At 40.4% G+C, this 125,517-nt stretch overlaps 1 protein-coding gene across 1 annotated transcript; it reads right to left on the minus strand.

The window, feature by feature from the left end:
• Nucleotides 1-4,049: 4,049 nt before the first annotated feature.
• On the minus strand, nucleotides 4,050-111,309 carry sntb1.L (syntrophin, beta 1 (dystrophin-associated protein A1, 59kDa, basic component 1) L homeolog). Its single transcript, XM_018268238.2, has 7 exons — nucleotides 110,403-111,309; nucleotides 58,652-58,868; nucleotides 37,105-37,312; nucleotides 17,992-18,131; nucleotides 10,295-10,491; nucleotides 6,552-6,742; nucleotides 4,050-6,295 (listed from the first exon to the last, which is right to left on the minus strand). The coding sequence occupies exons 1-7, from the start codon at nucleotides 110,914-110,916 to the stop codon at nucleotides 6,203-6,205; spliced, it is 1,560 nt and encodes a 519-aa protein (XP_018123727.1). The 5' UTR covers nucleotides 110,917-111,309; the 3' UTR covers nucleotides 4,050-6,202.
• Nucleotides 111,310-125,517: the final 14,208 nt, after the last annotated feature.

Raw genomic sequence — 125,517 nt, forward strand, 5'->3', positions numbered from 1 at the left:
AAACATCTTCCAATTGTAAAAGGGACATTTGCCATTGACTTCTACATGACAGTTTTTAGCTGGAGTATTCTTGAAAAATTCAAGTTTTTCCTCTTTAATTTTAAAATTGAGGTTTAATACAGTGGCTTAACTATAGCTAACAAGAACAACCCCCCTTCTCCAGTCGCTCTCTTACCTGAGGCGGGGAAGCAGGCATAGGGCGGAGAGTGGGCGGGGCCTGGTCTGAGAATAGGCAGGTCCGGTTGGTGAGTGGGTGGGCAGAGGCAGGAAGTGGGCGGGAGGATGGGGATTGGAGTGCGCTGGGCTCATCTGAAGATTTTTTGGCATAGGGGCCCGGCACTCTAGTAACGGTTTAATTAATAGGCCCCTTTATTTTCAGAGCAAAGCAACATCAAAAGTTTTTCTTCAAAATAATCAGCAGGTGGTGCGGCTGTTTTAAAAAAAAAAAACTGCAAATAACTTGAAAACAAGTAACGAAATAATGACTATAAACTGCAGAAGTGAGCTCTGAATTTGTTTAGAGATTTCTTTTGATGGTTATAGTACACAGGGCTTTTTGCCCATTTTTGTGCCAGTCTCCACCAGAGGGCGGTGGTGCTGAAAATGCCCCGTGTGCCACTAGCCTTAGGCTCAAGCCAATAATAGGGAATTGAAGGTGGTGTTGGTACAAATCACAATGTTCTTTACAGTTTATAGTGTTAAAGACAGAAAAACAGAGAATTACAAAATATTCAGACTGCCTCTTGCAAAAATAAATCATTTCTCTTGGTAATTACATATTATTTTTTATGAAAATCAGTATCTTACACAACTGCTAGTATCTAGAAATGATTAATTGGGAGCTAAATGTTTGTACTCAATCTGCAGGCTGAGGATTATAAATGGTGTTGGTACAACCGTTCATATGGTCTTGGCAGCCCGTAGAAGTCACTCAAAGTAGCCGGCCAGCCGTTGAATGTTGGGTATGGGACCTGTTATTCACAATGCTCGGGGCCTGGGGTATTACGAATAAGGGGTCTATCCGTTATTTGGATCTCCATACTGTAATTATGTCCTATGATTAATGGGGTTATTTACTAAACTCAAAAATCACAAAAAAAATCGTGAATTTTACTTTAATAAAATCAGATTTATAAAGAATCACAAGTTTTTCGGAATTTATTAAGCCCTGAGGATGTAAAAGTCAGAATCTGAAATTCCGGCATCTCAGACCTGTCGAGGTTGTATATAAGTCAATGGGAAAAGTCCCAATGATTTTTTGATGTGCGCTGGGTTTCGTGCAATACCCCGAAGTATTTGGAGTTTTCGGGTGAAAATTACGAAAAAATTGTGAAAATCGGATTTTGTTTTCACGCAAAGCAAATTTTCGCGTAATTGTAATAACAAATAAGCGTTAAAAACCCAAGTGGATTTGATCGGAGTTTGTAGCAGAAAATATTGAGAAAAATTAGGACTTTGATAAATAACCCCTTAAGTGTCCGGGAGGAGCATGAAACGCATCAGGCTTTTTTCTGTATCACAATAAAATGTAATTTATTTGTTAATAAACTGTTTTAAGCAGCATTCATTCAAATGAGATCCGGTTTGTGCCTCTGTTCTACATGCATATTTCTATACTGTTAAGGTGGCCATACGCCTAGAGATCCGCTCATTTGTCGATTTCGCGGATCTCTCCCCGATATGCCCACATTGAGGTGGGCGATATTGGGATGATCCAATCGTGGGCCCTAGGGACCAAAGATTGGATCAGAATTGAGGCAATACGTGTGGCTGGATCGCAAGACCACATCAACGAATAGATGCAACCGCTATCCGACTTTCGGACAGCTATTGATCGGGGAAGCCCTTCTGAGGGCCCCACACATGGGCCAATATCAGTCCGTCTATTGCTAGCTTAAGTCTATTAAAAGATCTTTTAAACATATCTTAGTTGGGATCAAGTACAAGATACTGTTTTATTATTACACAGAAAAAATTTAATTATTTGATTAAAATGGAGTCTGATGACCTTCCTATAATTGGGAGCATTCTGGATAATGGGTTTCCGGATCCCATAACTGTAATGTTAAATTAGGAATATTTAAAGGAAAAAGGTGCCCTTCCCTATCTTAGCAGAGCTTATGTGTTTTAGCTATAGAAAGAAGGGAGAAAATAAAGTGGTAATACACCTTTAAGAAATCCCGTTAAGCGATCCCTTTATTTGTTAGTTTTAGGGTAGGGGTATCTATACAGTTGTTAAAGGGCATGTAAAGGCAAAAAAATAAATCCCATTTTAACTTTCTGTAATGAAAAAGAAACCTATCTCCAATATACTCTAATTAAAATATGTGTACCGTTTTTATAAGAAACCTGACTGTATGCAGTGAAATTCTCCCTTCATTGACTGCTGTGGATAGGAATTGTCAGACGGTCCCTAACTGCTCTGCAGGGAAACAATCATACTTATGAACAGCAGGGGGAGCCCCCGCCTTACTCCCCAGCCATGCACAACTCAAGCAGCTTTGTCTTAGTCTTGCAAATATGTTTAACAAAGTTACAAGATGGTGACCCCCTGTAGCCAACTTTGAAAGCATAAATTATTTGCTTGATTAGGCTTGTGGTGCAGTAAGTTCATGTTTATATTTAGTATACAAAATACAGCATTTTTAGCCTTATTCTATTTTAGACTTTATATGCCCTTTAATGGTCAATGTGATGTCATACTCTGAGTAAGTGCCAGGAAATGGGGCATGAAACGCGTCAGTAGTCGATACACTGTACCAGTCTCAATGGCTTTGAATGTAATTAATTATTAAATAAAGAAATGAAGATTTTTATGATCCTGGAGATAACGAGTTTCAATTAGAGTCTCTACATATACTGTATGAGTGAACTTGTTGGTCGGAAGCATGGACTGACATATTTCCATGAACTTAACATTCATGTCCAGGAGCAATTTAAAATGACTGCCATAATAACCAACAGGGGCTATTTAGTGAACATTGAGGGCACAAAAGAACCAAAACCTGACTTTGTGGCCCTTTATACAGGTACAGGGAACCCACAGCCCTACAGCTGTTGCTAGAGTTGTAGTTCAACAGCAGCTTTAGTGGAGCTTGTTGCTAGGAGAAAAATGATGCCAGGCTCAATTCAATATTTTCCTCTTTGACTATGATTGAGTTCTCATAAATTAAACTATACATTTGAGCCGAAAAATTAATATTTTACATAAGAGGTGACACAACCCCACTGAGCCCTGCACGTCATATTGCAAAAAGACTCCCCTGGCTTGTTATACAGACATCTCAGTGTTGGAAAGATGCAGCAAAATAGAAGGATGTAACTAAGGGGGTTATTTATTAAGGTCCGAATGCCAAAAATTAAAAAATTCTGTTTTTTTACTATAGAATCCATGTTTAGTAGGAAAAAAAACAAATTATTTTTGTGATTTATTATACCCCGAGGCTGCTAAAAGTCAATGGGAAAGGTCCCATTTCAAATTTGAAGATATCCTGGACTGCGCTGAGTTTAAGCCAAAAATCTGAAATACTGTAATCAGGGGTTTCGATCGATTTCATGAAAAATTTTAGCAAATTTTTCGAGTTCTTTTCAGAACCAAATTTATCGAGTTATTTCAATGATAAATCGTGGATTCCAGTTTGGTCGGACTTTTTTTTCTTAAAAAATTGGATTTTGATAAATTAGAAATTTGGTCTGCGCTGAATTTCAGCAAGAATCTGAAATAATCAGGGGGTTTAGAGCGTTTTCAGGAAAAGTTAAAACATTTCTTGCATAAAACTTTTTTCGCAAAAAACTGAATTTTTCGAGTTCTTTTCCAAACCAATTTTATCTCGTTTTTTCAGTGATAAATAAGGTCAAATCATGGATTGCAGTTTTTTTCTTAAAAAATCCCCAAAAAAATGGATTTTAATAAATTTGAAGATATCATGGTCTGCTATATATATATATATATAGTTATTTTCCAAGCCAATTTTATCTATTTTTTTTTCATTGATAGATCAGGTCAAATCGTGGATTCCAGTTTGGTCGGACTTTTTTTCTTAAAACGCACCAAAAAAATGGATTTTGATAAATTTGATGATATCATGGTCTGCGCTGAGTTTCGGCCAAAAATCTGAAATAATCAGGGGGTTTAGAGCGTTTTCAGGAAAAATTTAAGCATTTCTTGCATAAAACTTTTTTCGCAAAAAACTGCATTTTTCAAGTTCTTTTCCGAACCGATTGTATCTAGTTTTTTCATTGACAGATAAGGTCAAATCGTGGATTGCAGTTTGGTTGGACTTTTTTTCTTAAAAAATCCACAAAAATTTGGATTATAATAAATTTGAAGATATCACGGTCTGCTCTGAGTTTCGGCCAAAAATCTGAAATAATCAGGGGTTTCGATCGATTGCATGAAAAATTTGAGCGTTTCTTGCATAAAACTTTTTTCTCAAAAACACGAATTTTTCAAGTTCTTTTCCGAACCGATTGTATCTAGTTTTTTCATTGATAGATAAGGTCAAATCGTGGATTCCAGTTTGGTCAGACTTGTTTTCTTAAAAAATACCAAAAAATTGGATTTTGATAAATTTGAAGATATCATGGTCTGCGCTGAGTTTTGGCCAAAAATCTGAACTAATCAGGGGGTTTCGAGCGTTTTCACGAATAATTTGAGCGTTTCTTGCATAAAACTTTTTTTCAATGATAAATAAGGTCAAATCGTGGATTCCAGTTTGGTCAAACTTTTTTCTTAAAAAAATCAGAAAAAAATTGGATTTTAATAAATAACCCCCTTAATGTTGCCATTCACTAGCCCTGATATATACAAACCTGTGCTTGTAGCTTGAGGACAGCAAGCAGCACTGGCTCTTGGAGGATGCTGAGATTTATAGTCGGGGTCGGACTGGGGGGCAGGGGCCCACCGGGACTCCTGGTCAGGGCCCCCCTCTGGACCCCCTACTGCAACGCCACGTGTGCACAAAAGGAGCCGCACGAACGGCACCGCAAATTATTTTTCTTTTTGTAGGGTCAGGAGATCAGGAGAGGGGATCTGGCCCAGCCGGGGCACACCTGGTTTTTCCCCGATGACCTGCATGGCCAGTCCAACCCTGTTTTTAGTTTAGCAGCAACTATGTTATTAAACTATTCCTGGTCAGATCCAAGGATTATTGGATAGCCAACTACAATAACAACATAGAAAAAGGCAGAGAAAAGGAAAATAGCAGTGGAAAGGCTCAGTGTTGATCAAAGTGCTCCTGATAATTCTCAGATACAGTGGCAGTTCCACAGGGCCTCTCTGCTTTTGGCTGGAAGACACATTAAGAGGGTGGAGGTATTAAAGAAAACTAGAGAACTTCCTATTGCACCTAAATATTTTCTGAAAAGTTCTCATGGTCCCCCCCCTAAAAATGGGGGTCAGAAGGGAGGCTGTTAGGGGCCCACTCTTAGTGAGTAACCCAGGGTATCACAGCAGTCTAGATTAGTGGGCAATAAGAAGGGAAGCTGTGCCTTGAAGTGGAAGGGGTTTGGGCAGATCAGAGGTGGGTTTGGGTGTAAAGAAGTGTGACTTGGGTTGGATCAGGGCCTGTCCTGTTTTTTATAAACTTGAATCACATCCCACCCTAGGAAACCAGGCAGACAGACCCAACTAATGATCATTCGAGATGATACAACCTCTTTATGTTGCATTCATTTGAGTGAATATTATAAAATATTAATAGAATCCCTTCTATTAATATTTTATAATATTCACTCAAATGAATGCAATTGGCTACAACTCCATTGTCACAGAACGTGAGCCTTCAGCAACGGGAATCTAATGTCCCTCTAAGGCTTATTATTTGGCCAGGAAATGCCCATTGAACTAAGTCAACATTGTGTGTAAACGGAATCCTTTTTGCCAGGCCCAGTGGATATGAAGGAGTTAAGTGACTCAGCGCAGCATTTGTCAGTTGATTTATGAAGGCAGAGAGAGAATATTAGAAAATATGCACATCGTGTGCTTCTATATATAAAGTGCTTCAGGACAACACACGATGCATTGCCCTTGTTTGATTTTTTTTGCATCTGGTGGTTCTCTCCTTTGAGTTTCCTGATTGGCTGAAACTGAAGTCCCCGCACCAAACTTCCATCCAACACTTTGCAGCCTGCAGATCCATCTATCTATGGGTTACTGTATCTTTATAGACGTCTTGTAGATCCACGTGCCCATTCTTTATTCTCATGCCACCAAGCCAAGCCTTGTGATTTTAGCCGACAGAAACGAGTGGATGATGAAGACTATGGGCTTTGGGCAACAATGGAGATCCAGTTGCTGTAAAGAAAAAAGGATATCATTGAAATATATAATTCTCTGCATCAAACCCCATGTAAAAACTAGGGATACACCAAATCCACTATTTGGGATTCGGCCGAATCTTTCACAAAAGTGGTTGGGCACACCTGCTTTTGAATGCTGTCCTTACTGTGGGTATAGATTAAGGACAGATATGAAAATGACAATTTTGAGGTCAGGAGGGAACCTATCTTACAGGTCAAGGATATTCTTACAGAAGGAACCCAGGACTTACCAATTCTCCCTCTTTTCCCCCGAAATCTAAATAGAGCATCTTAACTCCATCGTCAGATGACATTTTCAGTTTTTCATAGGGGAACTGTACCAGGGGTCGCGAATAGGTCCCATCCAAGGCTTCAGAGGTCAGTGAGAATCCATGATCATAATTTATAACCAATCGACACTCATTATTCTTGTAAGTGCACGCTGAAAGAAACAGAAAAGCGAGGAGGTATTAAAGCCAATGTAAAAGCCCACGTGACTTCATTATACTGAATCTCTTATAAGTTGGTAGGAGAATCTCTTCCAATGAGAAGGCTGCTAATCACAGAGTGAAGAATAATGTGAGACCAAATGCTGCGCTATTTCTCATGGTAAACGTAACTTCATATCTTTTTAAATTTGCCCCGTGTCTTTTCTTAAACAAGTTGAAAGTTGTGTCATGTTACTGTTGGCTCCTCATCCAAAACAAAACTTGCAATACAAACATTCACCACTGGATGGCATAATGTATTTGTCTCAAAATGCTCATTTACAAACACAAGGGCGACAATATGCAATTTAAACTGTATTGACTCGTGCCTCTACACACTCCACTGAGAGTCTATATGCATGTTCATGATGGTGATTTGCCCTTTAAGCTGCAAGTCACAGTGTCCCCATCTTAAACTGTTACAATTGTATTTTTACTTATCTTAAATCATACCTCCCAACTGTCCCTTTTTCAAAGGGGCATTCCCTCTTTTGACAGCTCAACCCGCAGTCCCTCATTTGTGCTGGAAAGTCCCTATTTTCTCTGCACTGAACAGCCAGAAAAAGAAACAGTTTCTCACTTAATTGGCTTTTAGCAGAGATCACAGAACAGCTAACAGGTGCAAATAAGATACTTTGTAACCATTTTGAGACACAAAAAAACAGTTTAGATAAGGAGAAATATTTTCAAACTTTCATAACCTGCCAAATTATGTAAAATGAACATGGTAATTAGGGGGTGTGGCCACAGAAAGGGTGTGGTCAACAATTTCCGTTGCGCTATGTGCGAAAACATTTTTTGTCCCTCTTTATACTTCCAAAATGTTGGGAGGTATGCTTAAATTGTTACAAAAGTGCAGCTGCCATGTATTCTGGGCTCTCTGCCAAAAGCCAATGAAGTTTTAGAACTTTGTATCTTTTTTGTGGCAGTCGGGACATTTCAGTAACAATCCGGGACTGCAGGTTGAGATGTCAAAATCGGGACTGTCCCATTAAAAATGGGACAGCTGGGATGTATGTGCCTGTGTGTGCCCTGCTCTGCCTGTGGAACATAAGCCTGGTAGTTTGCATTTGCATTTGAAAATTGTTGATAGGGGCCCCTAAAGTGTTTATTTTTAAGTAAACCTTAAAAATAAGTGAGAGCAGTAGAATTAATGAGGGTGCTGTTTTAAACACTTTTGCAATGTACATTCATTATTTATTTATTTAAAAAATAATTTATTTTATTTTAATAAAGATTACATGTACTGTTAACATCAGTGAATTTAGTTACAACAGCACCACCTGCTGGTCATTTTCTGACCAGTCTGACCACCAAGTAGTCAAGGAAGTTGTCAGGAGAAAGAAAGAGGCTGCTCTGATGTCCTTCTGGTTAGGAAAGATTTGAGAAAGGTTTCTATTTTTACATTCAGTTATTTTTAAGGTTTACTTATCCTTTAATCATGTGCTAGGGGTGCCATATTATCCACAGGGGAGGATGATCACATATTAGTGATATCCCTGCAGTGAGCACCAACCATTTAATTTTTTTGCTGTGCTACCACCATTAATGTGGGTGTGGTCTTGTGCTAACATGGGTGTGGTTTAAAGTGGGTGTGGCTTAAAACAGGGAGTGGCTAACACTGGCTTCCATTATCAGCCCTCCAACATGTAGGCCACAATAATTCCAGTCCTCGGTAGCACAGAATTTGGACAGCACTGTCTTAGCGGATTGTGCCTACACACACAGTGAATTATTGATAAAATGCTCATTAGTGTGTAGGAAGTGACCCCACTCGCTACTACATTGGTAGATAATTGTGGTGCATTTTTTTACGTTCTCGGAAAACAATATATTGTGGGTTAAAAACATGGCCTAGTTTTGCACCAGTTTAGCAAATGAGCCTTGCTTATAACAGTGCATAGTGTTAAAAACACTGATAAAAAAAAAAAAAAAAAAAAAAAAAATATATATATATATATATATACAGTATATACAGGGATGGATCAGTTATCCGGAAACCCCTTATTTATTGATTACATGATTTTCTAGTAGACTTAAGGTTTAAAGATCTAAACTATTGAAAGATCCCTTATTTGGAAAACACCAGGTCCTGAGTATTCTGGATAACAGGTCCGTACCTGTAAGAAGGAACATTTTCTGTCCTGGTTACATCAGAACACACTTAAAGGATAAGTAAACCCTAAAAATAAGTGAATGTAAAATTGATGAGGGGGCTATTCTAATAACTTTTGCAATGTACATTCGTTATTTTTTTTTTTTTAATTCCAAGATATTAAAGGTTACATGTACTGTTAACATCAATGAATTTGTTACAGCAGCGCCACCTGCTGGTCATTTTCTGACCAGTCTGACCACCAAGTAGTCAAGGAAGTTGTCAGGAGAAAGAAAGAGGCTGTTTTTCTGGTTAGGAAAGATTTGAGAAGGATTTCTAATTTTTTTCCTTACCATCAGAGCAGCCTCTTTCTTTCTTGGAATTAAAAAAAAAATAATGAATGTACATTGCAAAAGTGCTTAGAAGAGCACCCTCATCAATTTTACATTTACTTATTTTCAAGGTTTACTTATCCTTTACAATCTGCTTACAGTAAAACTATACCCCTCAAACAATGTACCGTATATACTCGAGTATAAGCCAAGTTTTTCAGCCCCCAAAATATGCTGAAAAACTCTACCTTGGCTTATACGCGGGTCAATCACAAAAACGGTCGCCGGCACCTAAGAATAGTCGCCGGCGTCCAAGAATAGTCGCCGGCGTCCAAGAATAGTCTCCAAGAATATTCGCCGGCGTCCAAGAATGGTCGCCGGCATCCAAAAACGAGATGCCGGCACCTCCAATGGGAGCAGAAACCCTCAATTTTTTGATTGAAACTTACCAGAAGCTGCTGCATTTATCACCCTCGGCTTATACTCGAGTCAATAAGCTTTCCCAGTTTTTGGAGGTAAAATAAGGTACCTCGGCTTATACTCGGGACGGCTTATACTCGAGTATATACGGTAGGTCTCTATAAAAAGGCATTGCACAAAAGCAGCTCATATATAAAACCCTGCTTCATAATAATATACTTTTTTAGAAGTATGTGCCATTGGATAATCATAAATTGAAAATTACCATTATAAAAAATAAGGGCCGTCCCCTGGGATCGTACGATTCACTGTGCACACAAACAAACCAAACAAACCATACTTGTTAGGTCACATGAGCCAATTAACATACAGAGTTGTGTCTTTTGCTTCCTCACTTCTTCCTGTTACAGTTAGAGTTGTAGTATTTCTGGTCAGGTGATCTCTGAGGCAGCACACAGACCATCACAAAATGGTGGTTCAAGGCAAGAGATGTAAAAGGGCAATATTTACTTAAATATATATTCCAGTTTGATAAGATTTTTTAATATGCCACTTAATATGATATCAACTATTTGTTGCTTTAGTATTTATGTTGGGGGTATAGTTTTCCTTTAAATCATTGAAGCAGGAGAGAGGACCCGTGCCAAGGTGGTACTTACGAGTCGAAATCTCTTTAATGAGCTCAGCAGAGTGGTGACTGCCCTGTACTATAGACCTGGTCCAGAGGGAGAGATCCCTGTTGGTCTCGGCTCTGAAGAAATGGGTCTCAATTCCTTGTCTCGACCCTGTCCGTGTAGCAAATGAGAACTCTGTGCCAGGAAGGGAAGAGATTTTGCCAGGACCCGAATGGACCAGCCTGAAAAAAAATAAAACTGGATATACTGTAGTTCTAATATACACAAATTCAGTGCTGTAATCAGGATAGCAATAATAGACATATTACAGGTTTGCACACAAGCATCTTGTAGCTCACGTTTAACTGCAACCTAGCGGGAGAGATTTCAGTACAAATTAAAGGGGTTGTCCACCTTTGAGTTTACTTTTAGGGGGTTATTTATTAAACGACGAGTTGTGAAAGCTCAAGTTTTTTTGACTAGAAAACGTGAATTTTTAGAGGAAAAAAAAAACTAGTATTGTTTGAGATTTATTATTCCCCCGGCGCTGCAAAAAGTCCAAGAGGCAGAAGTGGCTAACGCTATCGACTTTTCGCCAGCATTACGACCCGCAGGGGACATCGTCAATTCACTAACAGGCGGAGGCACCAATTCGCTAGCGAAAGAGGCCGCCGCTACCGTTCATTTGCACTCGCTATGGCGAACGATCGTTACTCCGCAAATTCACTAAAGTGCGGATTTTACTGAACGTTACGCTAGAGTTGCCTTCGTCACCTCAGACCAGGTGAAGTACTAAAAAGCAGCCGGATCTTCCTTAATCTTCTTTCACTTACATCATATCCTGTGAGCCGAAAATGTATTAAAGTTCAAAAAACGCTGTCGACTTTTCCTTTTTTTAAGCGGGATTGGCTGCAAAAGTCCTAACAGACTTTTTTTGGGTAACCAGTTTTCTCCAGACATTTCATAACATACGGAACATTCATTTTACAGTGGGCTCATGTGTAGGGCATTATATTAACGTTTCTGGAAAACGGCTAAATTCGATTTTTCGCTCGTTTTTGTTGACTTTTTCACAATCTGAATAAATTACGTTTTTTTTAAATGAATAAGATAAGATCGAGCATGGGAGTTTGACTGTGTTTTTTTTTTTAAATAAATATGAGATAAATTCATATTTTAGTAAATAACCCCATTAGTAAAATGTAGAGAGTAATATTCTGAGACAATTTGCAATTGGTTTCCATTTTTATAATGTATGGTTTTTGACTTCTTTAACTTTTCATTTAGCAGCTCTCCAATTTGCAATTGTTTAGCCATCTCGTTACTAGGGTGCAAATTACCCTAGCAACCTTGCATGAGAGAATAAGAGACTGGAATATGAATAGGAGAGAGCTTCAATAGAAAGATGGGTAATAAGAAGTAGCAATAACAATAAATGTGTAGCCTTACAGAGCATTTGTTTTTTTAGATGAGATCAGAAGAAGGAGGCGAATAATTAAAAAACTATAAAGAATAAATATTGAAAAGTTGTTTAGAACTGGCCATTCTATATTAAATGTGAACTTCTCCTTTACAGTCTGTGTGGCATAGGGTTGCCACTAGTGATGGCGTGAATTTGCAGCGAATTTCCGCGTTTCACCGCCGGTGAATTAATTTGCGAAACTCCTGCGAAAAAAGTTGCTCACGTCGAAATCTATGTGCGTCAACACTATACGGGCGCCCATTGACTTTAACGCCGGCTTGAAAATTGTCAACTTTTGAGTTTCACAAATTTTTTGCCATTTCGCGGAATTTTTAGCCGTTTCACGAATTACGCGGGAGATTCACCCATCACTAGTTGCCACCTTTTCTTCCTTTGGAATCCAGGCAGGGGGCGGTACCAGTGATGTCAGAGGTGTGGCTGATGATGTGAGGGGAAGGGCCAGTGATATGAAGGGGCAGGCTAATGACGTGGCGGCCCTTGATTGCCCAAATTGATCAGGAAGCAGGGAACAGGCTTGCCCGGTTTTCATACTTCTGAACACCAGGCAGGTATTTTCGAACCGGACAGCGGGTGTAAAAACCTGACTGTCAGTTCAAGACCAGGCAAGCGGCAACCCTCGCTGTGGCATGTGCCATAAAAACAAGCTGAAGCCAGTCTGCTATAGAAACAATGAGATACTGAAACTGCAAGAAATGAAGCAGAATGTTCCATAGCACAGGTAAGGTGAACATGACATATATAAAGGAAAGTAGGCTTTTTCATTATTTGGTGCCACTGTCCCTTTAATAAACATCAAAGAGCATTAACTGGATCACTGATTGATTTGGAAAACAATAAATAATGGAAGCACTGCAGATCATCATCTCTCCAATCCCAATAACACTAGCCTAGTTAATGGGCATTGCAGAATGAAAGGGGACATTATACAGATCAGTTATCGATTCTGAACGCAATGAATATTTTATTATAATGTTCCTAGTCGTATCCCCAGAGTGGTCTCATTCGAAACTATTGATGGGTAAAGCTGGCCCACTGTTCTCCCATAACTGCTCCCATTTGTTCTTTATTATTGCTGAGCAGATAAAAACGAGTGTAGCGAATCACCTCTTGTTATAATGGGAAATAACAGTCAAGCATGGAAATCTGGAATTTCTTAAATAGGAAAAAAATGCAAATAGCTGAAAAATGCCTTTTTAAACTCAAATTTGTGCATTAAAGTGACAGTTGCTATGCGCCTGTATGGCACCTAGCGATTTCTCTGTCTTCCATGTGTGACTGCTGGTTTGCACCATGAAAGGAAAAATAAGCAACTGTCAGCTGTCATTCTAAGACACGTAGCAGATCCAGGAGGTACATAAGATCTATACGAGGTTATGTAATTAAAGCCACTAAGTTTGCCCAGGGGCAGTAACCTATAGCAACCAATCAGCGGGTAGAATTTCCTGGTCACATTTTTAAAAGCAAACATTTTATTGGTTGCTATGGGTTACTGCTCCTTGGAAAGCTAAGTGCCTTTTATTACATATGGGGGGATAGTGTAGAACAGTGCTGTCCAGAATTTTTCCAAACGACATGGTGGAGGGCCGATAACGGAAGCCAGTGTTAGCCACTCCCTGTTTTTAGACCACACCCACTTTAAACTACACCCATGTTACCACAAGACCATGGCCACATTAATAGCACACCAAAAAACCAGATGGTTGGTGCTCACTGCAGGGATCAGGGCTGGAACTAGGGGTAGGCAGAATAGGTGGCTGTCTAGGGCGCCATCATTGAGGGGCGCTTTTTTTTTTGAAGCGTTTATTTAATAATTTGTTTCAGTAATCATGGTTACCCAGTTGGGTGGAATCCATCTCCTTCCCCTTCTCCCTCTTGCCGGCAAGTAATAGCTCCTTCTGTGCGGTGCAGCGCGATGTGCGTATACGCATCAATGACGTCCCTGATGTGTTGGGTGACAGAGAGAGGCAGAGAGCTGGGGGGCTGCTTGGTGTGACTCTCGCTGCTCTCAGACTTGCACAGTTACACTGAACTCAAGACTTTCTTTCTATTACTGTAAAGTGTGAAGCTTCCTGCTGGAACAGCCAGGTACAGATTTGGGGCCCATATGTTTGCTGTTGCTGCTGGGCGCTGGCACAGCTACATAAATACTTGGGGGCAATATGATGTGATCAGATTTATTTTTGGCTGCTGCTGACACAGGTAAAGATTGGGGGCAATATGATGGCTGCTGTATGATGGATGGCTGCTGAGCTTGCTGGTACAGGTACAGGGGGCAGTAATATAAATGAAAAAGTGTTGTGCATTTTCTTGCTCTCTTTATTTTAAAACTATCATGGTAAGGAGGGAAATGGTAATGCAGGACAGGGGGGCACTGAGTGAAGCTCTTTCCTAGGGTGCGGAACTAACTTGTGTCTGTCCTGGCAGGGATGTCACTCATATGGGAAAAAAGTTAAGTCATATAAGACATACCCATAAATCCATATGCCCCTGTGTATAATACAGTATCCCCAGTATATGATTAAACACCTTAGGGGCCACTAGCAATAATTTTCAAATGCTAACAAACCAAAGTATGACACACACAGGGAGCATAGGGAAGGCAGAACAGAGCAGGAGACAGGAATCAGGAGCAGTCTAATATGTACTACATACAGTGATACAGTGCTGGGGCCCCATTAGCATTTTGAATAAAGTGTGAACAGGAGAACAATGTGGCAGTTTCAGTCTGGGTCTCAGGTAGAACAGTACAGGCTTTAGGATACAAACAATAGAGGTGTCACAAGTGTGAACAATGCAGAGGATTAGTGTGAATTTGATGTTTAGACAATGCAGGGGCCAGTTAATCTCTGTAGTGATACCTTTTAAATTTTACATGTGGTAAATAGACACAGCAGAAAGACTTTTATGTGGAGGGCCACATGAGGGGGGGTCGCGGGCCGCACCGCCAGTTGGACAGCCCTGGTGTAGAAGATCAGAAAGTGTGAGTTGGTAGCAGATGGTGCTCTAATTATTAGATGACCTCACAACCCTCATTTAACAAATATTTGCCATGACAAGGACTAGCGTGAGGGATATCCAACCTTCTGGACTATATACTAAGGCAGTAATCCCCAACCTTTTTCACCTGTTAGCCACATTCAAAAGTAAGAAGGGTTGGGGAGCAACATAAGCATGACAATAGTTCCTGAGGATGGCATTGAAGGGCTGTGATTGTGACTGGCAGCCTACAGAAGGATCTATTTGGCAATACAACTGTTTTTTATACGACCAAAACTTTTCTCCAAGCCAGGAATTCAAAAATAAGCACCTGCTTTGAGGCCACTGAGAGCAACATCCAAGGGGTTGGTGAGAAACATGTTGCTCATGAGCTACTGGTTGGGGATCACTGTACTAAGGGGTTATTTACTAAAAACTTGAATTGTTCTCATATTTCTATTAAACCAAGCTCGACCAAACACCCATCCACCATTTCATCAATAAAATAACTCGAAAAAGTTGAGTCAGAGAAAGACTGGATAAAATCCAGCGAAAACCCAAATTGTACAAATTTTTAACATTTTGAATTGATTTTTTTCGGATTATCGCCTGAAAACCCATAATTTTTCCGATTATCAGACTAAAACCCAGCGCAGATCATGATATCTTCAAATTGTAAAAGGGACATCTGCCATTGACTTCTACAGGACCTACAGATGGTGGATTTTCGGATTCAGACCTTTTGCAGCTTCAGGGTATAATAAATCTCTAAAAAAAAACCTAAAAAAAATTGTGAGTTTTTGCCCATAAAACCCTGACCAGAAAAAAATCGAGGTTTAGTAAATAACCCCATAAATATTAGTGCAATATGACCACACACAAAGAAATTGTACTGACTGTATGAAGTATGGTCTGAGCACATCAGGAATGACCAATGATGTGCACCAAACCATTAGTCGTCCATGACACTTTCTGATTGATCAAAATTGGTGTGATTGTCCTGCAGTTTTATTGGCCAAACCAGTTGGTCACATACACAGATGGCCATGCAGTTTGTTTGGGGAGCAATCATCTGGCACATACTTAGGTTAGTAGGCTACCATTTGGGTCAAGAAAAGAAAAATATCCCATTATCAGTCCTCCTTAAAGATACGTGCACAGAAAGGCTTTTAAAGTTGTCCATCATCCATCGTGTTTCTGATCTGCTGGAGCACCCTGGTGAATAAACAATGTCTCCCATTTGCCTGTCAGTAGGACACACAGACTCTGCTTGGGCAGAACTCCAAGCTAATAATGCCCTGGTAAAAATGTAACCCAGATGGGAAGGTATCCCAGAACCTCAGTACTGCAAGCCAACAATACTAATCACTGTTCCAACAGCAACTTCATATTACTACTCCTATTATAGACTCTGCTTGTAGCTGTCCGTTTTTCCTTGAGCACAACTTTTCATTTGGCCTTCATTTTTTTTGTTTTGGAATTATTTGCCATCTTCTTCTGACTCTTTCCAGCTTCCAAATGGGGGTCACTGACCCCAGGGCCGGAACTAGGGGTAGGCAGAGTAGGCACGTGCCTAGTAGTGATGTGCGGGCCAAGCCCTGGTTTACCCGCGGGTGGGGCAGGTTCGGGCCGACCCTTGGACTAAATGCGCGGGTCGCGCTCTTCTCCTGCTCTCCCCGCCCGCGACCTAGTACTGCCGTCTTCCAGCCCGGAATTTATAGACTTCCACCTGCCCCACCCCGCCCCTTTTGTGACGTCACAGTGGGTCGGGTCGGGCGCGGGTCTATAAATAAAGGGGAGGAGCAGGCCCGGGTCGGATGCGGGTAGGGAGCGGGCCGGTTAGGGTCGGGTGCTAGTGCCTAGGGCGCAAAGCTGAGGGGGCACCAGGCACGTACCTGCTCTGTCGCCTACCCCGTGTCCGGTCCCGTCTCTCCCCAACTACCGCTGGTGTCTTTCGCGTAAATGCGCTTCTGCGCATGCACGCACACATTTCGTGCAAAGCGAAGTTTTGCGCATGCGCAGTCGAGTGCGCACTGGTTGGCCCGGCTCTGACTGACCCCATCTAAAAAACAAATGCTCTGTAAGGCTACATATGTATTTTTTATTGCCACATTTTATTACTCCTCATAGGACCTCAACAGGTTTTAGATTTGTGTATTGTTGGATTCAATCTATTTCCAGGTTCGGGATATAATGAATCTCGACAAATTCAAGTTTTTTGACAAAAAATATAACCTCAAAAACTTTTTTTGGAAAGCACAACTCGATCCTCAATAAATCTTCCCCTAAAAGTTATTTTAAAGTTGAACAACCCTTTTAACCACATCAGTGGCTCGTACAATCTGGTACATTCTACCATCACAACAGCTGTTTATAGAAATCAGACATTGTAGTCACTAGTAGACACTATGTACTAGGGATGCACCGAATCCACTATTTTGGATTCAGCCGAACCCCCAAAAGATTCAGATGAATACTGAACTGAATCCTAATTTGCAAATTAGGGGTGGGAAGGGGAAAACATTTTTTACTTCCTTGTTTTGTGACAAAAAGTCACACGATTTCCCTCCCGCCCCTAATTTGCATATGCAAATTAGGATTCGGATTTGGTTCGGCCTGGCAGAAGGATTCGGGCCAAATCCGAATCCTAGTCGAATCCCGAACTGAATTCTGGATTCGGTGCATCCCTGCTATGTACTATATAAGCCAATTAGAATAAGTTCAGTGTTTTCCCTTCAGTAGGCAGGAAAAGACTGTTTTTTAGGGGGATTTGCATGAGAGTTGCAATTTATTATTTAGATGTTGAGTTGGGCTGAGGTCAGAGCTCTATGTAAATCATCATGTTCTTCAATTACCATCTCCGCAAACCAATACTGTATGGAGCTTACTCTGTGAATGGTGGATTATTCTACTGAAATAGCAACGGCTCTACCTTAAACTGAATTTTTGAGAAGATATAGTGGCGTCATTGATGGATGTAGCTTAAATAGTATATTCCAATAATCAGAGTTGTCCATATACTTGTGGCAGATCTGTGCACCCACCTGTGCCTACACATTCAAATGAAAGGATTTGTGTTCTGATTCCCTTGGAGGCATCCATCCTACATTTTGGACAAGCCACCAACAGCCCCTTGCATTTTTGTGAATGTCAATAAGTGTAAAAGTCCCTCCTACTCGATAAACTTCTCCATGGCTAATGATACACGAACAATACAAAGACCAAAAGATTTAGTTCTCTACTTTACTGGACAGGATGAGGAAGAAAACAAAAGATGAAGTACCTGGTGGCTATGAGTGGGTAGGTATGCACTGGATTGAGCCAGGCGTCCTTCCTGCGAGGCATAGACTCATACATGAGCAGATCCTTCTCTGTCAGGACCATCAGGACCAGCTTCCAGTGCTTCTCATTCTTTTCGGGTACCTAGAGTAAAGCACAGGGCCCATGATTAGGAGATAAGAGAATGGATCAGGCCAACCACAGTCTCCACCCATGATGCCTTATGGGAGAATGAAAACTCTCATTTTTGGTATTTAGGCAGTGACAAGTAAATACCTTCTGATTTCAGGAGGCTTCACTTAGGAAGCTGCAACTGGAACTAAACTGCTTAGACTTTAGTAGGAGCCAGGGCCGGATTTACATAGCGGGAGCCCCTAGGCCCACTGCCGTTTGTCGCCCCTGCCCCCTCCCCTTTATTCGTGCAAATTTTCATGGAGATTGTATCTTCTGCGCATTCTCAGTGTTTTTGAACCAATGTGGGTGTGGTTGGGCAGCATGCCGCCCCCCTAAAATCCTGCCGCCCTAGGCCCGGGCCTAGGTGGCCTTCCCAAAAATCCAGGCCTGGTAGGAGCAGCACTCTGCAAAATGGTGGCATACACACAAACTTGTCACAAAAGTTCAAGTGTTAAAAGGGTGGTTCACCTTTACGTTAACTTTTAGTATGTTACAGAATGGCCAATTCTAAGTCACTTTTCAGTTGGTCTTCAGTGCATCCCTAGTAGTAACACAGCGCCAATTTGCTTCCACTTCAGATTTGATTGATTGCACCGCGGATGATTGGCTGCGCTCCCATTAAGAAGAAAACTCCAATTAAATTATTGCATTAAGCTGGCGATTCACATACAAAATGAGCTTTTGGAGAACAACTGTTAGTGGAAAGGTAGTTCCATGTAGCAGTGGATTAACAAGATATTACTGAGCCCCACAGCAGATTATTTTTTAGGCCCTCAAAAAGTCTAGAAATTGACCTAATATTTATTGAAATTGTATATAAATTACGGCCTCATGGGGCTCCTATACCTCCTATGGGTCTACTTTGTCTGTAGTTATGCCCTGCATTGTACCAATAATATATAAAGCAAAGTTAGTTTGGTAGGATATTATGGGTATGTGCATGGTCAGTCCTTCCTCCATCTCCCACTTAGAGAACTCTAAAACACAAAAGGTGGCCATAGACGTAGAGATCCGCTCATTTGGCGATGACATTGAGGTGGGCGATATCGGGCATAATGGATCCGATACGGGCGGTCGAATGGCGGGACTGCATAGACGCACAGATGCAAGCGCCATTCAATGTGATTTTTTTAACCTGCTCGATCGAGATCGACCAGATGTCGATCGGGGAAGCCCGTCGGATGTCCCAACACACGGGCCAATAAGCTGCCGACACGGACTGTCTTCAGCTTTTATCGGCCCGTGTATGGAGGCCTTTACCCTTACACAGTCTGTCCAACCACAGAAAAGCCATCCAATTTCATAAAAGCCTCTGTTTATGTGTTTAAAGCAACTGGAGAAAATCAGAGGTGGAGCAGAATCTCTGAATCAGATTGTATTCACAGCATATCAATAAATACAGTAAAAGTGCTTGTCTGAATCTGACTACGGGCCAACCCTAGCTCCCGGCACATCCTCATTGCTGTTTGAGATGTAGCTCAGACCTCGAGTCACACCGGTAATTTCTACTGTGATTAACCACAAAGAAAAACAGCCCAAATCTCCCACACAACAAGGAAATGAGTGGAGAGACACAATGTTGCTGGTAACTGTGCTGAATAAGCAAGAGATCACTGCCTGTCTAGTTCAGCAACAAAAGGACACTGATACTTACACAGTCTGATAAACGACTAACGTTTGTTATACGCCAGGGCCCCACTTTCACTACTCTATTTATTAAGCCAGTTTTCTGATTCGTTACAGTTTCTTTAGTCATTTTAAAGGGGTTGTTCACTTTTCAATTATTTTATAGTACGATATAGAGAATGGTATTCTGAGAAGATTTACAATCGGTTTTACTTTTTTATTATTTGTGGTTTTTGAGTTATTTAGCTTTTTATTCAGCAGCTCTCCAGTTTGCAAATACATCTATTTGGTTGCTAGGGTCCAAATTACAATAGCAACCATGCATTGATTTGAATAAGAATATAAAAAAATTTGTTTGCTCTTTTGAGAAATGGATTTCAGTGCAGAATTCTGCTGGAGTAGCACTATTAACTGATGCGTTTTGAAAAAAACATGTTTTCCGATGACAGGATCCCTTTAAGTTCCAAAGTTGTCAAAGTTACAAGCTAAAAACTTAAGCCGTCTCCCTGTTTGTATTAATTTTACTCTACGGGAAAGAAACACCAACAAAATGTAACTGCTCGGGTTGTACTCAGCAGGAATAACAGAGCAGCAGATAAACAGCAGTTAATGGCAGGCTGTAGTTACTGGCTGCATCCATAAATATTCTGCTTTACCCATTATTTATACCATATTCCAATCTGACTTTCAGGGGAAAAAAGCCCCTCTGGCTGCATCTCATGTTTCCTAAACATCTGAGGTCCCCTAGCAACGAGGAGAAGCCTCTTCACCAGAGAACTTTATGGAAATAAACAGGGACACATTGCTATTCACGGTCCCAAGTGGAAAAAGAACGGGAGCTTCATTTCAGCAGATGATATCACAGAATAGAAAGTATTGCCAGGGCTGATACTGATGGCTTTTCCACATGCAGAATGGATAACAGGTGTTTCCTTTGGAAAGCTGGTCACCATCTGGTCAGGATGTTCGGAAACCTACAGTTTTATTTTTAAGGGAAAGTATCAACTTCTAAAATCAAATAATTACACAGAGCAATCAGTTGTAAGTAGAGATGCTCCTGATCCATCATTTTTCGATGAATATCATGCTCCCCCCCAAAGAAAAAACGAGCCAAACACTAAGGGGTTATTTATTAAAGTCTAAATGCTAAATACTCAAAAAACTTGAGTCTTTTTACTATATAAATCAAACTTTTTAGTGGAAATTTTTTTTAAAAAAAATTGAGTTTTTTGATATTTATTATACCCCAAGGCTGCAAAAAGTCTGAATCTGGAAATTCACCATCTCAAACCTGCCGAGGTTGTATATAAGTCAATGGGAGAGGCCGCTATCCTATTTGAAACTTTCTGTGGTCTCCACTGGAATAAGCCAAAAAATCAGACTATTTCTGGCTTTTCGGGCAAAAATCTGAAAAATTCGGACTTTTCGGGAAAATGCCAGAAAAAACGTACGATACCGGAAAAAAATATTATGATACGATTTTTCATGCGATTTTTCAGGTTATTCCCGAACCGTTTAATTTGTGCTTTTTAAATTATACATAAGGTCAAATCGTCGATTCTAGTTTGGTCTGACTTTTTTTTATTTAAAAAATCGGAAAAATTTGGATTTTGATAAATAACCACCTAGATTTAAACTTTAGACTTTTGAGAAATATGCTCTTTAAGGGGTAATTAACTTTTAGTATTTTATAGAACGGCTAATTAGTAGCAGCTTCTCAATTAGCCTTCATTTTTTAGTTTTTGAATTATTTGCCTTCTTCTGATTCTTTCCAGTTTTGGGGTCACTGACCCCATCTAAAAAACAAATGCTTTGTAAGGCTACAAATGTATTGTTTTTGCTGCTTTTCATTACTCTTTCTATTCAGACCCTCTCCTGCTCATATTCCAGCCTCTTATTCAAATCAATGCATGGTTGCTAGGGTATTTTGGACCCTAGCAACCAGATTACTGAAACTAGAGAGCTGCTGAATAAAAAGCTAAATAAAACTAAAAAAAACACAAATTTGAAAACCAATTGCAAATTGTCTCAATCAGCCCACATATTGGGGCCAAAAAAATCAGGAATATCTTATACACAATTCAAATATAAAGCCAAAATGCTAAAAATGGCTTACTGGTTTACTGAATTAGATGAAGGTCTACTCAATTGGCATATTGTCCTAACAGGTGGATGTTTGAAACCTTAAAAATCATGAAACCTACAGCTAATCCTACTATGGTGGCACGCTTGCCTTATAGAATGAATATGCCAGCGGCAGCAAGTTATAGTTTGCCTTTAAGAGATAAAATAGGCTTACTGGCAGGGTTTTCCTTGTTTCAATTCCGTCTTTGTTTATGACTATTCTAAATAAATCCTTTTGTCAAATGTGCTAATTATTTCCTGTTTTATAGTTTGCTTCTGAATAATTCAGTGTGAAAAATGTAGGAAATATATACAATTTAGAGCAGATGGTTTAGAGCACTCTCAGCATCAAGGGCCATTTAAGGTGAAAACTAAGGACCCGGTTAACAAACACCTCTACCGTGAAGATCAGAATCAATGCTTTTTTGAAGCTTGCACAGGTCTCAGCCGTGACCATTTACACTGGTTCACTCATTACCCAATAACTATATACATATATATATATATATATATATACACATATATATATATATATATATACACATATATATATATATATATATATATATATATATATATATATATATATATATATATAGTCCATATATTGTGCTTAGAGATGAAAAGTTATAAGAATTATAAGGAAAAAAATGAAGACCAATTGAAAAGTTGCTTAGAATTACCAATTTTATAACATACTAAAAGCTAACTTAAACATCATCACCCCTTGAGGAGGGAAGTAGTAAGTAACATATCTAGGGACGCCCAGGCACCCCCATGTATTGCCCCCACTCCTCCTCCCTGATAGGATAAGTAATTTTAAAATTGATGAGGGAGCTATTCTAAGCACTTTTGCAATGTAGATTCATTATTTATTTACCTCTAAGATATTAAAGGTTACACGTACTGTTAACATGAATGAATTTTGTTACAACAGCGCCACCTGCTGGTCATTTTCTGACCAGTCTGACCACCAAGTAGTCAAGGAAGTTGTCAGGAGAAAGAAAGAGGCTGATGTTCTCCTGGTTTGGAAAGATTTGAGAAAGGTTTCAATTTTTTTTCCTAAAAAACATCAGAGCAGCCTCTTTCTTTCTCCTGTAAAAATAAAAAGGAACATGTAAATCTCTGGGGGTGCTAAATAATTGCCCTAAGGAGTTAGTATAATAATGAGAAGATGGTGGCACAGTACTCCTGAAATAGTTCCCCGTGCTGAGGAGCACCATCCTGGGGTAACACGTGAGGGTCAGGAATCACTTGTGGATACAGGTATGGGATATTTTATCAGGAAACCAGTTATCCAGAAAGCTCTGAATTACGGAAAGACTCCATAGACTCCATTTTAACCAAATAATTAATATTTTTTTTTAAAAAAATGTCCTTTTTCTGTAATAATAAAACAGTAGCTTGTACTTGATCCCAACTAACATATAATTAATCCTTATTGGAAGCAAAACCAGCCTATTGGCTTTATTTAATGTTTACATGATTTTCTAGTAGACTTAAAGGAAAACTATACCCCCAAAATGAACACTTAAGCAACAGATAGTTCATATCATATTAAGTGGCATATTAAACAATCTTACCAAACTGGAATATATATTTAAGTAAATATTGCCCTTTTACATCTCTTGCCTTGAACCACCATTTCGTGACTCTATCTGTGCTGCCTCAGAGATCACCTGACCAGAAATACTACAACTCTAACTGTAACAGGAAGAAGTGAGGAAGCAAAAGACACAACTCTGTCTGTTAATTGGCTCATGTGACCTAACATGTATGGTTTGTTGGTATGTTTGTGAGTACAGTGAATCCTACGATCCAAGGGGGCGGCCCTTATTTTTTAAAATGGCAATTTTCTATTTATGATTACCCAATGGCACATATTACTAGAAAAGTATATTATTATGAAAATGGTTTATTTACATGAAGCAGGATTTTACATATGAGCTGTTTTATGCAATATCTTTTTATAGAGACCTACATTCTTTGGGGGTATAGTTTTCCTTTAAGGTACGGAGATCCAAAACATGGAAAGATCCCTGATCCGGAAAATGGTTTGATGGTCCATACTGTAAATAAGGCCTTATATATGTCCCCTAATTACTGAAAACGGCCACATGTTAGATTTCATGTTGATTATAATGCGACACAATAACTTTTGAAAAAAATAAACCTTCTACTTTTCTTTTAGTTGGTTCTTTTTCTTTTGTAGGTTATGTCTTTATCTCTTTTTTTATTTTCTATTGTCACTATGTATGTTTACAAAAGGGAACTGGTTTCCTAAATCAGGTCCGGACTGAGAATGAAAATAGGCCCTGGCATTTCAGGTACACAGAGGCCCAATCAGTCTTTGCAGAGGCCCAAACAGCCTCCAACAGCCCACTAAATACTGACTTTCTATGGCACCTTATAGCAGCCCCTCTGGCATTTGCCAGAACCCACAGATTGCCAGTCCGGGTCTGTCCTAAATCACCATCAAAGTGAACACCAGCGAGCTTTGAGATCTACACAAAATAAAAACAAGGGAAAGTTGTACTCACCACCATTTTTTAAAACCATTAGTCGGGGGTGCAATGAGGCTGTGACCACAAACAGTGTCGGACTGGGATGACAGGGGCCCACCAGAAAACCTTAGACCATGGGCCCACTTTCCAGACTATTATTCTTCCTCTCCTCACTCAACCTCTTTATTCTTCTAGTCTTTTATATCTACTTACTCTTTATTTATTTATTTATTTTTAATTCCAAGATATTAAAGGTTACATGTACTGTTAATAACAATGAATTTTGTTACAACAGCGCCACCTGCTGGTCATTTTCTGACCAGTCTGACCACCAAGTAGTCAAGGAAGTTGTCAGGAGAAAGAAAGAGACTGCTCTGATGTTCTTCTTAGAAAAAATTAGAAACCTTTCTCAAATCTTTCCTAAGCAGAAGAACATCAGAGCAGCCTCTTTTTTTCTCCTGACAACTTCCTTGACTACTTGGTGGTCAGACTGGTCAGAAAATGACCAGCAGGTGGCGCTGCTGTAACAAAATTCATTGATATTGATAGTACATGTATCCTTTAATATCTTGGAATTAAAAATAAATAAACAATGAATGTACATTGCAAAAGTGCTTAGAATAGCCCCTCATCAATATAACATTCATTTATTTTTAAGGTTTACTTATCTTTTAAGCATTTTTCCCATAAAGAAAAAGGGAATGCAAGAGGGCCCACTGAAGCCTGGGCCCACTTGGAGTTTTCCTGCTATCCTGGTGGGCCAGTCCGACACTGAGCACAAAATACATATAGGCAAATACAAGAGTCCTTTGCACACAAACCATTATCAATATATTTAAGACATTGAGACATTTATTTTGTGGTCACATACTCATTGCATAACCCGCCTAATGTTTTTAAAAATTAGTGGTGAGCACAACTTTCCCTTGTTTGTTATAGTTTATGCAGGAGCAGTGACCAGCTCCATGTTGTAGCTCCCACCCTTCCCAGCTATAGTCAGGTGATCCCACTGGTGTCTAATAAAAGGGCAGCCAAGTTTGGGAGTTTTACTTTGAAAGCAGCAAATAAGTTGCAGGTAAAACCTAGTCCCTTTGTAAAATGTATAATTAAGCAATTGAATTCTTAATGAATCAGATGAAAATTAAGTGTAGGACTGGCCAGATATGGGATGACTTTGACGTAGTTGGCCAGCTTAAATATATTGCAATATATGGACAAACAATCCCTGTTTTGTTTAAAGGGTAAGGTATTTTTCAGTAGCAGTATGCACAGAATGTTGCTGTCTTAAATATATTGATAATGGGTCGAGTGCAGAGGAGTCTTGTATTTGTCTACACAACATAATGTTTACATATGTAAACTGAAAGATTGTCAGTATGCATATAAGAAATATGATTCTGTAAACTGTTATTGATAAAACAATAAAAAAACCTGACAGACTGCCAGTTGGGCATTACTGTAGCTATTGCTATCCGTTTCTTTCCCAGAGCCCATTTCATATCCGTTTCTTTCCCAGAGCCCATTTCATATCCATTTCTTTCCCAGATCAGACAGACTGAACTATGGCTTAGTAATTACCTATCAAGGGCTTTTATTTCACTCATAATGGTTCCATAACGGCGGCTGGAAAGGGTTCAGAGAAGAACTGGAGCTGGGAGCCTTAGAAGAACAAATGCAGCTCAGTATCATTTTTTTTATTAATTGTATTCAACTTGGCACTTTTTGGGAAATTCCACAAGCTACAATTCACTAAGGGGCAAATTCATCAAGGGTATCAAGGGTTAATTAACCCTCGATATTCGACTGGGAATGAAAATCCTATGACTTCGAATATCGAAGTCGAAGGATTTTGCGCAAATACTGCGATAGTACGATTGAAGGAATAATCGTTTGATCGAACGATTAAATCCTTTGAATCGAACAATTCGAAGGATTTCAATCCAACGATCGAAGGATTATCCTTCGACCAAAAAAAACTTAGCCAAGCCTATGGGGACCTTTCCCATAGGCTAACATTGGGTTCGGTAGCTTTTAGGTGGCGAACTAGGGGGTCGAAGTTTTTTCTTAAAGAGACAATACTTCGACTATCGAATGGTCGAATAGTCTAACGATTTTTAGTTCGAATCCTTCGATTCGTAGTCGAAGTTTGAAGTAGCCCATTCGATGGTCGAAGTAGCCAAAAAAACACTTCGAAATTCGAAGTTTTTTTACTTTGAATCCTTCACTCGAAGTTATTGAATTGGCCCCTAACTGTTCCATATCATATATTCATGCACAAGCTACTGATTTGCTGTTTATCTGGCAATAAACTTCACCTGCAGATAACAGATTCCTTGCACAAAGGAGCCAGGGTCTGACCTCTTGCAAAACTAAGGACAGTCATGCAACTGGCACATTTCTATTCTATAACCATAAAATTATTATGGAACAACTGTTTTGCAAATAATGCTCCTGCCAACAGAAACCATAGCACAAATGACTCTCTCTCTCTTCAATTGGCCTTCATTTTTTCTTTTTAGTTTTTGAATTATTTGCCATCTTCTTCTGTTTCACGCTTTCAAATGGGGGTCACTGACCCCATCTAAAAACACATGCTCTGTAATTTATTGTCACTTTTTATTACTCATCTTTCTATTCAGGCCCTCTCCTATTCATATTTCAATCGCTTATTCATGGTTGTTGGGGTAATTTGGGCCCTAACAACCATATTGAATGAATCTGCAAATTGAACAGCTGCTGAATATAAAGCTAAGTAACATAAAAACCACAAATAATACAAAATGTTTTGGATGGGGTCAGTGACCCCCATTTGAAAGCTGGATAAAGTCAGAAGAAAAAGGCAAAAAACTATAAAAAATAAATAATGAAGACCATTTGTAAAGTTGCTTAGAATTGGCCATTCCATAACCTACTAAAAGTTAGTAGGTTACTAATCGTTTTTCATGTACAGGTATATATATATTAGGGATACACCAAACCCATTATTTTGGATTTGGCCGAATCTCCCAAATCCTGCGCGAAAGTACTGAACCAAATGCATATGCAAATTAGGATTTGGATTCAGTTTGGCCGAATCCTGCTGAAAAAGGCTGAATCTTGGCCGAATCCCGAACTGAATCCTGGATTTGGTGCATCCCTAATATATATATATATATATATATATATATATATATATATAAAATTAGCAAACAAACCGCACAACCAGGTCTTGCATAAAGTGTAAAAATCAAAAACTTATTTTATTATCGATGTTTCGGCTCCAAACTTAAGCCGTCTTCAGGAGGTCCCTGCGGTTTGTTTGCTAATTTAATATTGATTATTTAACCAGCACCTAGGCATTGACCAACACTTGGGAGTGCTCCAGATCGTATGTTTGTGTATATGTATATATATATATATATATATATATATATATATATATATATATATATATATATATATATATATATATATATATATATATATATATATATATACACATATATATATAAATATATATATATATATATATATATATATATATATATATATATATATATATATATATATATATATATATACACACACATATATATATATATACATACATATATATATCATAAATAGCATTGCCACTTTTCTGAATTATTTTTTTATATGCCAGGACAGCCAGAGTGCAGATTATGGAGCAGATCTGGAAATTTACCAGCAACTACATTGCCAGTATATTTGTAATACCGGCTCCAGTCTTGGCAGGTGTATTACTGTTTTATGAAGTTTCCTTGCGATGCAACTTCAGGCGACTTCGAATAGCCGAAGCGTCTCATATGTTTTCCCACTGGCAATTTATGTTATTCTAAGGTTAATCATAATATTCACTGGGGGGAGGGGGTGCCTAACACATTGGCAGCAACAATGAATATCACTTTACTTGTCCTTTAATTAAAAGGTAAGAATGAATTGGTTGGCATGGATAACTGAAAGGGGTAAATCCTTGACCATCTCTGTTTTGTGTTAAATATTATATTCCTATAAGAATAAACAAAGGGAATATTCCAAAGGATCCAAGGCAGTTAGACCTATCTTTTTTCCACCTTCTTTTTCCCTAAATATTATGTATTAAAGAGTTTTTCCACAGGCAAGTATAAAAATAAAACAGCTGACAAGCAGAAATATATGTCTCCCACAATTCCCTGACAGTCAAGATGGGAGTTTGACAGCTGCAAAGGAAGGCCACAAACTGAACATCTCCAACTCAAATACTGAGAAAATCAAACACCCGTCGCACATTGTAATATGTTATTCATGGGTTTTGGCTTTTGCTGTTTATTTAATCTGGCCAAAGGACCCTGCTCAAATTGGGGCCCCTGAACAGGTGCAATGGTCTAAATATTCCCCAGAATCGGTTCCAGGAAATGCTGGCAGATGCTCATGAGATGGACAAGAGAGGACAACTGCAAGAAACCTGGTAGAGCAAAGAATTGCAAGGGCAGCAGTGTATCATTAGCTTAGAGTCCTGCAGCGGGTCGGGTACCCACAAAAAAAGTTGGTTGCGCGGCGGGTTGCGGATAAGGCAGTTCCGGGTTCCGGGTCGGGTAGTGTTTCAAAATGGGTAAATATGTGGGTTGCGTTTCGGGTTGCAGGCTGTGGGTTGGGTCGAGTCCGGGTCTTAGAAATTGGTTCTGTGCAGGACTCTACATTAGCTAATGCTCTACAGCCTCAATTATATCCTCCGGAACAGGACAATATACTGAATTACATTCTATATCATATCTACACATATCTACATCATATTGATAATCATAAGGTTAGCAACAATTTTAGGCCTTTCACATGTACCCAGGATGTTATAGAAGACCATTTGCTGTTCTAGATTTGGGGGAATTATCTATCCATTACCAGGCACATCTGCGACAGCTTCAGACAGGGGCGTAACTACAGAGGAAGCAGACCCTACGGGGGCAGGAGGTTATAGGGACCCTATGAGGTCATTATTCATATACAATTTCAATAAATATTGGTAAAACAGGTCAATCTCTAGACATTTTGGGGGCCTGAAAATTTTTTTTCTGTAGGGCCCAGTTATATCTAGTTACAGCACTGGCAGGGTCGCACTGGGCAGGTGGTGCTCGCTGCTCTTGCTTCCCCGATCTCTATCTCCTGGCATCAGGTAGGAATTGGGGGTCCCAAGACAAAGACAACCTCTACATAGAGGCATTGCTCCCTGTTCCACAACACCTCCTTTTCATTGGACTTTTGGCCCTGTTTATATTCTCAGATACTCCCAAAACCACGAATGAAAAGCTTATATTTTGGCTGCCGTAACGAGAAATCATTTCTGGGAAAAAATTAAAAATGCTGACGACGACAAAGGGATAATTAATCCTGAGCCTATTTAATTACTGAGCAAAACAGAAACTTTCCCACAAATAACAAAAGAGCTTGTTCCCCTCTGAGCCCATATCTAGCCGGGCAGCCTAATCTGCATTGTTTTACCTCTCCTCACAGCGCCGCACGCCTAATCAGTCGGCAAAATCACTTTATATTAATTGCAGTTTTAATCTTGTTTACTGTTCCCTTTTTTCATTTAATATGGCGGTAATTTTCAGTGTTTTAGAACTTCAAGCTTCCATTATGAATATAGATTTATAGAAAGCATTTTCTTAAAGGGGAACCCAAAATTTATATTATTAATTATCCTTTTGTGTATATGTGCATATTACGTACCATTGCCCACATGTCATCTAGGTTGGCCCTTCTACTTTCTCCTTGCTGTTCCTCATCCACAAAGTATCTTGTCCTACTCTTGCTATCTTGTCCTTTCTACTTTCTCCTTGCTGTTCCTCACCTATAATGTATCTTGTCCTACTGTTAGCATCATGTCCTAATTTTGCTATCTTGTCCCTTGTACTTTCTCCTTGCTGTTCCTCATCTACAACGTATCTTGTCCTACTGTTAGCATCTTGTCCTACTCTTGCTATCTTGTCCCTTCTACTTTCTCCTTGCTGTTCCTCGCTTTTAAGGTATCTTGTCCTTCTGTTAGCATCTTGTCCTACTCTTGCTATCTTGGCCCTTCTACCTTCTCCTTGCTGTCCCTCATCTATCATGCCCTATTGTTACCATGTTGTTGCAACCTTTCACCTGCTTAGGGGTCAGAACGAGAATGAGCTATAAATCTCAAGAACTGGTTTAGAATAAATTATTTAAAGGGAAGTGGCATGGGTGGTTTGGACCCTTTTTTTCCATTGGTTAAAACATGCCTATGGTGTTACCACTAACAGCATTCACCTAACAAACAGTTTTGTTTTTTTCACACGAGAGAGAGGCTTTATGGGCATTGCTAATATGAAGTGTTCCTGTTCGCACCTTACCCTACAGTTGCCATGTTGGCCTTTCTAATTGCATCTTACTATTCCTTATCTATCTTACCCTACTGTTACCATCTTGCCCTATCAGTTGTCATCTTGTCCCTTCTACTTTTATCTTGCTATACCTTATTTCTCTTGTTCTACTGTTACCTGTAATAAATATACCGTACATTACATTACCATGTTGACCCTTCTACTTATTTCTTATTATATTGCCCTACTACTATATTGCCCTTATTATATTGCCCTACTTTTACCATCTTGGCTTGCTGTTGCCATCTTGGCCCTTCAACTTATATCTTGTTATTCTTTATATATCTCATCCTGCTGTTACCATCTTATCCTGAAGTTTCCATCTTGGTTCATCTATCATGCCCTACTGTTGCCATATTGGCCCCTTTACTGCCTCTGTTCCTCTGCTGTTCCTCATATATCTTGTTCTGCTGTTGCCTTCTTGGCCCTTGTATTTTCATTTTGTTATTACTTATCTGTCTTGTTCTACTGTTGTCATCTTGTCCTACTGTTGCCATCTTGACCCTTCTAATTTCTTCTTGCTGTTCATCATCTATCCTTCCCAGTGGTGCACTGTTGCAGGACCGCCCCTCCAAACCAGATGCATGGAAAAGTCACAAACCTGACCCTCTGCCCCCCCCCGCCGAGGTGAACGGCAATGAAAGGGAACTAGTAACATACAGCAGATCCCTCTGGACCCCTCTCTCCACTCCCCCCCCCCCCATGAACTCTGGATCTGCTGAACGTTAGTTACACCACTGATTTTGCCCTACTATTACCATCCTGTCCTGCGTGACCATCTTAGCCCTTCTACTACTTTCTTGCTGTAACATCTAGCTTTCCCTACTGCTGCTATCTTACCATACTATTGCCATTTCTGTCCTTCTACTTTCATCCTACTCTTTCATGAAAAGGGGCTTGGGCTGGGGAGAAGAATACTATAGACAGACCACTCTACAGTTGTGGGGGTCTGCTGTATGACAGTTACGCCACTGCCCTTATTCATCCTACTGTCACCATTCTGCTCTACATTTGCAGTCTTGCCTTACTACTCTAACTAGTGTTGTGAGGGTAATCACTTTCAGAAATCTCAGCTGGAATAAACATTTGCTCTAAAATGTAAATTGTCCAAACTGTGTTATCATTTACTTATTAGCAGCAGCGTACTTTAATAAGCCAGCGAGCCAACTGAAGGGATATTTATATAAACAGATAGATAAAAAGCGAGATTAGCGATATAAAACACGACTTACTGCTTTTTACACAGAGATCAATGTCAAACGAAAGAAAGTATAAATGTCAAGCGATTAATAATATCAATATTTCACGTAATATAGACTGAAAATGAATGGTACCGAGGAGAAGTATCTATTAATAGCACATAAGGCATATAGAAACGCTGATTTTAGTTTGTATTTTCATACTCTTCTCCAACCCTCATCCCAGCAATAACTCTGGGTGTTAGACTCTACTGTAGTACCTCAGGATCTCTGTATGTACAGGTATGGGACCTGTTATCCAGAATGCTTTTAAAATACTTTAAAAAATGATTTCCTTTTTCTCGGTAATAATAAAACAGTAGCTTGTACCTGATTCCAACTAAGATATAATTATTCCTTAAAGGGCAAGTAAAGTCTAAAATAGAATAAGGCTTAAAATGCTGTATTTTGTATACTAAATATAAACATGAACTTACTGCACCACAAGCCTAATCAAACAAAATAATTTATGCTTTCAAAGTTGGCTACAGGGGGTCACCATCTTGTAACTTTGTTAAACATCTTTGTAAGACTAAGACTCTGCACATGCTCAGTGTGGTCTGGGCTGCTTAGGGATCATCATAAACAAAGCTGCTTGAGTTCTGCATGGCTGGGAAGTAAGGCGAGGGCTCCCCCTGCTGTTCATAAGTATGATTGTTTCCCTGCTCAGCAGTTAGGGACCATCTGACAATTCCTATCCACAGCAGTAAATGAAGGGAGAATTTCACTGCATACAGTCAGGTTTCTTATAAAAACGGTACACATTTTTTAATTAAAGTATATTGGAGATAGGTTTCTTTTTCATTAAAGAAAGTAAAAATGGGATTTTATGTTTTTGCCTTTACATGCCCTTTAACTGAGGCAAAACAATCCTGTTGGGTTTATTAAGGGGGTTATTTTCTAAATTCCGAATTTATCTCATATTTTATTTTAAAAAAAACCACGACAAAACTCCAATGCCCGATTTCAGCTTATTTATTATAAAAAAACTCAATTTAATCGGATTGCAGAAAAAATCAAGCAAAAAACTGAATCGCTCTAAATTTTCAGGCTTTTTTCCCAAGTTGCTTGGATTTTTGGCCGGAAAGCCGGAAAAGTCAGATTTTTGGGCTAAACCCAGCGCAGACCATGAAAACCTCAAATTGAGATTGTTGCTACTCCCATTGACTTTTGCGGGACCTCGATAGGTCCGAGAGAACGGATTCGGGCTTTTTGAATTGTAAAACTCTTTATCCGCAAAAAATTTGAGTTTTTGCCTCCAAAAAGCCCAAACAGAAAATTTCGAGGTTTAGTAGATAACCCCCTGTATGTTGAAATGATTTTTAGCAAGTTTAAGGTATGGAGATCCAAATTATGGAAAGATCCCTTACCTGGAAAACCCCAGCATTCTTGATAACAGGCCCCATATATTTACCTACATTGATCTTGGGGTACTACAGGACATCTGTGTCTGGAGATCCAAATTATGGAAAGATCCCTTACCTGGAAAACCTCAGGTCCTGAGCATTCTTGATAACAGACGCCATACCTGTACATACATTGATCTTGGGGTACTACAGGACCTCTGTGTTGCTCAAATATACAGGATCACTGTATCTACAGGTATGGGACCTGTTATCCAGAATGCTTTTTAAATACTTTAAAAAATGACTCACTTTTTCGCTGTAAAAAAAAACAGTACCTTGTACCTGATTCTAAGATAATTAATCCTTAGTGGAGGACTTAAATAGCAACTGTAGTTATAAATACCTTTCAAATCACTGCAAATATACAGCACTTTAATGACCCTAGCAACCAGACAACTGTTTACATTAGTTCTGAATAGAAGAACAAACAAGAATACAGCAAAAATTAAAAAATATAGCTGCAAAATGCATTGAGGTTTTTGGTTGCTTGGGTAAATGCCCATAGCAACCCAGTTGCTGAAATGGCTTTCATCTCCAGCTGCTCGGAGTTAATCTGTCCCCTTTAATTTAATTTACTCGCTATTTATAAACATGGCTTCATATTCCCGTTAGGACTGTGAATGTCTGTTTGTATTAGAGGGATATTAGGGTTACACTGCTTGCGCATGGAGTGCAATCACATTTAAACAAATCCTACAAGGCAGCTGTAAACACAAGTCTACATAGGCCATTAAATAATATGTTTCTTTCCCAAATTAACAAAGAAAATATATATTGTGAAACTTCAGCCCGGGACAGACCACAGTATCTGTTTTTAATAAAAGAGTCCTCTTAAAAGCAAATATTTGTTCAGTATAATTTGTTTTTATGGGAAAACATAAAAAAAACCTGTAAATACAGAGGATGAATTTACAATTTTTTTCCTTCTATTTCTGGTTTGTGCCTTTGAACATGATATGACTAAGAAAATAAAGGGATGTAGCGAATGCCCCGATGCCGCAAAGTGTTTTTGGCCCCCAAACAGACAGAAGTGTATTTCCTTCTCTAAAAAACATCCTGAGAGTGTTTAGTCTGCAAACGAAGAGACGTTTCATCCCTGGCCACACAAAGGACAGGACCCGACTCGATCAAGCACTGCCTGAAAATAAACAGTATTCTAATATTCATGTCATTAAAGGACCAGTGAACCTTAAATGGGCTGATTTAACATTAATACTATATTTTCAAATTTAAAGGGGTGGCTCACCTTTAAGTTAACTTTTTGTATGTTATAGAATGGCTAATTCTAAGGAGCTTTTCAATTGGCCTTCATTTTTTCTTTTTTTATAGTTATTTGCCTTCGTCTGACTTTCCAGCTTTCAAATGGGGGTCACTGACTCCATCTAAAAACAAATGCTGTTTATGTCTACACATGTATTGTTATTCTTATTTTTTATTACTCATCTTTCTATTCGGTCCCTCTGCTATTCATATTCGAGTCTCTTATTCATATCAATGCATGGTTGCTATGGTAAATATGACCCTAGCAACCATATTTCTGAAATTGCAAACTGAAGAGCTGCTGAATTAAAAGCTAAATAACTCAAAAACACAAATAATACAAAACGAAAACCAATACAAGTTAATTTAAAGTTGAACAACCCCTTTAAAGGCGAACTAAACCCTAAAAACGAATGGCTAAAAATGCCATATTCTATATATTGAACTTATTGCACAAGGCTAAAGTTTGAGCTTGTCAATAGCAGCAATGATCCAGGACTTCAAACTTGTCACAGGGGGTCACCATCTTGGAAAGTGTCTGTGACACTCACATGCTCAGTGGGCTCTGATTGGCTGTTGAGAAGCTAAGCTTAGGGCTTGTCACTAATTATCCAGCAGAAAATGAGCTTCCCCTGTAATATAAGCTGATGCTACAGGTTTGCTGATTATTAAATTCTGATGCTAATTGCACTGGTTTCTGTGCTGCCATGTAGTAATTATCTGTATTAATTACTAATCAGCCTTTTATTGTGACATTTCTATTCTATGTGTACTGTATATTGTGAGTGGGTCCCTAAGCTCAGTAAGTGACAGCAGCACAGAGCATGTGCAGTGAATCAGCAGAAAAGAAGATGGGGAGCTACTGGGGCATCTTTGGAGACACAGATCTTTACTGCTAAAGGGCTGTGGTTGTCTTGGGCTGGTACAGAAGGGGCAGATTTACAAAATTCGAGTGAAGAATTCGAATGTAAAAAACTTCGAATTTCGAAGTATTTTTTGGGTACTTCGACCATCGAATTGGTTAAATTCGTTCGAATTCGAACGATTCGAAGTAAAAATCGTTCGACTATTCGACCATTCGATAATCGAAGTACTGTCTCTTTAAAAAATACTTCGACCACCTACTTCGGTAGATAAAACCTACCGAAGTCAATGTTAGCCTATGGGGAAGGTCCCCATAGGCTTGCCTGTGATTTTTTGATCGAAGGATTTTCCTTCAATCGTTGGATTAAAATCCTTCGAATCGTTCGATTCGAAGGATTTAATCGTTCGATCGATCGATGGCAGGATTTGCGCAAAATCGTTCGACTTCGATATTCGAAGTCGAACGATTTTAGTTCCCAGTCGAATATCGAGGGTTAATTAACCCTCGATATTCGACTATTGATGAATCGGCCCCATAATGTACAACATTTCTAGAAACTTCTTTAGTAAGGCTTTAGTTCTCCTTTAACAATCTTTTTTTCTGGACTGATACAATTCCAACAAAAAAATAAATTAATATCCAGTTGCAATTTTTGCTTTTGTGGTTAATGCGTTCGGGGGGGGGGGGTTGTTGGTGTTGGAACTCAGCGCTAACACCTCACTGAACAGAATGGTGTTTGACTGCTCAAACCATCCAGTTGGGCACATTCTGACACTTTCATAAGCTTTGAGAGGTGAATCAATACGTTCAACAGTGTTGAAAAAAGTGTTTAGTAAATAGGAACCCCCTGTTTGAATTTTAGTATATCTGCCCCTCTGTATGATGATGAAGCTGGCTCTATTAAAATACAACATCTAACTGGTCTTTTTTTGTTCTGCAGATCTCAGTTTAAAATGCAAATTACTGTTTTGTTGCTGAAGTCTCACTGACCCTAATAACCAGGCAGTGACTTGAATGAAAGATTGGATGAAAAGAGTAAAGATCCAGAGGGGGAAAAAATTAATGTAAAAATAGCAATAAATAGATAAATGCCGCTGAATTGGCCCCTGCAGACCCAGTCCCCCAATATCTTGCTGAAATAATTGCTGCTCTTGTGATTAACAGCTCATTTTATAGGGGTATCATATGTACCCGGTGTTAGTTGGGAAAAGTCAACAGAGGATAATTACATTTCCACAAAAACTTGTGGGAAACTAAATAAATATAACACGTCTCAGGGTGCTTTTCTAAGCACATTTGCTATTTCCAATAATAATTTTTTCTTGGTTTCGGTGCTATTTACGTTTTCACGAACTGCCAATGTAATGAATTTGGTCACATCAGCGCCACCTACTGGTCACTATGGTCAGAGAGATATTCAGAAAGTAAAACAGAGAACTCTTCTGATGTTGCCCTTCTCAGTCAGGAAACAGATTGATGCCACTGTTCCAAATGCCAGTGTTATAGATTCAGCAAAAGGACAATGGGTTCTGCTACTTGCCTTTTCCGCCAGCCAGCCCAAGTGCCTAATATCCGTGCCTCCCGAGATCCCGCTTTTCCCTAATTGCTCTTTAACTTCTGTTATCACTTTGCCGATCAGATCGGAGGCAGTTGAGTGTATAGCATTAAACCAGGCCTGTGCGGTGACGGGGTCAGAACTTCGGAGGACCACCGTGTGCTTTGTGTCAGGTGAATGTAACTCCAGATTTCTGCAAATAAAATAAACATAAAAATTAATAATCCTCTCCCACATAGCTTGCAGAGGAGAGCAAACCAGTTTTTTAAGCTTGACAAAGACAGAGTGACGTTCAAGGCAATGCTGAGAGTTATAGTTGCAGGATTGCATTTTGGGTGTGCCTTATTAGAAGAAACGAGGTTCCGCCTAAATATTGGGAAGGGGTTTGTTACAGTGAGAGCAGTGAAGATGTGGAATTGTCTCCCTGAATCAGTGGTACAGGCTGATACATTAGATAGGTATAAGAAGGGGTTGGATGGTGTTTAGCAAGTGAGGGAATACAGGGTTATGGGAGATAGCTCATAGTACAAGTTGATCCAGGGACTGGTCCCATTGCCCCCTCTGAGGCAAATTGAAGAGACTTCAGATGCCAAAGAATATGGCTAGAAATGCCATATTTTATATACTGAACTTATTGAACAAGCCTAAAGGTTCAGCATCTCCATAGTAGTAATGATCCAGGCCTTCAAAGTTGTCACAGGAGTTTCCCATCTTGGGATTTTGTTAGTAGCGTGTGTGACACTCAGTGGGCTTTGAGCAGCTGTTGAGAAGCTCAGCCTAGGGGGTGTCGCAAATCATCAAATAGAAAATGAGGTCATATAAACTTTTGTTGATAGGCATAAAAGAATACGGGGAGCTACTGGGGCATCTTTGCAGACTTTACTGCTAAAGGACTGTGGTTGCCTTGGGCTGGTATAGAAGCCCAAACCTATTTCTGTCCCTAGGAGCTTTAGTTCTCCTTTAAATAGCACCCCATGCTTCGTCCATTGCCTGGGTTCCCTTTCTCTCTACCAAAAGCTCTGCTAACATAGGTGCTTAAATGTGCCAGAGCACTTATCTATAGCAACCAATCAGATATTTGCTTTCATTTTCTAGCAAGTAGAAGAATGATTAAAATGATCTGCTGTTGTTTGTCTGTTGTTTCTTCTACTCAATGTAACTGAATGTGTCTCAGTGGGACCTGGATTTTACTACTAAGTGCTGTTCTTAGATCTACCAGGCAGCTGTTATCTTGTGTCATGGAGCTGTTATCTGGTTACATTCCCATTGTTCTGTTATTAGGCTGCTGGGGGGAAAGGGAGGGAGGTGCAGTACAGCAGTAAAGAGTGACTGAAGTTTATCAGAGCACAAGTCACATGACTTGGGGCAGCTGGGAAACTGACAATATGTCTGGCCTCATGTCAGATTTCACAATTAAATATAAAAAAAACCTGTTTTCTCTTTTGAGAAACGGAGTTCAGTGCAGAATTCTGCTGGAGCAGCACTATTAACTTTTAAACATTTTTCCCATGACAGTATCCCTTTATTGACATATAAATTTGGGTAGGAGGATAGAGGGCTCTACTGACACCTCTTCAGGCCCTAATGCGAAAAACATAGGCATATTTACAAGGGGCAATTTATCATATAAGTTATAGCAACCTGTGAGTAGGGCAGGGCTTGTGATAAACAGTATCGCATTTTCTCACTCATTTACCAAGGTAATATAAGAGTCTCTGTATATTCTGTTTATTGCCGACTTTTCTCCCACTGTGAAACGCCATTAGCAAAGAGCGATTATTTCTTTCACTTCACAGTTTACTGCAGAGCATATGAGGACGGTTGGCTAGCAACAAGGAACACAAACGGATTTCGGGCTCGTTACTGCACAGTGAGACTGACCAGGCAGATTACATTAAATGACTTGCTAAATCCTATGTACGATTTGGGCAGATCTATGTATATGGATTTCTAAACCTGACATGCTATGCTAATGGTCTGTTTGTTTATAAGAATAGTCAGATTCCAGATCATTAGACGCACAACAATCATATTTTGGGCTGTCGCTATTTATCAAGATGCCCTACTTGCGTCAAAAAGTAACTCCATTAAACAGACACACTCTGCCTTGACGGAAAGTGATTTGAATTATAATGGGGTGTATAGGAGATTGCCTTCTGTAATTTGGAGCTTTCTGGATAAAAGGTTTTTGGATAATGGGTTTCTGGATACCGGATCCCATAGCTGCAAGCATCTTTGCCACATACAGTCCTACATATGCAGCTAATGCATTATATTACTTAGTTTTTCACCCGAATGTTCCCTATTTATAATAAACTGTTGCTTTAAAGGGCATGTAAAGGCAAAAAAAATAAAATCTCATTTTTACTTTCTGTAATGAAAAAGAAACCTATCTCCAATATACTTTAATTAAAAAATGTGTACCGTTTTTATAAGAAACCTGACTGTATGCAGTGACATTCTCCCTTCATTTACTGCTGTGGATAGGAATTGTCAGATGGTCCCTAACTGCTGAGCAGGGAAACAATCGTAGTTATGAACAGCAGGGGGAGCCCCCGCCTTACTTCCCAGCCATGCAGAACTCAAGCAGCTTTGTTTTGACAATCCCTAAGCAGCCCAGACCACACTGAGCATGTGCACAGTCTTAGTCTTGCAAAGATGTATAACAAAGTTACAAGATGGTGACCCCTGTAGCCAAGTTTGAAAGCATAAATCATTTGTTTGATTAGGCTTGTGGTGCAGTAAGTTCATGTTTATATTTAGTATACAGAATACAACATTTTTAGCCTTATTCTATTTTAGACTTTACATGCCCTTTAACAGTGAATTTAAGATTTTAACTTGCCATTAGTCTCATTTGTAATGCTCATCTACTATAAATATTCAATTCTGTCAAATTGCTGCCTGATTGCTAGGCTAATTAAGCCTAAGTAACAGGCAAATGTTCAAATTCCAAGAATAAAAAATTGTAAATATTAAAAAGACGAAGACCAAAACAAATAAAAAAGAATGTTAACTTCCCTTTTTAAATGTAAATTTAGTGATGTTACGGCTCAAGTGAAAGGATTATTTTTATTATACAGGTCCTGAGAATGCTCGGGACCTGGGGTTGTTCCAGGTTAATTGCTCTTGCTGTAATTTGGATCTTCATACCTTAAGTCTACTAGAAAATCATGTAAACATTAAATAAACCCAATAGGCTGGTTTTGCTTCCAATAAGGGTTAATTATTTCTAAGTTGGGATCAAGTACAAGCTACTGTTTTATTATTTCAGAGAAAAAGGAAATACTTTTTAAAAATTTGGATTATTTCTAGAATATTTGGATTTTTGTAGTTTTTTTAATTATTTGCCTTCTTCTTCTGACTCTTTCCAGCTTTCAAATGGGGGTCACCGACCCCATCTAAAAAACAAATGCTCTGTAAGGCTACACATGTAAAGTTATTGATACTTTTTTAATTACTCATCTTTCTATCCAGGCCTCTCCTATTCATATAGCAGTTCCTTATTCAAATCAGTGCATGGTTGCTAGGGTAATTTTGGACACTAGCAACCAGATTACTAAAACTGCAAACTGGAGAGCCGCTGAATAAAAAGCTAAAAAAAATGAAAACCAATTGCAAATTGTCTCAAAATATCACTCTCCACATAATACTAAAGGTTTATTTAAAGATGAACACCCCCTTTAAGTACAATTTACTGTTTTATTATTACAGGTATGGCACCTGTTATCCAGAATGCTCAGGATCTGGGGTTTTCTGGATATAGGATCTTTCGGTAATTTGGAACTTTATACCTTACGTCTACTAGAAAATCCTGTAAACATTAAATAAACCCAATAGGCTTGTTTTGCTGCCAATAAGGATTAATTATAATTTAGGTGGATCAAGTACCAGGTCCTGTTTTATTATTACAGAGAAAAAGTTTGGATTATTTGTCTATGGGAGACAGCCTTTCCGTAATGCGGAGCTTTCTGGAAAACAGGCTTCTGGATAATGGATCCCATACATGTACTATAAAACCCAGACTTTTTTTGCTGAGTACATTGAGCATGTATCAGGGGTAAAACTCCCAGACATGGAGCTGGGAGAGAATAGCATGGAAAGCTACACACTCTATTTTGGAATATTTCTACCTGGCAGCTTATTCATTAAGGAAACAATAAAGCAGCCAGGGTATTTATTATAGCACTAAAATGAAAAAAGGTCTTACCGCAAGGGAAAAGAGTGTTTAGAAAAGATACAGGTTGTTGATATACAGTTGTCACACATTATAATGCATGTAAAAAGGAATATTTCACATTGAAATAACAGCAGCTTTACAATTTTATAGAGCTAATAATTCTGCCTGGCAACTCAGTCTTATTGTGCTTCTAATGTCAATCTGCCTAATAAATACCTTATCTCTAAGTAGGGTTTATATATTCTATTTATTTTCAATCAAATAAAAAGTAATGTGCACTCCCTGCTTCTGTATGGGGAATAATATTCATAATATAAACCATAAATGCCCATCATAGCTCTTGATAGGGCAGGGCCATTTTTTGTCTTTAAGTCCCTTGAACAGTATCGGTGAAGCCAATAGTTATAGGTAGGATTGTCGTCCTGCCAGTTGGTAAAACACCGGCTAAGGCCGGGGCTGGTATTGTAAATTTCTGTCAGATTCAGACTGGGGCCCATTGGGTTGCCACTTCAGGGGCCCCAAACCCACCCTGGGCCCCCCTCCCCAGCTTAGGGTTGCCACCTTTTCTGAAAAAAATACCTTCCTATATATTTATCTTTTTTCCTTATTAATAACATTGGGATAAGCCATCATTTTTACCAGCAAGGCCGGAAAAATACCAGCCAGGTGGCAACCCTACCCCAGCTGCAAGCCCCACTGGCCCTCAGCTGCATGCCCAGGGTCCCCCTCCCAAGTCACAAGCCCCTCTGTCCCCCAGCACCTACTTTATATCTATTTCTCTGTGCCGAGCGAGAGGTCAGGGTGCAGCGCAAAAGAAGGGGTGCGGGTCCCAGATAAACCGAGGTCCACCTTTTTTTTTACCTAGGGGCCCATTTCCTAGGGGTCGAAGTGAATTTTCGAATTCAAAAACTTCAAATTTCAAAGTAGTTTTTGGGTACTTCGACCATCGAATAGGCCAAAATTCGATTCGAATTGAAAAAACTTTGAATATTCGACCATTGAAAAATCGAAGTACTGTCTCTTTAAAAAACCGTTGAATTCGACACTTCGCCACCTTAAACCTGCCAAATTGCTATGTTAGCCTATGGGGACCTCCTAGAACCTATAGCCAATATTTGGCTAAGTTTTTAGAAGTAAAAATTTTTTTTTTTGAAAATCTAAATTCAAACCAAAAAAAAAACGTTGACTATCGTTTTTTTTCAATTCATTGGTCGAATTTCGAAGTTTTAGCACTTTGAAATTCGACCCTTAGTAAATGTGCCCCCTAGTGTCCCGCTGGTCCAGTCCAGCCCTAAATATATTTTCTGGTAATTTTGCAATACCCTTTTGCTCTGACCCTGCTACCACTCATTACAGGTGATGGACTAAGGTCCCATAATTAGGCAGTTAATTCTACAGTCCATTGTTCACATCTTTATTAAATGAATATAACACAAGAGCCTAGCCTACAATAACTGTTAACATCAAACAGCAAGGAGCCATCACTCCAGGCCCCAAGCTGGCACCGACCTCTTCCCAACGAGCTTCAGCGGCCACTGCTAAACATCTCCCCCTACACTGCACACCACCAGCTGCCACCCCCGGACAGGCGAAAGGTTTCACCATGGTTTCTCCTGGTGGCCTGGTGGAAGATCCAGAACAGTGAAATAGTACTGACAAATCATAAGTTCCCGATTGGCAGTCTTATTTTTTATTTTTAGTGGTTTTCAAGGTAGTAACCGTTTTAGACCCTGTCAATGCACTTTCCGTATAGTCAATTAAATGTAGGGTTGCTCAAAGACAGCTGTTTAAAAGCCTGATATTATCAGCGTAACACAGCAAAATTAATGCAAATTGCACATTTTATGAGAGGATCACTCTGAATACATTTACATCAATTCATTTTTTGTAGTTATTCAGATCCCCTTTAAAGGGGTGGTTCACCTTTAAGCAGGGCCGCTGTTAGAAATCACAGGGCCCTGTACACCAATATTTTCGGGGCTTCCTGGCCCCCGCCCACCCTGGCCCCAAGCCCCGCCCACTCCAGATCATAGTTAAAAAAAACACACAGACATCAGCGCTAAAAAAGGAAACCCCCCCACACACAAGTTATAAAAAGCTATCGGGGACCAGGGCTCCCCTATAAGTGAAAAAAATATATTGGCGCCAGGGCCCACCCGTAAAAGTTTTTTTGAGAAAGCATTGGTGCCAGGGCCCCCCTTACAACTTAAAAAAAAATTGGGGCCCCAAAGAATATTTTTTAAAAAAAATTGGTGCCAGGGCCCCCTTTATACACTTCAGGACATCGGCTTCAGCTATTTTCGTGGCTTCGGGCTGTTCAGCTTTTCCGGCACTCCTGCATTTCGGCTGTTTGGGACTTCGGAAGGACGCAGCACGGCTTCAGCGCTGTCAAAGGGGGCCCGGCTCTTTAAAAAGTTCAGCCCGGTACACTTGTACCCCCTGTGTCCCCCTGATGGTGGCCCTGCCTTTAAGTTAACGTTTAGTATGTTATAGAATCAGTGTTGGACTGGGACACCAGGGGCCCACTAGAAAACCTTAGACCAAGGGCCCACCAAGAAAATTTAGGCCAGGGGCCCACTCTCAGTACTATTGTTCTTCCTCTCCTCAATCCACCTCTATCCTCCTAGTCTCTTTAGTTATACATCCTATAACCAATTATTCCATCTATTTAGCCTCTTTGTTCTCATAGAAATAGGGAATGGCCATGAAATAGGCCAAATATTTAGCAGCATGAGGGACCACTGACACCTGGGCCCACCGGGACTTTTCCTGGTATCCCTGTGGGCCAGTCCGACACTGTATAGAATGGCCCATTCTAAGCAACTTCCCAATTGGTCTTCATTATTTATTTTTTATAGTTTTTTTTTAATTATTTGCCTTCTTCTTCTGACTCTTTCCAGCTTTCAAATGGGGGTCACTGACGGCTCTGTAAGGCTACAGATGTATTGTTATTGCCACTTTTTATTAGTCATGTTCAGGCCTCTCCTATTCATATTCCAGTCTCTTATTCAAATCAACGTATGGTTGCAAGGGGAATGTGAACAATAGTAAATAGATTTCTGAAATTGCAAACTGGAGAGCTGCTGAATAAAAAGCTAAATAAATCAAAAAACCACAAATAATAAAAATTGAAAACCAATTGGAAATTGACTCAGAATATCACTCTCTACATCATATTAAGTTCACTTTCCAAACACTTTTTTCAATTCAGTTGTTTTCAGATTGTTCCCCTGAAATAAAGACTTTTTTCAATTACTTTTCATTATTTATTTTTTAGTGATTTTCCAAAATCTAAGTTTAAAGGTGAATGTCCCTGTCTCTGGTGTTTGAGTCTGGCAGCTCAGTAATTCAGGTACAGACTCTAAACAGTTACAGTTTTGCTCCATTAGTTGATACATTTCTCAGCAGCATCTCTGGAGTATCAGCAACTATTGTATCAATTCTAACAGCTGCCTGTAATGAAACTCAGGGATTCTGCTCAGCAGGGACAAAGATAAGAAATGTATCAACTAAATGTATCAATTTAGAACAGTTTACAGGGTCGGCGACCCCCCTCCCAGAGCTGCTTCAGAAGTTGAAAAATTACACCTTTCACTTCGAAGGGTTTGTTCACAAGAGGAGATTCGGGGAGATTTTGTCGCCTGTCGACTAATCGCCTCTTCTTCTCTGTGTCAATCCCCGAACTGCCTCCTCGTTTCTTCCCATCCGCTATAATAATAGTCGCCTGCGCTAAAGCACGCACGAAGCTGCGTTTTCAGAAGTCATCTGAAGTTGCCTGATGAGGAAACTTCGGACGACTTCTGAAAACGCAGCGCCGAGTGTGCTTTAGCGCAGGCAACTTTTCATTATAGCGGATGGGAAAACACGAGGAGGGAGATTGTCGCCCAGAAGTCGAAGAGACTAGTCGCCAGGCGACAAAATCTCCTCGTGTGAACTAACCCCAATATTAGAAAAACGGTGACACAGAAAATAGGAAGTCATTGGAAAAAGTCGTTATTTCTGGTGATGTATCTGAAAACAACTAGTTGTTTTAAGGTGAACTACCTCTTTTAAGCACAGTGGGTTTTAAAGCTCGTTCATTTCTAATGCACTCAACACTGCCTTCCAAATATCACTTACTACTTACTCCGTAAGCTACAGGAGTGATACTGTTATACAATACAGGGGCAATATAGTATTGATCAAACATTGTTGTGCATTGAACTTGGCAAAGAGTCACGGCCAAACAAAGCAAGTACTGACTAAAACAAAAACATGAAGGACTCCCAAGGACAGTGAGCAAGCCTACAAGTGTGCCAAGAATTTCAAGCATTCCCTCTTGTGCCCACGTTATAACCAGTGCTGAGTGCTCACTGTAATCCAATGGTTCATGTCATAGATTTGGATATGACTATCACTGTGATTTATAGGGAATTGCACAGCACCCAGTTGTAGGATCTGGAATCCGATTGGTGTCTGGACTGGAGTCCTGTGTGTGACCATGTAGGAAAAAGCACCTATACCACAAAGTGTACTTGTTTGACTGTAGCATTGCGGTTCATAAGAATTTGCTGATATCTGCTACAGGTATGGGACCTGTTATCCAGAATGCTCAGGACCTTGGGTTTTTTGTGGATAACCAATTTTTTCATAATTTGGATATTCAAATCTACTAGAAAATGTAAACATTAAATAAACCCAATAGGCTGCTTTTGCTTCCAATAAGGATTAATTATATCTTAATTGGGGTCAAGTACAGGTATGGGACCTGTTATCCAGAGTGCTCGGGACCTGAGGTTTTCAGGATAACAGATCATTCCATAAATTGGATCTTCATACCTTAAGTCTACTAGAAAATCATGTAAACATGAAATAAACTCAATAGGCTGGTTTTGCTTCCAATAAGGATTAATTATATCTTAGTTGGGGTCAAGTACAGGTATGGGACCTGTTATCTTAATTGGGGTCAAGTACAGGTATGGGACCTGTTATCCAGAGTGCTCAGGACCTGAGGTTTTCAGGATAAAAGATCATTCCATAAATTGGATCTTCATACCTTAAGTCTACTAGAAAATCATGTAAACATTAAATAAACCCAATAGACTGGTTTTGCTTCCAATAAGGATTAATTATATCTTAATTATACAGCCCTGTAGCATCAGCTTATATAACAGGCCAACCTCATTTTCTGTTTGATAATTAGTGACGAGCCCTAAGCTTAGCTTCTCAACAGCTGCTCAGAGCCCACTGAGCATGTGAGTGTCACAGACACTTTCCAAGATGGTGACCCCCTGTGACAAGTTTGAAGTCCTGGATCATTGCTGCTATTGACAAGCTGAAACTTTAGGCTGGTGCAATAAGCTCAATATATAGAATATGGCATTTTTAGCCATATTAATTTTGGGGGTTTAGTTCTCCTTTAACACCCTTTATATTTTGTATTATTTCTCACTTTTGGCTAATTCTGATAAAGCCTGAGCACCACAAAAGCAATGCAAATCTATAGTCTTCCTTTCATAAAGCTGCAATGGTTCAGTTGTACTCATTTCAGAAAACGCTCAGAAAACATCAGTCAGTAATAGCTGGAATGCAGGAAAATTCACATTAATCTTTAGCAGCTAATATATCATCTCCCATTTGACTCATATTTAAACATTACTAAAGATGGAGAGGACTTTGGGACTCAGAATCGTGCTAATCATCTCTGGCGTTTTCTTTTTTTTTTTTTGGACAGTTGCAAAATACATATTAAACTTCACATTAATTGCCTTTGATTTCCCAGAATTACAGCTAAATTTGAACATAAGAGAGTTTTATATCAAGGCTGGAATTGTGCTGCCGCTGACTAATCTAAAACAAAGCATCTAATGCTCAGCAGAATGGAGAGTTTAGAACAAGGAGCATCCAACAAAATTCTATCTTTAAATGGGTGGTTGACCTTTAAGTTAACATTTAGGGGCAGATTTATCAAGGGTCGAATTTCGAATTTACAAATGAAATTCGAATTCAAAAACACCAACCGTTTTTTTGACGAATAGGTCCGTTTTCGATCGAATAGGTCCGTTTTTGATCGAATTCGAATCGTACGAATCTAATCAATAGCGCATTCGATCGAATTTGGAGTCAACTGGTGGACTTTGAAAAATCAAAGTTTTTTTTTTGGAAAAACTTTGATTTTTCAAAGTCCACCAATTTACTCCAAATGGGTTCTTGGAGGTCCCCCATAGGCTAAAACAGCAATTCGGCAGGTTTTAGATGGCAAATAGTCGAAGTCGAATTTTTAAAGAGACAGTACATTATAAATTCGCTTATTCAAATCTTTTTCAAATTCGAATTTGGACTATTTCCTAGACGAAGTACACAAAAATTAGCTTGGAATTTGAATTTTTTAAATTCAAATTTTCACTATGATCTTTGATAAATCTGCCCCTAAGTATGTAATAGAACAGCCAATTCTACACAACTTTTTAATTGGTCTTTTTTTTTTACCTGAACCACCCCTTTAACACCAGGTCCAGGCTGAGCATTAGTTATGTTAGTGGTTCACCTTTTAGCTTTTTATAAGCAACATTTCAATTGGTCTTCATTGTTTTTTTTTAATGGTTTTTGAATTATTTGCCTTCTTCTTCTGACTCCAGCTTTCAAACGGGGGTCAAATCAGTGCATGGTTGCTAGGGTATTTTTAACCCTAGCAGATTGCTGAAAATGCAAACCGGAGAGCTGCTGAATAAAAAGCTAAATAGCTCAAAAAACACAAATAATAAAAAATGAAAACCAATTGAAAATTGTCTCAGAATATCACTCTCTACATCATACTAAAAGATTTTTTTTTTGGATCAATTGAAAGGTGAACAACCTCTTTAACTACATAGTAAGCAGACCCTACGGCCGCAGTGGGGTCCAGGTCCGCTTCCTCTGTAGGGGGGTCCGTGGCTGTGGGTGACCCTCAATGCACATGAAATTGCTGGTCACCCACAATTTATTTCCGTCATGTGTCAGCCAAGATTGCCCAGGAGCTAGGTTTGCCACCTGGCCGGTATTTTACCGGCAGACCCCTTTTGCGTCACTGTGCGTGGCTCCACCCCTTTTTGCATCATGGACGGCCCACTGGCCGGTAACATTTAATAGAAAAGGTGGCAACCCTACCAGGCGCATGTATTGGTGCAAATAAATTATTGAATAGTGTTAGTGCTCACTCAACTTTGCACTTGAGCTTCTGAGAATCGATGGCCACTACCCTCCGGTAATGCTTCCATTTTGGATACATATCTCATGGCCCCACCACATTTGCTGTTTTTTTTTCTGTCCTCACCATACAATGTCAGACATCTGCAAAACAGACGGCCGGGACCAGCCGAACACTGCACTATAGATGATGCTCTTTCCCCCCCCCCCCCCGAAGACTCTTTTAAGTTTCCTTCTAGTCAAAGTGGCCTTTATTAGTTCTACTAGACTCTGTAGTTTTGTTGTAAGAATCATGACAGCGCACTGTCATAACAATCTCTTGATGAGCGTTCACAGGATCCCTTAAATAAAAAATGCAAAATCAGCCCGCTGCTATTTATGACCATTGTTCTCTATCCCCAGGCAATAAAAACAGACTTCTAATAACAAATGGTTGGAGCGGAGCAGTGGGACGTTGGCTTCTTTTAATAACACAATATTAAAGCTCCACGTATTGTGTGAAATTAAAAATGGAGCCAGTTTCGGTGTCCTTCTGCGTCTGTATCATTTAATCAGAGGGGGGCGTGGGTGTCCTGTAGGTTTTTTTAACTGACCATTTAAATTAACTAAAAATCTTTTTTAGGAAGACAATGGCAAATTAGTTTACTGTTAAATACTTCCCGCTGTACAGGGAAGTGAAGAAATGAAGGGGCACATTTACTTAGCTCGAGTGAAGGATAGAAGAATACTTCGAATTTCGAACGTTTTTTTGGGCTACTTCGACCATCGAATTGGCTATTTCGACCTTCGACCGATTTGAACTAAAAATCGTTCGACTATTCGACCATTCGATAGTCGAAGTACTGTCTCTTTAAAAAAACGTTGACCCCCTACTTCGTCAAGTAAAACCTACCGAACCTCAATGTTAGCCTATGGGGAAGGTCCCCATAGGCTTTCTAAGCTTTTTTTGATCGAAGGAATTTCGTTCGATCGATGGATTAAAATCCTTCGAATCGTTCGATTCGAAGGATTTAATCGTTCGATAAAATGATTATTGAATAGCGCTAAATCCTTCGACTTCGATATTCGAAGGATTTAACTTCGACAGTCGAATATCGAGGGTTAATTAACCCTCGATATTCGACCCTAAGTAAATCTGCCCCCAAATGTTTCACAGAAAAAAAAAATCAAAATGCATCAAAATTTCAAATTCTCCGCCTTCAGTTTACGGCAAATTTCTTCTGCAATAAAAATGAATAAAACTATGAAAATAGAGAGCAAAGCTTGTTCCCCTCTGTCACTGAGAACTTTCCCATTTAAGTACAAGCAGAGCTATAGAAGGAAAAGCCCAAACTGTACCCTGTAACAGGAACGTCGCCCGCTGCCCTGGCATTAATAACAGGCTCTCTTGCCATCAGTTACTCTGTGCGTTACCTTTTTTGGGACTGATATGAAATTCCACCACTAGCATATGACACTTTTATTATTAAGCAGAGGTAAACACTGGCGCACTGATAATTACCTTGACCTTCTTAATAATGCCAGCGTACCCGTCGGTCGGCTCCTGAGAGGCAAGCCATGTGGGTTAGATTAACATTGCTAGAATAGTCTCTTCCCGCTACCAGGCCCAATTCCTTTTTTATTAAATTCGTCGCCAGTTGCACACAGGTGATTGCATTTTATGCTGTTTGTTAAAGGGATACTGTCATGGGAATTTTTTTTTTTTTTAAACGCATCAGTTAATAGTGCTGCTCCAGCAGAATTCTGCACTGAAATCCGTTTCTCAAAAGCGCAAACTGATTTTTTTATGTTTCATTTTGGAATCTGACATGGGGCTAGAGATATTGTCAGTTTCCCAGCTGCCCCCAGTCATGTGACTTGTGCTCTGATAAACTTCAGTTACTCTTTACTGCTGTACTGAAAGTTGAAGTGATATCACCCCCCTCCCTTTCCACCCCCAGCAGCCTAACAATAGAACAATGGGAAGGTAACCAGATAGCAGCTCCAATCACAAGATAACAGCTGCCTGGTAGATCTAAGAACAGTATTCTATAATAAAATCCCGGTCCCACTGAGACACATTCAGTTACATTGAGTGGGAGAAAAAACAGCCTGTCAGAAAGCAGTTCCATCCTAAAGTGCTGGTTCTTTCTGAAAGCACATGACCAGGCAAAATGCACCTACACACCAATATTACAACTAAAAAAATACACTTGCTGGTTCCAGGCCCGGATTTGTGGCGAGGCCACATAGGCCCGGGACTAGGGCGGCACATTTTTGGGGGCGGCATGCCACCCAGCTGCTCTGTGGGGAGCCTGTGCTCCCCAGTGCTCCAGCGCTCGCACGCTGTCGATTTTGCACCAGCGTGTGATAGTGCGGGCAGGCACTAGGACCGCGCGGAGTGCACGGCCTAGGGGCGCCCGCCCAGCGAATCCGGTGCTGGCTGGTTCAGAAATTTAATTTTATACCATAGAGTGAAATATTTGAAGTGTAAACAGTGTAATTTCGAAATAAAATCATGACAGAATCCCTCAAAAGGAGTATTTTTAGTATGAGGCTGAAACTGACATTCTGAGACAAATTGCAACTAGTCTTCATTTTTGTAAGGGGTTTCAGTTATTTAGCTATTTGTTCAGCAGCTCTCCAGTTTGGTTTTGCAGCTATATGGTTACTAGGGTTGCTTATTTAACCTAGTAACCAGGCAGTGGTTTGAACGAGATACAGGAATATGAATAGGAGAGGGCCTGCATAGAAAGATAAATAAGAATAAAATTGTAGCCTCACAGAGCAATAGTTTTTTGGCTGCCGTGGTCAGTGACCTCCATTTGAAAACTGGAAAGAGGCAGAAGAGAGAGCAAATAATTTGAAAATCATAAACATAAATGATGAAAACCAATTGCAAAGTTGCTAGGAATACCACCTTTACACTCTTTATAGGAGAACTAAATCCTTGAAATTAATATGGCTAGAAATGCTTTATTTTTATGATACTGCCCTGCATTTACTGTACCAGCCCTGAGATTCTGCAGCTTCTACAACAGTAATGATCCAAGCCTCTAAAGTTGTCCACAACATCTCCCTGCCTTGGATCTTGTTAGGCCATCTTTTGTGTGTCAGTGGCACTGCACATGCTCAGTGTGCTCTGGACTGCTGTTGGGGAGTTAAGCTTAGGGCTAGCAGAATACACTGCATCCTTAGCTGATTTGAAATGTGGATCCGAAAGAATTACTAATTAACCATGTATAGTGCTTGTCATAGTGTATAGATACTGTATATTGTGAGCTGGCCCCTACATTCGGGAACTGAGAGCAGTTCAGAGCAATCTGCAGTAAACTCCGATTGCTTTCCAGACCTCGCACGCTTCTTCGTGTGTCGTGCAACATGCCGGCTTCCGACTTCAGGGTTCATCTTTTATAGACGATGCGCCTGCTTGCCCCGTCCCATTTGTGACGCCATCAGCGCGGTTCTATAAAAGCAACCCGGACGCTTGGATGTGGGTAAGTGTCGGGGGAATCCCGACCCCACATCACTAATTGCTATTGTTTTTGATCTCCTAACTGCATCATTATATCACTCTTATAATATTCTCTATCTAGCACTACAATGGATCCACCTTTATCAGATTTACGTATCACAATGTGTTCATTATCTTTAAGGGATTTCAGTGCCTCATATTCCTTTTTAGGTCGATTTAGTTATTTTGTTGTTGTTTACTTTCCCTTTTTTCCCTTTTTTAGATAGAGATTTCAAATCATGACCAATGTATAGAAACGATCCAAAAAGAGACCATCATGTCCCATAGGATAAAATGTTGATTTGGGTTTCAGATCTGTGTGCACTATATTACTATCCCCGCTATTAGCAATATTATCCGACTCACCTATATCAGCAAATACTCTCATTTGTGTAACAAAATCTTCAAAATTCTCCTCTCCACCATTATTCAATACCCTTTGACTTCCAGATATCTCACTCAGTTCTTTTTTATTAAGTTCAACATTCTCAAAGAACCTTTTAAGGGATAAAGTGCGTATGAATCTATTTAAATCAACAATGGTGGAAAATAGAAAATAACAAAAGAACTCCATGGCACTGACCATTTGGCCTTCATCTGAAGTCTAATTTTAAATAAGAATGAGACTTTTTTCAGAAGCAGGAATGTCAGTTTCACTTGGATGAACAAGAAGGCTTTCCGCCTGCCCTGAATACATTGATTTTTTTTTTTTCTTATTTTAAATCTCAGTTCAAAACTAGGGCAAAACTATAAATTGGGTGCTATTATTTGTGCAACCCTTGCTGAAATATAGTAAAGGATGAACAATTAAAGTAAATGAATACATGAGAGTGGGAGAGTGAGTGGAAATACATTGTTGGTCAGCTGTTTGAACTGTATGGCCTGATGGAATAAATTTAATTGGTTGGATTCAGTCATTGGCAGAGTTCTGCAGCCCAGTTATAAGTGTGAAGGAGGCTGAATAGTGATAACCCCATAGAGAAAGCTAAGATTAATGCGGGGAGGATGAGCCAAGTGGCCTTTGCTTTTCTTCTCTCATAAACATCAGTCAGGCCATTTGTGCTTAGTTAAACTGCTTACCTTCATCCTGGAAAAACATACAAATTCCTCCTTCCCTGCCCTTCAACTAGTCAGTGATAGATAAAGTTTTAATAAAAATTCTGTGGGCATTGTTGGATTATGGGGAAACTATGGCAAAAGTAGAAAATGCTCCTTAACAGAATGCATGTGCTAAATTGGAAATATAAACCAGTACAAATCAATTTAGCCAACTGCAACATGCCATAATCTTGGTCAAAGTTGTTCAATTAACTTTTAATATGATACAGAGAGTGATATTCCGAGACAATTGACAATTGGTCTTCATTTTTTATTATTTGTGGTTTTTGAGTAATTTAGTTTTTTTTATTCAGCAGCTCTCCAGTTTGTAATTTCAGCAGTCTGGTTGGTAGGGTCCAAATTCCCCTAGCAACCATGCCTTGATTTGAATAAGAGACTGGGATATAAATAGGAGAGGACCAGATCTAAAGGTGAGTAATAAAAAGTACAGTATTTTCACCTGTTCTTTTGTGGAGGATTCAATATTCAAACAAAAATATTAATGGATTTGGTGCATTTCTAGTAAAAAGCTCCAAAAAAAACACATTTTTTTTTAACTTTTCATAAATGTGCTAAAAATTTGATCTCCATGAAAAGCCACAGTTGTCATTAAAATCGAGCAGTAGGGAAAACTGGAACTTTGAGAAATCTGCCCCTATTTATATTATTTTCAACATTTTATTTTATAAATAAAAGCTCCAAAAAAAAACACATTTTTTTTTTAACTTTTCATAAATGTGCAAAAAATTTGATCTCCATGAAAAGCCACAGTTGTCATTAGAATCGAGCAGTAGGGAAAACTGGACCTTTGAGAAATCTGCCCCTATTTATATTATTTTCGACATTTTATTTGGCCCTTGCAGTTTTGGATATAGAAGGCAGTAGAGGTATGGGACCTGTTATCCATAAAGCTCGAGACCTGGGGTTTTTCAGATAATGTTTTTTTCTGTCGTTTGGATCTTCATATCTTAAGCCTACTAGAAAATCATGTAAACATTAAATAAACCTAATAGGCTGGTTCTGCTTCCAATAAGAATGAATTATGTCTTAGTTTGGATCAAGTATAAAGTACTGTTTTATTATTACAGAGAAAAAGGAAATCATTATTTAAAAATTCGTATTATTTGGATAAAATGGAGTCTATGGGAGATGGTCTTTCCGTAATTCGGAGCTTTCTGGATAATGGGTTACGGATTAGGCATATCTGTATTGGCATTTCTCAGCTTGTCAAAATGCCTTCATTTATTGGGTTCCACTACAATGGCATCATTAAACTCTTTGGCACCCATGTGGTTAAGAGAAATTATGAAAGAAATCTTATTTGAGCTTTTCCATCTTATCACTTGGCTTTCCTTTCGCGCTTGCTGAGCCATAAATCATTCCAATGGGATTATTTCCGCCCAGTCTAATATGAAGTAGAATTCACATAAAACCGATGTGCCATCTGAGGGTTTCAGGGCAGAACCTGATATAATTATTTTGTAAGGGCTTTTCCAATGGATAACGTAGTGTGTCTATTAAAGTCTGATGGGATAAACGACGGCAGGAGGACAAAACAGATGAGTTTTCATGTGAAATAAATGGAGAAAAATTACATTGACAAAAGAAAAAACCCCGGCAGCCAGGTGAGATTATTCACTTTCTAAAAGGTGGAACATTAAAGCGGCTCGGTTGGTCTGTGCCAATGGCAAGTGTTGAGCTGCACTAAAGGATTCTCTGTCTATGGAGCCGGAATCAGGACAAAGCAGCAGGTGCTTCACAAAAGCAAAGAACGGGCCTGGTATTCAGATAGAGAGGCCTGAGCCATTTCTACGACAGTGAATGTCACCACGAGGTTCCCAATCAGCCTGCACTTCAGCTTTGAATGGGTATTTATGTGAACTATGTTATTCAATGCTTACAGTGAAACAGAGCCAAGTAGGTTCGGAGGTAGAATAAGCCCCCTGGGTTACACCAGAAGCCATCAAATGCATCCCACTGGTCTGTTGGTACATACTGGCTGGGACCTTGTTAAAGGAAAACTATACCCCCCCAAACAATGTAGGTCTCTATAAAAAAGATATTGCATAAAACAGCTCATATGTAAAACCCTGCTTCATGTAAATAAACCATTTTCATGATAATATACTGTTTTAGTAGTATGTGCCATTGGGTAATCATAAATAGAAAATTGCCATTTAAAAAAATAAGGGCCACCACCTGGGATCGTACGAGTCACTGTGCACACAAACATACCAAACAAACCATACTTGTTAGGTCATATGAGCCAATTTCTTCCTGTTACAGTTAGAGCTGCAATATTTCTGGTCAGGTGATCTCTGAGGCAGCACACAGACCCTCACGAAATGGTGTCTCAAGGCAAGACATGTAAAAGGGAAATATTTACCTAAATATATAGACCAGTTTGGTAACATTCTTTAATATGCCACTTAATATGACGTAAACTATCTGTTGCTTAAGTGTTCATTTTGGGGGTATAGTTTTCCTTTAAGCCCATGTCTATTTAAAGGAGAACAAAAGGTATAATCACTGTGGGGTGCCAAAATGTTACAGGCTCCTAGTTATTATAATTGCTTACCTGATACCAGTGGTGTAACTATGTGCTGCCGGGTCTCCCTGCAAAAAAAATCTTAAAGGAGAACTAACCCCCCAATGAAAAAGCCCCATCTACTACCCTAGATAGTCCCTCCTCCCTGCTTCCTACCCTTATAGTGCATTATTTCAGAAAGTGCCCCTGGACACTGGACAAATCTCCTCTTCTTCGGGGCGACTAATCTCCCCGAACTGCCTTCCTGACGGCTAGAATGTAAACAGCACTTCATTTTCCGAAAGTCGCCCAAAGTTTCCTTGTGAGGCAATTTCAGCGAATCTGACCGTATGGCTCTGCCCTTAGTATAGGTATTAATTATACCCTAATCTCTCTCACCTCTCACACTTAATCACAACTTTTGATTTTCACTCTCACTAATCACCATACTATTGGGATGCACTGCATTAAGTGACTGTTGAACACTCGTTTGGTGGTAATCTAAATATAGAATACTACACTATATTACTTTTCCGTTTTCCCCCCTCAAAAATATACATTTTTGGAGGTGGAAAAGAGCCTGACAAATTGCTTGCCTGGGGACACACTGTGTTTGGGATTGACCTTTTTGTAATTTCCTAAAAATAATTGTCATTATGTTCTAAGGAACTGTTTATTCTGACTGTGACAACAGTTTTGCCCATGATTCATATTACTGGAGTGGTACTGACTGACTGACATAAATTCACAGTTCCGATGATCAGCAACCCTGGTCACCAATCTATAATTTACTGTAAATTGCCCCTTTATATAAGAAAACAATAGAAGTTGCATATCTTTTATCTAGCAAAGGAATTTTACAGTGATTGCATTATCGTCCAGTTTCCATCATATAAGTGATAATGTACAGGTCACTGTAGTTTACAAATAAGGAGGAGTTCTGTGATCCAAGGCCACAGCTTGACGTGCCACCCTTCAACCGTGGCCTTTGAATCTCTTATCTACTGCTCCTTTGACATAAAATATATAATCTATACTGGTTGTCAGTCAAATACGTATATGCTGACATTTGGTCAGGACGTCATCGATGCGACTGTCAACATTCTGCTTTCGCATCTTAAAGGGACAGTATACACTTAAAAACTCCTTTTATCCTTTCCCTTGTGTTGAAATTCTGCTTACTGTTTTTGTTTTACATTTTAATTAGATTTTTCTATTTTTTTAGCCATTATAAAGCCCTAATTTGAAAGTTGGGCTATGTTCACTGAACTCACCTCCCTCTTCCTTTATAAACAGGGCAATTTGGTTAGAGCTCCCTATCTACCTTTAAACAAACTAACCTCTCTCTCTTATCTAAGCAGCAGCAGCATTTGAGCAGCTCATCATTAGGGGCTTCTCAGTGGACAGGTGTGCCCGCCAGTAATTCCACATCTACTTTTCTGCTGATTCACAGCATGTGCTCTGGGATGCTGTCACTTTTTCTGAGCTTAGGGACAATATAAAGCATTTATGCAATAATAAAGTCACTGGTATGAGTTGGAGAGTGCAGCACTGCCCCTGCTGTCCAAAGTGAATTAGAAGGGCCGTGCTTTTGAGATCCTTGCACTTGTGGCAGGGGCAGTGATATACAGTATGACTTTATTATTTTTTGGGCTTCTTTTACTAGGACCAAACCATGGATGGCCCTTTAAAAATTTGGATTTGTGCATCCGAAAATGCTCCCAGCAGCTCCGTTTCTTGTTTTTTGCTGATTCACAGCACATGTTCTTAGCTGCTGTCACGTATCTGAGCTTAGGCACTCACAACACAATATATATACTCACAATATATATATATATATATATATATATATATATATATATATATATATATATATATATATATATATATATATATATAGATATAGATATAGATAATATATAGATATATATAGATATAGATATATAGATATATATATAGATATATATATATATATATATATATATATATATAGTGAATAAAGTACCCCCTCTTGTAAAATATAAGGATATTATAAGTTACCGAGGAGTTTCATGACCATTTAAAAACACGAGGCCGAAGGCCGAGTGTTTTTATACAGGTCATGGAACTCCGAGGTAACTTCTAATATCCTCATATTTTACAACTGGGGGTACTTTATTAATTATAATACACAAATTTCAGTGAGTCATGTGACAGAAATTAAATCAGAACTCACCGTTTATAACTGATGACATCAGAACTCACCGTTTATAAGGATATAATTTACAGGATATTCATGGCTTTTGTGTATTATATATATATATATATATATATATGTATTTATAATACAAGGCTAATTAACAGTTCATTTAAATTCAGAGTACATGGCAGCTCAGAAATCATTGTATTTTGCTTTAGAATGTAGTAATCAGCCCTGTAGTATTTGTCTTTATGACAGACAAACTAATTTTCTTCATAATGATTTCTAATGACCCCGTAAGCTTAGTTTCTCAACAGCAGTACAGAGCACACTGAGCATGTGCAGTGCCACTGACACGCAAAAGATGGCTTCTCAAGATCCAAGACGGGGAGTTCCTGTGTGAGAGTTTTGAAGGCCTGGGTCCTTACTGCTATAGGGTTGCTTAACGTCTCTACTGGTACAGCAAGTTGATTGTATAAAATACAGCATTTTTAGTTGTGCTTTAAGCTGACAAAGATGGAAATATTTAAATTCTGGAAAAACTAGGGTCTGCTGGCTGCTGCTTCCAAACAGAGAAGAAGCTGAAAGAGAGAGCATTTACAGTGGAACTGCAAGCTTTAGTGCAAGTAACCAGGTAATCCTTTTAAGATTTACTGACACCAAGACATGGTGTTGCAAGAATTTATATATGCAGATTTATCAAGAACAGAACTGGGCTATCCTCAAGGTTATTAATAAAGCATAAATCGTGGCTGGGAAAATTGACCCAGAGAACATAATCAGTGACGCATGCTTTCCATTAAATAAGGGAGCCTACGCCTGAACCTATACAGATAGATTTTGAGGTTGCTCGGTTTTTTTAAAAGTATTAACCCCACAGCGGAAATTCACCTGTTCTCTGCATCAGGCACTGTCATGCTCCTGGTCACGGAGCACATCTTTAGAGGGATGGTCTTCCGGTCTCCATGGATGGAAAGAGAAACAGGTGAGGGTGGACATACGGATGTGTTCCCTAAGCGCGGGGATTCCGGAGGAGGTGTTTCCCATCCTATTTCCGAAACAGGGGATCCTTTCTTAACATAGGGTGTTGCTTCTCTCATGTATTTCACTGCAAAGTAAATAAAACAACTGGTGAGAATCTAAATCCGTGTAGGCTTTAGCCACATACTTGCCATGTCACCTCCCCATCAATATTGCTGTTTTACTCCCAAAAATGTGCTATTTCTCTCTCTTCCACCTACAACTAATCTGCAGAGCCCTCATCTGCAACTGCCCCCCCGACAAAGAGCTCCGTCTGTTATGCTGTACCTGCCTTCTGTTTTCACTTTTAATCCATTCATTTATGGAGAATAACATTCTGCAGCCTAGCTTAAATAGGAAAATAGGTGGCACTGTACGTCAGGCCTTCTTTTTTTTCTTGGGGTGAATGACTTCAAAGGAGTCTTTTCATCTGCATTATAAATTATTGATTTAATAAGAAGGAACTGCTACAATATGATCAAACGAAGTGGGCGAATTAAGGGTAAGACAGCAAAAGACTAAAAATAATGACAGAGTAACTGTGACACTGAAATATTATGCAGCATGGGGGGGAAGTCAATATACATGATTTCTTATAATTTTCCTGTTTTATCAGCTTCTGGGGAAAGTATCATCTACAGATGTGCTGCTGACATCTCTGAGAAGCAAACAGAAGAAAGGGCCCATAGAAATTTGTTTCGGCTTTGGTAAATTGCACACAACTTGTGTTTCACTTGCTCTGGAATAAACATCTCCTTAAGGTAGGTGTTAAAGGATAAGTAAACCGTTAAAATAAATGAATGTAAAATTGATGAGGGGGCTATTCTAAGCACTTTTGTCAATTACATTCATTATTTTATTCCAAGATATTAAAGGATACATGTACTGTTAATATGAATGAATTTTGTTACAACAGCGTCACCTGCTGGTCAGTTTCCCACCAGTCTGACCAGTAAGTAGTCAAGGAAGTTGTCAGGAGAAAGAAAGAGGCTGATGTTCTTCTGCTTAGGAATAAAATCTTTCCTAAGCAGAACATCAGAGCAGCCTCTTTCTTTCTCCTGACAACTTCCTTGACTACTTGCTGGTCAGACTGGTGGGAAACTGACCAGCAGGTGGCGCTGTTGTAACAAAATTCATTTATATAACAGTACATGTATCCTTTAATATCTTGGAATAAAATAATGAATGTAATTGACAAAAGTGCTTAGAATAGGCCCCTCATCAATTTTATACTGACTTATTTCTAAGGTTTACTTATCCTTTAATGTCAGGGATCCCAGATACAAATGTAAGCATGGGTACATCTATTCTACCAAAGTAGAGCAGTGGCCCAGGTGCTCCAGCACCAAGACCTCAGCTCAGGAGAGTGAATAATCCATGACGAAAAAAATGTAAGGTTTAGGGAACTCTGGAAACCACATGCAGATCAGACCAAGGATAGAAAAATATTTATTAAACAATCATCTCAAGCCTTACGTGTTTTGTGTCTGCCTCACATTTAATCATAGGCTTGTCAGGGATTCCTCCTATCCACATGCCCATTACTTTGTAACTTATCCAGCAAAGCTGAAGCAACTGCCGTTTTGGCTGAAGGAGCAAATATAGAGGAATATGTACTGATGTAATTGCTTCTAAAATTGATTTGGGTGTATGCAATTTTAGGTGCATTTATACAGTTATATCTGCATTAAAAGGGCACCTGTTGGCTGAAAATATTTTCCCCCACCAAAGGTGCAGGCTAATAGAGCCCGCATTCTGGATAAGTGTAACAGTAGTTTTTTTTAAAAAAAAATCTGCCTCCCACTGGAAGGAGATCCTGGTTCGAGTTGCCATGTTCAAGCACACAAATATGCATAACAAGCAAATGCTGCAACTTGGCATTATACCCATGCACGTGATGTCAAACTCTCATTATGCGCATGCGATCTGCACAACATGGCTGCTCAAACCTGGAGCTCCCTCCAGGTGCAAGTGTCCTGGTGCTGGCGGGGGCCATTTTTTTTTTAGAATACTACTGTTACCCCCAGCCATGGGATGGTTAGTCTGCTGACTGCCTTCAAGCAGAGAACGGCACCTAACAAACTGCCACTCTCTCCCATTCATCTCAAAAAACTGCCAAATGGAAAGTGCCCCATTTGGCACATACAGAGTAGTGACCTGCATCTCTGGCCAAATGTTCAAAGTCAGTGGCATAATTAAATTTTATAGGACTCCACAGCAAATTCAATTTATGGACCAAAATAATAGCAAGTTTACTTATTCTGCCAATATATATTGAAACTGCCTATTAATTAGGGCCTCAATGGGACTTACAAACAGCTGGGCCCCCTGCAAATGCAGAGTCGGCTTCCTCTGTATTTACGCCCCTGCTCAAGGGGGCATTTTTGCACCTAGGTCTTTCCATGATCCCCTTTAAATTTCATACTACAATAGAAAATAATATGAGAGCTAGGTGCATTATGGATTGTAAGCCAATTTGTAGGTCATGAACTGTATCCTGGACCCTGAAAAAGATTAAGAAACACTGCTCTAAACCATGCGCTTGTACATGCACCTCTCAACACAAGAAAAATAAATAGAGGAAACACTGATGGATACAGCTGCATTACATATTCAGGGTTAGACAAGCTCCATAATGCTGCTCTCCTTTCCTCCCTCCGTGACCCTCTGTTGATGCCCCGACCTCTCTCCCGGCCCGTTCCCTGCAGTGAAGAATATAGGTAAGCGCCACGGGGCCAAGGGAGGGTTGCAACTTGGATGGGGAGCCCTGAGGGGGTTTTGGTTGGGGGGGGGGCAGAGGGTGCCTTATGGCTGGGGGGGCAGGGGTGGTGTGGGGGACCCATAGGGAGCAAGCCCAGAGGGCCCCAAATCCCCCAGTCCAATGCTGTACATGTTAATTGGATCTCTCCCACTTTAACACTGTGGGGACCATTTACTTATGCCCAAAAGGAGTATAAAATTGTGCCCACAGTGATTATTCTCATAATACTTGCAGCCAGGACATATCTGCTAATTAAAGGAAAACTATACCCCCAAAATGAACACTTAAGCAACAGATAGTTCATATATTAAGTGACATATTAAAGAATCTTATCAAACTGGAATATATATTTAAGTAAATCTTGCCCTTTTACATCTCTTGCCTTGAACCACCATTTCGTGACGGTCTCTGTGCTGCCTCAGAGATCACCTGACCAGAAATACTGCAGCTCTAACTGTAACAGGAAGAAGTGAGGAAGCAAAAGACAAAACTCTGTCTGTTAATTGGCTCATGTGACCTAACATGTATGGTTTGTTGGTATGTTTGTGAGTACAGTGAATCATAAGATCCCAGGGGGCGGCCCTTATTTTTTAAAATGGCAATTTTCTATTTATGATTACCCAATGGCACATACTACTAGAAAAGTATATTATTATGAAAATGGTTTATTTACATGAAGCAGGGTTTTACATATGAGCTGTTTTATGCAATATCTTTTTATAGAGACCTACATTGTTTGGGGGGTATAGTTTTCCGTTAAGGACAGGGCTCCGTAGTGCAGGCAGGACCTATGTGCCTTCCCCTGCCAGGACCTAATGAATGCAGTGCTGCTAAATGCAGGAAGCACTGTATTCCTGGGGCAGATGCAGGACTCAATTTTGGAACCCAAAGACTTGCGGCATTTCTGAAAAGTGAAGAAGTACAAAAAATACTGGTTTGTAGAAACAAACCACAATAAGGGCAGTATTTTAACCCAACATAATTGCAGATCCCAAGCTGTAAATCGAGCCCTGCCTTAAACTTTGCATGACATTCGACCTTCTGGATAAATGAAAATAACTTGAAAGTGGTGGCCTTTAAGTCTCTTTGATTCTTAGTAAGAGGGATTAGCTTTCACATTGCACTTGATTAAAAATACTGCATGATATTTAAAATGTCCCCTGGTGCTTCTATAGTAAGACTTGCTTCAAACCCTGTCTGTGTTCTCTAAAGGGGAGGTGTTATATATATATGAATTCAAGTGTTTCAATGACTGCCACTAGTTTTTGTTTATTCCATTATGTTCTCTGGACTAAGTCACTCTTGGGTCTGACACTTGAAATCGTGTAGCAGACTACAGTTCTCCTCCAGGTGTGTTCATTTGCTGGCTTCTGCTACATTGCTTCAGGAATCAAATAAAGCAGTGCAGAAACCACGATTGGGAGATCTTCATTTTTAATGGTTTGTTTTATTTTTTGCCTAACTTTCCTACAGCACAAGAGAAAGTTTTTATTCAAGGTGACTTCTACATTTCCATGTGCTTCCTGCAGTGTATAATCTAATTTTATATCCAGTGCAGTATAATATACTTAAAGCAATTCCTTCTTTGTGTTTAGTAAATGTATCCCAACATAGAAAAACAGAGGATTTTGGCTCAGGGAGCTTGGCAGTACAGCTTTTTTTTTTTTTTTTTTACAAAGCTCCTTGGTTTTTAATAAAGATTTGTTTACTTAATACTCTATTAAAAAGCCAAACTAGGATTAGAAGAGGCTAAAATGAACTTACGTTAATAGGAAGCGAGTATGAAGTGTTATTGCTGTTGGAGCTGTTCCATATCTACTTAGCCATGGTTATGAGAGTAACTAATCTCATAAAGGGACAGGTCCCTCAGAGCAACACCACTAATGGCAAGCCTCCAGACACCAAGCCATCTACCAAACTAGGGTTGCAACCTGGCCAGTATTTCCCTGGTTTATCCAGTAAAATACCAACCAAGACCAGGGCCCATAAATTTTCTTGCTGAGCCTCTCTGCCCCCCAACTCACCAAATGTATGCTAAATTAGGCCAAATTCACCCTATACCTCCCATTATACCTCTGCTCCAACCCTTTTGCATTACTGCCCTGCCCACCATAACCCCACAACTTTACAGTCCAACCCTATCAAATCAACTGGCTGGGTTTTTTTTTTTGTAGGAAAGGGAACAACACTTCTCTTAAAGGAGAACTAAACTCTAAAGATGAATATGGCTAAAATGCCATATTTTATATAATTACCTTATTGCACCAGCCTAAAGTTTCAGCTTGTCAATAGCAGCAATGATCCAGGACTTCAAACTTGTCACAGGGGGTCACCATCTTGGAAAGTGTCTGTGACACTCACATGCTCAGTAGGCTCTGAGCAGCTGTTGAGAAGCTAAGCTTAGGGGTCGTCACTAATTATCCAGCAGAAAATGAGCTTCCCCTGTAATATAAGCTGATGCTACAGGTTTGCTGATTATTAAATTCTGATGCTAATTGCACTGGTTTCTGTGCTGCCATGTAGTAATTATCTGTATTAATTACTAATCAGCCTTATATTGTGAAATTTCTATTCTATGTGTACTGTATATTGTGAGTGGGTCCCTAAGCTCAGTAAGTGACAGCAGCACAGAGCATGTGCAGTGAATCAGCAGAAAAGAAGATGGGGAGCTACTGGGGCATCTTTGGAGACCACAGATCTTTACTGCTAAAGGGCTGTGGTTGCCTTGGGCTGGTACAGAAGCTAACAACACAATGTATAACATTTCTAGCTACTTCTTTAGTTAAGCTTTATTTCTACTTAAATACATTTCTTCCCACACATACTAGGTAATATTACTGTAAAATGTATCTTGTAGATGTAAATGAATTAAGTTACTTTACATGACTGGTTGTTCGGCAGGTTAAAAAAAAATTTGAAAGGTTGAACTTGGTTACTATGTTACTATGACAAAGATAGTGATGCCTGAGTTGCATGTACTCTACTTTTTTTTAGCCAACCTTGTAATATAAAATTATGATTCTGAGCCCAGTGTTGCTTCTGGCATGGCCCCAAGTACACTATGTTTATTTGTTTATCTTCTCTCTGTGTGAGATCACATGAGCCAGTGGGGTAGGGATGGACAATAATGCTTTACTGATCCAATGGAATTGTCAAGTCTTTAAAGAGACACTTTCTGATTTCCCTGCAGAGATGTGATTAGCACAGGGGTATAACAATGCTGGCATAGTTGTATGGTCTTGGTAAAGGCTACATGCAAATGAAAGGAGTTGTTATTTATAACCCTGATTGGCTGACCATGCTTCTGTGACATCAGACCAATCCCCTGGGTTTCTAGGCCCCTGTCGTGTTACAGGGTTATTACATGATAGAAGGTCACTGGCATTCTTTCCACCCTTAAAGGAGAACTAAAGCCTAATTAAGAAGTAGGCTAGAAATGTTGTACATTATGTTTTGTGCTTCTGTACCAGCCCAAGGCAACCACAGCCTTTAGCAGTAAAGATCTGTGTCTCCAAAGATGCCCCAGTAGCTCCCCATCTTCTTTTCTGCTGATTCACTGCACATGCTCTGTGCTGCTGCCACTTACTGAGCTTAGGGACCCACTCACAATATACAGTACACATAGAATAGACAATGTCACAGTATAAGGCTGATTAGTAATTAATACAGATAATTACTACATGGCAGCACAGAAACCAGTGCAATTAGCATCAGAATTTAATAATCAGCAAACCTGTAGCATCAGCTTATATTACAGACCAACCTCATTTTCTGCTGGATAATTAGTGACGAGCCCTAAGCTTAGCTTCTCAACAGCTGCTCAGAGCCCACTGAGCATGTGAGTGTCACAGACACTTTCCAAGATGGTGACCCCCTGTGACAAGTTTGAAGTCCTGGATCATTGCTGCTATTGACAAGCTGAAACTTTAGGCTGGTGCAATAAGTTCAGCATATAAAATATGGCATTTTTAGGGTCTCCTTCTCCTTTAAGGTAAGATATAATATATAGAGTATATTTTTATTTCTCTTCAAGCTCTCTACTGCCCACTTCCAATATGATTTTGTAACTGCTCCCTGGCTGCTAGGGTAACTAAGCCATAGCAACCAGCTGTTAAAATTCCAAGCCTAAAACGTGCACAACAAAAATAAATACATAAAGAACAAATTATACAAAACTAGATCCTCTGCTTTGCTCCAGGCTAGGCTAAAGATGTCCAACCTCCAGTTCTGTTCCAAATACATCTAGTTCCTAGATCTTTTTTAACCCTTACATACCCAACCCTTAACCTCAAGCCCCTGACGACAAGAGCATTCAGAAAAACACAAAATACTCTCCCTATAGCTCTCCAGGAAATGAGAGCACCACAGATGTTGAAGGGCGGGTGAGGGGCTGGGAGGGAGCGTAACAATTATGAATCTCAAAAAAAGTTTGATGCACATCTGTTACTGATACTTCGCTATTATAGTAAACTTGTTATTTTTAGCATAAGCCCAGTTTCTGCGGCTGCTAAATAAAACTTTCCAGCTGCTGCATGTCGGGGGAGGGGGTGGTGGCTTCCATATACTTATGGGGCCTAAGACCATGCCATCTGCAAATTAACCCATCTCAATGGAACACGATTAACCCATTAGCCTTGTGTCTAGAGTCACACCCTGTGCTTTCCATAAAAAAAGTGCAGGCATTGAATCAACATGTGATCCATCATTAAAGGGGAAGTTCAAATTAAAATTAACTTAAATAAGTGAAAAAAAATTCTCCATAAAAGCTATCTTGCAGAGAATTGGATAGTCCATTCTCTTTTCAGCCTTTGATAAAGATGTTCATGCAAGTTATTGTTAAAGGGGAGCCTTTCTTAAAAAAAAATCACCCTCACTATAAACACATTTATAAATAACATATGGAGTCTGACTTAACTATTGGCTTAAAAGGATCATTATTTCTAAAAATAACCCCTTTATTGTAGTTCCCCATAAGTCATCTGGGGTCCATGTGTGTGTGTTACAGATGAGCAGTGGGTGTGTTCTAATGGTACTTCCCTGTCAGGCCCTACTAGCTGCTGGCTGCCTGCCCACCAGATGGGGATTGGCTGGTATGCTACAGTGTATTCTGAGTGCTGCCTGCTCATCTGCACAGCCTGGGAAAGCAGCCAGCCTGAAGTGGAACAGCTGCCTGGTGCTAACAAGGTTTTTGGGAACATTGTTAGTAAAGCAGTGTGCAAGTCTTAAAGGAATATTTCAATGTACAAATAAAAACTGGGTAAATAGATTGTAAAATAAAAAATATTACTAATATAGTTAGTAAGCCAAAAATGGAATGTATAAAGGCTGGAGTGACTGGATGTGTAACATAATAGCCAGAACACTACTTCCTGCTTTTCAGCTCTCTAACTCTGAGTTAGTCAGCGACTTGAAGGGGGGCCACATGGGACATAATTTTTCATTGAGTTTGCAATTGATCCTCAGCATTCAGCTCAGATTCAAAAGCAACAGTTATGACCCATGTGCCCTCCCTCAAGTCACTGATTGGTTACTGCCTGGTAACCAATCAGTGGAAACCAAGAGAGCTGAAAAGCAGGAAGTAGTGTTCTGGCTATTATGTTACACATCCAGTCACTCCAGTCTTTATACATTTTTGGCTAACTAACTATATTAAGATACATTTTTTTATTTTGCACAGCCTATCTATTTACCCAGTTTTTATTTTTACACTGAACAATTACTTTAAAGACACATTCCTTCTATTAGTAAAAGTCCATTATGCAATGGCAAAAAGCTGTTCTTGGGCAATTTAGTACTGATGCAAATAGTTCATGACAGTTTGACATTCAAAAATGTATTTTTTAATAAAGGGGTCATAAACACAATATATATATATGCAGCCTTGAATGCTTCTTCATAGGCCTTTTAATCAGCTGGCTTCTCTTCCATTGCTTCAGCAGTCAGAACCAACACAGTGCAGTGAACAGCAAAAGAGCAGACAGATATGGGACCCATCATCCAGAATGCTCGGAACCTGGGGTTCTCCGGATAATGGGTCTTTCGGTAATTTGGATCTTCACACCTTCAGACTACTAGAAAATCATGTAAACAATAAAGGGATACTGTCATGGGAAAAAAATATTTTTTCAAAATGAATCAGTTAATAGTCCTTCTGCACTGGAATCCATTTCTCAAAAGAGCAAACAGATTTTTTTATATTCAATTTTGAAATCTTACATGGGGCTAGACATTTTGTCAATTTCCCAGCTGCCCCTGGTCATGTGACTTGTCCCTGCATTTTAGGTGAGAAATGCTTTCTGGCAGGCTGCTGTTTTTCCTTCTCAATGTAACTGAATGTGTCTCAGTGAGACATGGGTTTTTACTATTGAGTGTTGTTCTTAGATCTACCAGGCAGCTGTTATCTTGTGTTAGGGAGCTGTTATCTGGTTACCTTCCCATTGTTCTTTTGTTTGGCTGCTGGGGGGAAAAGGAGGGGGGGTGATATCACTCCAACTTGCAGTACAGCAGTAAAGAGAGCACAAGTCACATCTGCAAAAATAGAAACAGTACTTTCAATGGCCACCTCCAGGTTATTAATAAACAAGTTGAAAAGCAAGGGACCTAGTACAGAGCCCTGCGGTACTCCACTAACAACACTGGTCCAATTAGAAAATGTTCCATTTACCACCACTCTTTGTAGTCTATCTTTTAGCCAGTTCTCTAGCCAGGTACAAATACTATGTTCCAGGCCAATATTCCTTAATTTAACCAGTAACCTTTTGCTGAACTTTAGGACTATATTATGAGATGAAAGAGAATAATGCAAACACTTTATTATCCTAGTTTTCATAGTGATTAAGGGAAACTGGGACATATTTGGATATAGGCACTGCAGACGTCTGCATCTCCCAGATTAGGCAATGACAGCTTTATTAAAGGAAAACAATAGTTCCCTTTCTATGATGAATAATACATTTTCCTGGGAAGAAACCATCACTCCCTAGGGGTATGCTGCCCGTCATAGCAGTCAACGCTGATTAAAACTATCATGCGATTTCACTATTAGGAACGGCACACGCCAGGGTTGCCCGCTTTCGCCCTTGCTCTTTATTCTCGCCTTAGAAAGCTTTCTTAATAGAGTACGGGCCAACCCAGATATAAATGGGGTTCGAATTGGCTCTCGGGAGCATAAAATAGCAGCTTACGCTGATGATCTTTTATTTTTTGTCAAAACACCACGTATTTCCTTGCCTACTTTACTAATAGAGCTTCAAACCTACAACAAATTTAGCAATTTTAAGATAAACCTGTCAAAATCAGTGGCTTTTAATATTTCCCATCCTCCTGCTGACTTCGCGGCTATTTTACAAAACTTCCCGATAAAACCTACTTATTCTCACTTTGTCTATTTAGGCCTTAAAATATTTTCAGACCCCAAGCAAACTACCGAACACAACTATAAGGACTTGCTGCAAGCTATCTCTCGTGACCTTCACAACTGGTCTAAGCCGCTTTTCTCTTGGATAGGTAGAATAAACGTACTGAAGATGAATGTTCTTCCTCGCTTTTTGTACCTTTCCCAAACGATTCCATACCCCCCCCCCCCAAATTGATGTTTCGGAATTTAAATAACATCACTAGTAAATTTGTCTGGGCGAACAAAAACCCGAGGATCGCCCGTCAAAAGCTCTCAGCTAGCAAAGCACAGGGGGGATTGGGTCTTCCCAATTGGATTAACTATCATAAGGCTGCTGTCTTAACCAGATGTCTGGACTGGTCCTTTCATAGACAGTCCAAATTGTGGACTAGAATTGAGCAAGATTCCATGGTCACACCCTTGTGGGCCAGCTTATGGATGCCGCACTCCCAAAGAGTATTCAGAGATAAAACTGATCTAAAGCTTAGGTACACTCTGGACACCTGGGACGGTCTGGTCAAGACTGGTAAATGGATTAATACCCCCCCTTTACATACCCCAGTTTTTGGCAATTCAGCATTCACACCTGGTCTAGACCTGGATTATTACAAGGGTTGGAAGCGACAACTGCACTCGGGGGCCAGCTTTTTTTATATTGGGAATCGGCTGAAACATATAGAAGAACTCATTCCTACTCAAGATATTTCTGATTTGGATAGGTTCAAATATCGCCAGATCAGGCACTTTATCACTTCGATATTTCCCTCACACATTCCGCGTCCTGAGCCTACCGCGATAGAACTCACTTGGGGACGGACAAGGCCCCTCCGAAAGCGATTTCCTTTCTCTACCGGACTATGTCTGACCTATCCCGGCGCCCAGCTCTTTACTTTAAAGCTAAATGGGAACATGACCTGGCCATCGAAATACCTATGGACTCGTGGGATAAAATTACTCAGCTTTTGCACACGTCCTCCACTTGTACGAAGATGTAGGAACTTAATTATAAAATTTACACAAAATGGTACAAATACCCCACTAAGTTAGCTTTGATTTATAAGACGGCCTCGCCTCTCTGTTGGAGATGCAAGGTCCATCAGGGCTCTTTGTTGAATGTATTCTGGAGTTGCCCTGTCCTGAAGCCGTTCTGGATCGCCGTAAGGAATATCATTTTAGAGATTACCGGGACTGACATTGAAAATGACCCCCTAGTAGCTTTACTACACAATACACATCTTCCCTGGTCTACTTACAAAAAATCTTTGACACCTATATTATTAGATTCCGCCAAGGCACTAATCCCACTACACTGGAAACAAACCGACCCTCCAACTCTAAAAGACTGGTGTAATAAGGTGATGGAAGTCTATAGGTTTGAGCAGCTGAGACCCACCTCGGAAAGGGAAACGAGGAATTTCACTAAAAAATGGTTCTATTGGACCCAATACGTGCATTCTGACCGATACCTGCGGCTTCTCCAGACCTAAAGTTAGATTGGGCTAGGGTGGCTTTTTGTGCCGTCAATTGTTTCTTTTTATTTTTATGCAGTATCTCCTACTAGCTCCTTCCCCCGGGCTTCGGCCGTGCTGACTCAGGTAATGGTTTTGGTTTTGCACAGGGACGTTTACTTATTTTTCGGTTGAATAATCCTGGACAGTTCTTCTTCTCCTTTTCCATTTCACTCTCTTTTCCTCTTGATCTTTTCCTCTTTTCTTATCTTTTCCTCTCCTTTCTATTCTATTTGTTATTCCTTTTGTTGTTACAATAGCTTTTGATTTGCAAAAATACTCCTTGGTTTCCACTCCACTGCCTTCTGCCTACACTGTCTTATCGGTACTTATTTGATATTGACCACATGTCTTTCGCTTGAAGGGCTGATTGTAGAACTTTCGATTGTCCTAGACATTACTGTGTCCATCTGGTACCTGGTCTGTTTGTAGACACGCTACTATGGTATCTTTTTCATTGCCGTGACCTATTGTGTGCATTATGCCTTTTATTCTGTACTGTGGAATGTGAGAAACCAATAAAAAATTTTATTTTGAAAAAAAAAAACTATCATGCGAGCTGGAATCAGTTGGCATAAATACACATCAATTCCCATAACCTCTGTGGCTGCACAAGTGTGAATACTGGCAGACCCCTCTGCAGAAAAACCCACCGACTATCTATATATACAGAAGCCTCTTCTGCAACAAATACACTGTTGGATTGCAGTCTCATGCATAAAGTAGCATGGCTTCCATGTCATGGTTCACTAACTTTTGGGACTACCGGGTCCCTATGTACATATAGTAGTCTTTGGCTAGCATGCACAGTATCAGCTTAAAGGAGTGTTTCCCCTTAAAGTTAGGTACAGTATGTTATAGAATGACTAATTCCAAGCAACTTTTCAATTGGCCTTCTTTTTTTTTTTATAGTTTTTGAATTATTTGCCTTCTTCTTCGGACTCTTTCCAAGGTTGCACATGTATTATTATTGCTACTTTTAATTACTCTTGTTTCTATTCAAGCCCTCTCCTATTCATTTTCCAGTCTCTTATTGAAATCAGTACATGGTTGCTAGGGTAATTTGGACCCTAGCAACCAGATTGCTGAAACTGCAAATGGGAGAGCGGCTGAATAAAAAGATAACTAACTGGAAAACTACAAATAATAAAAAATGAAAATCAATTGAAAATGGTCTCAGAAAATCACTTTCTACATCGCATTGAATGTTTATTTAGGTGAACAACCAATTTAACATGGATATTTCAGTGTGGTCCGGCAGTTTGGAGTTAAAATATGTTTCCATGCCTTGTTATGTGTAACTTGACTGTTTATTTGTTGAGGGTGGTGTTGAAATATTGATGTTTTTACAGCTGGTGCAGTAATTTGTGTACTTGCTATCGACTGTATGTATTTGGGTCTGGTGTTGCCCTATATAGGATATAGACAGGGGCCCACAGGTGCATATATATATATAAATATAGCCCAGGGTTTAAAAGAATAGTAACACCAAAAAATGTAAGTGTTTTAAAGGAATGAAAATATATGTACTTTTGTACTCTACTATAGTTTATATAAACAAGCTGTGGTCTAGCAATGGGGGCAGCCATTTAAAGCTTAAAAAGGAGAAAAGGTACAGGCTATAGGGCAGATAACAGATAAGCTCTATAGTACACAATTGGATCCATTAGAACTTATCTGTTATCTACTGTGTATCCTGTACTTGAATGGCTGCCCAAAGCTACACAGCAGCTTGTTTATATAAACTATAGTAGTACTTATCTGTTATCTACTGTGTATCCTGTGCTTGAATGGCAGCCCTATGGCTACACAGCAGCTTGTTTATATAAACCATAGTAGTACTTATCTGTTATCTACTGTGTATCCTGTGCTTAAATGGCTGTCCCCATGGCTACATAGCAGCTTTTTTTTAATATAAACTATAGTAGTACTTATCTGTTATCTACTATGTATCCTGTGCTTAAATGGCTGTCCCCATGGCTACATAGCAGCTTATTTATAAAAACTATAGTAGTATGTATCTGTTATCTACTGTGTATCCTGTGCTTGCATGGCTGCCCCATGGCTACACAGCAGCTTGTTTATATAAACTATAGTAGTACTTATCTGTTATCTACTGTGTATCCTGTGCTTGAATGGCTGCCCCCATGGCTACACAGCAGCTTGTTTATATAAACTATAGTAGTACTTATCTGTTATCTACTGTGTATCCTGTGCTTGAATGGCTGCCCCCATGGCTACACAGCAGCTTGTTTATATAAACTAGTAGTGTTTCTGAAACAAACACACCAGTTTTACCAGTGCAGGGCAACAGTACATTACACTGCACCTCTCCTAGTGATGGTTGCCATTGCTCAGTTATTTTATGTAAATAAATCTTATATCAAAGTTACACTTGTTCAGATCAAGTAATGGCGAGGATGCAGTTAATGTAATCCCCAACCAAATAATATATAATAATATATAAACGAGGGGGCTAAATCATATTCATAGACACAGCAGTTCATTTTATATCTTGTACATACCAGAAATGTAAGACGACAGACGTGAAAATACTGCTCTATTCCCCTTCTGACTAAAATTCCATATGGCAGCCTGCGCTTTAATCAAGCTTTTAGCACAATGCAGTAAAGTTGTCAGGCTTTCACTCGTACTGAGGCAAACAAGAATGACTGCTTTTATCATCCCCTTCATGTCGCCCACACAGTTATGTACACACACTCATTTCCCGGCTTGTGCAGTAGACTCCAATGTAGTCTCTGTTTGTAAATCTTGTGCAGGAGGGCAGTGAGATTCATGGCAAGTGGCCGTCATCCGATCAGGGCATCGATGTGCCACCATGTGGTAATTGCTCTCTATTTTCCTGTGGCTCAACCTAATGGACTTTCAGAATTTGAACATGAAAATTAATGATACAATAAGGACAACAGAACGAGCATCCATAGTGTGGTTTATTAACCTTTGCCTGACCATGTCTGCAGCTGCTCTGAAACCAAGAATTGCCTAACCTTCCCACTGAATAGCACAGGTATGGCATACGTTATCAGGAATTATGGGAAGACAATCTCTTATAGACTCTATTAAAGGAAAACTATACCCCCCAAACAATGTAGGTCTCTATAAAAATATATTGCATAAAACGGCTCATATGTAAAACCCTGCTTCATGTAAATAAACCATTTTCTTAATACTTTTTTCATAATACTATACTTTTTTAGTAGTATGTGCCATTGGGTAATCATAAATAGAAAATTGCCATTTTAAAAAATAAGGCCTGCCCCCTGGGATCGTACGATTCACGGTGCACACAAACATACCAAACAAAATCTATACTCTTTAGGTCACATGAGCCAATTAACAGACAGAGTTGTGTCTTTTGCTTCAACACTTCTTCCTGTTACAGTTAGAGCTGCAGTATTTCTGGTCAGGTGATCTCTGAGGCAGCACACAGACCATCACGCAATGGGGGTTCAAGGCAAGAGATTTAAAGGGCAATATTTACTTAAATAGATAATATAGAATCTAGTTAGGTGGCCATCTTTTCTGGAAAAAAATACCTATATATTCCTATATATTTATCCTTCTTCCCTATTAATAACATTGTAATCAAGCATCATTTTTAAAAGGCCAGTAAAATAACGCAGGTGGCAAACCCTAAATCTAGTACATTTCTGGCATTCTGTAACTTTCTTGCCAATAATATGAAATCTACATTTTTGACAAAAAAAATGGGGCTGTTAAATAAAGGGGCTGTTCACCTTTAAACAGACTTTTCGTAGGATGTAGAGAATGACATTTTGAGACAATCTGCAATTGGTTTTCATTTTTTATTATTTGTGGAGTTTGATTGTTTTAGCTTTTTTTGTTCATCAACTGTTTCAGCAATATGGTTGCTAGGGTCCACATTACACCAGCAACCATGCACTGGTTTGAATAAGAGACAAGAATATATATAGGAGAGGACCCGAACAGAAAGATAAGCAATAAAAAAATAGAAATAATTAGGGATGCACCGAATCCACTATTTTGGATTTGGCCGAACCCCCGAATCCCTTGTGAATGATTCGGCCGAATACCGAACCGAACCCTAATTTGCATATGCAAATTAGGGGTGGGAAGAGGAAAACATTTTTTACTTCCTTTTTTTCTGACAAAAAGTCACTCGATTTCCCTCCCTGCCCCTAATTTGCATATGCAAATTAGGGTTCAGGATTCGGTTCGGCCGGGCCGAAGGATCTAGTTTTTTGAATTTTCTCCTTTTTCTGACTATTTCCAGCTTTCAAATTTGGGTCACTGACCCCATCTGAAAACAAATGCTCTGTAAAAAGCCTGAATGTAATGAAATACCCCTCAGCAGCTTTAAATCACCAGTGCTGGATTCTGGGTGTTGTAGTCTTTTCTGCTATCAATGCCAAAGCAGTTTAGAAAGCACGCCACCCCCTCACCTTTATAACAAATGCAACTTTGCAGTGAATTGCCCATTACTTGACATTTTCCTCTCCTATATATATTCTTGTCTCTTATTCAAACCAGTGCATGGTTGCTGGTGTAATGTGGACCCTAGCAACCATATTGCTGAAACAGTTGATGAACAAAAAAAGCTAAAACAATCAAACTCCACAAATAATAAAAAATGAAAACCAATTGCAGATTGTCTCAAAATGTCATTCTCTACATCCTACGAAAAGTCTGTTTAAAGGTGAACAGCCCCTTTATTTAACAGCCCCATTTTTTTTGTCAAAAATGTAGATTTCATATTATTGGCAAGAAAGTTACAGAATGCCAGAAATGTACTAGATTTAGGGTTTGCCACCTGCGTTATTTTACTGGCCTTTTAAAAATGATGCTTGATTACAATGTTATTAATAGGGAAGAAGGATAAATATATAGGAATATATAGGTATTTTTTTCCAGAAAAGATGGCCACCTAACTAGATTCTATATTATCTATTTAAGTAAATATTGCCCTTTAAATCTCTTGCCTTGAACCCCCATTGCGTGATGGTCTGTGTGCTGCCTCAGAGATCACCTGACCAGAAATACTGCAGCTCTAACTGTAACAGGAAGAAGTGTTGAAGCAAAAGACACAACTCTGTCTGTTAATTGGCTCATGTGACCTAAAGAGTATAGATTTTGTTTGGTATGTTTGTGTGCACCGTGAATCGTACGATCCCAGGGGGCAGGCCTTATTTTTTAAAATGGCAATTTTCTATTTATGATTACCCAATGGCACATACTACTAAAAAAGTATAGTATTATGAAAAAAGTATTAAGAAAATGGTTTATTTACATGAAGCAGGGTTTTACATATGAGCCGTTTTATGCAATATATTTTTATAGAGACCTACATTGTTTGGGGGGTATAGTTTTCCTTTAATAGAGTCTATAAGAGATTGTCTTCCCATAATTCCTGATAACGTATGCCATACCTGTGCTATTCAGTGGGAAGGTTAGGCAATTCTTGGTTTCAGAGCAGCTGCAGACATGGTCAGGCAAAGGTTAATAAACCACACTATGGATGCTCGTTCTGTTGTCCTTATTGTATCATTAATTTTCATGTTCAAATTCTGAAAGTCCATTAGGTTGAGCCACAGGAAAATAGAGAGCAATTACCACATGGTGGCACATCGATGCCCTGATCGGATGACGGCCACTTGCCATGAATCTCACTGCCCTCCTGCACAAGATTTACAAACAGAGACTACATTGGAGTCTACTGCACAAGCCGGGAAATGAGTGTGTGTACATAACTGTGTGGGCGACATGAAGGGGATGATAAAAGCAGTCATTCTTGTTTGCCTCAGTACGAGTGAAAGCCTGACAACTTTACTGCATTGTGCTAAAAGCTTGATTAAAGCGCAGGCTGCCATATGGAATTTTAGTCAGAAGGGGAATAGAGCAGTATTTTCACGTCTGTCGTCTTACATTTCTGGTATGTACAAGATATACACGGTGGTCAGGCAAAGGTTAATAAACCACACTATGCATATGCAAATTAGGGGTGGGAAGAGGAAAACATTTTTTACTTCCTTTTTTTCTGACAAAAAGTCACTCGATTTCCCTCCCTGCCCCTAATTTGCATATGCAAATTAGGGTTCAGGATTCGGTTCGGCCGGGCCGAAGGATCTAGTTTTTTGAATTTTCTCCTTTTTCTGACTATTTCCAGCTTTCAAATTTGGGTCACTGACCCCATCTGAAAACAAATGCTCTGTAAAAAGCCTGAATGTAATGAAATACCCCTCAGCAGCTTTAAATCACCAGTGCTGGATTCTGGGTGTTGTAGTCTTTTCTGCTATCAATGCCAAAGCAGTTTAGAAAGCACGCCACCCCCTCACCTTTATAACAAATGCAACTTTGCAGTGAATTGCCCATTACTTGACATTTTCAATTGTGCACAATATTACAAATGAACGGAGAGGACGGGGGATTCGGATACTGTGTGGCGTGGAGGCGAATTGATGCTGACTTTGAGCAAGTCATAGTAAAAAAAAAAATCTACTACCATGTTCCTAAAGTACTGGTAAGTAATGTCACGTGCACACCTACATGTTCTCTCGCCTCTCTTCCTGTGTGTGTGTGTGGGTTGTGTAACGTAACAAGCAAATTCCCATAAAAGCAATGGGTGAGGTGAGGGCTATGACTAGTGCTTACACCACAGTGAAACACCATGAACATGAAATACAGACAGTTTCCCATTTCTTATCAGCTCTTTTTTCTCTACAACCAGCAATAGCTTTACTCATCTGGTACAAAATTAACATAAATTACTTCACATGGCAGCCATGACAGGCCTTCCACACTGGTACTAATGTGGTGACTATTTAAAAGAGTCCAGGTTATTGCCAATGCCCCAGATAGTGGAGAGGGACCAGGCAAGCCAAAAGATTGTGACGGCTGGACCTCAATGCTTACTGATCCACAGGGCCAAGGAGGGCAAGGCTTATATAATGTATTGGGAAGTTTCCCGCCTTTTTTTCTAGGATACCGAAGCACTAGCAGGAGCTCTCCCCTCACAAGCCCAGTATTTTCTTGCTTTATATTACTGTTTCTGCCATTTGTAATATCATCATATTGTATATTACGTATTTTATGTTCGGCATTAAGTACATTTGTCAGGCCTTTCACAATTCATATCTGCATGTGGGTTTATGCCGCAGTTATGGGCAGGTCTTTACATGCGGTTGATTCTATATGGTTTTTATTATACATGCCCATTGAAGCGGTTGCCATATCGTTATATTGTATAATATAATGGTCACTTACAGGGTTGGACTGGGCCAGCTGGATATCAGGAAAAAACCCAGTGGCCCCCCGGCAGCCCAGTCCCACTACCTGCACAAGTCATCTTCCTGCCACTAACCTCCTGCCGGTCCTGGCGATCACGGGAAAAACACAATAGGTGTAAGTGCGGCGTGGAGTGACCGGGGGAAGGCGGGGTAAACTGCCTTCCCCCGGTCTGTAACTCTAGTTTACCCCGCCTGTCCACCCCCTGTCCGTGTATATAAACCGCAAGGACAGGCAATGTTGTTGGCTATGTATTATACGGGTATGGAAACCTGTTATCCAGAAATCTCAGAATTAAAGGAAGGCCATCTCCCATGGACTCCATTTTCATTAAATAATTCATTTTTTTTTAAAAAAAAATCATTTCCCTTTTCTTTGTAATGATAAAACAGTATATTGTGCTTGATCCCAACTAAGATATAATTAATCCTTATTGAAGGCAAAACAATCCTATTGGGTTTAATTCATGTGTAAATTATTTTTCAGTTGATTTAAAGTACAACAAACCAAATTACAGAAAGACCCCCTTATGTGGAAAACCCCAGGTCCTGAGCATTTTGAATAACAGGTCCAATAACTGTATATTATAATAAGGCAGGGGTTGATCTCTAACCATATTAATGGTACACTGGTTTCTGTGTCATTTTTGCTCATGCTTTCTGGGAGGGGATGGGGGTGGCAAAGTTTTGGTGTTAGGAACACAATATAATAAAGTTTCTTATCACACTGGAGCCCCTACACCAAACTCTCCATTGAATTTTTATCAGGCTGTTACTGCTCGAACCCCGTGGCCACTGGAGTGTGCTAAAGGAGAGGACATGCCTCTGTCGTGGATAAAACAACCGCACAAAAACCTGTTGGCACAGAAAAGACACGACAAGGCAGGATTCCTCAAGCCTAAAAAGTAAACTTTCCGTGATTATCCGAGCTTCAATAGCAGGTCACAGAGACAGGAGATATGGCCCCGTTTGGCACACAGTGAATGTGAAGCAAGACAAAAGGCATATTCTTCTTGCAGCCAACCAGTTATGCAACAAAGAAAATTGGCATGAAATTACAAAGCCAGGGGAGAAAAACAAATATGCCATGATTACACAAAGGAAAAAAACGTTTTTCAGGAGACTCATTGTATTTCTGCATGTTAAAGTGTCATGTCTGATGCACACTAACAAAATCCCTCTGCTTTCTTTCCTATCTTTCTGGTACATGATAATACCTGCCCAGGTGCACCTACCTCTTTGCCCATTTGTGTGGCACTTTCTGTATCCATTTCCACCCTCTTCACATGTTTTCACATGTGTTTTTCAAAGGATTTAACACTTTGGGTACCATAACCATAGCATATACTACATAAGAACTTTAAATATTTGCCTACTGTGGTGCAATAATGCTTTATTAATTCCTCACAAGTCTTCACATACAGGATAACAATTCACTGATAATGGTTCTACGAATTATACTCCATGAGACTTATGTCCGTAGCACACATACAGTGGTACTAGCCTTTATTAATATTATTAATAGAAAACATTGAGTCACCCAGTACCTTTTATTGGTGCCGAATAAAGGTGTCCTCATAAATGTTTTATTTGCTACAGAAATGAAAAATGAAGCTTAGCTCTGAGATTTCAGGAAAGTTTTAATTAAAATTAGCTCCAGGGTCCAAACCCATTTAACTGTGCGGTGTATTACGTGGGTGCGAGCAGTTTCATGGATGGAGGGAGTGTGCGTGGGTGGTGTGTACTTTAGCAGCTGCGCCCGAGTGTGCCCGCCCAGCTGGCCCTTACCTTGTAGGTGTTTAAATATGTCTGTGGTCCTATTACATAAATCCATTACAACGCACACAAAACTGCATTTGGGAAACACAACCAAAATAACTGAGCTTTTTACCCTGGTGACCTTGCCTTTCGTATTCTGCCATTACTTTGTCCTTTACAATTAAGGATGGATGGACTGGATAGATTTTGTTTACATAGTCTGTTCATTTTCTATTGCTAATGAAAACACTGTTATATGCATCTACATTGTAACATAATTTTCCTACATACAATTGAGTTATTTGTAAATATAAATTTAAACTATTGAGAGGGGCGGCAAAAGGCTGCCTCGTGTCACTTTAAGAGACAGATTTATGTGTTTTAACCCGGAAATTCGGCTCCGCTAGAGCAGAAAGCGATATTGCACTCATTGCACTAGCAACACAGCCCCCTTTGACCCGCTTCAACGCTGATGTTTTAAAGGAGAAGGAAAGGCATCGTACACTTGGGGGTGCCAAGTGTTAGGCACCCCCAAGTGATTGTACAGACTTACCTGAAACCCCAGGCTGGTGCTCCTATCAGCAAAAAACTGCACCGGCCCGGGGTTATACCAGTGAGCACCAAAGAGCGATCTTCTTCTATCTTCCTCCCTCTTCATGTGCATGCGCATGTGCAGTAGAATGAAAAGCCGAACTTTAACGAAATTGTCGGCTATTTCGTTAAACTGCGCATTTGTTTGCCCACGGGAAATTCGAAGAAAGAAGAAGACGGAAGTGGATGGCTCCGAGGTGCTCACTGGTATAACCCCGAGCCGGTGCAGTTTTCTTGCTGATAGGAGCACCAAGGGTAAGAACCTTTGGGAGTGTGTGGTGTGCGGCTTCTCCAAAGTTTACTTTGATAAGAGCACCAGCCCGGGGTTTCAGGTAAGTCAGTACAATCACTTGGGGGTGCCTAACATTTGGCACCCCCAAGTGTACTATGCCTTTCCTTCTCCTTTAAGTGCAGAGAGGGTCGGGCAGCATTGGAGCTGCTACCTCAGGCGGCAGCAGCCCCAGGATCGCCCCTACAACTGACCATTCTATAACATATAAAAAGTTAACTTAAAGGTGAACCATCCAATTAAGTACACCAGAGCTATGTTATGCCGAGCCAACAGCCCCTTTAAGCTGTACCCTCCATCAGTACAAATGGAACAGAAATAAACATAAACAGAATGGATACAAGTGGCATCTGCCGCAGAGATAAAAAGTTTAAGCACCAGTAACTGGTTATAAGATCCCTTGTGCCCCTGCACTGCTATTCCAACTGTAGATCACAAACAAGGCCATCATTAATTCCAGGCATCGCACGCCATGCGGCTTGGCTGGAACGCGCACACCAGTCATATCTTTCTGCCGAGACCCCTGCAGACAAATGCAAAATGTATAAACTGTAAGACACAAGAAGCCAGCGGGACAGAGAGGCCAGACAGGATGGATTTCAGTGTATTACCAGGAATCAGCAGAATTCCTGCAGTTCCTGCCTTGCAAATGCTCTCATTGTGATACATGGACTCCTTCTAAATAATCTGTACTGCGGCGTGGGGCTACTGAGAGAGTTGACGGATAGTTATCTACAGCAACAGACACCTACATGTTGGCTGAATGGAAAAGTCGCAGTGATTCACATATTATTCTTTTAGGTGACAGTAAGTTTGAAATAAGGCAAACTGAATTTTATTGGTACCTGTGGCTAGCAGCCAGTGATGGGCGAATCATTTCCGTTTTGCTGAAAAATTCGCGAAACTCCAAAAGAATTTGTGAAACACATTGAAGTCAAAAGGAGACAAAAATATTTCGATGATCGACAATTTTTACGTGCGCGAAACTTGTCCAAATGCATTAAATTTAATGGGCGTCAAAATTATTTTGATGCGCAACAATTTTTACACGTGCAACTTTTTTGTTGCAGGGAATTTTTTCACAGGCGAATTTTTAAAGCAGTTTTGCGAAACAATGCACAGGTGGCGAAATGAAGAAATGCGCCGAAAATCCATGCCTGCCGAATAAATTTGCCCATCACTTCTAGCAGCTAATCAGTTTCAGGGTCGAACTGGACAGGCGGGGCACTGGGAAAAATACAGTGGGCCACGTCCCTTGTAGACCCTGCCGTCTATGGTTGCCACCTTCCAACTGTAGGAAACCAAGACGAGGGACGGGTGAAGATGTCTGATGATGTCGGTGTGGGGTTATGACATGGCAATTGGCCAATCGCTGTGTCAATCTACTAAAGATGGAAATTTGGAAAAACTAGCAGGGAGTTTAGACCCGAACAGCACGGTTTTTGGGAGGGCTCTCCAGGCCATAAGCAGACAGGTGGCAACCCTATCGCTGACTCATGCCGATCTCCACTGGGAATTATTGGTGCTCGCCTCACTTGTCTTATTGCAGCCTCAAAAGTTAAAAGGCACGGGGGATGTCAGGTGGAGATTCTCATGTCTAGGGTAGGGGAGCGTGACGGGGCAGGGGTTCTGCGACTGGTGTGGGTGCCCCTAAGTTGGCAGCCCTGGTGGCCCCTGGATGGTCCACTTCAACAATGATCATATTGAACCAATGCTTGCTGCCTGCACCAACACAAATGGCAGTTTTGCATTTGGCCATTATGCCCCAACCACCCTCCTGACTCTGCCCAATATTACCAGTTTCTGGTGCATTAGGACTTTTCAATCGTGGAGGGTTTAGCATAAATTTGAGTGCAAATTGCAGGGAGTGGGAGACTGGGCTGTTACTGCTGGTGACTGGGCGAGAAAGGGGGTCTAATATAAAATCACATGGAGATGACAAAAACACTCCAAACTTGAACGCCAAACTTAAATTCAACGGATCGTATTTATCAAGGTGTTAACGTAAGAGCTTACCCTTTGATAAAAACACCCCTAAAAATACTATACAAATGAACAGAGAGGCATGAATGTTATATTTTGACAAACTCAGATTTTTATCTTCACCCTTTGATATATATGCCTCAATGCGTGATATATATATATATATATATTTTTTTTTTTTTTTCAATCCAATACTCGGGAAATGTTCTAGCCCCAGTCTGCCCGGCCATGCTGCCAAAAACTGACTTCAGAGCATATTAAGCAAAAAAGGGTGACGTGTCAATTCAAGTAAAAAAATGCACAACTACTGAAATGTTTGCTTTAACATGTTCAGTTTTCTTTGGTGCAAAATGTCTCACTAGCAGGCAGGAAAATATGCATAAAATAGGAAGAAAAAATGAAAGCCTGCTGCTGATTGATTTCACTGATACTGACACACCAAAATGCAGAATGATCCTGAGGAAATGAACATGGGAAAAAATGTTCCACTCTCCAAAGTAAGAAACAGCAGCCGTACTAAGTTAAAGGGAATATAAACCCAAACATAACATGATGTATTTTGTAGCAAATGTGTTTCCCCAGGTGTTACTGGCCTTTAATACCTGTATTTCTACTAGATACATACAATAAGAAAAACTCTAAAGTATAGGTTTACAGGGCAATGTATCCCCACTCCAGACTATAAATATTTTGCCTTTATGGATATTGTGGCTGATAAGCCTGCATAAGGTTGTTTCAATTTTTTCTACGCAGCTGAAGTTCTGCTGTGGGTCAGATAAAACCTGATCTAAGACTTCAAACACAACAGCCTTTTAGCAGAAGAAGCCAAGACACAGGCATTTTATTGTGCCCTCGGCATTCACTGCTACATTCTTCTTTGCAACAGAATCTGCAAGTAGTGCAGGTAACACTATGTGCTACCGCTGAGAGCTGACATGCAGATAAAGCCTTGCAAAAAGTAGATAAAAGTTCCTTGAAATCACAGAAAATTCTTGGCTTATAACACATAGAGCCATCAATGTGAAGAGCTACAATCCTGTCTCCAAAAACATGACCCATTTTTGATAAGGTAAAAACGCGCACCCTCTGCAGCAAGGACGGGGCACGGCTAAGATCCAAACTCACAAAAGATGTTAGATTTGCACCAGGGCCTCTTGCTGTGAGGCAGGCTCAAAGCTTATTAAAATCTCAAAATCTCTTTTATGGAAGTTAAAACAGGACAAAGGAGCAGAATGTTACCTCATAGTGCGCTTCCCAATTTATCAGAGTATCTGAAATTGAGGAATCTTAGGAATTTTACACTAACCCTGCTACATTTTTAACTAAAGTTATGAAATTGTATTTTAAGGGAGGAGATGACATTATTTATATTGGGGATTAAGGCTATTGGCGGGGCGACTAATCTCCCCGAACTGCCTTCCTGCTGGCAAGAATACGTATCGCTGGCGGGATAACTTCAGATTTCTGAAGTCGCGTGAAATTACCTCACGAGGCAACTTCGGAAATCCAAAGCTATCCCGTCGGCGAACCTTACCGGCAGGAAGGCAGTACAGGGAGATTAGTCACCCTCAGTAGAGGGGATTTGTTGCTGGGCGATTAATCTCCCTGTCTGCCACCACCCTAAAGGATTGGTATAGACCTTTAGGGCAGAGACACACAGTCAGATTCGGGGAGATTAGTCGCCCGGCGACAAATCTCCTCTTCGGGGCGACTAATTTCCCCCGAACTGCCTTCCCGCCAGCTAGGATTAAAATCGCACTCGGAGCGCTTAGTTTTCAGAAGTTGCCCGAAGTTGCCATAAGAGGAAACTTCGGATGACTTCGGAAAACAAAACGCTCCAATTGCCATCGACGATATTCATTCTAGCCGGCGGGAAGGCAGTTCGGCGACATTAGTCGCCCCGAAGAAGAGGAGATTTGTCACTGGGCCCTTATACATCTTTGGTGCACATACAGAGACTTTGCAGAACCAGGAAGGGCTACAGCATGTTAGAATTTGAAAGCACTTTCATTTTCTTGTTTAACACAAAATAAAGACAAAAGACAATAGATAACAGTTGAAATACCAATTACTCATTGAAAAAACGGATGTTCAAGCCAGAACCAGGTCACACAGCCTGTATTTTACCGGCCTAACAAGTAAAATACCTGCCAAGTCCGGGGCCGTTATTACAAATTTTCCGGCAATGTAGTAGCTTGTAAATTTGTAATACACTAAAGTTCAGCCCCAGGCCCAACCCCAATCCATCCAGAATCCTCCTCCAGCTATTTGAGATGTCATAGCTCCGCCCCTTTCATCATCATCATCTGCCTCTTTTATGTAACAGACTGCCCCTTTGTCGTCACCCCCACTGGCCGGTAAATAACTTCTAGAAATGTGGCAGCCCTAGGGGACCCGGTTGGCCACCTCAGCCCCTCAAGGGCAAGGGTCCGGACCAGGGGTAGACAAAAGAAAATGTGCCTGGCACCCCCCATCATTGCCCCATAGGCTCTTTTGTCTACCCCTAGTTCCAGCCCACTCCCTAGGAATGGTCAGAGTGCACAATATATGGCACCCAGACAATAGCCTGTTATGCCCTGACCACACCTCTTGCTTGTCTTGCCACGATATAAGCTTGTGTAGAAAATGTAATATAAAAATATTAAATGCTGTGTCCCTTTAATAAAGCACCGCTATACAGTTCCTCTCCCATATCCCCATAACAAATAAGCCTCAAGGTGTTTAATGTTCTTATGAAACTGACACTTATTAGTGGCCGACAACTTTGGTTTAAACACACACATGCCCCATCCCATAGCCCCTTAATGTGTTCTATTTAGTAGAATATTTCACATTTAAAATATTAAAGAGATGTTTGCCTTTTTTGATGTGTTCTCAACCTCACAGATGAAAAGTTTCCTAGATCCTTCAGAGCACAAACTGATTACTAAGAACTTCAAAGTAATACATGAATAATATGCAAGCGTGTGACACTTCATGTCCTCTGAATAAAATAGTATGTCCTGTTACACCTACACCAGTTTATATGTGGTTGTGGAAGTCACATTCACAAACAATTTAAAGGTGAACTTAAATCTAAATAAAGACTATGGCTAGAAATGCTGTATTTCCTACACTCAACTTACTGCACCAGCCCAGAGGTTCAGCAGCCCTATAACAGTAATGATCAAGGCCTTCAAAACTGTCCACAGTAACTCCCCATCTTGGATCTTGCTAGGCCATTTGTTCAGTGGCACTGCACATGCTCAGTGTGTTCTGGGCTGCTGTTGAGAAGCGAATGCTAGAGGTTGTGGGAAATCATCAAAGCATGAGCAGAAAGTGAGGTTACAACTCTTATAGAAAGGGTTGATTATTAAATTCTGATGTAGAATGCATTGGTTTTTATTCTGCCATGTAATTTAAATCTAAATTAACTACTAATCAACCTTGTAATATTTTATATAACGTGTTTTATGCCAGACCCTTAGCTCAGATAAGTGACAGTAGCCCAGAGAATGTTCCTCTGAATCAGCAGGAAAGAAGATGGGGAGCTATTAGGGATATCTTCAAGGGCTTTGGTGGTTTTGATCTGGTACAGAAGCCCAAAACACAAGTTACAGCATCCCTAGCCTGTTAATTAAAGGGGTGGTTTGCCTTTAAGGGCTCTTACTGTCGAGCGGTTGTAGCTGCGCTCCCCTAGCCGCAGGGGAGCGCAGGAATAGACGCAAATAGACGCATTACATTTTTTCCAATAGGGCTGTAGTACAGCCCCATTGGAAAAAATGTAATGCGTCTATTCCTGCGCTCCCCTGTGGCTGAATGCAGAAAAACGCAGGGGAGCGCAGCTACAACCGCTCGTCAGTAAGAGCCCTAAGTTAACTTTAGTATGTTATAGAATGGCTAATTCAAAGTAACCAGTGCCGGGCCAAGTCAGTCGGGCACCCAAGGCAACCCGACCGACTACATTGCCCCCTGAAGTGCGCGCACGCACAGGCGCGGGCACGGGCGATCAAGCGCAGAAGTCGATCGTGCGTACGAGCAGGCGCAGAAGAGTGCGCGTCTAGGAAGGGTGTGCGTCTGTGCGCGCCTAGGATTACATTGATTGCTGCTACAGGTATGGAAAGAAGCAGCCGAACTAGGGGCAAGGCGCAGAAGAGGTACGGTGCCTGGCGCCCCTCCACATTTGCACCCTAGGCACGTGCCTCTTCTGCCTACCCCTAGTTCCGGCCCTGAAAGTAACTTTTCAATTGATTGTCATTCTTTATTTTTTTATAGCTTTTAAATTATTTGTCTTCTTCATCTGACACTTTCCAGATTTCGAATAGGGGTCACTGACCCCATCTAAAAAAACAAATGGTCTGTAAGGCTACAAATGTATTGTTATTGCTACTTTTTTATTACTCGTCTTTCTATTCAGACCCTCTCCTATTCATATTCCAGCCTCATATTCAAATGAATGCATGGTTGCTAGAGTAATTTGGATCCTAGCAACCAGCATGCTGAAACTACAGACTAGAGAGCTGCTGAATAAAAAGCTAAATAACTCAAAAACCACAAATGATAAATTCTGAAAACCAATTGCAAATTGTCTCAGAATATCACTCTCTACAGCATACTAAAAGTTAACTCAAAGGTGAACAACCCCTTTAAGCTTTAGTTGAAGTAATATATGCATTAAATACTGGCGTGGAGTTTTTTGTTCTGCCTTGCTTGGCTTTCTAACCACAAAGCAGAATATCATACCTCCCAACATTTTGGAAATAGAAAGAGTGGAATCAGAGAAATTTTTTGAACATGGACATTTTGTGGCCACACCCCCTAATTACCATGTTCATTTTACAAAATTTGGCAGGTTATGAAAGTCTGAACATATTTCTGTGTTTTTTATGTGTAATTACAGTTTTGCTAATGAAGGTGAATTGCCCTTTAAGCTGCAAGTCACAGTTTCCCCAAGAGACCTGCTTATCTTAAATTGTTACAATTGTTTCTTTGCATATCATAAATTGTTACAAAAGTATCTAAGTGCACCTGCCATATATTCTGGGCTCTCTGCCAAAAGCCAATTAAGTTTTATAAACTTTGTATCTTTTTCTGGCTGTTCAGCACAGGAGATCAAAGAGAAAGTCGGGACATTTCAATAACAATTCGAGACTGCGGGCTGAACTGTAAAAATTGGGACTGTCCCTTGAAAACGGGAGAGTTTGGAGGTATGGAATATGTCAGTGCTATATATGTAAATGTTAATGATTTAAGCAATCAGTAACTTTTCCTGTTTGTACATCAGTATATAACATTCATTCCAGAGAGGAGAATCAGCATATTTAGGATGTGCCCGATGTGTGCCCAAAACTACCCCTTCTATTACGTGCGCCCGGCTAAATGGGAGCAAACTGGGAGGGATTTTTTATCAAAATCAATCACTTAATATAAAGAAATGTTTTTCCTTTTTTTCCCTAATGAATAGATGTTGTTTACGCATGTCAGCAATTGAGATTGGATGATTAATCTTCTTCCCTTAAAAATTGGTGCCGCACTAAAGCAGCATTAATGGAAATGCTCAGGTACTTTGTTTTCATTTGCATTAATTGCACGCTGAATCACAGATACATGCTTGTATTTCAACTGGACCTGTCAGCAACCCACTAGATTTGTCATCTCTAGGCTTTCACAAAGGCTTCTGTTTTGTACAGACATTATTTTTGCTGTTTAACTCCTCGCTAACACTCCAGGGTATCTTGTTATATAAACTGTATATAATTCTGCTCTTGAAGAATAGTCAATAACAGGTAGGGATTCACCGTCCACTATTTTAAGATTCGGCCGTAGGGTTGTCACCTTTTATTTTTGTTGAAAACAGGCAAGGGGTGGGCCAGTGACCAAGGGGTGGGCCGATGACGTTGGGGGGAAGGTGATGTCAGGGGCGGGACTGATGATGTGGCGATCAGTGATTGGCTGATCACCATGTCATTTACTGCAATGTCCTGTGCAGATTTGGATATCCAGAGAAGACACCCAGTCAGCCCTTCCAAAAACAGGTCTGTCCGGGTGAAATCTGGACAGGTGGCCTGGCCCGGATTTGTGGAAAGGCCACCAAGGCCCGAGCCCAGGGTGCCAGAATTTTAGGGGGCGGCATGAATCCCAACCACACTCGCATTGGTTTGGAAGCTCTGGGGCTGATCATGAGATACAATCGTTTTTTAAATTTCCCATGCGCCAATCACCAGTGCTCACGACCTAATGATGAAAATTTGTGCATGTGCACAAATGAATGGGAGGGGACAGGGATGATGAACGGCAGTGGGCCTAGAGGCGCCCGCTACGTAAATCCGGCCCTGCAGGTGGCAACCCTATTCGGCCAAATACCAAACTGAATTCGAATCCTAATTTGCATATGTAAATTGGGGAAATGAGGGGGAAAGTGAGTAGAAAAGAGTAAAACATTTTTGACTTCCCTATTTGTGTATGAAAAAACACGTGATTATTTGGATTCGGCTTCGGTTCGGCCAGGCCGAATCCTGCTGAAAAAGGCAGAATTTTGGACGCATCCCAAACCGAATCCTGGATTTGGTACATCCCTAATAACAGGTGACGTGAATACCGGAAAGATCAGGACACAGAGGAAACAAGCATCACAGGAGTGACATTTATAAATACATGAGTTGGCTGAGAACCTTGTTATGCACAATGCAACATGTCAAAGTGAGACCCAGCCAATGAATTTTAATCAAGACTGAAGGAATTAGCTTTGGAGGGATGATTTACTTGAGTCCTGGGCAAAGATCTCATTAATGGGCCCCACTGTCCCGAGGAATTTGCAATAGAACTGCCCCATATCAGATAAAAAAGGATTTCCTATCACAACACTGATAAAGAATTAGTGATATTAAATGATAACATCATAAATGTCACACAGAGATTTTCTGTCCCCAGATATGTGCCATTCTATCTGACTGTGCCGCATGGTATTACTGAATGTATAACTCATCTCGTAATGTGTATGGGATCCGTTATCCGGAAAGCTCCGAATTACAGAAAGGCCGTCTCCCTAGGCTCCATTTTATCCAATTAATCTAGTTTTTTTTAAAAAAATGATTCCCTTTTTCTCTGTAATAATTTAACAGTACCTTGTACTTGATCCCAACTAAGATATAATTAATCCTTATTGGAAGCAAAACCAGCCTAGTGGGTTTATTTAATGTTTATATGATTTTCTAGTAGAATTAAAGGAACTGTAACACCAAAAAAAATGAAATAGCTTTAAAATAAACAATATGATGCACTGTTGCCCTGCACTGGTAAAACGGGTGTGTTTGCTTCAGAAACACTGTTATAGTTTATATATAAACAAGCTGGAAAAGGAGAAAAGGCACCGGTTGCATAGTCGATAACAGATGAATTCAACTGTATTCCACAGAACTTATCTGTTATCTGAGCCTTTTCGCCTTTTCCAGCTTTGAATGGCTGCCCCCATGGCTACACAGCAGCTTGTTTATATAAAATATAGTAGTACTTATCTGTTATCTACTGTGTATCCTGTGCTTGAATGGCTGCCCCCATGGCTACACAGCAGCTTGTTTATATAAACTATAGTAGTACTTATCTGTTATCTACTGTGTATCCTGTGCTTGAATGGCTGCCCCCATGGCTACACAGCAGCTTGTTTATATAAACTATAGTAGTACTTATCTGTTATCTACTGTGTATCCTGTGCTTGAATGGCTGCCCCCATTGCTACACAGCAGCTTGTTTATATAAACTATAGTAGTACTTATCTGTTATCTACTGTGTATCCTGTGCTTGAATGGCTGCCCCCATGGCTACACAGCAGCTTGTTTATATAAAATATAATAGAATTTCTGAATCAAACACACAGTTTTACCAGTGCAGAGCACACTGTACTACTGAATGTATAACCCACCTAGTTGTACAGGTATGGGATTGAAAAGTTGCTTATAATTAGCCATTCTATAACATATTAAAAGTTAACTTAAATGTGAACCAACCCTTTAAACGCTCTCTGTAAAGTACTGTACAATACAGCAGTGCAATTTAAAAAAGTAAATAAACACTTCACTTCCTTTAAACCTCACAAATACGGTGCTGCACCTTTACTCATATCCCCGGGCAGAGGATTTCTTTAGAGCATGTGGGAAATGCAGCGACCAAAGGTGAAACATTGATTATATCTCAGTTAGGATCAAGTACAAGGTACTGTTTTATTATTACAGAGAAAAAGGAAATCAGTTTTAAAAATTTGGATTATTCGGATAAAATGGAGTCTATGGAGGGCAGCCTTTCCATAATTCGGAGCTTTCTGGATAACGGATACCTGTACTGAATTTAGCACTGGCTGAAGTCACTGCAGATACAACCTACTGGAGCTCCGATGAATGAAAAGCTCAATAACTCATAAACCACAAATAATAAAAAATGAAAACCAATTTCCTATTGTCTCAGAATATCCCTCTCTACATCATACAAAAAGTTAATTTAAAGGTGAACAAGCCCTATTATAAAAACTTTTAGGGGCATATTTATCAAGGGTTGAATTTCGAATTGAAAAAACTTTGAAATTCGAATTCAAAAAGACCAACGAAATTAAGTCGAAGTTTTTATATTTTGGTCAAATAGGTCCGATTTCGATCTAATAGGTCCGTGTGTGGCCTAGAATCGTTCAAATACGATCGAATTCGTTTAGTTTTTCCAAAAAACAACCTTTGATTTTTCAAAGTCCCCCAATTGACTCCAAATAGGTTGTAGGAGGTCCCCAATAGGCTAAAATAGCAATTCGGCAGGTTTTAGATGGCGAATGGTCGAAGTCAAAGTCAGTACATGATAAATTTCGATATTCGGATTTTCGCATTTTACAAATTCGAATTTGGACTATAGTCGTAGAACAAAAAAAAATATCTACATTTGAATTTTTTTTTCACCCGAAAATTCACCTCGACCTTTGATAAACCTGCCCCTTAGTATGTTATAAAATGGCTAATTTTAAGCAACTTTGGAACTAGTCTTCATTTTTTTTCTTTTTTTTCTAGTTTTTGCATCTATGTCTCCTTCTTCTGGCTCTTTCCAGCTTCCAAATGGGGGTCACTGCGCCATCTAACTACACACGCTCTGTAAGGCGACAGATGTATTATTATTGCTAATTTTTATTACTCATCTTTCTATTCAGGCCTCTCCTATTCATATTCCAGCCTCTTATTCAAATCACTGCATGGTTGCTAGAGTCATTTGGACCCTAGCAACCAGACTGCTGAAATTGCTAACTGGAGAGCTGCTGAATAAAAAGCTAAATAACTCAAAAAACACAAATAATAAAAAATGAAAACCAATTGCAAATTGTCTCAGAATATCCCTCTCTACATCATACTAAAAGTTCATTCAAAGGTGAACAAGCCCTTTAAATAAAGTCTTTACTGTCACATTCCTAGTGTTTATCTATAGTTCATAGTGTTTGGCCTCTGCCTTATAAATCCCTGTCTGTGTGTATGTAGCACAAACATCCCCTGGTTAAACAAACTGACCTGTGAGGCAAATCACATACGTACAGAACAGATTCCTTGCTGAAAAGGAGCCTTCATCAGGACTTATAGGGGCAGCACAGAGTAAATAGGGACTAGCGAGACAGGTGCTCTGCTGACATATTCATTACATTATGTAATTGTGTTCCTTTTTCTGGAATGACAGATTACATGGGCTGCTATTGCTGCACACAGCTGTGCCTCAGGAACCATTCCGCCGAAAGGAAAATATCATATATTTGCTCACCGTCTATAAACATTTGTGTTACTGAGCCCAAAGGCTTACAAATGGGGGGGTCAGGAGAATGCGAGGGGATGTAAAGGCACTCAGTGATTCATAAGAAATCTGTACAAATCAGAATAAAGCTTTTCCTCTTCAGCAGTTTAGTCTGTGGGCAAAGACAGAAAGGGGATGTAAACCTTAAACAGGTTGTTCACCTTTAAATTAACTTTTAGTATGATGTAGAGAGTGATATTCTGAGACAATTTGCAATTGGTTTTCATTATTATTTGTGCTTTTTGAGTTACTGTATTTTGCTTTTATTCAACATTTCTCGCAATTTCTGTATTCTGGTAGCTAGAGTCTAAATTACCCTAGCAACCATACATTGGTTTCTATAAGATACAGGAATATGAATAGGAGAGGCCTGAATAGAAAGATGAGTAATAAAAAGTAGCAATAACAACACATGTGTAGCTTTACAGAGCATTTGATTTTAAGATGGGGTCAGTGACCCCTTTTAAAAACTGGAAAGAGTATTAAAATGCAAATAAATAAAAAAAATTGGCGGTCGATAACACAATAAAAGTTAACATAAAGGTGAACCACCCCTTTAACCAGCTGACTTTTGCCACTTTGTGTCGGGAGTTGGAAACAGCAGTGCGGAGACTGTAAAGAGCCGGAGTGATACTACTTTCAATGACATCTACTCATAACTTTAAAACCATTGAACATGTTTAATGAATGTATATTGCAAAGTTGCTGAGAATGACATTTTCTCTCATTATGCGCACTAAGCAGGACAAGTCTTTGTTTTCAGACTCTGTAATTGGTGAGATTAATGTCCCTTTAAGTTGTTATATAAACTAACAAAAATAAATGCTAGTCATTTATTAAGCTGTCATGAAGTCTCCGGCTGGTGCTCTACCTGGGCCTCCTCGGACGAGTATTAGCATATTTGGGGGCGGCAGCAGAAAATGGCTGCTAAATAATGCAGAGGCACCTGCTGAGATCAGAGAATTTAGCCGAGTGCAGCGAAACTTACAGTTCTGCGGGGAGAGAGGTGGAAAGTTTGGAAGCGGCTAACATGGCGGCCCTTGGGCAAAGTGAGAAACCGGAGGCACAAGCTGGGAGTGTTTACTTTTATAGTTGTGCCAGCAGTTAACAGTGAGCTGCAAAGGCCAAAAATGCTTATTTTACTATTTTACTTGCAGTAGGGTGATGGGAATTGTAATTTTATAATAGAGTGGCTGAAGTTGCCCTTTGCTGGGATGCCCAAATATTCTGTTAGGCAGGGATGTATTAGGGTGGCACCAGACCTTTACTGCACCCCCGAATGCATGGAATGATGTCACCTGCACTGTGTTTGTGATGTCACTTCTGCATTTACTTTATGTCACTTCCGGGATAGTGAAAATGGGCCCTGTACCCCTCACCCCCCTCCAGCTCTGCCATGGGACACTTACCAATTAAATCCGGCGACACCTACCAATTAAATACAGGGGGATTTATTTAATTATTTTTTTTTTAATTTAAATTTTTTTCCAGTTATACAGGCACCCGAGACCTCCCAACTCTCCTGTTTTTAGAGGGACAGTCCCTCTTTTGACAGCTCAACCTGCTGTCCCTCATTTGAACTGAAAAGTCCAGTTTTTCTCTGCACTGAACAGCCAGAAAAGAAAAGAAACAATGTGTCCTATTGTACGAATCGAGGATTCGTACGATTTTCGGATCGTGTGTGGAGAGTGCCGACATCTTTCGTCCGGCGGAGATCGGTCGTTTGGTCGATCGTTCAGGGTTGATTTTGACCCCATTGCGCATCTTATTCGGATCGTTCGGCCGAACAATCAGATTACACCTGATATAGCCATGCTCGTTAATGGCATATCGGGGAAAGATCCGCTCTTTTGGTGATGTTGCCAAACGTGCGGATCTTTGCGTCTATGGCCACTTTTATTCTAAGCAACTTTTCAATTGGCCTTCTTTTTTTTTTTTTGTGAAAATCTTTTGACTCTCTAGTTTCAAATGGGGGTCATCTAAAAAGAAATGCTCTATAAGGCTACACAATTGTTTGTTATTGCTACTTTTTATTACTCATCTTTCTATTCAGGCCTCTCCTATTCATATTCCAGTCTCTTATTCAAACCAAGGCATGGTTGCTAGGGCAGATTGCTGAAACTGCAAACTGGAGAACTGCTGAATAAAAAGCTAAATAACTCAAACACCACAAATTATAAAAAAACTAAAATTGTCTCAGCATATCACTCTCTACATCATACTAAAAGTTAACTCAAAGGTGAACAACTCCTTTAATAGACCTAGAAGAGAACTGGCCTCTGCTATAATCACGGAGCCATGGCAACAGAGATATGTGCATTATCTTTTGTGCACTATAAAAGGGCAGGTTGTACACTAATAATCATAGTGTTACAACATAAGGTCACTCGGAGGTGCTATTTGACGAATGCATTTCTGTGCCAAAGTGTGCAGGTGTGAGCGTGCCCAGGAATATCTCTCTTGCACAATCAGGTCTGTCTACACTTCCAGAGAATATGGATGAGCCACTTCACCTGGATTGAAGGAATTGGCTTCTCTTACATGATGTTACAAATTTGATTAACAGGAAGTTGCCCATATATTTTTGCACTGTCCAGGGCTAAGGGGTGTAAGAATGTTTAAAAATCTAGTACTGATTCAAACTCCTGATGGTTGTAGAACTAAACCCTACAATTCGATAATTCTTAAAATGCCATATTTTATATAGTGAACTTATTGCACCAGCCTAAAGTTTCAGCTTGTCAATAGCAGCAATGATCCAGGACTTCAAACTTGTCACAGGGGGTCACCATCTTGGAAAGTGTCTGTGACAATGACATGCTCAGTGGGCTCTGAGCAGCTGTTGAGAAGCTAAGCTTAGGGGTCGTCACTAATTATCCAGCAGAAAATGAGGTTGGTCTGTAATATAAGCTGATGCTACAGGTTTGCTGATTATTGAATTCTGATGCTAATTGCACTGGTTTCTGTGCTGCCATGTAGTAATTATCTGTATTAATTGCCTTATATTGTGACATTTCTATTATATGTGTACTGTATATTGTGAGCGGGTCCCTAAGCTCAGTAAGTGACAGCAGCACAGAGCATGTGCAGTGAATCAGCAGAAAAGAAGATGGGGAGCTACTGGGGCATCTTTGGAGACATGGATCTTTACTGCTAAAGGGATGTGGTTGCCTTGGGCTGGTACAGAAGCACAAAACATTTCTACCTACTTCTTTAGTTAGGCTTTAGTTCTCCTTTAAGTCAAATTTGAACACTTTCTTGGGATGAAGTTCCATAAATCTAAGCCTAAATCTTTATTGTCACCACTTTTATTTGCATATGTGTTTAAGCCCCTACTCATACACTCATACGCCTTCTTTTGACATTGCAGACAAAAAAATCAACAAGCCTAGCAACCAGATAGCAGGGTCAGAAAGCCTAGCAACCAAAAAACAGGGTCAGTTGACCTAGCAAGCAGATAGCAGTGGGCTAAATAACCAGATAGCAGAGTGAATAGAGGTCATTTACAATGTGCAAGGCACAATTAATAAAAAACGGACGCAATCCATATTTTTGCACTTTGAACTCTGCTTAGCACAAAAAAATTTTCACAGATCTATGCTCTCAAAAAAATGAAGCAAAGAGACCTGCGGCTGCCCCATGAATACTGTGCTGCCTGTGCTCTGTAGTGCTGTATTCATAAGGGGCAGAAAGGAAAGTCATTTAAGCACCCACCCTCCTGACTCTGGTATCTGGAAGTGAATGAGCTGCAGGGGCATTAATAAATGACTCCCATGTGTCCAAGCAACCAGACCGTAAGGAAAGAAAGCCTAGCAACCAGAATAGCTAGGTCAACAAAAACTGAAACAGAGGGCTAGCAATCTAAATCCCATACAAGAAAGCTGCATAGAAAAAATGCCACTAAAAATCAAGACAAATCACAAAATATCTTCCATGGCACTTTATATATCATGCTAAAACGACACTGCTGCTCTGATGTTTTTCTAGTTAGGAAAGATTTGAGAAAGGTTTCTAATTTTATTCCTAACCAGAACAACATCAGAGCAGCCTCTTTCTTTCTCCTGACAACTTCCTTGACTACTTGGTGGTCAGACTGGTCAGAAAATGAACAGCAGGTGGCGCTGTTGTAACACAATTCATTGATGTTAACAGTACATGTATCCCTTAATATCTTGAAATTAAAAAATAATCAATGTACATTGCAAAAGTGCTTAGAATAGCCCCTCGTCAATTTTACATTCACTTATTTTTAAGGTTTACTTATCTTTTAATGGCACAACAATAATGCTGCATACACTGTATATAGACACACCCAAAGACAATGATCCTGGTGCCATCAAACAACCGTTCATTCCCCTGTGCCACAGACACTATAAAAACAACTGCTTTATGGTGCCAATAAATCATGTCCTTTCTCTTCTACCATGCCCGCTGGGAAAGGTTACGGGTTTCCATGAGCTCTTTTTATGTATGCCTGGAATGTGCCATGGGTGATAACAATGTTATTAATAGGGGTGATATACAACATATACAGAAAGGCTGTTTTTTTTTTCCTTGTAAAATGTGGCAAATCATACCAGTTGTGCCCTAACAGTGGTGGGCCCCCAAATACCGACAGTATATAAATGTTAGTGTGAGCAAACATCTGTCACTTGTGTGTTCCATACCCCTAGCCAGCAGCCCTAATGTAAATACCATCAGCCAGTACGACAGCACATTCCACAGAAGGCGATAGCACAACCTTGAGCAGTAATGTTGCACACATACACCACGCAGAGAAGGCCAGCCATTGGCTAGTAGCCAGCATGATAACAGGGCTTTAACCGAACCTCTGTGTGCCACAAAATAACACTGTATTATTAAAGGGGTTGTTCACATTTGAGTTAACTTTTAGTATGATGTAGAGAGTGATATTCTGAGACAATTTGCAATTGGTTTTCATTTTTTATTATTTGTGGTTATTTAGCTTTCTATTCAGCAGCTTTCCAGTTTGCAGTTTCAGCAATCTGCTAGGGTCCAACTTACCCTAGTAACCATGCATTGATTTGAATAAGAGACTGGAATATGAATAGGAGAGGCCTGAATGGTAAGATGAGTAATAAAAAGCAGCTACAGTATAACAATAAATGTGGCCTTACAGAACATTTGTTTTTTTTTAGACAGGGGCAGTGACCCCCATTTGAAAGCTGGAAAGAGTCAGAAGAAGGATAATATAATAAAATAAATTTTAAAATTTTTTAAAAAAACTATAACTAATAAATAATGAAGAGCAACTGTAAAGTTGCTTACAATTCTATAACATACTAAAAGTTAACTTAAAGCTGAACCACCCCTTTAAAGCCTGTGTGTAAATTTAAATTTGATAATTACATCCTGACAGAATAACGTGTCTCAGCATAAAGCAGTGACTGAGCCATTTAAATAGCGTCCTATAAAAATAAACACATAAAGCAGGTTGGGGAGACTGAAATTATCAAATGTTCAGAATGTGGCGATGGTTAAACATAGATTGAAGTCCATTCGGTACAGTTGTTAAGAGCAGCAAAACAAGCCACAATTATACACCTCCACCCAGTTTAATTGTACCCTTCTATCTTTAGATTTTTATATAGGGATGAGAAAGGCATTTTCCCTTTCCCAGGAACTAAAATAGCGATCGTTCCACGGGCGCTGGCTGTCGGGGAGGCCATGGGAAAATGGCACAGTCCTATGGAATGCTTGGGTAAAGGGAAAGCGCGAGTCACACATACACACTAATCTGGTTCTACTGCAAACAAGGGACCGTGCTCCTGTGGAATCACATGCAGAGTGCAAATAATGACTAATGGTTGCCGGATACAAAAATGTGGAACAGGTTAAGGTTCAGCGGCAGGTGACGGCATTGAGAAAATTTGCCATAAAATCTGTCACCAGTAAATTCTCCTGCTTGTTTTCTATCCAACATTTTTAGATAATTTGCAGTTGGGCTTTATTTTTGTATGGTGCTTGAATTATGAAGCATGCTCAGCAACTCTCCGGTTTGGAATTTCAGTAGCTCTCTGGTTCCTAGGGTTCAATTTACACTAGCAACCAGTGGGTTGAAAAACTGAGGGATGAATAGGAGATGGCTTGAAGTGAAGAGTGGAATGGGGGGGGTGATGATTGGCAGGGCTGGAACTAGGGTTGGGCGCAACGAAAAGGGGGAGCTGGGTAGGTACCTGTTTTCTGCCTACCCCATGTTCGCTGCTCTCCCCTGCCTCCTTCTCCTCCCCTCCGGCGCTCTCTTCTGCCTTCCTCCCCTTCCCTCAGGTGCTCTCTCCTGCCTTCCTCTCCTCCGGTGCTCTCTCCCACCTTCCTCCCCTCTGGTGCTCTCTCCTGCCTTCCTCCCCTCCGGCGCTTTCTCCCGCCTTCCTCCCCATCCCTCCGGCGCTCTCTCCCGCCTTCCACCCCTCTGGTGCTCTCTCCTGCCTTCCTCCCCTCCGGCGCTTTCTCCCGCTTTCCTCCCCTCCGCCTGGTAGGGTTGCCACCTGGCCGGTATTTTACCTGCCTGGTTGGTAAAAATGATGGTTGATCCCAATGTTATAATTAGGGAAAAAAGATAAATATATAGGAAGGCCGGTGTTTTTTTCCAGAAAAGGTGACAACCCTAGGTGCTGATCCGCTTGGCCCAGCAATGATTATTGGGACTTGCCTTGAACACCGCTCTGGCTCTGCTTATCACTAGTGTTGTGCAGGGTCAGACTGGCATGCCGGGGCAGTGGGAGAAAACCCGGTGGGCTCCAGCCCTTTAGGGTCCCATTGACCCAGTGGTGTTTTGCTGGTACATCATTGCAGCACTAGGAGGGTGACAATATGTCTAGCCCCATGTCAGATTTCAAAATTGAATATAAAAAAATCTGTGCTCTTTTGAGAAATGGATTTCAGTGCAGAATTCTGCTGGAGCAGCACTATTAACTGATTAATTTTGAAAAAAAAATTTTTTCCCATGACAGTATCCCTTTAAGTCTATTCAGCCATAGGAATGGTTAACTCGGTGAAGTTTACTTCCCCTTTAATAATCATGGGACCATAAAAAATCCCATAAAAACCAAATACAAGCTAGGAAGCACCAATATGACAGTTCTTGGTTATATTCCCCTTGCAAATCCTTTGTTTCCTGTATTTATTCAGCATAGGAAAGTTGATGTGTAGATAGAAGCCGGGGGAATTCTGGCAGTTAATTCTGGCAGTTATTTCTGTACAGTCCCAGCCCGTAGGTTTAGTAGCGACATGTTGGCCTCAGACATGACATACAAAAGACAGTTGAGTCATTATCTGTGAGTGAGTACAAAGTCCCTTTTCAGAGAGCCCAGTGAATGGTTGACATGCCATTCCTCTCATTCTCATCTAACACCGGGGATTGAAGCACATTGTACAAGTACAGACACGTACAGTCTCTCCAGCCCCGCGCCACCAACATACAATATTTCTGCTGTGACATGTCCCCTTCATGCCTCAGGTTAACCCAACACCTTCCGCCTGATCCGATCTCAATATCACTTTACATTGCAGCCCACCTCTTCGAGCAAATCTAGTGAGGTTTAAAGGGGTTGTTCACCTTTAAATTAACTGTTAGTATGATGTAGAGAGTGATATTCTGAGACAACTTGCAATTGGTTTTAATTCTTTATTATTCGTGGTTTTTGAGTTATTTCACTTTTTATTCACCAGCTCTCCAGTCTGCAATTTCAGCCATCTGGTTGCTAGGGTCCAAATTACCCCAGCAACCTTTCATTGGTTTGAATAGGAGACTGGAATATGAATAGGAGAAACCTGAATAGAAAGATGAGTAATAAAAAGTAGCAATAACAATAAAGTTTTAGCTGAACAGGCCCTCCCCCCATTTGAAAGCTAGAAAGAGTCAGAAGAAGAAGGCAAATCATTCAACTATAAAAAGGAAAAAATGAAGATTAATTAAAAAAAAGTTGATTAGAAATAACCACTCAATAACTTACTAAAAGTTAACTTTAAGGTGAACCACCCCCTAAAGCCTAAAGAAGAAGCTAGAAATATTGTACATTATGCTTGGGCTTCTGTACCAGCCAAAGGCAACCACAACCCTTTAGCAGTAAAGATCTGTGTCTCCAAAGATGCCCCAGTAGCTCCCCATCTTCTTTTCTGCTGATTCACTGCACATGCTCTGTGCTGCTGTCACTTACTGAGCTTAGGGACCCACTCACAATATACAGTACACATAGAATAGAAATGTCAAAATATAAGGCTGATTAGTAATTAATACAGATAATTACTACATGGCAGCAGAGAAACCAGTGCAATTAGCATCAGAATTTAATAATCAGCAAACCTGTAGCATCAGCTTATATTACAGGGGAAGCTCATTTTCTGCTGGATAATTAGTGACGAGCCCTAAGCTTAGCTTCTCAACAGCCAATCAGAGCCCACTGAGCATGTGAGTGTCACAGACACTTTCCAAGATGGTGACCCCCTGTGACAAGTTTGAAGTCCTGGATCATTGCTGCTATTGACAAGCTGAAACTTTAGGCTGGTGCAATAAATTCACTATATAAAATATGGCATTTTCAGCCATATCCATTCTTAGGGGTTAGTTCTCCTTTAAAGGGAAAGCAATACCTGCCTTTGCCTGGAAACAATGCCCAATGCTTAGTTTAGTGGGAAAAAACGGAGTGAAATTTGGAAAAAATAATAGAGACTCCTGTGGCTGAATTGGGTAATGTGTTTTCTTTTACTCATGTTGATTTGTCCCCTGTTTTACTTTAAAGAAAGAAGTGTAATTAAAGGACCAGTAACATCAATTAAAATTCGTTTCTATACTAACGGAAAAAAAACAAAACCAGATAAATTAAACTTTAAAATCGCAAAGCCTTTATTAAGAAATAACTTACTGAAACTCCGGTTCCGCTCCTCTTCAGAAAAGGCGACATGGTGCGGCGCTCGAAGGAGATGCGATGGAAGGAGAAATCAAGCGCCGCACGATGGAACGCCCGATCACCTTTTCTGAAGAGGAGTGCAAGCAGAGTTTCGGTAAGTTATTTCTTAATAAAGACTTTGCGATTTTAAAGTTTAATTTGTCTTTAATTTGGGTTTTTTTTTACTAACATTTTTTTGATGTTACTGGTCCTTTAATATGCTGAGCGTTATGTTTTGGACTCTGACCCACTTGCTATGTAAATCTGAGTGTCACCCAGAAAATCCAGTTGGGTTCACGGTTCAGTACACCAGGGATCCAGGACAGAGTGATTGAGTCCACCTTGCTCTGCTACAACTGAATTAAATCAACTTGCTGAAGGGTGAACCAGCAGTTCATTTATCCATATGTCGGCATAAAAGCCAGTGTAGTCTGCTGACATACAGCTAAATGAAATGTTCATTATTGGATGTGGATTAGGAAGTGTTGTATTTTAATGGAGCATAAGAGGGGGCATTCATCACTTTGCACCCTGCACTGTGAGTGTAGCCTTCCTGTGGTCTTAAACTTTCCAAATGAATACAGAGCTGCCTACGTAGCCCAAAGCTGTATTCATGAGGAGGGGCAGACAGGGGCAGCAAGTGTCATTTTCGACAGATCATTTGGCCTGTTGGGGACTTCAGACCTTTATTATTACAACCCTTGTGTGGGAAATAGCTGAATTTGCATTCCGTTTCTAATAAACATTCCCAGATTAGATGGTGTACGTTGATAAGATGCTGAACCCTGATAAGATGGTGTGCGCAGATAAGATGCCATACACCTCAATAAGATGTTCACCTTTCAGTTAACTTTTAGTATGTTATAGAATGGCAACTTTTGAAATGGCCTTCATTTTTTCTTTTTTATATAGTTTTTGGATTATTTGCCTTCTTCTTCTGACTCTTTCAAGCTTTCAAATTGGGGTCACCGACCCCATCTAAAAAACAAGTGCTCTGTAAAACTTGTTATTGCTACTTTTTCTTACCCGTCTTTCTATTTAGCGCCTCTCCTATTTATATTTCGGTCTCTTATTCAAATCAATGCATTGTTGCTAGGGTCATTTGGACTATAGCAACCAGATTGCTGAAATTGCAAACTGGAGAGCTGCTGAATAAAAAGATAAATAGCCACAAATGATTGAGAAAATGTAAATAAATTGCAAATTGCCTCAGAATATCACTGTCTACATCATACTAACAGTTAATTTAAAGGCGAACAACCCCTTTAAAGGAGAACTACAGCCTAACTTATTAAAGGAACAGTAACACCAAAAAATTTAAGTGTCCTAAAGTAATGAAAATACAATGTACTGTTGTGCTACACTGGTAAAACTGGTGTGTTTGTTTCAGAATCTCTACTATGAACAACAACAACGAACTATAAGTGCAGTGTGGGTACCACAATTCGATATGTTGGTGTATATGTGGGGGCAGATGGGCTGGGGTGTCCTCCAACAATTAAACATATATACACACAAAGATTGGGACTATAAATCCCCACCCATGTGACCCCCAACACTCAATTATATATAAATACTTCAAATGTATAAAAGGCAATATTTATTAGTCAACACTATGCCATAATCTCCAAATAAAACAGTTAAAACCAAACTAAGCAGCGCTGCATGTACAAAGGGATCCCTTGTAAGTATTATAGATATAACCCAGCATGGGTAATAATTAAATATTGTGGTGAAAAAGTGGCGTATCTGAAGCCACCTATAGCGAAAGTTCCAAATTATCCGTTGCTGGTATACGGTTAATTATAACCGAATTATGAATTCTGAATTATGAAAGTGCCAGAGTCAGAGTCACCCTTGAACATGGAACGGGGTTATTATCAAGAGGAAACCTACCCTAAAGGGGTGCTTTATTGATACTTATTGACTCTGGCACTTTGACACCTGGGATATTCCATTATTCATAATTCGGTTATAATTAACCGTATACCAGCAACGGATAATTTGGAACTTTCGCTATAGGTGGCTTCAGATACGCCACTTTTTCACCACAATATTTAATTATTACCCATGCTGGGTTATATCTATAATACTTACAAGGGATCCCTTTGTACATGCAGCGCTGCTTAGTTTGGTTTTAACTGTTTTATTTGGAGATTATGGCATAGTGTTGACTAATAAATATTGCCTTTTATACATTTGAAGTATTTATATATAATTGAGTGTTGGGGGTCACATGGGTGGGGATTTATAGTCCCAATCTTTGTGTGTATAGAATCTCTACTATAGTTTATATAAACAAGCTGATGTGTAGCCATGGGGGCAGCCATTCAAGCACAGGATACACAGTAGATAACAGATAAGTACTACTATAGTTTATATAAACAAGCTGCTGTGTAGCCATGGGGGCAGCCATTCAAAGCTGAAAAAGGAGAAAAGGCACAGCATACACATAAGATAACAGATATGTGCTGTGGCCTACAATGGGATTCTTCAGACCTTATCCGTTATCTACTATGTGTCCTGTGCTTGAATGGCTGCCCCCATGGCTATACAGAAGCTTGTTTATATAAACTATAGTTGTTTTTCGGAAGTAAACAGACTGGTTTTGCCAGTGCAAGGCACCAGTACATTATATTTTCTTTTCTTTAAAACACTTTCATTTTTTGGTGTTACTGTTCCTTTAAGCTCCCCATAGACGTGACGATTCTTCTTGATGAACGACCGGTTTTCAAATCCTTTGAAATTATCATGCGGTTAGTGTGATTCGAACGATTGTACATCTTATGATTTTTCGTCCGACATCTGTCAGGAAATTGATCGGCCAGGTCAAAAAATCTTTGTTGGTCCCAGTGCTATCTATCTATGTTTGCAGGGCCAAGCAGGCAGCTCCCATTTGTTTTCCTGGCAAATTGGTACGATCGTTCCGAGAAAATCGTGGTCTCACGATGAGGATCTTTTAAAAATCTCAACATCTAGAATTTGCTAGAAATGTTGTACATTATGTTTATGGGTTTCTGTACAGCGCAAGGCAACCACAGCCCTTTAGCAAGATCTGTGTCTCCAAAGATGCCCCAGTAGCTCCCCATCTTCCTTTCTGCTGATTCACTGCACATGCTCTGTGCTGCTGTCAATTACTGAGCTTAGGGACCCACTCACAATATACAGTACACATAGATTGTTACTGAAATGTCCCAACTTCCCATGTCCCATGCAAAGTTTCTAACTTAATTGGCTTTTGGCAGAGAGCCCAGAATATGTGGCAGCTGCACTCAGATACTTTTGCAACAATTTAAGATAAGCAAAGAAACTATTGTAACAATATAAGATCAGCAGGTCTCTTGGGGAAACTGTGACTTAAAGGGCAATTCAACTTCAATAAAACTGAAAAAAAAAAAACCCCACAGAAATGTGTTCAAACTAATGAACTAACTAACAAATTTTATAAAATGAGCATGGTAATTAGGGGGTGTGGCCACAAACATGGGTGTGATCAAAAATATCCCCGGCAAATCTTTTTGTCCCTCTTTCAAATTCCAAGATGTTGGGAGGTATGAGTATCTCCTACACTTGTTTTCCCACAAACAGGCAGAGAAGGAACAGATTATCATACGTAATTTCTCTAGTTTGGGAAAAAAATACAAAGATGACAAACAAGTCATTAACTGAGTATTATGTATCATTATGTATAATTTACAGTCACTTTACTGTGGCGTCACCTAAAAGCAGAGGAAGTTGGGGCAAAACAGATTCATGAGCGGTTTCCCTGTATTATGCCTCTCTATAAGTAGATCTGGTTTCTGAAATGACACCAAAAGTTTCCTTTTTAACAGGGTTTAACCCGTTATGGCTTTAAAAAGTTCTGATTTCTATAAAAACCTCGAATTCAACTGATCGACCTCACAGTAAGGTGAAGTCTGGCCGTGTCCATGCCGAGAGGCGATTATCTGACTTGTCCACTTGTTTGAGGGTCAGTTTATATTAAATGGGTGTTTCACCTTTAAGAGAAGTTTTAGTATGTTATACAATGGCTAATTCTAAGTAACTTTTCAATTGGTCTTCATTGTTTATTTTTTTATAGTTTTGATTTTCATTCTTTGCCTTTTTCTTCTGACTCTTTCCAGCTGGGTAGCCACGGATTATGATTGGGACTAGGCTGAATTTACTTCATTTGCCCAATGTACGGGGAGTCCCACAAGTACCCAATGCCCTGCAGTGGGTGGGGCTATAGGCAGCCAATTCAGGAGAAACATCCCAAAATCGAAGCCTCCTAATAATAAAAAATGATTGCCGTGACGGCACTTTCCGTCAATGTAACATCACTTCCACTCAGTATGGCGATCAGTGAGGGGAACAGGTCGGGTGGGAATACATGTCCTTGTGAAGGCGGGTATGCGAGTAAGGGATGGGCAAGGGTCTTAAAAAACAGGACTCTAACACACACACCTACATACAGGGACACAGACAAATGTGTTAGTGCAGGGAGAATTCTGCTATACATCCCTACAGTAACCTTCCAGCCAATTGTTTGTATAGCACTGCAGAGGGGTACAGGTAGCGCTGGTACAGGCTCTGGGAATGCTGGAGAGGTGTACAGGTACAGAGGGTATGGGGATCTGGGAATGCTGGAGAGGGGTACAGATAGAGAGGGTACAGGGCTCTGGGAATGCTGGAGAGGGGTACAGGGAGAGTGGGTACGGGCTCTGGGAATGCTGGAGAGAGGGTATGGGGATCTGGGAATGCTGGAGAGGGGTACAGATAGAGAGGGTACAGGGCTCTGGGAATGCTGGAGAGGGGTACAGGGAGAGTGGGTACGGGCTCTGGGAATGCTGGAGAGAGGGTATGGGGATCTGGGAATGCTGGAGAGGGGTACAGATAGAGAGGGTACAGGGCTCTGGGAATGCTGGAGAGGGGTACAGGGAGAGTGGCTACGGGCTCTGGGAATGCTGGAGAGAGGTAGAGAGGGTATGGGGATCTGGGAATGCTGGAGAGGGGTACAGGGAGAGCGGGTACGGGCTCCTGGAATGCTGGAGAGGGGTACAGGTACAGAGGGTATAGGGATCTGGGAATGCTGGAGAGAGGTACAGGTAGAGAGGGTACGGGCTGGAGAGGGGGTACAGGTAGAGAGGGTACAGGGCTCTGGGAATACTGGAGAGGGGTACAGGCAGAGGGGGTATGGGGCTCAGAGGGCAATACTAATATAATAAGGGGCAAGGCTTGGCATTAAATGCTGTTTATTCACACCTCCCTGACTTGCAATAGAAAGTTCATGACACAATATTCTCTAATTTCCTCCCCAACACCCAAGAAGTGAACGCTACAAAAACATCTGACACCTATAAGTTAGTGTGGGAGTTCTTAGACCACAACCTTATAAAACCAAGAATCATGTCCACCCCCTTGATTTATAATGGAACGAGCTATGAGGAGATCCACTGCCTACATGGATGCTGTAAAGTCTGTTTATTTCAGTAATGCATGGGATTCCCTTGATGGAACTGCTTGTCCTTATATTAGTGAATGATGAGAGCGGTTACAAAGCAGGGGAATGCAAACCACTGTTCACTTGCAGGGTTATTGGTGGTGCCTCAGTATCGATCTATTCATCATCTTTTAAACTCAGTATTTCCATGCATTGGAGACATTGTAATCTAGATATTCTTGACTGAGCAAACAGCTTACTAGGCATTGTATGGGGCCAAACTATGACTTTACCAAACCAAGGAATGTTCCTTCTCCCAGTGCGACTGCACCCCATGTGATCTGATGGCTGAGCCTTTGGGACACAATATTGGTTCATCCAGAGGCTGATATCCCACTGTTACTATAGGCTCCATCTCTCCCTACTATACCTGCTATCCTACAGTCACACTCCCTTCCCAGAGACTATTATCCACTGTTACTATAGGCACCATCTCTCCCTACTATACCTACTATCCCACAGTCACACTCCCTTCCCAGAGACTATTATCCACTGTTACTATAGGCACCATCTCTCCCTACTATACCTGCTATCCCACAGTCACATTCCCTTCCCAGAGACTATTATCCACTGTTACTATAGGCACCATCTCTCCCTACTATACCTACTATCCCACAGTCACACTCCCTTCCCAGAGACTATTATCCACTGTTACTATAGGCACCATCTCTCCCTACTATACCTGCTATCCCACAGTCACACTCCCTTCCCAGAGACTATTATCCCACTGTTACTATAGGCACCATCTCTCCCTACTATACCTGCTATCCCACAGTCACACTCCCTTCCCAGAGACTATTATCCACTGTTACTATAGGCACCATCTCTCCCTACTATACCTGCTATCCCACAGTCACACTCCCTTCCCAGAGACTATTATCCCACTGTTACTATAGGCACCATCTCTCCCTACTATACCTACTATCCCACAGTCACACTCCCTTCCCAGAGACTATTATCCACTGTTACTATAGGCACCATCTCTCCCTACTATACCTGCTATCCCACAGTCACATTCCCTTCCCAGAGACAATTATCCCACTGTTACTATAGGCACCATCTCTCCCTACTATACCTGCTATCCCACAGTCACACTCCCTTCCCAGAGACTATTATCCCACTGTTACTATAGACACCATCTCTCCCTACTATACCTGCTATCCCACAGTCACACTCCCTTCCCAGAGACTATTATCCACTGTTACTATAGGCACCATCTCTACCTACTATACCTGCTATCCCACAGTCACACTCCCTTCCCAGAGACTATTATCCCACTGTTACTATAGGCACCATCTCTCCCTACTATACCTGCTATCCCACAGTCACACTCCCTTCCCAGAGACTATTATCCCACTGTTACTATAGGCACCATCTCTCCCTACTATACCTGCTATCCCACAGTCACACTCCCTTCCCAGAGACTATTATCCCACTGTTACTTTAGACACAATCTCTCCCTACTATACCTGCTATCCCACAGTCACACTCCCTTCCCAGAGACTATTATCCCACTGTTACTTTAGACACCATCTCTCCCTACTATACCTGCTATCCCACAGTCACACTCCCTTCCCAGAGACTATTATCCCACTGTTACTTTAGACACCATCTCTCCCTACTATACCTGCTATCCCACAGTCACACTCCCTTCCCAGAGACTATTATCCACTGTTACTATAGGCACCATCTCTCCCTACTATACCTGCTATCCCACAGTCACACTCCCTTCCCAGAGACTATTATCCACTGTTACTATAGACACCATCTCTCCCTACTATACCTGCTATCCCACAGTCACACTCCCTTCCCAGAGACTATTATCCACTGTTACTATAGGCACCATCTCTCCCTACTATACCTGCTATCCCACAGTCACACTCCCTTCCCAGAGACTATTATCCACTGTTACTATAGGCACCATCTCTCCCTACTATACCTGCTATCCCACAGTCACACTCCCTTCCCAGAGACTATTATCCACTGTTACTATAGGCACCATCTCTCCCTACTATACCTGCTATCCCACAGTCACACTCCCTTCCCAGAGACTATTATCCACTGTTACTATAGGCACCATCTCTCCCTACTATACCTGCTATCCCACAGTCACACTCCCTTCCCAGAGACTATTATCCACTGTTACTATAGGCACCATCTCTCCCTACTATACCTGCTATCCCACAGTCACACTCCCTTCCCAGAGACTATTATCCACTGTTACTATAGACACCATCTCTCCCTACTATACCTGCTATCCCACAGTCACACTCCCTTCCCAGAGACTATTATCCACTGTTACTATAGGCACCATCTCTCCCTACTATACCTGCTATCCCACAGTCACACTCCCTTCCCAGAGACTATTATCCACTGTTACTATAGGCACCATCTCTCCCTACTATACCTGCTATCCCACAGTCACACTCCCTTCCCAGAGACTATTATCCACTGTTACTATAGGCACCATCTCTCCCTACTATACCTGCTATCCCAAGTCACACTCCCTTCCCAGAGACTATTATCCACTGTTACTATAGGCACCATCTCTCCCTACTATACCTGCTATCCCACAGTCACACTCCCTTCCCAGAGACTATTATCCACTGTTACTATAGGCACCATCTCTCCCTACTATACCTGCTATCCCACAGTCACACTCCCTTCCCAGAGACTATTATCCACTGTTACTATAGGCACCATCTCTCCCTACTATACCTGCTATCCCACAGTCACACTCCCTTCCCAGAGACTATTATCCACTGTTACTATAGGCACCATCTCTCCCTACTATACCTGCTATCCCACAGTCACACTCCCTTCCCAGAGACTATTATCCACTGTTACTATAGGCACCATCTCTCCCTACTATACCTGCTATCCCACAGTCACACTCCCTTCCCAGAGACTATTATCCACTGTTACTATAGGCACCATCTCTCCCTACTATACCTGCTATCCCACAGTCACACTCCCTTCCCAGAGACAATTATCCACTGTTACTATAGGCACCATCTCTCCCTACTATACCTGCTATCCCACAGTCACACTCCCTTCCCAGAGACTATTATCCACTGTTACTATAGGCACCATCTCTCCCTACTATACCTGCTATCCTACAGTCACACTCCCTTCCCAGAGACTATTATCCACTGTTACTATAGGCACCATCTCTCCCTACTATACCTGCTATCCCACAGTCACACTCCCTTCCCAGAGACTATTATCCACTGTTACTATAGGCACCATCTCTCCCTACTATACCTGCTATCCCACAGTCACACTCCCTTCCCAGAGACTATTATCCACTGTTACTATAGGCACCATCTCTCCCTACTATACCTGCTATCCTACAGTCACACTCCCTTCCCAGAGACTATTATCCCACTGTTACTATAGGCACCATCTCTCCCTACTATACCTGCTATCCCACAGTCACACTCCCTTACCAGAGACTATTATCCACTGTTACTATAGGCACCATCTCTCCCTACTATACCTGCTATCCCACAGTCACACTCCCTTCCCAGAGACTATTATCCACTGTTACTACAGGCACCATCTCTCCCTACTATACCTGCTATCCCACAGTCACACTCCCTTCCCAGAGACTATTATCCACTGTTACTATAGGCACCATCTCTCCCTACTATACCTGCTATCCTACAGTCACATTGTTGCTGTGTTTTCCCCACAGACAGTGTTGGTGGGTTGTTAGTACAATACAAAGATCTCTAAATAGCCTCTCCATTTGGGGCACAAGGTTGGTGCGGGACACAAGAATACAGATGTGTTTAGTTGAGCCAATGGCACCTGCTTGCCCAGGTTATAAGTGGCACATGCCCCAGTGGAGATGCTACTTACCCCTATGGCTACACTTACCCTCCAGTATCACCTCTCTTCCCGCCTTCTTTAGCGCCTGCACAGCCTCATCATGAGTGGCATCCCTCAGATCCAGCCCATTGACAGCTAGTATGGCATCTCCCACATACAGGGACTGAGTCTGGTCGGCCGCCAGCCCCTTGAAGATCTTGCTGATGAGAATGGGCATCTTGTTTTCCTTGCCCCCTTTGATACTGATTCCCAGGCCCCCCAGCTCCTGCTTCAGCACCTTCACTGGCCTCTTCTTGTTGCCAATGGCCTCGGGCACAGAGTCGGCCAGTTCGGTGAGTGCGCTCCTGATGGCCGGGGGGCTGCTGCTGCTACTGCTGCTGTTGGTGCCATTGCTGATGCCGTTAGAGCTCGGGGCATCCTCGGGGCGCTCCTCGCTGCTCAGGACCAGGGTTTCCTCATACAAGTTGCCCAGAACTTTGTGCCAGCGCCCCCGGACCAGCACTTCCAGCCCCCCGCTCCTGTGCGCTCCTCCTGCTGCTCCCGCCATGCCCCGACCCTTCATCCCATAGCCAGCGGCTGCGGGAAGGACTTTGTCCGGGCAGTCCCGTCTGCAACTTATGTCCCTCCTGCTGCTGCCGAGCCTCAGTCACTGGGGAAACCCGAGAAGCGCCGAGACAAACCCCAACAAGTAAGACATGTGAGTGCGGCCGAGGGTGGGTACCGGGCTGTGCCAACACGAGTAACTTCTTACTGCTCCAACTAACCGGGGACTACATTCTGCTGCTTCCTCATTACAGACTCAATCACTGCGCGCACTGACATCTACCGGCGCTCGGGGGAACTGCAGCTCTAACAGTCTCATTGGAATTCCTATGTCTCCCGCACAACCCTGCGAATTCTCATAAATACTTCCAGCTTTTAAAGGGGATTGTTCACCTTTGAGTTAACTATTAATATGACGTAGAGAGTAATATTCTGAGACAATTTGCAATTGGTTTTCATTTTTTATTATTTGTGGAGTTATTTAACTTTTTATTCAGCAGCTCTCCAGTTTGTAATGTCAGCCAGCTGGTTGCTAGGGTCCAAATTCCCCTAGCAACCATGCATTGATTTGAATAAGAGACTGGAATATGAATAGGAGAGGCCTGAATAAAACGATGAGTCATAAAAAGTAGCAATAATAATATATTTGTAGCCTTACAGAAGCATATGTTTTTAGACGGGGGTCAGTGACCCCCATTTGAAAGCTGGAAAGAGTCAGAAGAAGGAGGCAAATAATTAAAAAAAACTATAACTAATAAATAATGAAGAACAATTTAAAAGTTGCTTAGAATTAGCCATTCTATAAGATACTAAAAGTGAATTTAAAGGTTGTTTGTTCACCTTCCAAACCCTTGTTTTCAGTTCAGTTGTTTTCAGATTGTTCCCCAGAAATAAAGACTTTTTTAAATTACTTTCCATTTTTTATTTGTTACCATTTTTTAAAAAAAATCTAAGTTTAAAGGATAAGTAAACCTTTAAAACAAGTGAATTAAAATTGATGAGGGTGCTATTCTAAGAACTTTTGTAATTTACATTAATTATTTATTTTCTCTTAATTCCAAGATATTAAGGGATACATGTAATGTTAATATGAATGAATTTTGTTCCAACAGCGCCACCTGCTGGTCATTTTCTGACCAGTCTGACCACCAAGTAGTCAAGGAAGTTGTCAGGAGAAAGAAAGAGGCTGCTCTGATGTTCTTCTGGTTAGAAAAGATTTGAGAAAGGTTTCTCAAATCTTTTCATCACAAAAGAAGGATTTTTTCCCCTTTTTCCTTTCCTACCCCTAATTTACATATGCAAATTAGGGTTAGGTTCGGTATTCGGCCGAATCTTTCGCGAAGGATTCGGGGGTTCGGCTGAATCCAAAATAGTGGATTCGTTGCATCCCTACGCAGAACAAAAGCTAAATAATTGAAAAGAAACATAAATAAATGAAAATCAAATGAAAATAGTAGGGATACACCAAATCCAGGATTCAGTTCGGGATTCGGCCAGGATTCGGCCTTTCTCAGCAGGATTCGGATTCGCCCGAATCCTTGTGCCTGGCCGAATCGAATCCGAATTTGCATATGTAAATTAGGGGAGGGGAGGAAAATCACATGCCTTTTCATCACAAAAGAAGGATTTTTTTCCACTTTTTCCTTTCCTACCACTAATTTACATATGCAAATGAGGGTTAGGGGATTTGGCCGAATCCCAAATAGTGGATTCGGTGCATCCCTAGAAAATAGTCTTAGAATGTGGATGCCTACATAATTCTAAAAGTTAATCCAAAAGTGATTTGCCTGCACGGTTATATACACTGTATTCCCAGCTGGATAAAGACCCCTGGTTGTCCAACGTCTCATTCCCAAACCAAAGGGAACAATATAAAGTTGTTTCATCTGGGAAGGTTTTCCATTAGAAGTTGGAACAGTGTTGGTGGGATTTACTTCCATTCATAAACAAGGCCTTGGAAATTGATGTTGGGGTTCAGGCCTGGCCCAAAGTGTGGGTTCCAATTCATTCTACAGGGGTTCAATTGAGTTGAGGTTACTGGCCCTCAGACATTTCCCAGAACCTACAGATTGCCTGTCCGTGTCCGTGTCTGACCCTTGCTACAGCCAATACATGCGCCTGTGCATTGAAGTTTTACCTGAACTAATTTTTTAGCCATGTATCAAGGTTTCTCCCAATCCATTGAAACATTTTGCAGTAATTTTCATTTTAAAATAAAATATATTTGACCTAAATGTGAGTGCGTGTGGGTGAGGCCTTAAAGTTATTGTGCTGACGCTGCCTCCAAAATGTGTCACTCTGTTTCCCATGATCCTCTGGTACCCCAGATAAGTGATAAGAGGATTTGAGGGGCACACACCTGGTTCAATTTTCTTATTTGTTTGGGTGCACCTCCCACAGTGTCCTTCCCCACTGGAACACAGGTATCACGAATCAAAATGGGCAGCACTCCAGAATAAAGTTAAAAAATGCCTTTATTCACAAACAGCAGGGCAGCACAAATGTTTGTGAATAAAGGCATTTTTTAACTTTATTCTGGAGTGCTGCCCATTTTGATTCGAGACCCCAGATAAGTGATGCCTAAAGGTTGAAGTTCAGCTTTATAGAAGTGTTTTCATTAAGTACTGTTTCTGGGGTTAAGAGAGAATATTTAGTTTTTAAAATGTCATTCCATAACTTCCAGCTCCCACTAGATGAAGTATAGGAGGGGAGCTTAAAGAAGGGATGCACCAAATCCACTATTTTAGGATTCAAATGAATCCTGAATCCTTTGCGAAGGATACAGAATATGAACCATAATTTGCATATGTAAATTAGGGGGGAAATGGGGTAAGAGAACCAAGCGCACAGTTAAGAAACTTTTGAATCTCTTGTTTGTGTGATGAAAAGTTCCGATTCAGTTTGGCACTTGCATTGGGTACAATCCGAAATCCTGCTGAAAAACGCAGAATCTTGGCCGAATCCCAAACCAAATCCTGGATTCAGTGCATTCCTACCTTAAACAGACAGGTCACCTTGAAAAAGGATTTTTAGACTAAATAATCTTCTGCAAATCTGCACTGATAAGAGGAGGCTGCATGGTCAGTGGAGGTAAGTGTGAGATCTGGTATACAGGGATAGGGTTGTCATCTTTTCTGGAAAGAAATACAGGCCTTCCTATATTTTAGCCTTTTTCCCTACTAATAGCATTGGTATCAGGGATTGTTTTTACCGGCTAGACCAATAAAATATCAGCCAAGTGGCAACCCTATTGGAGCAGAGGTTGGGGAGCTGTGCTGATAATGGGAAAGCAGTTTACACAGAAGGTGGAGGCACATGTAAAGCTTGGAATGCTCTGCAACAAGGGCAAAAGGAATTCTAACAGATAAAGGGAGAGGAGGTTGCACAGAAAGCAGACGTAAGTGTGAAGCTTAAAGGTCAATTTCCCAGCTGCCCCAAGCCATGTGACTTGTGCTCTGATAAACTTCAATCACTCTTTACTGCTGTACTGCAAGTTGGAGTGATATCACCCCCTCCCTTTTCCCCCTAGCAGCCAAACAAAAGAACAATGGGAAGATAACTAGATAGCAGCTCCCTAACACAAGATAACAGCTGCCTGGTAGGTCTAAGAACAGCACTCAATAGTAAAAACTCATGTCCCACTGAGACACATTCAGTTACATCGAGAAGGAAAAACAGCAGCCTGCCAGAAAGCATTTCTCTCCTAAAGTGCAGGCACAAGTCACATGACCAGGGGCAGCTGGGAAATTGACAAAATGTCTAGCCCCATGTCAGATTTCAAAATTGAATATAAAAAAATCTATTTGCTCTTTTGAGAAATGGATTTCAGTGCAGAATTCTGCTGGAACAGCTATATTAACTGATTCATTTTGAATTTTTTTACCCATGACAGTATCCCTTTAACGGTCTTTGCAGGAGGAGACCATAAGACTGGCATGAGATCTGGACTGATAAAGGGAGAGGAGGCTGTACAGAAAGAGAGAAGAGGTGTGAATCTGCAGAGTAGAGAAGAAGCATAGCGGAGGGAGTGGAGCTGATAAAGCTGCAAGAAGATCAGTGGTAAAAGTAAGGATTGATCTTCTCTGAGGAGGTGCCTAGGGGAGAAAGCAAAGGTGATAATAAGAGGCAATAAGGTGCAGGGAGAGTGCAGGTAAATGTGAGGCATAGCACTTTCTGGGGAGGTGCCTTGGGGAGAAAAGAAAGTTGATAAGTACAGCTACATTGCACAAAGAACAGAGGTACATGTGAGGCCTGGAGCTCTCAGAGCAGGAGCCCAGGTTATTGCTGATGAGAGAGAGAGAGACAGCTTAGCATTGTTTATAAAGCCTGCACAGAACCATTCAAGTGTAAATCACCTTCTCTCTCTCCAAAACCAACACTGGGTCCCACTGGTGCCAGCCTGACATGCCCATGCAGTACATGGAATATATAGGTCAAACCCATCATTAGCGCATGGCTGCACAAAGGGAACAAACCACAAAAAAAAGGGAAAGAAGCCGAGTGAAAAACTCTCTCTTTCTCTCTCTGGTCTCACGTGTGATGGGAAAAAGACACATTTCCATTCCCACTGAAGGGCCCCCCACACCAGTCAGCATAAAGAAATATGTGGGGAATTCCTGGTCGCTGGTGTAGGAGCCAAAGGGAATGCGAGCAAGTATTACATGTCTGCTTAAAGGATAAGTAAACCTTAAAAATAAGTGAATGTAAAATGGATGAGTGTGCTATTCTAATTTTACATTGTACATTCATTATTTATTTTTTTATTCCAAGATATTAAAGGATACATGTACTGTTAACATCAATGAATTTTGTTACAGCAGCGCCACCTGCTGGTCATTTTCTGACCAGTCTGACCACCAAGTAGTCAAGGAAGTTGGAAAAAAATTAGAAACCTTTTTCAAATCTTTCCTAATCAGAAAACATCAGAGCAGCCTCTTTCTTTTTCCTGAAAATTTCCTTGACTACTTGGTGGTCAGACTGGTGAGAAAATGGCCAGCTGGTGAAAATTCATTCATGTTAAGAGTACATGTAAACTTTAATATCTTGGAATTAAAAAAAATAATTAATGAATGTACATTGCAAAAGTGCTTAGCATAGCACCCTCATCAATACATTCAGTTAATGGTTTACGTATCCTTTAAAGGGGTGGTTCACCTTAAAGTTAACTTTTCATATGGTATAGAATAGCTAATTCTAAGCAACTTTTCAATAGGAATTGATTTTTTTTTTAATTATTTGCCTTCTTCTGACTCCAAATTTTAAATAGGGGTCACTGACCCCATCTAAAAAAAATGCTCTGCAAGGCATTAGGCAGCAGCCCTTGGAACGATGGCAGCTTAGACAAAGGTTGAAACTGCAAGTCAATAATTACATCATAACAACTACAAATGGACAACTATACATGAAAGTACAGTTGATGTAGACTGTCTGGAAGAAGATGAATTACACTTTAACTCCGTATTAAAGGAAAACTATACCCCCAAATTGAATACTTAAGCAACAGATAGTTTATATCAAATTAAGTGGCATATGAAAGAATCTTATCAAACTTGATATATATTTTAATGTAAAAACTGCCCTTTTACGTCTCTTGCCTTGAGCCACCATTTGGTGATGGTCTGTGTGCTGCCTCAGAGATCACCTGACCAGAAATACTGCAGCTCTAACTGTAACAGGAAGAAGTGTGGAAGGAAAAGACACAACTCTGTCTGTTAATTGGCTCATGTGACTTAACCTGTGTGGTTTATTTGGTGTGTTTGTGTGAACAGTGAATCGTACGATCTCAGGGGCGGCCCTTATTTTTTAAAATGGCAATTTTCTGTTTAGGATTACCCAATAGCACATACTACTAAAAAAGTGTACTATTATGAAAATGGTTTATTTACATGAAGCAGGGTTTTACATATGAGCTGTTTTATACAATATCTTTTTATAGAGACCTACATTGTTTGAGGGGTATAGTTTTCCTTTAATAAGAACCTGCATTCTAAACCCAATGTCACCTCCCCCACTGTCGTTCATGGGCTCTTCCCCTCTCATCTTCCCATCACATTTCATTTTACGAGCATCTTCGAAAAAAGCCAATTAAAGAAGAATATAAACGTGTATTTCCTGAAATGCCAAATAAGAGTAACACATCCTATTCCTATTAAAGCGATCTAAATAGCTCCTGATGCCGTCGTATCATCCCTTGCTTCTAACTGGATTACTAAATGTTATCCCATTATAAATTCCGCTCGTCAGCAAAATTCGTACGGCAATAAGTTGCACGACTAGATAGCTCTGAAACTAATTGCCTCCTCTCAGTACAGTGTAATTATAGGAAATACGTTTCAATCCCTCGCAGCCAAAATGTTAATTTATATTTCCATGGGATAACAATACTCGGTGTTCATTATTCAGAGGTCTATCAAATGCTTTTCTGCTTAGGGAGAACAAGAGGTACATGTGCAATTACATGGGTATACTGTATATGGGGAAATAAAGCATGGACACTTATCATTGCTTTGCTGTGTGTGCCCTTGTGTCAGCAGATTTCACCAGCAATATCCAGAGTCGGAATGGGGGGGGGTCTGGGGCCCATCGGGGCTGCAATATCAGGGCTCCCCACACACCCGACAGACCCCCTGCCCCATTGGTTGAGCTCCTTCTTAGGCCAACACCCAGTGTCGAACTGGGATGACAGGGGCCCACCAGAAAACCTTAGACCGTGGGCCCACTTTCCAGACTATTATGCCTCCTCTCCTCACTCAACCTCTTTATTCTCCTAGTCTTTTATATCTACTTACTATATTCTTCCATTATCAAGCTTTTTCCCCATAAATAAATAGGGAATGACTATGAAATAGGCTAAATGGTTAGAAGCAAGGGACCCACTGACACCTGGTGTCCCGCTGGGCCAGTCCAACACTGCCAACACTGCATTAAGTACTCTTGTGGTACGAAACACGTAGGGCCTATGGAGATGTGATTGTCATGTACGGTTCCCTAAATTCAGAACAAGAGCAAAGCTCCCGTCAGAGCCGCCATCAGAAATCATGGGGCCCCGTTTGACAAAATTTTCTGGGCTCCCTAGTCCCCAGCCCAAAGCCCACCCCAGATCCCGCCGACCACACAGTAAAAAGGTCACACATTCATCAGAGCTAAAACAATAACCCCCCCCCCCACAAGTTATAAAAAGCCATTGGTGGTCAGTGCCTCCCTACAAGTTAAAAATAATTAATTGGTGGCCAGCCCCCTACAAGTTTAAATACCATTGGTGGCCAGGCCCCCCCACAAGTTATAAAAAGCCGTTGGTGGCCAGCCCCTCCCCCATAGGTAAAAAAAAAGGTCCTCTTCATTCTCCTCTGCTTCGGTTCCATTCAGCAGCTTTTGGGGCCTTTATGCAGCTTTCGGCTCCTTACGGCGGCTTTTGGCTCATTTCGGTAGTTTTTGGCTCATTTTGGTGACTTTCGATGGGTTTTGACTAATTTCGGCGGCTTTTGACTCATTTCTTTTGGACTTTTGGATCTGTTCGTCTGATTCCGGCTGCAGGATTCGGCTCTCTTTGTGACGCAAAAGGGGGCCCGGTGAATCCAGGAAGTGTAGCATGGTAGAGCTGTACCTGCTGTGCTAACATGATGGTGGCCAGGTGTCAAGAAACACCATTTTCCTTTGGAACCTTGGCATTTGGGGGAGATGACTTGTACTTGATCCCTAAAGCATTTCTTTAAGTCTTTAAGTGAGTTCCAGTTCAAAATTGCAGTGCTGGGGTCCTGAGTTCAATTCCATCTTGGGCACTATCTGCAAGGACTTTGCATGCTACTACCCCTGTGTGGGTTTCCTTCCATATACAATCATTGTGTAGGTGAATGTAATAGGGACCATAGATTGTAAGTTCCATTGGGGCAGGGACTGATGTATAATGTCTGATGAAAATGTAAATGTGTTGGTGTTCGATAAAAATAATTGCACTATTTCAGACCTTTCCATTGATATTCAGACATATAGGGGCCGATTCACCAAGGGTCGAATATCGAGGGTTAATTAACCCTCGATATTCGACTGGGAATTAAAATCCTTCAACTTCGAATATCAAATAGTTCGATCGAATGATCGAAGGATTATTCCTTCGATTGAACGATTCGAAGGATTTAAATCCAACGATTGAAGGAATATCCTTCGATCAAAAAAACTTAGGAAAGCCTATGGGGACCTTCCCCATAGGCTAACGTTGAGTTCGGTAGCTTTTAGATGGTGAACTAGGGGGTCGAAGTTTTTTCTTAAAGAGACAGTACTTTGATTATCGAATGGTCGAACGATTTTTAGTTTGAATCCTTCGATTCAAAGTCAAAGTCGTAGTCGAAGGTCGAAGTAGCCCATTCAATGGTCGAAGTAGCCCAAAAAACACTTCGAAATTCGAAGTTTTTTTACTTCGAATCCTTCGAAGTGAATTGGCTCCTAGGTCTCATTTACAAACAATTGAAGAACACAGAAATGGATGCCAAATTAGGAGTGCTTTGATGCTATTCAAAAGGTACTTGGGATGTATATTCTCCTAGGAACTTGAAGCTAGTGCTAAAGCTAGCCATGTGCATTAGTGCATGCGATGTTATACCATCCCTACTCTGAAATTGTCCAACACAACTTCTGAACGTATCACAAAAGCAGCAACTAATTCACTCCTACATAAGTACTTCACTACTACAAGTTGCAGGGGATACTATCTAGTGTCACCCGCAAAAATGATGGCATCTTGGGGGAAAAAAGCTGCATTGTAGGTAAAAAGCATGCAACTTTGTGCCTGAAAATGACACTTTGCATATAGCACCATATTAAAAAAATCTTATGCTATTCGTAGGAGGCTGAAAATTATGTTGGGCTCAAAGTAATAATTTCTGTTTATTTATGCCATGAGGGTTCTTTTCCTTCAGCTAAGATCCTTGAGCTGATACACACGACAGGTTTGCATTCCATCGGAAATGAGACGTTGAACACAACCAACACAACCATCCCCTGGAGTCACAATGCAAGGTGGTTGTTGGCATTCCAGAGGGAAAGGGCAAGCTAGCAAAATATTACTTTAATAAATAATAATTTGTTTTATGTCTTTGCATCCAGGGGCCTTGTGGAAAGTTCATTGTGTGGTTACTTCTCCAAGCAAACTGATGAACCTCGGCTAAAATTTCTGTTTCATTCCACTTTTGAGCTGGCTTTTCTACTTCTGCCTCCTACTCCTCAGTTCATTGTGTGAGCACTAAATGAGCTTTAATTCCCCGTTGAAATGAAAGCTATTTGAAAGGAAGGAGGACAAAGAGAATGTAAGGGCTGGAAATGAGCTGCGAGAGAGTAAACACACTCATTTAATAGAAGCTTGAACTTATTTCAACAACTTGTATTCAAATGGTGTGTTTGCTCATTTCATGGTGAGACCTGTGTATGGCTGTGTTTGCCAAAGAGCAGCAGCAGGACTCTATAGGGCAGTGGTTGTTGGACTTTTTTAAGCCCTTCTTGGAGGTTCAGACTTTGGCCAGGGCCCCCAAAATTCATAAGGTCATAGGGAAAGGATGTTGTATCAGCCATTGTTCCAAGAATATTGAAGACATCAAATATGTTTTCACCTCAGATCTTATCCTAACTGACCTTCAAACTGGGCTTTCATGTATATCTAGGAGATCTCCCTTAATTTCACCCTATCTGAACTTCAAACTGCACTTTCTTGTGTATCTTGGAGATCTCCTTGAATCTCACCCTAACTGAAATTCAAACTGGGCTTTCTGGTATAGATCTCCCTAAATCTCACCCTAACTGGCCTTCACACTGGGCTTTCATGTGTACTGTATATAGGAGATCTCCCTAAATTTTACCCTAACTGACCTTCAAACTGGATTTGCTTACAGGTGTATCTAGATGTCCTCAAATCTCACCCCCAACTGAACTTTAAACTGGACTATCAGGTGTATCTAGGAGATCTCCCAAAATCTCACCCTGACTGACCTTCAAACTCGGCTTTCAGGTGTATCTAAATCTCCCCAAATCTCACTCTAACTGATCTTCACACTGGGCTTTCAGGTGTATTTAGGAGATCTCCCCAAATCGTACCCTGGCTGACTTTCAAACGGGGCTTTCATGTGTAGCTAGATCTCCCCAAATCTCACCCTAAATAACCTTCAAACTGGGCTTTCATGTGTATCTAGGAGATCTTCCCAAATCTTACGCTAACTGACCTTCAAACTGGGCTATCAGGTGTATCTAGGAGATCTAGGAGATCTCCACAAATCTCATCTCTCACCTAACTGATCTTCTTTAGGTAGAGGAAGCAGTTAAAGAACAAGATGACAACAGCAGGGAATAACGAAGGCAACAGAACCAGATCAGCACGGTCAGTGTAAATATCTAGACATGTTAGCAACGACAACTTGTAAATTGTGCAAGATGGAAGCCATGTCAATAATAGGGGTATAGTGAGTGTTCATGTACAGGCATTTAATTTTGCCTGCTATTCTGTTAGCACAAAAGAGATTAAAAAAAGATCTGTGGAACGCAGGAAATTTCCTTTCAGGGGGTCAATTCAGCTCCTGAGGCAAAAATAGCATTAAGAAAAGGTCAGTGCTGGGGTTATTTAATATTGTTAGATAAACTGAGTGGATACATCATAGATTTGCAACCTGCATTCCTCTGAAGGCTAATGAGTGGGATTTTTAGAGATGTAGTTCAGCCACAACTGAAGGATCACAGGTTGGACCCAGCCCCTGTTTTTGCCCCTTATGGGTATCAATATCAATACACCTGGAAAGTCTTACATCATTTAATATATATAAAAAGCAAAGCTGTATGGCCATGCATATCACCCCCTGTAACAAATGCCTTGACTGTTACCTCAATGCTTTCCTCTATATTGGCAACTTTAGGAATATCCATGGAAAGAAAAAATATTCCAGAGCTCCTTTTAACTGTCCCCCATGCCCCTATCCATTTGTTGACTGCATAGCATATTTCAGAAGGATGGATGCACAGAAGTTCTAGTATCCATCTCAGTTTATCCAGGTAGTAAATATACTACTTGGGCAGGTCAGGGGTTGGCCATGCATATAGAGGTCCATGTAATACTCATACAACTGACCATATGGTCTGTCAAATGGATGTTCCATGCAGCCTCTGGAAGGCCAATGACTCAGTACTCTACACTAATGGGGTCATCAGTCCAGGCAGTGGTTTTCTGGAGGAGCTGATCCAGAACCATCTTCAGCAGAGGTGGGAAAGATAGAAGACACTTTGAGGCAGCAGAATTATAGTTGAATAAAAAATCTTCAGCTGGTGTTGGAGTACATCTCCTATCAACTCCCAACAGACACTGATATATTACTTCCTCCATCTTGCCCTGTGTATGCCAAGCTATAATTCTCATTGCTGTGCACTTGCTGTGAACTACAACTCCCAGGGTCTCTTTATAGACTTTAAAGGAATTGTTCAGTATAAAAATAAAAACTGAGTAAATAGACAGTGCTAAAATAGGCTGTGCAAAATAAAAAATGTTTTTAATATAATTAGTTAGCTATAAATATAATGTATAAAGGCTGGAGTGACTGGATGTCTAACATAATAGCTAGAACATTACTTCCTGCTTTTTAGCTTTCTTGCTTTCCACTGATTGGTTACCAGGCAGTAACCAATCAGAGACTTGAGGGGGGGCCACATGGGTCATAACTGTTGCTTTTGAATCTGAGCTGAATGCTGAGGATCAATTACAAACTCACTGAACAGTTATGTCCCATGTGGCCCCCCTTCAAGTCACTGACTTACTCAGAGTTAGAGAGCTGAAAAGCAGGAAATAGTGTTCTGGCTATTATGTTACACATCCAGTCACTCCAGCCTTTATACATTGCATTTTTGGCAAACTAACTATATTAGGAAATGTTTTAATTTGCACAGCCTATCTATTTATCTAGTTTTTATTTTTACACTGAAATGTTAATTAATATGAGCTGTATGGGCATGCATATGACTCCCCTGTATTAAATGCATAGCAGAGAAGGTTTTCCTTTATATTTCAGCTGTAGGAATATACATGGAGAGAAAAATTATTTCTGCATATTTTACAGCACAAAAGAAACCAAGGGCTCTCAGTCACATAATTCTGCCAGTAGTGATCCTTTAGTGCCAAAATGGAGCCTTTATGAGTTTGTCTTTCACATCTCATTCCCAAAAATGGCGGTCAATCACAAAGTGTCAATTAGTTGGGGTCATGTATTTAAAGTTGCATACTTGACAGCAGGCTTGGAAACCCATAGCGACCATTCAGCAGGTAGCACAGATAGAACATAACCATCTAATGGGTTGCTATGGGTTACTAGACCTGGTGCAAACTGTGTGGCTTTTATTACATTATCCCCCAAAGAGCCTGAAATCTCCAGTGTAAGAAGACAAGGTAATAAATCAGATAATAGTGATGGCAACCTCTTGTGAAGTATAAAAGTGTGTAACAATGTGACCCCAGGCTGCAAGTGTCACCACGGAATAGATTTACTAAGGAAATTGCAACATTTTTCTACTTGACGGTTCTTATCTTCATTGTTATTGTCTATTCATTCTGCTTTAAGTAGGGAATGCACCTACAATCCAGGAATCAGTTCAGGATTCGGCCTTTCTCAGCAGAATTCGGATTCAGATGAATCCAAGTGCCTGGCCGAACCAAATCCAAATCCTTAAAGGATAAGTAAACCTTAAAAATAAGTGAATGTAAAATTGATGAGGGGGCTATTCTAAGCCCTTTTGCAATGTACATTCATTATTTATTTATTTTTTAATTCCAAGATATTAAAGGGATACTGTCATGGGAAAAAAACATTTTTTCAAAATGAATCAGTTAGTAGTGCTGCTCCAGCAGAATTCTGCACTGAAATCCATTTCTCAAAAGAGCAAACAGATTTTTTTATATTCAATTTTGAAATCTGACATGGGGCTAGACATTTTGTAAATTTCCCAGCTGCCCCAAGTCATGTGACTTGTGCTCTGATAAACTTCAATCACTCTTTACTGCTGTACTGCAAGTTGGAGTGATATCCCCCCCTCCATTTCCCCCCCCAGCAGCCAAACAAAAGAACAATGGGAGGTAACCAGATAGCAGCTCCCTAACACAAGATAACAGCTGCCTGGTAGATCTAAGAACAGCACTCAATAGTAAAAACCCATGTCTCACTGAGACACATTCAGTTACATTGAGAAGGAAAAACAGCAGCCTGCCAGAAAGCATTTCTCTCCTAAAGTGCAGGCACAAGTCACATGACCAGGGGCAGCTGGGAAATTGACAAAATGTCTAGCCCCATGTCAGATTTCAAAATTGAATATAAAAAAATCTATTTGCTCTTTTGAGAAATGGATTTCAGTGCAGAATTCTGCTGGAGTAGCACTATTAACTGATGTGTTTTGAAAAAAACATGTTTTCCGATGACAGGATCCCTTTAAAGTTTACATGTACTGTTAACATGAATGGATTTTTTTACAGCAGCGCCACCTGCTGGTTATTTTCTGACCAGTCTGACCACCAAGTCAAGGAAGTTGTCAGGAGAAAAAAAGAAGCTGCTCTGATGTTCTTCTGCTTAAGAAAAAAATTAGAAATCTTTCCGAACCAGGAAAACATCAAAGCAGCCTCTTTCTTTAATATCCTTTAATATCTTGGAATTAAAAAAAAATAAAAAAGTTCTTAGAACCACACTCTCATCAATTTTACTTTCACGTATTTTTAAGGTTTACTTATCCTTTCAAATCATGTGACTTTTCATCACACAAAGAAAGGAGTGAAAAACGTTTAAACGCTGCGCTGTGCGCGTGCTTCTCTTGAATTAGGATTCATATTCAGTTCAGGATTTTGCCGAATCTTTCAAGAAGGATTTCGGATTCGTCAGAGTCCCAAAATAGTTCGGTGTATCCCTAACCTCAGTAACGTAACTAGAGGGGGGCGGGCCCTGGTGCGTGACGCACAGCCGTCAGTACGGCCCGCATTTCAGTGCGCGGGCTGCCGGGGGGCCCTGAGGGGGTGTGGGCCCTGGCCTGCTCGCACCCCCTGCTCCCCCGGTAGTTCCGCCACTGACTAGCCTCAAGCCTTTCCAGCAATGTGGGAGAGATGAGGTTGTGGTTTTAGGCAATGTTGTGAAAACGTAGTAAAAGTACTAAAAGTGCTGAAATCCCATTACAGTATTTCAATAGGACTATCATGACAAAGGTACCAGGTGGAATTTTATTGAAGAAAACAAAACAAATGAAAAAGGTTGAGGATTTGTAAATAGGTGAAACTAAAAATCATCGGATTCTCCAAACTACAGCTGATTTTACTTTGAACCTTTTAATGTTCTAGGCTTTTTATTTTGAGCCTTGAAGCTTAACAGCACAGTGGGCTCAGGTTTCTGTGCATTTTTGTTAGGGGGTTGTGCCCTCTGCTGGCAATAAAGTGTAAGTGTATAATTGTCATATCGAACATGTTTAAAAGAACAGAAAGATCAAAAAATGAAAGTGGTTTAAAGTAATACAAATATAATGTTGTGTTGCTCTGCACTGGTAAAACTGCTGTGTTTGCATCAGAAACACTACTATAGTTCATATAAACAAGCTGCTGTGTAGCAATGGGGGCAGCCATTCAAGCACA

This window comes from Xenopus laevis, chromosome 6L, assembly GCF_017654675.1.
Source record: "Xenopus laevis strain J_2021 chromosome 6L, Xenopus_laevis_v10.1, whole genome shotgun sequence".
In the NCBI taxonomy this organism is placed as follows: domain Eukaryota; kingdom Metazoa; phylum Chordata; class Amphibia; order Anura; family Pipidae; genus Xenopus; species Xenopus laevis.

Bases quoted from the DNA above. Each gene is read 5' to 3' on its own strand.
- sntb1.L (XM_018268238.2), bottom strand. From the start codon at position 110,916: ATGAAGGGTCGGGGCATGGCGGGAGCAGCAGGAGGAGCGCACAGGAGC. The intron at 37,313-58,651 runs GTGAATTTCCGC...TTTTATTTGCAG, and splicing joins GTGCCTGATGCAGAGAACAG to AAATCTGGAGTTACATTCAC. The intron at 10,492-17,991 runs GTACTTCATCTT...ATTTTTTTTCAG, and splicing joins TACCCACTCATAGCCACCAG to GCTGGTCCATTCGGGTCCTG.